This window comes from Apteryx rowi, unplaced genomic scaffold (genome assembly GCF_003343035.1).
Source record: "Apteryx rowi isolate R43461 unplaced genomic scaffold, aptRow1 scaffold_521, whole genome shotgun sequence".
Lineage (NCBI taxonomy): Eukaryota > Metazoa > Chordata > Aves > Apterygiformes > Apterygidae > Apteryx > Apteryx rowi.
Genome location: NW_020450785.1, coordinates 286,831 through 431,009, shown reverse-complemented (window position 1 = coordinate 431,009; position 144,179 = coordinate 286,831). Strand labels below are relative to the sequence as shown.

The 144,179-nt window shown below is 36.7% G+C and overlaps 1 protein-coding gene across 1 annotated transcript; it reads right to left on the bottom strand.

Annotated features, from left to right (window-relative positions):
• Nucleotides 1–39,369: 39,369 nt before the first annotated feature.
• On the bottom strand, nucleotides 39,370–130,143 carry TBC1D32 (TBC1 domain family member 32). The gene is made up of 33 exons (XM_026080457.1): nucleotides 129,989–130,143; nucleotides 126,233–126,394; nucleotides 123,591–123,768; nucleotides 122,866–122,937; nucleotides 121,583–121,708; nucleotides 120,564–120,642; nucleotides 120,323–120,423; nucleotides 120,168–120,229; nucleotides 119,518–119,662; nucleotides 118,718–118,777; nucleotides 117,122–117,221; nucleotides 116,737–116,874; nucleotides 115,230–115,322; nucleotides 114,790–114,932; nucleotides 110,526–110,653; nucleotides 109,210–109,411; nucleotides 107,641–107,723; nucleotides 106,820–106,958; nucleotides 105,986–106,073; nucleotides 104,443–104,561; nucleotides 103,582–103,698; nucleotides 98,293–98,381; nucleotides 85,978–86,100; nucleotides 84,668–84,776; nucleotides 83,724–83,817; nucleotides 73,785–73,910; nucleotides 64,781–64,864; nucleotides 52,329–52,398; nucleotides 51,371–51,486; nucleotides 50,216–50,370; nucleotides 48,414–48,554; nucleotides 46,274–46,462; nucleotides 39,370–40,626 (listed from the first exon to the last, which is right to left on the bottom strand). Exons 1-33 carry the CDS (start codon nucleotides 130,141–130,143, stop codon nucleotides 40,507–40,509), a joined length of 3,906 nt encoding a protein of 1,301 aa, XP_025936242.1. The 3' UTR covers nucleotides 39,370–40,506.
• Nucleotides 130,144–144,179: the final 14,036 nt, after the last annotated feature.

The window sequence follows — 144,179 nt, the reverse complement described above, 5'->3', positions numbered from 1 at the left end:
TGGAAACTTAGATGTTGGGAGAAATAAAAAGCTTGAGCAGAAGAGGTTCCAGACTCTAGAAGGAAGCAGAAATGGAAAGTAATTTCGACTTAGATATCTGTCTTGGACAAAAATACAAAATGTGATTTCAAAATTTAGGACCATATGTGATTAAAAAATAGGAACTCTGTTTCCTTTCAGTCCTTGCTAGAAAACAAAGGTTTTGAAATTAGCTGATGAATGTTTTCTTGTTCTGTTGTGGTGATGGTGTTTTGATGTGTTAATGAATTTTAATAACTTGTTCTTTCGCTTGTTAGAGTGCTTAAGAGAGAAGGAAGGAGCTGTGGCACAGTTGGCAATTACCATACTGCTCCAGTGGCTAAGACACCAATTTCAGATGCTTATTTTGAAATAAAAAGTCTCTTCCTGCTCATTAATATGCTGCTCGGGTCTTTTAAAGGACTTCATTCAGTGCTAAAAACTAATAGCAACATAATAAAGCCAAAATAAACTGCTGTATTTTTAAGTGTTGCATCTGTTTAGCATTGAGCAAATTGCTACCAATGCTTGAAGTTTCTTAGGCTGTCATTTAAGAAYGCATTGCAAACTCCTAGATACAGATTGCAAAAAGTATCTAATTCCTTTAAATATTGGGAAGGATCTAAGACTCATTTTCATCTAGTTTTCTTTTTTAATTGTAGAGTTTTTTGACATCTTTGTGGTTTAGATAGTATTTTCTACATTGTTATCTATGAAATGGGAGATTAAAAATATTGCAGTGGCTTGGAAAATATCACATTCTCATGAAAAGCTGAATTTCAACCCTCTTGGTTGTTTCTTAATTCCTGGGGTATTTTGCTTTGTCATAGCTGCTGCCAGCTTATCCTGGCTTGTAACTCAAGAATCTTTTTATCCTTCTCACCTTTCCATGCATATATCAAATGTTTCAATGGTAACTTTAAGCCAAGTTGCAAAAAGAGTTACTATTGCTTAGCTTTTCCTTGAAGTCCATGTGAATTTTGATATTTACCTTTGAGATGATTGTTACCAGGTCATGCATTATAAAAGCTGCAGTACTATCCAGACAATGCTAATGGGTGGCTGGACCTTTTTACCTTTTCATGTTATATAAGCCTAATCATGTTAAGTTATGCAGAAACATGTGGTTATAATTCTAACTTTTTAATCCTCATTTTCTCTTCTTATTTCTGAGGAAATGAGTACAAGGCTTCTCATGACAGATATTCATGACACCTAAATTTTTCTTTTAATGAAATGAATGAGTAAAAGTACTGGCTTTAAACCATGAAAGCATTGATATTCGGCATCTTTTTTAGTATGTCTTTGCAATTCTCTATCCATGTCTACTGAAGTCATGGAACAAGAATATATTTTCCTCGAGGTAATTTAATATCTGTGAGCTCCCATAGCTATTAACTGATAGAAAAAGATACCCTACTGACTAATGTAACATTATCATATATTTATAAAGCTGTTAGCCCAGTTTCTACTGGGATTGTCTTGATTTAAAATAATTAATTGATTATTTAGTCACATATTTTGCAACCAGTTGATATGTGTAAAATATTTTTCATGTAAAGTATGTTTGACTCGTAAGCATTCTAATAATTCATCATGCTATAGAATCAAGTCACCATATTTCATTTTTGATGGAAAAATTTACTTCTCAGCCACAATAAGTTTAAATAGTGTTTCTCCTTTTGAAAATGGCAGAAGCAGGGATTCTCTTGAGTGGTCTCTTTATTGGCTAGAATGGATCTGTGCTTTTGAGTTTCTTAGTTCATAGTGCCCTAAATCAAAGCTGTACTGTTGCTCTTCAGGTGTGAATTAATATTCATCTGTTTGCTTTAAAGGCATTTCAAGGGTGCTTGTGCTGTACATGAATTTAGTGCTATTTATGTGTAGTATAAAAACAAGACAGATAATCTAAACAATTTTAAACCTCTGCATGTTGTAGTTAAGAGAGCATATTTTCCTTGTTTAATATCCAAACTTTCTGTTGTGCTATCTAATATACTAGACAGGCAGAAATAAGTTGTCTATCCAAACCAAAAAAAAGTTCCATCTTGTAGTTGAAGCAGATATGTTATCCTTCTGTATTTTTATTCCTCTACAGAATCATAAAATATCTTCTCCAAATGTATAATTCTTTTGAGTTATGATTCACAAGCTTCTATATATTCTCGGCCTATGTTCAAATTGATTAAATGCTGCATCCTTTAAGAAATTTGATACCTGTAGCCAACTTTCCTTTGTTCCAGAAACTCTTCACAGAATAACAAATATGTTTAAAGCTTGTCATCTCAGTAATATATAACAGAAACCTTTTACATTTTTTGAAGAATGACCTTTTGAGATTCTCTCCCAGTCTTACATAGTATAATTTTCAAAAATAGATTGCAGTTGAGCCAAAATATTTAATGGCTGTTGTACCTAAACAGTGTACTTGAGGCAACAGTATAGAACAATTTCAGTGGGAAAGCCACTGTGATGTATCATAAGAAAGCCTCAGTTTGCATTACTTTCCTCCTCAGCCTTCTGCTACCTTGGATCACTGCAGACCAAAGAATGACTGCAGGACGAGCTGAAGCAAGACCAGGGAATGGCGGACAGGCTTAAATAACCAAGATGCTTGGTCCAAGTGACCGAGTTCCTCCCACCAGCCTTGGAATACATGTATTTTTTGTGTGTATATGGTTAGATAGATAGTGATAAATTACATGGATGTAGTTGTTTCCTTGTGCGCCAAGCCAGCCAAATTAAATGTGACAAGTATATGGAAACACCTAAAAAATGAAATGAGTATGGGAAGAGTGAGCAGTTTTAAAAGGCAGTGCTAAACACACAATTACTGCTAAGTTAATTGTCTTTTCTTACCTTGCTAGGGTTCAGAAACCCAAATGTGGGAATTGAGTGGCAGGGGAGCATTTCCCTGTACCTGAAAAACATTATAACAGGTTTGTATGGGACCAAACAAAATGCAGGTTTGTTAAAGGTTAGATTAAGATGTAGATGTTCTTGAGAAAACTGTGGAGCACCATCCTTAGCTGAGCTAATAAGACTGTTTACTTCATTTTTGAATGATTGTTGTTCTGCTGTAGTTTTTGGTGTTACTGAATTCAATGAAAATAGGTAAAAATTGCATATATGAATATGTTACTAGTTTTGTTTTGCTTATACCCAATCACACTTAATATTTGGAGAAATGCATTAGCTTGGGGATGCTTGAGGGTTTTTTTTTCTTTGGGGAACAGGGAATAGGGTTTATTTTATGCTCTTTCCAATCAACTGCAAAAAGCAAGATCAGTTTAATATTTTAATGGAATCTGTAGACAAAAGGCTCTATTTTATGTGTGAACTTAGTTTAGACTCGAGTTTTTTAATGTGTCTGGAATCTTCAGTAAATCTATACTTTGTCACTGTGAGATTCTTTAATTAATTCATCTGACATTTTCACCTTCTTACCTCTGCAGTAGGCAGAGCAAACTTGTTTGCATTAGCATTTACTTGAGGTAAAGCATTTACTTCATTTTTCAATCAAGTTAGGAGATAACAAACTTAATTTCTTCTCTTCAGACAAAGATAAGAAAAGCAAGTGCATTCAAACTAGAGAAACAATCACAAGTTATGGAGCAGTATATCCTTTTATGTAAGCATATAAGAGCTAGAATATGTGATTCTAGGTATTTATAGTACTGCAACATTTTTCCAAATATATTTAACTTGTTGCCCTGCTCAGTGAGTAACCAAGTAGTAGAGAATGTCAGTTAAATTTAAACATTACTGCATCTTACATCCATTACCAGTAGAAGATAGTATTCCAGACTCTGCTTTTATATGTCACAGCTGAAAAAAGCACTGCTTCTGAGTGCATTTAACAATAAACAACTGTCTCTGACGCATACAACAAACTTCTTGGCGTGCTCATTCTGCTCTTATTGCATGTTCATGAATTTTACTGCTTTTGCATTGCCAGTCCTGATTGCTAATTAAATTAAAGTAGAGAATGTGAGCTCAACAGAATGTATGATAAAGACAATACAGAAGGGTACCTAACAGATTAAAGGAGTAACATGGTGTATTTGTAGTTTTATAAAGCAAATAGATTTGTATATTGCATTCGGTAATGCTAAAAATAATTTTTATCATGTTGCAGAAGAATACATTATCAGCCTAYGGGAAGCCTACTCTTGGTAAAGCTAGTGTGCTATTAGACTTGTGACTACAATGCTGTTTTGGGGGACGTTTCAGGAGCATATACATAGTTTATCTTTAAAAATAACAATAAGATAAAATGATAAAGTGGACTTGGTATATATTCCTTTACTGGGAGTCTCTACAGAAGAGAAATGTGGCTTATCTAGTCTACTGGTTTAAACAAATACTCTGTTTTCTTTTGCTCTAGAACATGACCATTGATTTAGTAGACTTTGCCATGCAATTTAGAGGTACATGAATACTAAACACATGTATGTTAGAGTAATTGGATCTGAGCAATCAAGTTCTCAAAATCTAAATGGTTTTAAATATGACACATGCCATAAGGAGAACACAGCATCAATATGTTACTACAGAAAGCATCTCAATGGAGCTACTGCCTGCTAGCTAAGTAGATAAGTATTTTCCATGGCTGTTTTGCTTTTTTTTTTTTTCCATATTCAGTTCTCAGTACTGATGAGCTGTTCTAAAAATCCTGAAGCACATGGCATCCCAAGTTTGAGTGTCATTTGAATGAATGATCCCCAGACTCCTCTTGGGTAGGATACTCAGCTGCATCAGAGAGACAGATTTATATACAACTATATCTCTAAAACACTGAAGAGACCTCCTTGTCTCGAGAAGAAGCAGGTAGCACAGCTGATATTGCAGGGCAGAGAGTGTATCTCTCTCTTTTAAGAATTCCCTCTGCCTCTCACAACAGGTTTTTGATAAAGCTGCTGGAATCTTTACTCTGTTGTTAAGTGTTTCTCTTAATGTAAGCTTAATTTTGTTCAAACCGAAAGCGTATATTTGCTCTTCAAACATGTGGAAACTAAATCACTTTGGAAAGTAAGTACTGAGGTGCTAATATCTGTCAAAATGAGCCAAGTTCCATTGTCCTAAAAATGCTGTCACATATTTCTGAAGGTCAAGAGCTACCTTCATCAAATAGATTGTAATGTTCAACAGGTCCTAAAGTTAAGTAAAGTTCAGAAGTGTGAGTGACAGGCACATGGGACAGATGTAGAGCATAGAGGATTTGGAGAACAGCACAGGCAAAAGTAAATTGCATGACCTTTTGAATCTGTGAGTGGAAGCATACAACTTTATTAATAACTAGAGAAAGGTTGTACAGAACAAGAAAAAGCTAGCAGGTCTCAGATCAAGTCTGCAGCCAAATCCAAAGCACTTCAGCAATTTGGAACATATATTATTTTCTTTTCCTTCCTAAAGTGTTTTACCAGTCAAGAAATGAACAACCATATAAAAAGAAAAATGTCTACATGCCTGAGGAGACTTTCAGTAATTTTAATAAACTACCAATACTTTGAAGAAAACTGGGTTGTGCAATAATGATAGATAAAGCTTTCACTGAAGCTAAGCCTCTGTAAAATTTATTTTAAGAAATGTAAACTCTTTTGGCACTTTATCTTAATATTTGCAATGGATTAACTTATACATTATTTTTAAAATAACTTGCCAGGAAATAGTAATATCCATTTGAATTTTACAGACTAGTATAATCCAAATCTAAAACACTTAATACTTTGCAGATTAAAGGTTTTAATATTATGTGCTTGAAATTAAGCAAGCAGCATCTGGTGCTGTGTTATTGTGTTATTCTAAAAGATTTTCTTACTGGCATTTAAATCTATGATTTTTTTCTAAACTTCAGTGCTTCACTGTTAACAATGAAAGGTAAGTTAGACTTTCAGAAATGGAAACCGAATGCAGTCAATATTGTTATGCATGCAGGAAAAGATTCAAACATGGACCCTAAAAGTGAACCTTAAACCCATTTTTTTTCACTATCTAAAGTTAGGACTTAAAATATAAGTGGTGATGAGATTCATAGTATGAAACTTCAGAAGATATGATCTAGTCCATTCATTCCCGTATGACAGGTCACTGACTGACAGAAGTTCACTGTGCTCTGTAACCCGTATTTGGTAGGCATGTCTAATCAAAAAGGCATAAATTCTTGATGTGAAGATGTCAAGAAATCCAAATTTACCACCATTTTGGTTAGCTTGTTGCAAGAGCTTCATTTTCTGATTTAAAATATGCTTATTTTCTGATTGGAATAATTTAGTCTAGTCTTCCAGACTATGTTAACATTGAATGCTCAGAGCAAAGAAGTAGTAAAGGATGATCCCTCCCAAAGTCATCACGAAAGGACAGAGTAGGATATGTGGATGGAAATGGAAGCACTAGTAACAGCATTTTTTTGAGGGCTGGATCTGCATGGCTGTAGTGCAGCTTGAGAGCAGAACAGTGCATCAAAACTTAACCCTAGATTCTAGCACTGAAATGTGTGCAGGTACACAGTCATGTTATTTTTTGAAGGAGTTTATAAACATGCTTATGCAGTAAGTTTGGCAGATAACAGGTTAGAAAGCCTTTCTCTTTTAATGTAGCTTCACTTTTTTGGGTGGACTAAGCAATATGCTTGCTCGTGGTTCTGGCAGAATATTGCATGTCCTAATGTTTTTACTGGTGTTAGTGGGCCAAAATCTCAGTTAGATCAAAAGCGATCTTACTGAAATTCATTGGAACCATCTGATCTTCAAAAAAGCTAATTGTGCTATCTGAAACTCTGGCTGAGAGTTTAAGGTGGTGGGTGGGTTTGGGGGTTTGTTTGTTTGTTTGTTTGTTTTTTGAGACTGCCATTATTATGTTCATGCCATGATTATGTTCACTTGTTATTATGACTTCCATGATTATGTTGACTTATAATTGATGCAGTTCTGAAAAAAATACAGTTTAATATGAAAAGAATTTTTGTTCAAATTAATTTGCCAGATTGACTTACTGTCCTTTACTTCTCACTGTGATAACACTTATGTGGAGAAGGGGACAACTGATTTAATTTGGCTGAGCTTAGTTATATGACATAATGCCATTTGAATGGGAGGCACAAGTGCTGAACCACCAAAAAAAAATAAAATAAAAATAGGGCAGTGTACTTAATGTGTGTTGGAGCCAGGGTTCATTAGAAGTTCTGAGCAGAGAAAGTGTTTTGCTTTTATTGATGCTGTGTGAGTTAGACAGGAGAGGACTGTGCTGTAACGTGAATTGGCAGAGGAGATGAGCATTACTAGAGTGAAGCACCATTTGAAAGCGTGCAACTGGCATTAGCGTTTTTTCCAGCATGCTGTTAGCATGTGATCCACTACTGGCAGAAGATTCTTACTAATATTGAATATTTTAGACAGTGGACAAATGTTCCTTTCTTTATAATCCACTGGAGATGTGAGATCATTCTTCAAAGGAGATTAAAGCTTACTGTTTTGCTTGACAAATAGTCACATGTGAAGAATTATAAGATGTTTTTATTTATAGAACTAATACTTGTAGTATATACACATACAGTTTTCTTCAGGTGTGGGAATCATGACCAAGAAAAACAGACCAAGACAGACATGTTATTCCAGATTTTCTCTCCATTGCATACAAACATGGCCATATTTATGTATGCTAAATATATACCCTAGAGTAAGCTTCATTTGGGTCTGTGTGATTTTATGATCACGCATTTTGGTTCTAATGTTGTGCTGTACTAGTAGCAATTTGTATATTGCAATTGACAATGAGCTAATACTTCAAAGAGTTTTAATTAGATAATCTGCAATGTAACTGTAGGTGAATATAGAGAGTTGAAAATTTCAGCATATACTTTTTTTTTTTTTTCACAGTAGCATTGGAAAGGTACCTTACTGTATTGCCTGATTGTTTAGGCTAGCAAACAGCTAGCCTAAACTGAAAATTGTGAAATACAAACAAGATGAATAATTCAGAATTAATTTTTATAACTGTAGCTTTTTTCACTAATACAAAGCTGCATGTGTGTTACATGGTCCTAAAGAATTCTTTAAACCCAGTGGATCAGACAGCCTTTCAAAAAGAGCCTGCCCCCTTTTTAAGAGTCTGAGCACACTGCCATTTTGGAGAAGTTTCTGCCAATGATGATCTTGTAGGGCTTCTCTTGTTTACTGGATGACTATGATCCAGAAGAGTTCATGGAAGATAAGTCATCATTATATCTGATACAGCAAAGAATAAAAGTATAGTATGATAATGGTGTTTTATTCTTTGATAAAACTGAAAGTTTATTATTTGGTGTGTACATTTTGTCATCTGTGACTGTGAGCATGTATGTGTGTTCTCAGTTTGCTTTATATTCATTGTCTTAATCAAGGACTAGTTGCTAAAAGGATTTTTATAGGCCTGGTGCTGCTACCCTATACAGAACCTCTCCACTGCCTTCAGCTGATTTCAGTTGGGCTTCTCATGGAGGAAGGTATCACTAACTACAAGGCATGTATATTTATGCTCTGACACTGATTATTAAAACTTATTCTGCATTCTCAAGTTACTTCAGTAGGCTTGTGAAAAGGGTATTAAGTGGTGATGTTTCCTCTGAAGTTCATTATTGTTGCTAAATACCTACTGTTAGCTAGTAGAGAACTGGCTGATGATCATGAAGAGTACCATTTTCTCCCTTGATGTGAAGTGGACTTGGTATGGAAATCTTTGTCTTCAGTATCAAGTGCTCCTCTTGGTCATGCTCTCTAACCTGGCCAGATGCTGGGATGTTGCTTCTCAAGCTGCACAAATATCTCCCTGTGTTAGCTCAGACTCTGTCCTGGGCTAACCCGGCTGCCAGGCTTCCATGCTGGAAGTGGATCACATCTGGCTGCTTCGAGGTAGGCACCTGCTTTCATAGACAATGCCTTTTGTGGGTTTTATTATTTAGTGACTCTTGGCCAGCATACTGTACGGTGTAAACCAGTCCAACTCTATAATAAGCCCAATTCTATGGCTGTTATTAATGTGATGATTTTAGGTTTCTCTACTCTTCCACTGGGAAATCTAACCTACCAACTGCTTTTTCCTGCGCCAGACTCATCCTGGAGAGATTGATTTGTGCTTACTGAGAAATAACTTTGAAATATTCTAGTATTAGGAAGATCCACTGACTTCTACCACAGCTTAAATTATTGGAATATATAATACTCATAATAATAAGAAAACTTTGTTTTAAGTAGTCAGCTGTCAGATATCCTGGATCTTTAGGTCTGCTAGTTCATTTTGTTCATTTAGTTTCTCTGTGCATGTCTGGAAATTTGCAATAGAAGATTGTTGGGACTACACTGAATTTGCCTGCATCAGTTTGTCAGGATTCAAAACAATCTGTTCAGAGGTGCTTTAACAGAGGAGGAGTAAAGTATCTTTTGGATTGCTTACTTTCCAGTTTAAAACTTTAAAATGCCATTGTTACTTCTGCTGAGCATTTCAGCGTAGACTGAAAGATGTGGATAAGCAAAAACATATTAGCTTTTGACATTTGTCCCCTCTCCAATATGAAGCAATGAGTTTTTTCACAGCTTTGTAGGCAGCCTAATCTGCCAGTGACCCCGTGTACTCAGGGCAAGGACCATGAACAAAGTCCACACTTCTGCTGCTGCTGGTTTCCCAGATGAACTGTACATTCAGGAGATCCTTGTGGTGCTACACTTCTGTATTTCCACCATGCTAGTTAATATTTTTTTTAAAAAGGGACCAGGCAGGCATAGGGGTGTTAATTCATTGTGCTAACACTGGTAAGGCTGAAGTGAGACTGCACCGAGTCTTGTGCATGTATATCTGGATCAATATATGAAGTATATTGCCATCAAGACTTCATTTTTCACCAAAAATGAAAATTTAAATTCAAGAAGTATTGCTGAGCTCTTGATGGGTGGAGGAGCTGTTCTGTAACATGGCRCTCAGATGTAGTTGTTGCAAAGACCAGGATTTCCCTTCCTCCCCCCCCCCCCCAAAAAAAAAAAATCTGCTTGTGTTTGTAATGATCCCTCTTAAAAACAAACCCCAGATATTTGCCACCTACGAAGTGGATGAGCAAAGGGACTTACACCTGGACCTTTGTAATACAAGGCTCAAAAACTAAGCTAACTGGCACCTCCTAGGCTTGTATTATATACTACAATGTTCGGCAAATAAGCAGCTCAATTGACAAGCAAAGCCATTGAATTCTTAATGGGTGCAGCTGCAAAGGAAACTAGGTTTTGAGCTGGGCAGCTGGCATTGCTAAGTAGTAATAGTGTCTCTGCCCACCTTGTTATGTGTGGCCTTAGGCTAATCATTTTACCTCTCTGTCAATGCATCCCTGCTTGCTAGTGAGAGTAATATATCACATACTTGCTTTCTTTATAGTGTTGCTTGGAGAAGTAATTATCCAGAGCGTACACAAAGTTCTGAAAATGTGAAGTTCTGTATGAATCAGCAGATGGCATTTGATTCCTAATCTAGAGAGACAGCTGTGTTTCTTAGTATGCTACTTTTGTTAATTATTATCAACATTTCAACAACATGGGTAATATATTAGACAATGTTTAGGTAATAGCACAGGGTCTATGGTAAGCTTGCCTTAGAGGAAGAAAAAAGACAAAAATGCCTCCTAGTTCCTTAGCTGGAAAGGACTTGCTGAGCTATTGGAAAAAAATAGAAAAAAAATTATGTGTAAATTATTAAAAATAAGGTACCAAATATTGCTCAGACACACTACATTTTTGAATTTGTCCTAATTTAGTGACAGACTTTTTGAATCTGAGATGTTAGACAATTTATCTCCCRCTTTTACTAAACAGGATGATGTTCTCATGCATTCAAGCTGCAAAATTGGCCTTTAGATAGTGTGTGTTATGGGGTTTCATGGCTTTGAGAGTTCTATAAATCTTATAAGCCGAGGTGCTGATGAGTTAGTGTCCTTACACAATTGTTTTAAAGTGACTACTTATTGCTAGCTGCAGTTATTCCATTACATTTGGAATTAAAGATTAAGGAAACTTGTTTAAGAAATGCTTACTGCTGTCTTTTAGCACAAAGAGTACCAATTTGCCACTGTAAAAAGATTAAAAAGTACAGTGTACTGTACTTTTCACCATTTTGGGGATCTGTAGTGAAATTAACTCGTGTGAGAAGAGAGACGGAAGGAGTTGGGAACACTTCTGGAAGAGCTGTAAAAGCATTAAACAAGAGTCGTAAAGCAATCAATAATGACAACTATATACGAGATCTGCTGAGCGCTGGAAAGCAGGGGATGAATAATGTGTTATCTTCACATGCAGCATCAGGAGTTCTTAATGATGAAATGGTGCCTTACCTCCCCAAAGGTGCACCAGCAAAATATAGTAGCTGGAAGAAAGAGGCCTGAGCCATCTTGCTAGCAGAAGGCCTCAAAGCAATCCTTTCCTAGGGTAACCTGCTTCTTCACAAGCTGAGTAACTTCGGACGGAAGAGCAGTGTGAGCCCTCACACTAGTGTCCCGGGAAAGATGCAGCTTGTTTGCAGAAAGGGTCTTGTCAGCTTTTTGTTTAGCCTCCTTTCTCCTGCTTTGCTTCTTGTGAGAGGCTTAGAGCTGAGAAGATCTCAGATCCAGCAGTTCCCATGCATCATTTCAGGAAGTAATCTAATGTTTCACATTGCTCTCCTGAATAAGGCAAGTAAAAACTTCATCTATGTTTGTGATTATAGTTGTCAATGGTTGAATCAAAGGCAGCAAGTGAGATGCATTTAGAACCATTTGGGAAATTTTAGAATTTTGTTCTTGCATTTCCCATCCCTGAACCTTCACCAATGAGAGCAACATGAGTTGGTCTTTCTCTTGCATGAGAATTTCCTTAGTCTAGGGTAGCTGAACTGCAGGGATTTTTGTCTTTTTTTTTTTTTTTTGGTGGTGTTTTCTGGTTTTCCTCTGGAAAGACTTAATTTCTAAATAAGCAGATCTCTAATGCTCCTCCTTTGTCTCTGCTTTGTTTTTCTAAATGTTCATCATCCATTATGTAGTTTCATCAGAAGGTGTTCTAAGAGACTTCTGCTTCATTTTAAGGATTCCTGAGCTTATAACAAGTTAATTATGAAGTGTAATTTCCCCATATGTATCTCAACTCCTGATTCTTATTTTGACAAGTTTTTACTGCATCTATCTCATACGTTTCTTCCTTGGTCCTAGCAGAGTAAGCAAGAGATACCTCTGAAGAAAAACAGAGCGTAATTTTATAGTTAGATGACCCTGGAGAGGTTCTCTAAGACCAATGAAATTGGGCTTATGTACATCTTGCCTGTCTTTTTCTTCCAAAAGGCTTTTCTTCTTGATTTAACCCTAAGACATGATTTAAGTTGGCCAGTTGAAATGCTTTAAATCAGCTGCCTTGTTTAAATGCTTTACTCCGGAAATTCTGACAACATCCAAAAGAAGGAACCTTTTCAGCCTGAAAGCTAGTGCATAATAAATTTTGTGTTGGCCCAGTAAAAGGTATTGCATTATCTACCTTGTCAGGAAATCCTGACATTCAAAGTGCTTGGCCCTTACCCTGGGACCCATAAAAAACCCTTTTGATAAATTGCTTATGAAAAGGCTGGGTAGACAGCAGACACAATGACAGTAGCATATCTCTCTTCTCCATCTCCTTCAAACAGAAGAGACGAGGTATTTAGTTTTACAGTATGGGACCTTTCAGAAAGGAGGTAGTAATTGAATCTCATTGTAGATACACCTGTGGCCCTGGCAGAACTATAGCAGTGTTATAAAAGTATTCACTGTTTTATATCTTTAGTCTCCTATAAGACCTCCCTCTTCTTTCTACAAAGAAGAATAACAATTGAATTAACAGCTTTTATATCTGTTAAGGAATCAGCCCTTAAAGTATATATCAGATCTGCTTTTTTATGTAGATATTAGCTTCCCACTTAATGTCAAAACAAATTCAGGGATTCTGCATTCTCCAGACCATGTTTTCTAAGCCATGCCTTAACACCTGATCCTTCACAATGAAAATCCTGTCCTACAGGTTGGCTCCTCAAGCACAACAGAAGTTTCCACAGCAAAGTAGAGTTTGGTCATGTGTAGGACAGAGCTCACCGGCTGTGTCAATGCAAGGCAGAAACATTATGTACAGTTAATGTGCAGGGCTTAATGCACAACAGAGTTTAATACAGAAAACTCAAATCCAGGTCCTACTAAAATAAAACACTGTTCTGTATGTGCAGCCATTCCTCTGGAAAGTGAATGAAAGGGTGGACGGGGAATTTATTAGTCCATAAATTCAGAGATTGAGAAAAACACTTGGAAGCTACAATGAACTATATATCTACAGGTCAGTGGGTGAACTGTAGTTTCAGTATAGGCTTAAGAATCTATGCAGATTTGAACTGAAACATGGAACTACTCCATCCTTATCCCTGAAGATTTACACCCTAGCCAGCAAAGTCTTAGGGCATAGAATGGTATGAAAGAAAATTCCTTGGCTGCCAAGAAACCATGTGTTTTAATAGGTTACAGAGAATGGATCTCACTGGAAAAAAACCAAAACTGCTTTCTTAAATCTCTCAAGTTTTGAAGGATAGAAATAGATGGCAAAATTGTATTATTCAGAAGACACTAATATTCTAGATTAAATACTTATGGCCTGTTTTTCTGAGGAGTTTTTTGTTTGTTCCCTCCCCACACCCATATTTTAATTAAACAAGTAAAAATGTAAATAATGTAGGAGAACTTGAAAACTGTTCTTATGCCCAGAGAGACTGGCTGAATAGGAATGTTGTGGGACTGGATGTGGAAAAAACGGATTGTCCTTTTAGTCCTGAAATGTTCACCTAAAGGACATGATTCAGTCTATAGATTAAGGCAAGATCTGTGTAAGTGATTCATATGTAGTAAAGTTCTGGAACAGAACATTTCAGTAGGAATATTGAGCTTTAGGAAGAGTTTTTTTATAAGGGAAGCTGGGCCTGAGAGGAATAGGAATTAATGAGAAGTGGAACTTGGAAAACATGACAGTGTGAATACATTTAACAATGATGTGAAATAGCCTGATTGGGTTCTACAGAAACCTTGATGGCTTCTTAAAGAAGAATCTTTGAGCTAATTCAGCTTGTTGGGCTGGAAAGTGATAGTACTTGAAAAGGGTACCTGTGGTCTATGGGGAGAATCACTCTGTCAGAGTCCAGTACTCTCTGACCAGGTTCTTCCAGATATTCCACATGTGGCGGGTTTAATGTTCAATATCAAGTTTACATATTTGAGGATATTTGATGTTACACAGGATTTTGATTTGGCAGACTGATACAGCAATACACTGAAATCACAGTACCAGTGTAAGTTACACTTAGCAGAATATAGCAATTGTAATACATACTTGAGTCACAATGCAAATGTGATTCTCATTACCAGTCTCTAATACAATGACTAGATGTCCCAGTTGCCAGGTAGAATATGTGGATTGAAATGAGCTCAAGCCCATTGCTCTCTTTGAAGTTCTTTTTGTCAGTGGCTCTTTTTTTTTATACTCTGCATTGGGTTGAGCCAGCTATGCTGATCTGGCTAAGTCAGGGAGACATTTTTACTCTTTTTGATTAACTCAGGGAAAAACATTTACACAACCAGTTGATCCACTCAGCTGTGATATAGTCAGTTGATCCACTCAACTGACAGAGCTGTTTATCTAAATCAAAGGCCACCCTCAGGTCCCTTTTGTGCTGAGATAAATTCAGCTTTCTTTGCAACAGCCAGGCGCAGTCACTCCATACATTCTTCCCTGAGCTTCATGGCCCTTGACCATCTCCTCTGAGTCTTCTTCCATTGTGGGGGTTTATTGGTTGGTTGCACACTCAAATATAAAAGCAAGGCTGTATTTAGATTATGACTTTATTTTTAGCTTTTCTTTGTGGTCTTTCAGACCTTGCCTAATAACCGTGCAAGGATGCAGAATGAATTAGAACATATTTATTTATGTTTCATGTGAATGCTGAATAACCTTGGCTCAGTGGTAGTCTGTGTTGTGCTAGAGCCTTGCAGTTATCTTTTGCAGAGGAAGGGAATTTGGGGAGAGCTTGGCAGAAAGTCTAAGTCTGTAATAAGTAAAGATGACAAAATATTGTTCTGCTTACCTCTTATTTCTTCAGTCTGACTAGCTGTCTATCTACTCTCCAGTTCTTGCGAATGGAGGGGAGGGTCTCAGCTGATCTCTAAGAGAAAAGTGAAAGTATTAGCTATTACTCCTCCTTCCTTGGTGCAAGAAATGTTTTAGGGAGAATTCCTGTACGCTTTTTATTAGGCCAAAATGTCTAGGAGGAATGTTTCTTGCCAGAAACTTTTGTCAGAGGAAAAGTCATTAACTGTATTACATATAATGCCTCCTGCTTTGGTAACCTCCTGGGAAATCCTTTTATTTTTATTTTTTTTTAATGATGCTGTTGTCTGCAATGTCAGATAACTAGAATGGTTCATTTTTTTGTTCAAAGCTTTCTATTCCTTCATTCTTTCTGGAAATAATACCTTTGCACTTATCCAAAAGGGTTTTACATTAATTTAGTCTCACAATTCACTTACGAGGCAAAAAAATATTAGCCTCCTGTTATGGATAGGAGAAGTGGAATGCAATATAATTTAAGTAACTTTTATTAGGTCATACATGGAGTTTTTGCAGAGTCACCATCATGCAAGATTGCTGAATGTATTCTTTTCTTTGTGTTCTTGCCTGTTCTGACGTATAGACTACACTGCCTCTCAGGAACGTGGAGATAGGTATATCAGTGTGAAGTTTTGTCTTCTAATGGGCAGCAGATGAAATTTTGAATAATACATAATAAAGGGGGGATGTTGCTTCACTCTGGGGGGTGAAAGGAGGAAGAGGATATTTCTGCCCTTTAGAACAACCAAACAAAGCTTTATGTATAGCAATAATCCTATCATTAATTTAAACTAGTAATTATTCACAGAAGAAAGAAACCAAAATGACTTTGAATATTTTGCATGTGTTTTTTCTTTCTGAATATAAGTTCCAAATAATTTGGCTAATTCCTGAGAAAGGAGAAGGTATACAGTTGTCTTTTCAAAAAGACAAAAACAAAAAAGCTCTTAGGAACATATTTCAACCTTTCTGATGTATGACCACAAATAGCAGTAGGATATTCGTAAAAGGATCGCTCTTCCCAAAAGAGAATTTTTTTTTTTTTTTAGTGTTTGAGTAAAAAAAGGGTTGCAGTTTGGGCACTGATAGCCAACTTGTGCCAGCTTGCATGTTGAAACTCTCCTCTTGCAAGTTTATCTACAAAAACAAACAAACAAAACAAAACAAAAACAGGTCTCACTTGCAAGATGCATCCTGGGATGGAAATAAGTGATGGTAGGTTATCAAGTGATTATGACTACTGGCTCCATCCTGCACTAGAAACAGGCATGATCCTTGGATGCAGGAGCAGTGCTGTATCAGTGAAGACAGCGAGATGTCTACAATTTGAAGAGCAACTGAAAATTTGGAAAGGGTTTAGCAAAGAAATCAGGTGATTTGAGCTCTGGAAGGGGGAAAAAAAAGAATAGCAAAAACAAAATAAACACTAAAGCCTTTGCTTTAGTCAGAGATTTAAGAAACCCAATCTACTTAGTGTTTGCTTTATTTTGAAGAAATTCAGAAGGTGAATTAATTACAGTACAGAGGTACCTACTGGGATTTCTGATAGTTGGTAGCTCTTTAAAGCAACAGAAAAATGCAAAACACTACTAAAGAAAGGCTGACTTCAAGTAGATATGTTTCCCTAACAAGAAATAAGGTGCTACTTTTTACTTTTCTTAAAGATGGAAATTAAACATGGCCATGGAGACGCATGACAATCCTCTAATACTTGAGCTTTAAATCAAGACTTTGAGATATGGGTCAAACAGAAATTATTGGTTGGGTGAGGTGTGTGGCCTATGTTAAGCAGGAAGTCAGCTCATGACCATAATTTATTTTTTTGGGCCGAAAAATCTGTGAAATTTCTGTAAAGTAGTTTTCTTAGTAGTGCTTTAAACCATATTTCCAAGAAAATGAACTTTTCTCTTTAATCTCCTGTTTATCCACAGCTGGGTTTGTCCAGAGTGTGTTTTGTTGTCCTTCTTGGAGTACTTCTGACTGAACAGTCGCACTCTAATTCCCTCAAAATCGTTCAGGGAGCTGAGATGTTGTGCACATGCAGACTGTTTGGCTCTGTGATGAGAAGACTTGAGCATGGTACAAAATAGATGGTGGTAACTTGAGACGTGTCCATTGCTTCTCATTGGCCCTTTTAAAGGTAGGAGCGTGTTCTGTGCCTCACTTGATTGATCAGGGATCAAAGTGCCAGTTCTCAGACTAAGCTGTGGTTTGTCTTTTGGGGAAGCAGCAAAGAAAAGCCCCCCCTGCTTTACGGGGCAGTAAAGCTGTAAGCAAACAGTTGCCTGTATTTTCAGAACCAGGGTATTTCCCCTGACCAGATGTTCACATTCAGGGTGTTTGTCACATCTACTACTTGGATCTTGAGTAAAAGCAAGCACATCTCATTTTACCATGCATATTATCTTCTGTTGACCAGATGTGAAAGTAAGCATATTACAGTCTAGTTCATGGCTATCGGCATGGGATATAATGGGAAAGTGGTGGATGGTGAGACTGTGTAATCACTACACAGAGCGTGCAGACTGTCAAGTGATGCTAATGTGGTAGCTGTAGTCCTCTYATCCCACCTTTTGTCCATGCAGACAAATCTGCTCCTGAGCAGAACAAGACTATATCCTCTGATGTATGTAATATTCAACTGCAACAATAAGAATGGATAGCAGATGACCACAGACAGGAAGATTTCTGTGGAAGTGGGTTTGTATCATACCGAATATTTAGGTTTTCATCTCTCAAAGTGAGGACTTTACCACTTTTGTATACACAGTCAGTATGTGTCAGACAGCTGCTGGAGATAGTGGGGGGCTGACATTTCACAGATTAAGTGATGGCTGAAAGATGTGGCCTCCACCATCATTTATTTTAGCTCCAGATTGATGAGATTCAGCTAGTTTTCCTTTCATTCCAAGGTGAAAATCTTTTGATAGTACCTCAAATAGAAGAAAGCTACCGACTTTGCTTCTGACTGAAAACCCAGCAGGGAAGAATTATTTTTGAAGTGGTAAGAACAAAACTGTGCTGTCTTTACACACCTGAGCAAGATTAGTTGCTTGCACATCTATGCATTGCRCATCCAAAGGCCGAGTATCAATTCTGAGGGCTACAGCTAACCAAAGGCAACCAGAAGCAATGAGCAAGTCAGCTTCCCTTCTTTCTATTTCAATTTACACTATTTCAATGACAGTGTAAGTTGGGGTTTTAGTGCCCTCTTTTGCTAAACCAGAAACACCAATAAGCCTAAGTTACGACGTCTCTTTCCCTAAAAACAGGATGAAATAATTGGCTTTTAGAATGAAATACCACTTGCCACATGGGCTGTGCTTTCCAGATGTGGGCTGAAACAATTTTCATAGTGATTAAAATCTCGTATATTTATTGAATGTAAGGGAACTAGAGGCCAAATGCACTACGTCTTTTCAGCTGAGTTCAATCTGTGATTCTAGAATGGAGACTAGGCTTTTACTAATAAAGCATGTATTGAGGTCAAGGACTGAAAAGATAAGCCCTTTTGCTCTTCTTGCTACTCGTTTCTGGGACTGAAATGTGAAGCATGAACTTCTGCAGAGATGCAGAACGGCACTTTAGGATTTCTTGAATAGCCTATTCTTCTTAATGGGCTTTTAAAAATCCTGTTCTGAGTGTTTTTCAAATTGTACCTTATTTCAGCTTTTATCTTGCACTTCTACCTTTACTCCACAATAACTCTCATCATGATAGCCAGAGTCTGTCTGCATTAAATATCTGTGTTACAGCAGAAGGCAGGGAGAATTTTCATTTTGTTTTTTTTCCTAAGGCATCTCATCTTCTGTTTGAATACCAAGGCATTTACTTGCTTATGTATGCTCACATTGCTCATTGCTAAGATCTGTGTTCAAGTTTAATCCTCATTACAGCCCTAGGAGCAAATGCGTTAATTTTCATAGTTGCCTGAATTTTGATGAAGCAATGACCACTTTATGTCGACAGAGCATTGGCTCTGCTCAGATTTAACGTTCCATCCATCTTGCAAGGAGTTTTATCGTCTCCTCTGGCAGGAAAAATGGAATTATAGGAAAGAGACAATATCCTCAGTAACTGTGAATCATTGTGGGATTGATTTGGAAGGAGGAGAGGAGGAGACAGGGAGACAAAGGTATAGCTGCTTATAAGAGTTCAGCTATCTGGCCATAATAAGCAGATGACATAGGAATTCATTACTGTTTTATGTGCACTACCATATATTCCTTCTTTCAGGAAAGACCTTTCTCACACAGAGGTGCCATCTGTATGTGTTTGCAATGTGTCCAGTCTCCACGTACTGCAGTGGATGATGAAACTATGTGGGGATATTGCAGTTAGCCACCCCACCTGTATTCTGCCCACAGATTTGGCCCTGTGAGGATAGTAAGAGCTCAATCCACTAGAAAGCACCGATAAACTAATTTCAAGTCATGAAAGGGTGATTYCTTCATCAAATTGTGTTGGTCTGAACAGAAAGGCATCAGTATTCAGTATGAGCTGGTGACAGGTTTAAAAGATGCAGTATAACCACCCCTGCCAGAAGACAGCATAGGCAAATCATTCTTTGCCTGCTGCTTTAGAATAGAAATTACATTGTCCCAAAAGGCTATATTGAAATAGAACTTAGTTTCCCTGCTTTGTGCTGTATAAGAAGTAGTGATGCTTGGAGGTTGCTGAACCAAAAGGTTTTTTTTTTTTTCTTACTTATATGAAGAAGTGGGAAGCGTGAGAGAATTTAATATAAGGGTATTTGATAACAGGGGTTGCTGAAGGTGGCAGCCTGTTGTTGCTCCCTGCTTTAGGCATTACAACTTATATGTGCCATCAGCCTCAGGGATGGGTTTTAAATGGGCTGCGGCATCTCCAATAGACTCTGCTTTGAGGATTGCTCAGAATTTTTTTGAAATTAAAGAAAAGGAAATAGTTTGCCAAGCAAAGGGCTTTCCARGTTGACCCTATAGATGTTTTAGTCTCCAGTCTCTGCTGGATGATTAATGAGGGGAACAACATTGTCAGCTGTGATGCATGGAGAAATAAAAAACAAAATGCAAAAGAGAAATGATTTTCTGTAGCTCAGATGAGAATTATGAAAGTTACAGAATTGTGAAGCATGTAGAAATCTGCATGTTTTCTTGTAAGGAGAAGCATAGATTGCTCAGAGAAAGAACTGGGAGTCTATTTCATTAGGTCTGGTTTTCCATCTGACTAATTTTCAAGAGTGCAAAAGTTTAGCCTTTGAAACCTGGAGTCACTTCATAGTGCTGTGCTACTGTGGAATATCACTTTTGCATAGGCGATGTGGACTGAGGTGAGCATTAACAACAGACAAAAGCTGGAAAGGGCTTCATCCATACAATTTGGGCCCTAAAATAGTGATTCATAAAGGTTTTAAGGTGTCTGAAGTCTATTTAGTTCTGCATAGGAACAGCTCTTATAATGAGATAAAGATAATTTAACATTACTGCAGGAATAAATCAGAACTTACTTCACAATACTGGAAAAGGCATTATTTCTTATTGTTCCTAAGATGCTGAAAATGTTTAGAAGTTTTCACTTTTCACTTTTGTTAGGCTTTAAGTGGAGGGAAAAGACTTTTAAAATTTTGACACTTTTATCTTTGTGTTGTAAAAGGTTCTGCAAGCACAGTAACTTTAATTCACAGAAATGTAATCTTTCTATATATTTGATAAAGATTAATTTTATTCCGAGTGAGAAAAAGGAGCAGTGATCTAATGAAAGTCAAGTATATTCACAGGGAACAACTAATAATAGTTTGTAAATGGAGGCTAGAGAGTAGCATCAGTTCTTATGTGGACTGGGAAAGCAATATCAACAGTTACTTATTTTCCTCATCTGCCTTTTTAGCTGTCTGTGCTACTTTTGCAATACTAAGTCAATTCCTCCACAGTGACATTCGATAAGAAGAGCTTCATTGCCTATCAGTCATGCACTAAAAATCCTCTTGTTCAGGACCACAATGTCAGGCAAAAAGAACATATTCTGTTTCAGCCCCATCTAAAAGGCTGAGCTTCTGATGATGACTTTCCCTTCTTTTAAAAGGGATTATGTCTCAGATATTTCTGCGAACACATAGAATCAACCTCAGTACCTCAAAGAGGCTAAGGCACCAAATCACTCTCTATCAGTTGCAGAATGATCAATTCTTGTGATCAACAAGAAGCGAATGCCATTTTTCCCTGACACGCTGCACATCTAACATTTGCTTATTGCTCATGAAGTCCCTCTTTTCTTTCTCACTGCTGGCATAAGGTGTCCTCACAGGCAGAAGAGTAGACCATTCCTGAGTTTATTCCACACCATGGTGCATAATAAACTCAGGCAGGATGAAATTAAAAAGCCTGGGACGAACTAACCATCTGGGACCTTTGAAAATTCATCCCTTGGCAGAGCTGACCTTGGTCTGGGTACAGGTATGGCACGCTAGATGTCTGATTTAGAGCTTAGCACTGAATTGGAGCTAATCATTTCAGGCAGTATTGCAAGGCAGAGACAACATAAAATGTGATTGAAATAAAGCAAAATAATTTTCTGCTAAGTAAGGAAGGACTGAATGAGTGGCTTTTGTTTGTTTGTTTTGTTTTTTGTAATGAAAAATGTGTTTCTGTTACTGACCTGTTATTAAAGGCAGCAGCATTAAAGTGGAACCAGAATGTTAATAACCTAAGCATTTCTTTCTGATGATTCAGGCTTAGTGCACCTTTAATTAAATTTATTGGAACAAGTGCTTTGCTTTTCTTGGAAAGGTGAAAAAATGTTGATAATGATCCATTGCTAATTTGTGGATTGCATTTTTCTAACAATCAGTGTAATTAGTGAAGGTTGCCTGAATAGTTTGAAGCAAAATGTAATGTTACAGCTTTGAAATGTTTTCTGTAATCATTTTACACATGCAACTCTTAGCTAGCTGCTAAGATAGGGTAGTGATAACAATGAGTTGATTATTACTTTTTGTTAATTTTCTCAGTGCTGTCCCTACAGCAAATACTACTACTAGTATTAAAACAAAACAAAAAAACCCCACACAGAAAAACAAACCCATCAGTAACAACAGAAAATCTGCCCTTGGCTTTGTCAAGGGAAACAAAAAGCATCTTTATTATTTCCCCTTTATTTCTGAGAATGTTAATGATGTACCACTAAATCTTACTTTTTAAAATCTTATTTTTTACCTACAAATAAAGCTGGAAAAACAAAAGGTTGAATTATTGATGCTGTGGAAGTTGATAGGAAAGCTACCCTGACTTTCTCAGAGGCCAGTGTAAACTCGGAGTGAATTTTAAACGCCTGAAAGCGCAGTTCTGACAGTGGATGCGGCTGGCTGGCCGACACATGCTCCACATCTTACGAGTACTTGTTCATTCACCTAGGAGTTTGCAGTCACTATATTTGAATAAAGGTAATTGTCCGATTCTGAACTTGAACGGAACCTGACATGCTCCAGAGGCGATGCATCCCCATTGTTTGATACTTAGGGGGCAGGAGGGTGAAAGGGAGGAACCAGAAGCTTAGCTGTGAATTTGTTTTTTTTGAGGGGGAAGAAGGTATGTAGTACTTAATTGGTGATGATAGACTCCTTATGAAGTCTGAAAGAAGAGCCTATGTGTTTCCATTCAAGAAGATAACTGGTGAAGGGTTTCCACTGCTCTGATATCCCTAAGAAGGGAGAAAAATTGCTGGGAATATTGCTAATGCAAAGGAGCTTGTGTTCCCATTAAAGTCCTGGTCCCCCAGTGCTGGGTTGTAGTGCAGTCTGCTACCGCATGTTATTTCCATACTCGATGTGGTATGAACCACTGCTGTACAGAATGAATTTTAAGTGACCCTAGAACAAGCACGTATTCCTGTCTTTATTAAAGTCTGTTGAGAATGTCAGTAACCATATCTGAGGAAACATCATGTGGGTCCATCTTCTTAAGGATGTCAAAATGAGAATCCTGGGATGATAATAAAAACAGACGCCTTGAGACTATAAACACAGATTAATACTTATTGATCAGTCTGAATGCAACCCGGAGAGGAACTGGTTTCAGAACAATAACAAAAAAAATATGCTTGGGTTATCTGTGCTGATGAAGGCTAGTGATTAGTGATGCTGAGGTGTGTATCCTGAGGAGAGTGTTGAATCTCCTGCTGCAGGAAACTGTATATTGTGAAAAATGTTAAGGGAAAACAGCAATCTTCTGTTAAATCCTTTGGCAAGCACTGTATGGAGGGTTAACATAACATAATCATTAATAGAATTGTGTGTCAGCCTATAAAAACTGACTATAACTCATTATATAGGTGGAGGTGTCTTTAGGTTGTGTTTGTACACCTGCAAGACAAATCACTAGGTTCACTGCTACCATACTTCAGAAATGAGTACCCAGAATTGATCACTGACATCCTGAACTTGACTACTACATGCAAGTATCATTTTCTACATGCAAGTATCATTTTATCATTAAATAAAAGATATCTTGATATTTGGTTAAGATTTTGTTTGTTGAGTTTTCATTGGCGTTTGAGGACTGGCTATTAAATCTGAATGCAATAGGACTTTGGGAACCTCTTCAAGGTTCAACATTTCAGCATTTGTCAAGGAGTCTGTATACACTGTCATAGCATTAGCTTTCCTCCTAAAATATAGGAAAAAGGTGATGAGCAATATCAGAAAAAAAACACATAAAAGGTACATTGGAAGGATAAAACAAGTGAAAGTAACAACTTCTAGCAGGTGCTGCAGAAGAGAGGAGGAAAAAGCAAGCTGAAAGAAACTGTAATATTTGTTTATGCAGATAAATGGAAGGGCTCTCCAAAACATTGTCGCTGATTTGTTCTTGGTGTGGTTTGCCTAGGAGGTTGTTGGAGCAGCCCCCACGAAACTGGTCTTATTCTACCTGTTAAATACTCAGTTGTGGCTTTCCTCTGAGACATGAATCTTTCCTAGCTGCTTTTGAATTTTTAAAATCTTAGCTTTGAATGCAAAATGCCTACTTTAGTTTTGGCAAAAATTCAAAAAAGGCATTTTATGGAAAAGCTGAGGCTTTTTATATTTCAAATAACCTACTGTAAACTCAGCAGGGTTGAGCCCTTGTTGGAAGCTGCATATGCAATCATGGAGCCTCTGACAAATTAGGGCCTCACACAACCTACATCTCCACACACTGCTGCTTGGCTCCTGGAGATTAAGCAGAAAATGCTAATTGAATAAGTATTTACCTAAGTGCTAATATAGTTTTGAGTGGGTCATGAGATGTAAAGCTTATGCGGGAGATCTCTGGAGTGTAATGAATGAATTTCTACTGCTTAAACCACAGTTATTCCTGAGCCTGCTGCAGCCCTAGTGTTACTGAGCTTGAGGGAAACTGAAGCAATATAAAAGAGGCTCAATGTGGTGTGCACAGGCAGTATGAAAACAGAGATAGAGTTGTAAGATTAATCACAGTAAAACCCAGGGAGAGTGCTATCAGTGATCCTAGACAGGTTGCAAAGAACAGACCCTTAGAGTTTCTTTAGAAATATTATATGCGTAGCAATAGTAGCTGGTATAAATTTAATGACTGCTTTTGTCCACAGAGAGGCAGACTGATATTATACCCAGAATTTAGGGTATAATATGGTATAGGTTTAGGAGTTATGGGAGAACCAAATGTAAATTTTAGAATTTTTAATAAGGTCTTGGCTGTAACTTGCATCTCTTGGCTTGAACTAGGGTTTAAAATGGGGTGGGATTCAGTTTGGGGATCCCCCTACCAGAAATTTAGGAGACTGAGGTGTCTATGGCATTAGATCAGAGCTCAGCAGTGATTTTGAAGATATCAGAAGCAGATTGACCAAAAGGTTCATAGGTAGCTGTGTCCTAATTCCTGTGGTATTGTAGGAAACGGCGTCTATTCTAATATCACAGTCGTAAGGTATAAATACCTTTTTCCTGTTGTCATTAGAATGAGGTGTGGAACAGACACTCAAACATCCTTATTAGAAGATAATGAGAAAAACATTACTGTCCATCCCCCAAATATTTATGGCACCTATCTGTGTTGTCAGTGGAGTGTACAAATAACAGTTTTAAAGTCTTAGGTCCTTCTAAAGGTGTGAAAAATCTTGAGTGCATATGGCAGTTTGAGTGCCTATTCTATAGAACTGGATGACAAGTTATTAAGTGACCAAACTTTGGTATGTTTCTTTAAGCCAGTTTCCAGGATTCATTTTCTGTTGTAGAGCTGCTGGAATACTTTTACCTAAAGAGATTTATAGACCTGGGACTTCTGGTTGATATATTTTTAATTGTTGTTCTGATTCCAACACCAGGAATTTTGTAAGCACTTTCAGAATATAAGAAGGCGTTCAGAGCCTGCTGTTTCTCAGTCAGACTGATACCAACTAGGCTGACATGGTGATGTGCAATTACCCGCTAGCTCAAAGCTGGCCACTCTTGTCTGGAAGCTGCACGGGCATGGCATGGGCGCACGTGTACTCATGTGTCTAAAAGGCTTCCTGAGCTGGGCTGAGTCGTGCCTTGCTGACTTACAGCCTGGGCAACGCTGATGTTATTAGATGCATCTTTCTTTGCCTGCTCTTGATGAGATTGCCAGCCCTCCCAGAGCAGCCGGGGAGTGAAAAGCTTGATCTCAGGCAGACCACAGAGGGTTTTTAATGACTGCCTTGGGTTTGAGGAAGACTCTTCAACTTCAAGAGGTCTCAAGAGAGATGCCTGAGGCTCAACACACTGGCAGTTTTAACTAAATGATGTTCAGTCAGGAAATTGTCAGCTGCATAAACGCAGGACCACATTGCACAGAAGATACTATTCTACAGTAGGGTGAGAGCTCTGCTGATTTCATATACACCTTGGGTTTTTTTTTCTGTTGCAAGTGGACAATACTTTTGCATCTATTGGAACTGCAAATTTAAATTCTGATGGTCTCTCTTGTGCTCTGATTACTTTATGAAAGGCCTTGATTTCCAACTCCATGCTGGCATACTAATTTGATAATTATTTCTTTTCTAATTTCCTAGTCTCAGACCTAATGTTTAAACTCCCTCTAATTGTTTTTTATTATTACATTGACTGTTTTAAATTCTAGCTTCTCTCTGTAGCTTGCTGCCAGTGCAGCATCTTTGCTACACCACTGTGCACACGGTGTTCACTGTCTGCATTTGCATAATGAGCTAATCTTTGTTGGCTGATTACTTTGTGGAAAGAACTGAACATTTAACTGATAATAATTGCAATCTATCAAACTGTATATTCACCTCACAAGTGATCACAGTATGTTTGCTAAAAAGTCTGCTGAATTTTGAGCTCTCCCTCTCCATATTGACACCTGACTAGAAACTTTACCTAACATTCAACACTCTCAGAAGAAGGCCTGGGATCTTAATGGATCAGTTACTCTGTATTTAATAAAAAAAGAGATTTCTCTAAAACCTGTGAAAATGTTTGCTTTTCCACAGAAATCTGTGTAGTTATTTCTATTTCAGCATCTTTGTTAAAAGTACTGATGTATCTTAATATAATGTCAGTTTGAGGCCAACAGAGAAAAGTGTTTACTTTTCCAAGCTACTGTTTTAAATTGTCTTGTTGTTCACCAAGCTCACATTCTGAAGATTTTCTTTGCAAGAAGAACAGCTAAAGCTTAAATTTCTTTGGCTAGATTAACTCTAAAGTGAAATATTGACTTAACCATCGCATCTAGTCTAAAGTCCTCAATTTACCTTTTTGTAGAGAGGACTCAGCAGATTTTGTCATGATGTCTTGTATTCACTGTTGACACTTTTGAAGTTGAATTTACAAAAAACATAATCTATAACTAGTGAAATTATCACAAAGATTAAACAAAAAGGTGTCCCTACTTTTGTCTGTAGTTAGATGGCAAAGTGGCATGTTTTTCTGAAGTGTTAAAGTGCAGCTAGGTCCCTTGGCCTTCATGAGCCTCACGTTATTTTTGTGACTTTGACTTTTTCATAAACATAAGCCATGAGACATCTGATGTAATTCAAGGAATTCTTCATACCTTCCTGTCCCTGTGCTTAAACATTTTGTCATTGCAGTAGGCACTGCTAGAATCAGTGTGATGCAAGTGATGAGAGCATTTAACATGGGAATAGGGGGAGTATGGGAGGTAGCAAGTTATTAGGTTGTCTTAGTATGTAAGAATATGTCTTTGTGGGCCTTTGTTACTCTCTTGCTCCAAGGAATGCGTTTTGAATCTCCTTTGAATCAGACCAGAAGATAGTATCAGACTGGAGAAATGAGCAATATGAAAGAGGCCCAATGATATGAAGGATATCCCATTGTCTTTTMAATAATACTTTGTTATTTCACTGAGGTGTGGTGATGGGGAGTGGGGTTGTTTTTTATGGGAGACGTTTAAGGAGTTTTCCCTGACTGAAAGCAATCACTGAGCTTTTGGAAAATAATTGGTGAAAATCTGATGTCCAAAACTTGTTGCAGCAAAAAGTGCTATTATTATTCACTACAGAGAATGGGATAGCAGCTTGCAAGGGGAAGATGATATTTATTGTTTTCTTCAGCATGGCATGTTAATATTACATTGTATTGTCAACAGCTATTTGAAACTCTGACCTCACAGATAAAGAGCGGCTGGCCCTAAGAATAACCACAGTGGTAATCTGTGGCAGGATTGCATATTTAAGCTCTGCATTTGTTCAGGCATTTACAGGAAACTCCCTTTAAACATAAGAAAAACCTCTTTTCACTGTGAGGGTGGTCAAGCATATGTTCAAAGTAGTATTCATGCAAGACAAAAAATAATCCAATCAACATGTATAATTTTGCAACACTTGTAATATGCGATTTTCTGTTTTACAGAACACTTTGACCTTCATCATGTTTTCAGTAGAGCTGAGCCTCTGATGCTATTTTTCCCATGACAATTTTTTGTCATTACTTCCTTGTAGGGCAGTCTATAAATTTTGCTTTTTAAAAGAACTTGACAAAAGATACTTCAGTAAAGTTGGGATTGGTTTTAAGGGATAAGCTAGCATTGGAGACTGAAAACTTGGAGGTGTACCTCGAATGAACTGTGGGTAAATGAATTACAAGCTTTTTTTTTTTTTCTGGATACCCCATTCTGAGCTAAATATTTAACTGTTGCTGCCTATTGCATAAGACCTGTGGCAAATCCCCTAAGATGCAGAAAGTTAGCCAGACGCTTCCTAGGAGGAATAGACAGCTACTAGCTTGTGGGGTATTGGGGTTGTTGTTTTGTTTGCTTGTTCGTTTGTTTTAGAGAAGTTTTTCCAGTGGAGTATGTAAGGGTATAAAGCTCATTTGTTACGAGTAGTTTGGAGAACTAGGTTCTCTGGCTCCAAGATGAGATTGTTCTTTGACTTGTCTTCTGTGCCATAGGATGCCAAATGTAGTAGGGCCATTCTGAAGTGAATGCATTTTTGAGTATTTATCCTATATTTTCAGCATAAAAACTGGAAGGAGATTGCCTTATGCAGAGGAGGGGAAAAATCAACAACTAGGAACTACTACTGATAAAATTATGTAGGGTAGTAAACCAGTAAGGGACCAATAGAGAAGAGAAGTTGTCATTACTATCCTGGAAAGTATTTGATGAGACTTTTGGTAATGCATCCTCTTCAACATCCCCATAACAACTAGAGAGAACATTTTAGCATCTGGTCATGCTAAGAAAGGAAGAGTAGGTAAGTAAAAGCTCTATTGATTTTGGACAAAGTAATAATTTGTCCTGTTCTTACAGGACAGTACCAGAATCCAGTTAGGACTTAAGCTACTGCTTCATCCTAATGAAGTCAATCAGACATGTCACTTCAAGTCAACTAATTCAAGGAAACTGATTCATTACAGACCAGATTCCTAGCCAGCTAAAAGAAAAGAATAGGAAATTTCTTGTGGTTAAGTTCTCTGTAATGAAATGAAATGAAAGTCTCTTTATCACTTGATTCATTTGCATTTTGGCTTAGCGATTCCCAGTGAACTTTTTAAAAGACTAAATAACTGTAGCCTGCTGTTCTCCGTTGGAGAATAAATCCAAAATAGAGGTTGCTGAGTGCTGCGCTGAGATTCCACCACTCCTGCAGTGCAGGATGTTTTGGAAGCTTCAAGTCTACTGCATGTTGAAGGTGAAGATAACTACTCGGTATATAAAGTTAATTTCTCTAAGGGAGCAAGTTGTTTGGCTCTTAGAGATCCGGCTGAAGCATCATTAAATTTAATTTTCATGGGAGCCTAAAAAGGTTTGTGTATCTAGAGGCCATGGTTTCCCCTCACCTCCGTAGTCTGTACAGAATGAGTTTCCTAACAGTAATTGAATGACTCCAAAGTGATTTAGACAGATGGTCTTTCTAACTTGCTCCATGGGTGCATAATTTCCCTCGGAAGGAATTCCTTGCAAAATTGTTGTACTGGCTCCAAACTTTGGTTTCCTATTTTCTAGCAGGATGCTTTTYTTCATTGATTTAGAGTGGGAGAAAAATAATATTTAGCTAAACACCAACCTGAATCAAAATGGGGAATAGTTATTTTGGACCTGAAGGAGTTGTATCTAGAAGTTCCGTGGTGACAGTATTCTGGATTGTTCACAACACTGGGTTTTAGGAACTTGGAGAAGGCTGGTATGAAAAATCCTTGTAATATGCCCTCTGAAAACTGTGCTGCAGGAGGTAGTCTTGGCAACTCCAGGAAAGGTACCTTATCTAAACCATCCAGAATTTTGAGGAGAAGGAAGTTCAAAAAGATGAATGCCAATATGACAAAAATGAGCACAATTAGTTAAATGATTATATTCTCAATGTTTTGTTTTTTTTTCCCTTCCCATCACTTTTACTGCTTTGCTAGAAGCTCTTATGTTCTACTCTAGAAAACAGTTGACAAATGGGTTTTGTTATAAGGCTGCTTTGCCTTTCAATTAATGTTCATTTTATCAGTGTGGTAAGACCCTCCATCTCCTGATTTTAGTACCAATATTGCTTTTCTTCAGCACTGACCTCACCTGCACCTGTGGTGCAGAGGAATGCTATAGTGTAAATACATTGTTGTGTTGGCTTATTAATATCTGTGTTAATTTAAAGTGTACATTTCTAAAGTAGAGTCCATTTTAAAAGCAGCTAATTCCAACATCATGGACGAATCTGACATCTTAATAGGCTTTGAGTTAGAGCACAGGAAATGCCAAGAGCAGATGAAATCTTTTGAGAAAGTAAACACTGGTTTCTTTTAAATGGTTAATTTACCTTGGAGTTTTGGGGTTTGTTGTGTTTTTCTTTAAAAATCCACCAGAATAAATGCCTGCTTTTACCATTCATCATTCTAAGTGAATTTCATGTATTCTCCCTGTCTCATTCTATTTCTGAGCAGGAAACTACCATGATGARATATTAGTCAAATGTCAACTCCAAATTTAACCCCATCTAAACTAATTTTTCAAACCATGGTGATACCTCCTAATGCAACAATGCATATATACGTTAAGCTTTAAGACGGCTTTTTTTTTTTTTTTATGCTGAAGCAGAATTAAACGGCATTATGCTCCGGAGTGTGGGGCTTTTTAAATTTATTGGTTGTTTGGGATCAGAGGAACAGGGAAGCAGGGTTTTTCCTGACAGTCTGCCGAACCAAAATATCTTGAGCATATGAAACTTTCTGAACCAGTTCTTGTTAGCTGAAGCAATAAAATTGGTACCTCACTCATGGTCTGAAACTAAAAAACACTTTCTGTGTTAGCTTAGAATTTGAACAAAAGTGCAATCTGAAAGGACATGGTCTGTATATCTGGAAACGGCATTTTAAATCTTTGCAACTAGGTTGAATAATCTAGCTTTGAAGTAAGAGCCACACCTCTATCTATTTATAAGTGGTCAGTTAATAAATAAAATGCTGGTAGGGGTGTCATGAATACGCTGCACACATATGCAGAAACAAGACAAATATTGCAGCTCTCCAAATGACTTCATTACAGGAAATAAATGTTAGTTATTTCTTATGACACTAATATAATGATGTTATGTTTCAAGCAAGTTTTGATTTTCTATCTGCTCAGACTGTTTAAAATTGTGTCTGCAGCATTATAATTCAAAACGGAAAATATGTGCTGTCATTACCATCTACTGTAAATTCTTTATATAATCTTTTTCTGTTCTACCTCAGATTAGTCCTGGTGTAGTTCCTATATTTTTTATGATTTGATTAAAATGCATCGAAGAGTACTGGAAATGATCGTATCCTGTTAATATGATCCGATTTTTATCTTTTTTTTAAAGCACTTTAGGGACAGAAAGATCAGATATCACAGAGTTAACCCTAACTTGGGCTGTGGAACCTTACACTAGAATAAATTATATATTTTAGAATGGCATGTATTCTAGAATGCATTTATTCTTGAAATATCAAAACTTGACTGAAAATATTGATTTGACAAAGTATCCACTATCTTAACAGTTAAATTTGTGCAACTAAATAGCTATCCTCATAGTAAAAATGAATCACTCTTTCAGTCTGTTTTCACAGCTTCTTATTGCTAGATCTCATGTAATGAGGCAATGTGCTTTTGCTGTGTTTGGAAATTTTTGGGGCTAAATTAGTGATGTTGTCAGAAATCTCTTCTCCACATAAACAATTATACATCATGATCAAATCACCTTTTAACTTTCTCTTGAATGGTCTGTGCTGCTTAGGTCCCTACCTATATGACAGGTTTACTCTTATTTAATCCATTTTGTAGCTCTTTTCTCAACACAATTTTTTACATATGCTTCCTGTAAGTGTGGGGACTGGAATAGGACACTGCAGGGCAAGGAGGAAAGGATAATACGCCAGAGGTGGTGAAATGCACAGGATTTGGAAATGAACCCTCGAGTCACTAATTTGCATTATATCACACCACACCATTGCCTGTAGTCTGGCATATTCCTTCTGAATGTCAACTCAGCTGTGCCTTTGCTTTTATTCTGAGTTGTGATCTCTTCTGATTAATGATAACATGGTATAATGGCATTCAGTGTATTTAGAAAGATACTGGCATCTTTGCTGGCCTAACTTAGCTCTTTTTGAAATCAAAGGAGTGTTTCTGTGGATTAGCTAGAAGTTACTTTAAGATAACACAAAATGCTTTAGAGAAGCCGAGATAGTTCATCTGCTGACCTAGTGGCTATCTTAAAACACTGAACACCAAGTTTAGAGTTTAACTATCTAACACTGATCTACTTTTTTCCTACCAAAACTGAGATTTTTTTTTTTTTTAATCTTCTAGTTGCTTCCACTTTCAGTATTTCTCTCATCATATGAACAGAATATACGTTAAGGAGGAAACAGGGTTAATTTAACTGCTTCTCTCTGCAGATCTGTCATTTTACCAAAGCAAGTAAGGGTTACTTGAATTTTTTAGATACATACTCAACGTTTTCAGAAGTAAAATTAATTGACAGAAGATGACATGGCAAACATGAACAGGTGAAAATAATTTTTGTATATTACTGATTTTATCTCAGATGGCTGAGTGACGCTGCAGTGGTGGAAAAGGAGGTGGCCTGGAAAATACGCGTCTCTTAAGGGTAACACAGATGTTCCTATTCAGCTTGGTATCCAAGCTGATGGTTAGTGGGATATGACAGAGGGACAGAGGCAGTGGTAGTTAGCACCCTCCAGTAGGACACTGGCTCTGGACCACCGACAGCTTATTTGGGGGATGCTGTCTCACTACAGCTGACTACTCAACTTTTCCAAGTCGGTGTCTTTTTAGTGTTTTCCTTTTCTTTTTTTTTTTTCTTCTCATAATGTTTACTTTAAATCATATTTAGTTACACCTGTTAGTCACAAGCAAGGAAATACTTCATATCCTTTAGTGCTTAGATTTGGGGACTGTGGACAATGAGTTCCAGATGAAAATAAAAGGGAGAGAAGTCCTGAGAGAGGAAGAAACAGTAAATATGAGAATCAAAATGAGAAGCAGGGAAAGAGAAGTAGGAAGAGGCAACCAAAAAAGTACATATAGATTCAGACAGAAAACTTCCAGAGCTCAGTAGGGGGACTTAGACTTAGTTTTCCTAAGTTTGATTATTTCCCTGAAAGAGGGAAGTTGAGTGAAGGGCGAAATTTATTTATAAGCCAGCAAGGCTGGATGAGGAAATCCTCAAACCAGAGGTAACATGGCATGTCAGCATGTCTTCAGGTATCTGTTGCTAAGATGGTTTGTTTTTAGGGTGTCCTTGACCCAAAGGAGTTACCATTGGTTTCTCTGGCTACCATCACTTCCAGCTCTTTTTCAGTCTACCTGTGATATGTGCGTTGATATTCTATTTCTGTCATAGCGGGAACAATGGGGTTTTATATTAGTATCAGATATTAATATTTAGCATTTACATAGAATTTTCATATACTAAATGCTTTACAAGTATTCTCTAATTAATCATCCCAGCACCTTCATGGACTCTATTTTACTGGAGCTTTTTTGCAGATGAGGAAACTGCAGCTGACAGAATTGCTGGAGGCAATGGAAAAATAGCCTTTGTCAGTGGCAGCATTTGGTACTCAGCCTCTATATTTGTATTCGGTTCATCTCTCCGATTACTGTGTACTGTACCTCTCTGCATTGACTGGATGCAATATTGATGAAAGTAGTTGGTATTAAGGGTCATCTCTGCAGTGCCTATCTTTTTTTTGTCAAAGGATGAGGAATAAAGTGGCAGCTATTCAGCTGATAAAAGTCCCTGGTCTACCCAAACGCCTAGCATAAGAGCTAATTTTCCTGAAAAAGATCTGTTGCTGATAAAGGAATTGATGGCTTTATAATCGGTAGCTTAAAAGCCATCCACCATAGTCTCTCTCAAAATGTATAGATTTTTGAAATACACGTATATAAACTTTCTAGTGCTTATTAACCATCTGGATGTTTGTCATTTGGGTATGTTTTGAGAAATATCCCCCCCCCAAAGTTATGATATTAAAAAAAAAGAGAGTGCTATTAAGGTTCAAAATACAGATTTTATGAGTCTTAACATTCTCTGACCCTGGTTTCAGGCAAATACTTGGTTCAATCAACTGTCATCATAATTCTTTCCTCGTACTTGCCAGCCTCTTTTATCGATGTAGGTAAGCCAACACAGTTCACAGAAGTCCAAAAATATTTAAACCATTTCTTTTCTCAATAGTAAATTAAACCCATGAACTTATGAAATTCACAGTCAGGATAATAGAAGTCAGTGGCAAAACCTTTGTCAGTACTGCTTGCTCCTAGGTCACATATAATTAGAAAAAAATTCAGTGCAAGTTCTAACGTATTTTATAATTTGAATGTGTGTATGTCTTCACACATTCATTTTATCTAGTGAAGTTATTTTTCAAGAACTTTGCAGTAATGTTTATTTTTTTTCACAGCAAAGTGTGGCAATGATACTGGATCAGTTTAAATTCAACTCTCTGTTGGTTTCTGTTAAATTTATTTAAATGCTTGTTTCGTTGTTTCAAAAATCTAATTAAAATATTTTGAGAATCCAAACATTTTGTAAAGATAATGTTATTACAGGTGTTGATAAAACCGTATATTTTTCCTAATTCTTTAACCAAATAAAGAACTGCTTAATGCTTAACTTTTCCTATGTCATATCACCTAGCGAAGTTGCCTATGTAAATGGGACCTATTTGGGGAATTTATACTGCTTAGTTATTAAGCTATCTACAGAAGGCATTTGATCAATTATGCCAGCTACTTACACTTCATAGAATAAAAACTTGCAGGAAAGAGAAGATAAGTAACTTTTTGCTAAAGCAACTGAATCTTATATCACTTGATTAAGAAGCAATGTCATCAGAAACATCAAGGTACTGAAGGTCTGATATTACAAGGTACAGGACAATTTACCAACTTTCTGTGTGAAGTAATTATCAAGATGAAAAATCTCTTCAAAGAGAGTTACAGAACAGGGCATTTGATTTTAAATTAAAATARTGCAACTATTACTTCGGTTGAAACTAAACTGAAGTCCATGAAATGACAGATCTCCTAATAAATCAATAGATTCAGTATTTGCCTTTTAGGTACTCTGTGGTTGTGGAGGAGGAAGTTCAAGAAACTTCAGAATGGTTGATGAAAATGTACTCAGGAAAAAAGAGTATCTCAGAGTGAGAACAAGCTTATTGCCAAAGCTTAAATCAAAAAGTCTTGTGTTTTGAAAAGCTATTTAGGAACTTGATACTGATGACAGAATCTTTTATACCTTCATAGGTAGCAATAACCTAGTATTTTCTGTTGTTTATGGAGTAGTACTTGTACTTCATCCAACTGCAATGTCTTTTTAGATGCCAACCACTGAACATGTCGCTAGACAGAGGGTGACCACAGGTTGCAATGTAGGAACTTAAGATCTTAAATGAAAGTTAAGGCATTTTCTTGGAAAAACTTTGTAAATGCAGGTACTGAATTAGCCTTGATTAAGGCAGGGGTAGATGAGAGTGTGGTTCTGTTACGTTTGAATTTCTGAATAACTGTTTCAAAGAAATGCATTAAAGAAGTCTGTGTATGAGCATGAAAAGGGGTCTAGAGATGAAGCCAGAGTACACATCTCTATGCAAAATCTCCACAAAAGCCAATACTGGCTTTCTTCCATTAACTCAGCTTTCAACTAAGAAATCCCTGCTCACTGTGATACTTCCGGAAGCAGACTCCTTCTCACTTCTAATACATGAAGAGAAAATGATAGTCCWTGACCAACTGACTGCAAGTAAGCCAGCTGATCACACGAGAGTAGGACTCCTTAGTGACTTTCTTCACAACTCCCAAGAGGAGTTATGCACCAGTTTTAGAACCTATCCAGATTCCTTTGGGCCTTTTTATGTCCTGCTCTCTCACCTGATATAAAATTGTTAATAATCTGGAAAATGTTATCCAGTTGTAGCCCAGGAAACCTAACTACTCTTTCCACTAGTTTTATTGGCTGTCTGTTTTAAGAGCTTTAGACATGATGGTAGCAAAGGAATTCTTTGCAAAATAATTTTTAAACATGCTGAAGTGAGAATAGCATTTAAAACCAGTTCTACATCTACAGCTCTTGAACTCTTGAACAACACTTGGTTTGCCAACAGCTAGCTTTATTATGACAGTTCTCACCTCTTTCTTCCTTCGTCTCCCTCGGTATTTCAGATGTGAGATTTGGATACTCTAGAACCATTATACCAGGAATTTCCTCATAGAGAAGCCTCTGTACCTGCTTCTTTTTATTTGCCACCAGCATGAAGAAGATGATACCCTGTATCAGATATTACCTTTGAACAACCCCAGAAAGAAGAAAATGACAGGTAAGAAGTGGCACTGCATAAAAACCTTAGAGAAATGTTGAGTAGTAAAATATAATGCTGGTATTTATAGAGCTTAATGCCTAAAGCAGAGGGAATTGTCAGAAGACCAAATCTGTGAAATAATTACATAAGAAAAACCCAGACTTCAGACCAAAGTCAGAGATAACCAAAGCTACCTGTATGGATGAATGAATATTTTCAGCAACATCATTACTGTTACTCTGAGGGAAAGGCTGTGAACACCAGCATGCAACACATGCCAGTTCTGCACCTAGTGTGGTCCAGGATGTCTAGTTCAAAATATGTATTTGTATTTCTGTCTTGGACAACTGTGCTAGATAAAACTTAAACAATAAAATCCTCAGTAAAAGGGTACAGCAATATGACAGATTGTTAAAAATGCTGCAGGGTAGATTAGAAACTTGTAATTTTAAAGTTACCTATAAGCGTACACACAACCCAGCTCCCTCTTGTTACTCCTGGATGCTGCAAATTGGGAATCAGAGAGGCAGAACAGATAATGTGTCTTAATCATGGATGGACAATACTGCTTTGCAATGCTCCTAAAAGTTTCTAAGCCAATGTCCTAGCTTTGTAGACTGAGCTAATCCCTCTAACACAGACGTGAAGAGGCTCCAAACTTTTTCCTGTAGCCTGATCCATGTGTAGGAACAAGCTCAGCCAGTGAATATGGGTAACTTTTAAGGCAGAGCTTGAAACCATAAAATTCTACTGGTAAGGTAGTGTGCAAAAAGCAGATGAAAGTCCATATCACCATAATGCTGTTTTAATATAGAAGAAAAAATATTGTGGAATGGAGGTTGTGAGAAATAGAAATTATCTTGTCTACTGAGAGAATACCTGGAAGAACAGACGAAAAGCCCTGAATAGAAAAGAGGCCAACAAAATATAGTAGAAATGAGCAGATTAAAAAAAGGCAAAGGAAAGTGAAGAAATTATGCAATCTACAAATACTAAGGGGAGGAGAGGGGGAGAGGAAGCTTCAGCTTGGTTTGTGATGGGTAGGAAGTGCTTTACCCACTTTTGCTCTGGTGGAGGCAGTAGGAAGAGAAGGGGGACATGAAAGAATGTCCACAGTGAATGCTAAGATAGAAGACCTCTGGGCTTAAGTACTTGCAAAGAAAACTTGCTCTGTCTTATACAAATTTTCTCTTTACTGGAGAAGAAATCCAATATCAGAGGTATATCCCAAATAGACCACACTGTCCCCTGTCCTGCCGCCCCAACCCCTTTCAAGACATTATTATAACAAATTTCGAGAATAAATTTAAACTGCTGTTCTACTTTTAATTATTTTAAATGTGATTATGAAGTTCTGCAGTTAGTAAACTATTATCTTAAATGTCTACCTTTCATCTAAACTCATCCAGTCACTGTAAAGCTTAGATTTCTACTTGGTATTTTATTTTTGAAATTTTGATGCAGATCTGATGGACTGTATGAAAAATGTTGAAAGGTCAAAGGATGATATCTTGTTGTTGTCCACCTACATCCTTTGATTACTTGCAGATGCTGAAGGAAGCCCTCCTGCTTGCTGATAGTAAGAAGAGAAGAGAAGGCTGAGAGGAGATCTTATTAATGTGCACAAATATCTAAAGGGAGGGTGTCAAGAGGATGGGACCAGACTCTTTTCAGTGGTGCCCAGCGACAGGACGCGAGGCAACGGGCACAAACTGAAACACAGACASTTCCATCTGAACATGAGGAAAAACTTTTTCACTGTGAGGGTGACAGAGCCCTGGAACAGGTTGCCCAGAGAGGCTGTGGAGTCTCCTTCTCTGGAGATATTCAAAACCTGCCTGGATGCAATCCTGTGCAATGTGCTCTAGGTGACCCTGCTTGAGCAGGAGGGTGTTGGACTAGATGATCTCCAGAGGTCCCTTCCAACCTCGACCATTCTGTGATTCTGTGTGATTTTATAGGCCATAATTTCAAACAAATGCAATCCTATTAATTCCTATCAGGCCAACTAGTATTTATTTTAGGAATATGTTGTCATCAAATTGAGTATTACTTATTGACTCAAAATCTTGCCTGGTGCTTTGAAACTGGATTCAGGAAAACAACTATAAATTGGTGCACACATTTATTATTAATTTCTTAAATAATATATATTTTAGTTAAATTTTTTTTTATTATTTTAGTGAAATTTTGGTGTGGAAATTTTACCTACATGGCAATGGTGTTAGAATACATCTATCAGCCTTAATTCTTGCATTTCATTAATGATGAAAGGCAAGCACAAATAAAACTTATCAGTTTTTTTGTCTGCTATGAATAAAAACAGAATCTTTAAAAAGGATCATTTTTTTCTGAGATATAAAACAAAAGAACAACCGTGAACATGAGAGGTGGAGATGAAAGTCTTAGCAACAGATTTTTTTTTTCCCCACTTCCCAAATGCTGTCAAGAACAAGGAAGTTTTATTTTGTTTTTATTAATTTAAAGATTTAATAATTTGGGGCAGGAGGATGTTCTAAAGAACTGCAGAATGCATTTTCTCATTCATAATTCTTTAGGTTAGAAAAAAGTGACTCAAGTACAAAATTATTACTGACTTCTAGTTGATCTTTTAATGAAAAAGAACAAAACTGCAAGTATTAAAAATTACAGTGTACAAAGAAATAGTTAAGGCCGAAATCCCAAACGTCTTCAGTCTTCTCTGTAAGGAAGGAAGCAATTTTCAGTGTTAACAGTAAGTTTAAAGAGGAAAAAATAACATAATCTCAAATTGGAAAACTAACAGCTGTCTGAGAAAGAAGAAAACACAAACAAGATACAAATAACTGAAAATGCAAAGTAAATTCAAATTACTTTCTAAATTTAAATGATACAAAAATTGTACTAATATTTGGAAGTAATAATTTTCTTCATCTGTTCATGTAACTTAAGTAAAAATTGATACTTATCTTCTCTATATGCAAATTAATGTGCACATACTCGCATAGCCTCTGACTAGGCAACTTGAGTGCTGCTAGATCAGTTTGAAAGTACGTAATTTTTTTTGCAGGTACCTTGATGAGAGAAAGCCAAAACCTGCTACCCAGAATGCATGCCATATAAGCACATAGAGGGAAAGTAAAATTTTGTTTAGAGCCCAGTCTTGTTTTGGGGTGTCAGGACAAACTACTTCCCTCCCCCCCCAAACTTAGTCTTTCAAATGTGCTAGCGCAGAACACAGAAGAAAAAACAGGAGATGAAGCTCAGGCAAACTATGAATATAACCTCCTCTGAGTAGGTTTGCACAGCAAACCAAAGGTGATGATAACTATCCTAACTTTAATCAAGCACAGGTAAGTAAAAACATGAACAGTAATAGCTTTTGCTATTTTACAACCATAGAACTATGTAGGATGGAAGTGACATCCAGAGGTCTTCTAGTCTAACCTCCTGCTCAAAGCAGGTCCGGTTAGACCAGGCTACTTAGGGCCTTGTCTTACACTTCCACATATTGAGAGTGTATGTTACAAATAGCTATTTATGACAAAATGATTTATTAGAAAAAAAGGGCATTTTCATTGCATGTATCTGGTCACCTCATTTTCTCAACTTTATCCACAAAGTCAGAACAGCTGCATACAGGGTATTTGTTCTGCATTTCTTCACTTCTCATGCACAAATTTAGAGTTGCTTCTAAGAAAAATCACTTTGTCAGGTCCTTGCAAAACATGAAGGAAGACTGTGGTCCAAAGAGATGAAAATAATGCAATGCTTTGGAAGCAGGTCCCAGACATTATAAACAACACACTTCAGCAATCTACAGGCAGGTTCTGAAGCTATCTTCTGCCAAACAAAAACAAAGCTATGCACACAGACTATCTGGGAAAATATGCTATTTCAGGTCATCCAATTTAGATTAAGTCCTCTGGCAGAAACTATATTCTGAAAACCCTCCTTATTTATTTTACAGTATGTACATGTACACAGCCTGACTTATTTTTATGGAGATCGTTACATCAAACAATCAGCATCCTTTTAAAGAATGTAACCAAAACTGGAAAATAACATGCTTGTTTTCTTTATCTATGCAGTCTGCACTCTGATATTGCTCATGTCTTTCAGCAGCACTGGTCTGTAGATTGGCTCCAAGCTTTCCATATATTCTAAATAATCACTCACTCGAAATCCATGGAGGGCTTCTTCCTGCACAAATACACATAGAAAACATTTATTAGCTAGGAAAAAAGATGCACAACCCAAATTTAATGAATTTCAGGTTGCTGAAGATGGTTCATTTTGTTCTGCTTCTCACTGCCTGAGTGTTTAAAATGCACGTTTTATTACATTTCATTTGGAAATAAAGAATTGGTATACCTACTTCCAGACAGTTCTTTCTAATTACACCCTTGATAACAAATAGCTTTTTCAGATGAAACTTGTACATCTCCTTTTGGAGAACATGCCATATGAATAATTTTTGAAGGAAAACAAAGTAAGCTTTAAAAAGGCAAAGTCAGATACTAAAATAGTCTTTTAAATGTTTTTATACTGGCACATGATATGTTAAAGTTTGTTAATGTGGCTTTTATATCCAATTAGGTTCTCAATAAAACTAGGACAGCAACAGGAGATATTTATTTTTAAAATCTGTAGTGAAGAAAGACCTTTACAAAATGCTTAAAGACAAACAGAATAAACACTTCTGAATCATCATGAAAGAGTAATTCTTACTAATTCCAAAACCTTGAGTAAAAGAATGCGGCCCAGAGAACAAAAGGAGTACGACACTTTCTTTCTCATGGTTGATATATTGGAGGGAGGGATGAAGGAATTCTGGTGGATGCACAAGCAGCAAGCAGGATCCTGAAAAGTGCCTAGTTAAAACTGTGGCGCAACTAGTTGCTGCTTTGAATAGGGACAATGTATGCATGTCTACCATCTCCTGAGCAGCATTACCACTGCTGGCAGCATGTGCTGCAAAAAGGCCCTAGGAGTGAGAAACTGTCAGCATGTTATGTGTGCTGCTGTATGAACTATGCATCTCTGCTAAGTAGATTCTCTTAAGAACATCTGCCTCTGCTTGGAAGCCTGTACCTCAGTTTCTGAACAGGAACTTGAGATCATCTTTATATTTTTCCTGCTTTACCCACAAGTGAAAGCAAGGGCACGATTTTACCTTCTAAGTTGCTCTGTGTGCACTGTGAGAGGGATGACTGCACTGGAGAAGAAAACTGACTCAGAGGACTGTAGAATATATATATATATATATATATATATATCTACATATATATCTATATTTCTCTCTATATTTTTTAAGCAGTCAATTCCTATATTTATTAAATGTGTGCATATATGATTATCACTGGTCAACAAACAATTTAGTTGGTAATAATATGGCCCATATCCACAGAAAGTAAAATGAAGAGTAGCTAAATTATTTCCAGAGGAGACTGATATACTGACCTAACGTGTGTGATTACAAATAGTCTCTCTATTTTATCCAAACCAGCAATAGTAAACCAAAGAAGTCAAGACAGTCAAGATGGGTTTATTGAGGCAGCAGGTTACAGTATTCTTGGTTCCTATGTGGAAACTCTAAAGCTTCATCCTTCCACAGAAGGATTAGTAAAAGACCCAGCAGTAAAGTAGCATTCAGTTAATGCTGAAATGTCAAGATATCTCAAAGGGATCAGAATTGATGCTATTGCATCCTGGCCAACAGAAAGAGCCTGACAAAAGGAGAAAAAAAAAAATTAATTGACAACTCATTACTTCCACTTCCTCTTGACATATAGGAAAGGCAAAGGATAGAGTAATACAAGATCTCTTTCACAGTTTGTCTTCTTTTTTTTTTTTTTTGTCTCTAGGAGGACAGGCTTAAAGGATGACTGTTTTACCCATCCTAAGTGTTAGGCATAATATCATCTGAATTGACAGCAAAGTTATCTCCAGCTTCTTTTTTCATGTGCAAATTAAAGGATACTTATATTTTAAGATGAAAATATTTGTTTTTAATTTTAATAGCTACCTAGAACCATTAGATAACAGACCCAAAGATGTATTGCTGTCAAATCATCACCTTTTCATGAAGGATATAATACATGTTAGGAGCTTAAAAGTAGAAACAACCATCAGTGATTGGAAAGAAAACAGGGGGCAGGACTTGCTCATACAGCAAAAGACCACTGCTAGTATTAAGTTCAAGATAAATTATAAAACTGAATATTTAAAGTTACTTTTTTGACGTTGATTTTGTTCTCAGCATAGTTTAGACTTCCACGTTGGAGAGAATTGCTTCATTACAGTAATTGGCTTTTGTGAACATTGTGCTGAGAAATTACAGCCTAAAACTCAACCCTGAATTTGCGTATTTCAACAAAATAGTAGCTGACCAATGGCACTGCAGGCATTAAACCAAGTAACCACACATGATACCCATAATACAGCTAAAACAATGAATAAAATGACAGAATAAATTTTTTTTCTTTAGATGAATTAAGAGCTATGAACAGCAAGGGTAATGTTTAAGTATGTCATTAACTCCTCCATCTACAGCTGTCACTTAATGAATTGTAAATACTCCAGTAGAGCACTAATGTATAGTATATTATTTATTTAACAGTATCATTCCAAATCTTTGGCCTGTTTATGCTATAGGTGACAACATACAAATTCTGTCTTCTATAAAGTCTGCCTTTGCGACTGACCAATAAACCCCTACAATGGAGGAAGGTTCAGAGGACCTGGGGCAAGGGCAAGGTGCCCATGAAGCTCAGCAATAATGTAGGATGTGACTCATTAACCACAGCCGTGGCACAGAGAACTGACTTTATCTCAACACAAAGGAAACCAAAGGGTGACCTTTGCTTTAGATAAGCAGCTGTATCTGTTGAGTGGATCAACTGGTGTAAATGTTTCTCCCTGAGACAGCCAGACCAACATGGGCGGAAGTGTATATATGTGGCTCAGCCCAACAGAGATTTAAAACTTGAACAGCTCCCAGAAGAATTTCAAAGAGAGCAACGAGCTTGAGCTGGCTTCAACCCATGTATTCCTTCCCTGCAATTGGGGACACCCAGCATCGTGATGGTGAGCATATTATAGACACTGGTAATGGGGATCACACTGGTATTGTGATTGAACTGTATATTGCAATTTATTTATTTTTCTAAGTGTCTACACTTGTGTTGTGATTTCAGTAGATTGCTGTATCACTCTGCTAAATCAAAACTCCCATGTAACATCAAATACCTTCAAAGTAAACTTTAATATTAAATATTACACTCTCCATGTGTGGAATATCTAAAAGAACCTGGTCAGAGAGTACTGGTCTCTGWCAGTCTTCTATAAAGTAATTCACATCAACTATCCTGATAATGCCATCAAGATTAAGTAGCTTTTAAGCTACACTGACCAAAACCAGGTCAAACAAAATGATGTCCTCATTAGACTGTGTATCAAACATTTTCAAGGAAAACGGCTGAGCCGATATATTATTCATATTTAAGAATACAAAAGTCTGACACAAACTAGTCAGAAGACTAATGATGTTAGGCCAGACTAAGATGCACGGATATGTCTTCAAAAGAATTTTGACTGGAGGGGTAAAAAAAAAAAAAAAAAGAAAAAAAAAATGGGGAGGAAGATTCAAATATTTTTATCTATTCACAACTGCATCTACAGCTAAAAAGTATCCTGCAAAAAGAAACTAATAATTGAACATAATCTATAAAACACCAAAGAATATGAAGTATCTTGTGAGAGAAAGAAAATGTCTTGAATGCTATAGAAACATAATCCCCCATTTAATTAGAAGCTATAAATAGATATCAACTGCACAATCCTTAGATGTAAAAAAATATTAAAATGTCTAAACTGCCTGAAATCCAGTCAAAATATTTTATAATTGTGGACATTCTAGTAATATTGATCAAAATGCCACCATAATTGAAGAAGTACATCTGGATCTTTCTTCATGTATGTATGTATGATATATGTTCAGTATATCTGAATCTTGGGTATTCAGTTATTACTCTACAAGCATGCTTAATACTGTAATATTGGCATACCAGTGCTGATAAGGAAGCAGAGTGTGTTATTCAGGGACTTTAATTTTTTTGCAACAGTAAATATAAAACATCCCCGCCACACACACACACTCATATCTGTCAGTCAAAATGTGCTTTTTGTAGTCAACAGAGTTTTTTGTGATGATTAACAATAACTTCCAACCAACTGATTTGCTGCTATATGAGCACCTGACTTTTGTCAGTTACTAGGATGATGGCCAATAAAAGCAAAAATCCAAACCGCAGCAATTATACTGGTGAAGACATTAACTTTATGAATTACTGGATGAACCAATAGCATAGGCCATAACTTTGTTCTTGCAGGTGGAGACCCCCTCTTTCTCTGAGGCATTAGCTATCTGTTCAGAACTAGTGTGGAGGTTTGCACCAGCCAGGAGATAAGCAATTTAATATATTATATTCTGCAGTTCCTCTAGCGAATCTATAGCTGGTGCTCAAAAAATAGAATGGAGTTCACACTGGTATATTCATCTTTTTTCTCTTTTTACAACTGCTTTCAGAAATGCAGCTTAGCTGATCTTGATTCAGTCAATATTATTATGAATTAGGAAGAAAAATACAGCAACATAATACTGTTATTAAGCCATGTTTACTTACGGCATTGAACGATTCTGCCCATTTGGGCATGGCAAATGCAATGACAAACAAAGAGGAAAAACTCACAAACAAACCACAACCACCACGTTTTTATGCTGTCCACAGCTAAACTGCAGGAAAATTTAAAAGTCAGTATTGAAATTTACTTACCACATCTTTTATATACAATTCACCTGTTGCACGACCATACCTACCCATAGTAATCCGCCAAAGTATCACAAAAGTAAAATAAGCAAAACCAGACACGCACACAATCTGGAGGTTGAAATAACCTGGGGCTGAGTATTACCGAGTCAGAAGAATTGTACCAACACCTTTCAAATGCAGAGCTGCCACAAATTTCACAAATTTATTCAATCTCAAGTCTACCATGATGCAGTGGATCCAAAGTGGATGCAGTGATATCCAAAATAACCAATACCTTAATACCCCATAATTAAATTAGAGATCAAAATCACTGCTTTTGCTGTGAACGGCTGTAATTTTTAACTTAATTTTGATATAAAGGTGTGTGGGATCAAGTACATTATGTCAAGAACCTGAACGTCAAAGAACTGCACATCAGTCTCACCCCAACTTGCTTTTATAAGCACAATAGAGAGAAAACCAACATATATAAATCTACATTTTATCAGTCTGAATCAGATTCCAAGTTGAGAGTTCACCTTCTTTTCAATTGGTGCATCACAGTTTTAATGTACTCGCAGAATGCAGTTGTCTATTAGCTAAGAAAGGCTAGCAGTATAGTATTTGGCACCTGGTCAAAGTAACAAAGCTCACTGAACTTTGTGCTTCATCTCTTCAAGCTTCTGTAGGAGACCACTGTGTAAACCCATCTCTCCAGAGAATACCTAATTTAATACGATAGGGACCACACAGAGAGAATTGAATCAATCTCCCTGGGGACTTAAAGTGACTATTTACATTGATTACAAAGGGTGCTGATCAGAACAATATGTAGGAATATTATTCTCTGCAAAATACTATACTACATTTTTCTGCCAGGAAGTAAATAAAATTGAAGTATTATCTATCTATCTATCTCACTTAAAATCAGTAAGTGAAATTCAATCTGCGTTTCAGATTACTTAAATATATTTATTTCCACTTTAGAGAGTTTTGCTTCCCTTCAGCAATTGAAAGATTAAAAAAGAAACCCTTACTTTGAGAAAAACCTGAAGATCTTGGGCTTCGGTGTGCTTCAGAATGTCTTGCTGTAGGTGTCTGAACACAGCTATACACATATATATCTGATAATCAGGACCAAGAAAAATACATGTAGCAATGTAATGACAGATTTCACTCCAGTCCATGTAGTTCCAGAAACACTGAGTTATCCATTGCAAACAGATCTAGATGAGAATTAAATTATATACATTTAAATTGCTGTAGATCTTCAGTCATAATTTAACCACATCATTATCTCTTAACTTTTTATACTACAGCCCCTTTTCCTATAACATGGCCACTACTTATGAAAATAAAAGGGATAAAAGTACAACAGAAGATATAAAAAAAAAAATCACCATTTTAATAATCACAGGCTCTGAACAGAGCGCCAGTGAGTTCTGCTAAATAGAACAGCCTGCATCTGACTTACCTGAGTGTATTCTGGCAACTCTTGAAGCTGAAACCTAAAACTCAAAGCCCAATGAAAGAGAAAGCAGTCATTCTTTATATGCTGAGTTTTCTCAAGATTTTTTTTTTTTATGTGGCCTAGAGGGTAATGAGGGTGATGAAGGTGTAATGTAGACTTTCCTTTAAATTAAAACAGTTATTTGCCTTATAAATGAACGCTAGGCCCTTCCCTAAGGCACTTCTGCATTTAATCAAATGGGGATGGAACACAATTAGCAACTCCTTTTTCCAGTTCTAACTCACAATGTATGAAGAAGTGTACAGCACATTTCATTTAGCTGTAGACCACAAATCTTCTGCCAATCAGTCCTTAAAGTGTTTAAAAATGTGCAGTAGCAGTAAGCACTGAGATTCTGATTAGATGACAGCAGTCATACTCTACAATGAAATCTGCATTCAGTTAATTATTCGTGTACGCAGGCCCCTAAAAACGTTAGAGATGTTTTCACAGTTCGGGGCTCGTTTGTTCCCCTTCCAATGAAACTGGAAAGTCACATAGACAGAAGTATGTGCTTATCACAGTGGCTACCACTAGTGGCATTTCAGTAACACGTTCAATAATAAAACCTTGATAGCCGCTTAGAATGCTAAGTAGTTTACTATGAAGCAAGTGCAAACTTAAGAGCACACAGGATAACTTACACAAGAATACTCAAGGGAGGGAATGGCTGTCCCCTTGCGTTTTCCCACCCCAAACCAGGAGCCTTATAAATACCTCATTATTCCTATGCTGAGATAAACCCCTCATTTATCATTCTTCTCTCTTGAAAGCCTAAATCTCAAACTGACTTTTTAAGCAATAAGTGGAACACACTGGTATCCATCCCCACTAAGAACACTTTTAAGCTGCAAACCTTGTAACAGAATGTTATTTTGAAGGTGTAAGATGAAAAATATTTTTCTTGCCTTGGAACAGTAATTTAATAGAGCCACAAGCTCTCTCACTGTGGTGATGAAGCTGTTTATGCTTCATCGTGACTAGTCTTTACAAGCAATGCTCCATATATAGCATTCTGTATTTTCCAAAACACTGTAATAAAAAGGGAAAATGAAAGCTAACATTATGGTGAAATACTCCTCTACTAAAATCTCTTTAATATACATGAGCAGGGTATTTTAACTTGATTGGAATAGTTGTGGTAGCCAATATAAAAAAAAATTTTGCTCTAATATCACCCAAACTGCTTCCAATTATACACCTATCCTAATTACTCATTTCCATTCCATGACAAATTCAGAAAATTATTCCAGAGAACAAGATATTTTAATTACTTTTATCTATAAATCTGAGTTTTTAATATCTAGCATTTTTTATCAAGTTTTTGTAAGAACGTGTCATGGAAGATCATCAGCTGCAGTACACTGCCATTACTCTAATGAAGTTAATTGATTTATATTTTCAAATGCTCTAAGTCACTCTGCATGCAATATTATCTCTTACTCCCAGTTTCATAACCACCACAAAACCACCACTGATAACAAATAATAATTTGTTTGGTGTGGAAGAAGGTTAAAACATTATTCTTAATCATTTCACTATGACTGAGTTTTATTGCTTGCTGTATAGGAAAAGCACAACAGTGTCAATTTTAACTCTGAATGTCCTTGATTTTGTAGATTTAAGTCTAACAGTTAATGTTACTTTGATATGCTTTCATCGGTTACCTGGGATGGAGTGAAACCAGACATGTGGAAGGCTGAAAAGACAAGTGGCAACTCAGCTTTCAGCAACATCTCAACGTAGTGAGCACTGCAAAAATAGACTGGATGGATACCAGATTCCACTGTGGTAATAGGCAGGTGCATCTGATTAACAAAAAACAACCAATGAAAAGGATTCCAGACTACAAAAATGTATTATTTTAAAACACCTTTCTGAGGCTACCATATAAAAAAATATATATATACACATATTTACTAGTAAGACAAGACATCCCCTGTAGTTACTATTGATACATGAATAAGTAAAACAAGCAAATACATAAAAAGCTGGTAGTACCATCAGGAAAAACATAGTTAAATTAAGAAAAATCTGAAGTTAGAAACTGTTAGAAAATATATGCCAGCTGTTCCTTTCCATTAGCCATTTAATTCTTTATTGCATGTATGCTTCAGTTGTCAAAGCGGGGATGCAGAAACTGTTGTTGTTATATTTTAAACAAAAAAATAGATTTTTTTGCCCCTTTACTGGTGGGTGAAGAGTGAAACTTCTGTAGTATCTAAAGCTGTATTCTGTGTGAAAGTTTCTCAGTGGTATGCATGGCTGGAATGAGTGAAATTCTATTTTGTGCAGCAAAAGGAATAGAGGTTTTCAGTGTGGAAAGCCCTGGATGTCAGCGTTTGGTTTCTAGGTAATGAATCTTTGGATTAGTGCTAGAAGGTCAATGTACATTCTTTGGAATTTTCCTTCCTCTTTCTCAGGTAGGCAGCATTACAATCTAATGTCTGAATAATTGCTCCTTCATGTTTTGACTTTTTTTTTTTTTTTAAAAAAAAACATTGTGGAAATAAAGCGAGTAGGTTGATTATTCAATTTTCTATGTTTTCAAGATATATTATGAAAGACAAACTGTTTAGGTATTGAGAATGAACTACAGTAACCTGCCTGCCATGCTGACTAGTTTTAGTAAGGAAGACGACACTGGAGTTCTCAGCACCGATGATGTTCGGCACAATTGTATTCACACAATGGAGCAAAATTTCATTGTGTTGGAACAATCTCAGGGCTGGACTCTGTGCTCTAAGTGGTTACAATACAGTCATTTCTGGTGAAAAGATAAACCAGTTGAAATTAATACAGAGGCTTTCATGAAGAAGAGGTATAGAATCTAACCTGGGTTTTTTATAATCCTAGAATTCTCTAGTAAAGACTACAGCTGGTAGTCTAAATCCAAAACAATTAGACAATATGACAAAGTTAAACTGAAAGGTTATTATTTTAAATAGATGGTATCAGGTCTAACAGAAGATGGAATGATGTTGTTTACACTACAAACTTGACTGAAAACACTAAGCACTTAAAATTACAAAGCATTCAAGTACTTGGGCAGTAATAATTTTCAAAATTATTAAATATATTTAAATATTTTTATCCACAAGACTGCTAGCTTTACTAATAAAAAGGATCAACTTCCATACTGCAATAAGAATAAAAAGGCCATTCAACAGTATCACAGCTTTCACACAAAATTTAATGCTACTAACAAAGTTTATTTTATTGCCAGCTTTAAAATTCAGTAACACTGCCATTACCATCAGTCCACCTGTTCTTTCACTACTTTTAAATAATCACTTGAGCAAATGTCAAATCTGTATTTTTCTGAGAGAGTTCTTCAGGGACCTGCATTCACTTAGAGGGCTTTAATGAAAAGTTAATGCATAACAAAAAAACCCTGAGGAAACTGATAAACTGTCCTTTAAAAAATTTCCAAGTTGTCTTTCAGAAAGAACAGCTTTTAAATGCTTACAGATATATGCAGTCTTGGTAGCCAGAGAAATGCTGAAATGAGAAGACGTGAAAACTGCTGAAGAAATGTTAATGTCTTCTCCCTGTCTCCTGACATTATCAGGAACACAGAAGATGCAAACCAGTCGTAGCCAGCATAAGCTCCCTGCAAGCAACCTGCATGAGAAAGTTAAGGAACGCCGGCAAAGAACTTCTTTTCACTGCCATGCAAGAAATGCAGCCCTCCTCCCTCCCCGTGTCAAAATGTACAGAACTAAGGTTTGTCAGAGATGGGACACTGGGAACATAGCTGCACAGAAGGCGGCTTTCTGAGTAAAAAGACTAGAGGTACACCTGTCTCTAAATCTCAATTAAGAGAAGTGATTTAAGCTGTCTTCCCTATATTCTTTACTTTTTTCCAGTCATCCCTAAATTATTAAACCAAATCAACAAAAGAAAACAAAACCCCCAAATTTGTAAATACAGAAATAAACCCAAAACACACACCAAAACAAGTATCCTTATAATAAAAGAAAGGAAAATGGTAGAAAAGGAGGAAAACAGAAGTTGTGATAACTAAGGAAAGAAAGAGCAAGAAAGGAAAAGAAAAGGTTTAAAGGGTGATGAAGTATATTCTGACTAATATACTACTATTAAAACACATTTCAAGTAAGTAATTCTAATGCATAAAAATGTTGTAAAACTTCCAAAGGGCTATTTTTATTTTTAAAAAAGTTTCATAGTAAATCTAAAAAGTCAGAAGTCAAAACATTCTTGCTGATCAAATTACAATCATAGATTATATTACACGTATTATTAAAGACCACTAACACTGTCAGCATTGTGGGAATACCACAATTACTCATTAATGCTGAAAGCTGCAATGTTCTAGACTCTTTATCACATACAGAAACATTTGATTCTACCCTAAACAGCATATGACAAAAATGAATGAGACTTGCAACATATTTTAACAAAGTATAGGAACCAAGGATGAAGATCTTCATGAGTGCATTTGGTGTGTATTTTAGCTTAACAAAATTTCACAGTAGAAGTGCATTTTTTTTTCATTCAGAATATATTATACATCTACATCACCACCAAAAACACAAAGTGAGAGTTCAGATTCCACTGGCATTTTTCAGGCAACATAATTCATGCTGTCAAGAAAGGATACAAAGTGAAGATACTACAGTTGTTTGCTGTTGTTTCAGAAATTTCTCACAATTCATTAACACTAAGGACAGCTCATTTTCAGCATGTTCTTTTAGCAAGTTTAAGTACTTTCCATATCTAACACAAAAAAATAAAAAAAGATTGTTTAAAGGTTTAATATATTTTTCAAAATTCCTAAAAAGCAGAAATTCATCTTTAATAGGCCTGTGACAGTCAAGCAGTCACAGCACTGTTCTTATAAATTTATGCATATATTACAGCATATTATTTGTTAATAGTTTACTGGTAACTCTTATTTTTTTTTATTTAGGAGGAACACTCACCGAACATTTGCTACTCCGTTTTACAATTTCCCCACCTTAAAAGTTTTTCCAGTTAAATTTCTCCAATTAAAAGTTTTAGAGATTGAGGGGGATGTAAGGCTGGGCTGAGTAGCCATACGTGATTCATTTTCTTCATGCACACTATTTAGAATCTAAAGGGTTTTTTTTTTTTAAGTGTAATTAATATTTGAATTCTGGTGCTAGTAATGTTAAAGATAACAATCTGTGGAACTACAGACACATTAACTTTTCCTTCATCATGGCTCTGCAAATTACCAGCCAGATAAAATGTGTAAATGGCATATAACTAAGCTTAGCTAAACAGAGTCATTAAGAGAAGTAATGTGAGGAGAAAAAGACATGTAACTCAGGATAATGTAATTTTAGCAGTAAATCTTACTAACAAGTTGCAATTAGCTCTTGCTACAATAATAACCTATATAATTTGTAAAGATATTTTAATTATGTACTAATACCTTTTTCATTTTGAGACTCAGAATTCATTTTCTCAAAGATGATCTTTAGGTTTAAATGGTATAAAGCACTGAGTTGATGGATTAAAAATCATTAGAGTAATTCCAAGAAAATCAAACAAATTCTAGAAATACACTAGGGAAGTATTTTAATACTGTCTACCTGACTGTCATTTCAACACCAAGCTGCTGCACAGATGAAAGGCTTTCATTCTTCACATTTGCATCAGTAGCTAAAACAAAGGAAAAAAAAATTAAAAAGCATTATTATAAATACTTTAACTGAAAACTAATATGAAGTTTTTTAAATTTATATATTAATACCAATTCTGAAGAACTGTTTTATATTTAAAATGAGTTTAGTGGTGTTTGCAAAGGATGCATCAATAACTTTTTTACATATAACTGCATCCCTCTTTTTTTCTTTTTTTTTTTAAATAAAAACACTTCCTTTTTAAGAAAATGTTCACTTTTTATATGGTTATCTGTAGCTTTACAACACGTCGAGAACAACCAACAACTCTTTCAGATCCATTTTTTTATATAAGTTAATCCCTGCCGGCACAGAATTCAGATAAAACAGTATTTTCTGATCTACTTTCTTCCATTCCAGTGGCCTTAAAATCTCCAAGTGGTAAAGTCAACCTTGTTAACAAAAGTTCTGTTCTGTTATGAATCTCACAGAATCCATTATAAACGCTGAATTAAAAAAAAAAAAAATCCTACATGTACTTCTGTGTATTGTTCTGTCAGACAGTAGTACATATCCCATTTTGTGCCCTTATTGAATATAAAAACTCTAAGCTAGACAAATTAAAAAATCCTGAATTAAAGCAACCTTTCTGTGTAATATTTTCTCAAAATTATACATTCTAAATGCAAAAGACAAGGCATTCTCTCTCCCTTGTGTACATGTCTCATCAATGATAACTGTATCTCAGAAAAAAATTACAACCCAGTAAAGTGTTATGAGTTACAAAGCTGAGTGCTTAAAAACTTGACTTTATTTATTTTTTTCAGACAAAGTGCTAATAAAAAAATCAAACCAAAGTGCTAATAAAAATCCAAAATCAAAGTTAATTTTTTAAAAAAATTCTAAAAACTGACATACTTCGTTAAAAATGAAAATAATATATATGGCAGCAGAAATCAAAATACATTCATGCAAGTGGTTAATGTAAAAATAATACTTAGAGGAAGCAAATCACACATTAACTTGATATGTATTTTTTTCTATATCCTTCTCAGATAAAGAAATCAAACTGAAGGATTCCCTAGCTATGCATTCAGGTAAACACTCTATGCTACTGGCAAGCAAACAACAGAGACTAATGCATTAAAATAAAATGTTTACTAGTTAAGGGAAGAAATGCCTCTGGTCAAGAGAAAAAGTTCAAGAAAAAAAAAAAAAGTGCCCTGCTCAGATCACATGAAGTACATTGAAATTTTCTTGAAGAAAACAATACAGCAAAATTACACTTAACATTGAAGCAATAAAATTCAGCAGCGGGAACAGAGAAGAAAGAAAAACTCTTCTGTATTGTGACCTTAATAAAATACAGTGATCTAAGTGTTAGGGATATGAGAAACTGACCTTGTCCTTTTGAGAAATAAYTATTATAGTAAGAGAAAGCAACTATTCTTTGAGTAAGACTAAGTTATTCAGTAACTTGATAGGATCAAAATAGCAATCCCGTATCAAGGACTTTTTTCTTCCTCAAGGACAGAAGGTCAAATACATTACGCATAGAATACCAGAGACAAAATCTATGAGGAAATTTTTTTAAAATCACAGGGCATTTCAGTTAAAACACCACCACCACAGAGTTGAATGGAACAGTTCATATTTTTTTCAGGTACTGTTCCACGCTGTCTGTTTACTCATGCAGCAATTATAATACTAACTTGCAATCAATTTGTTTCCAGGTTCTTATTTGCAATTGCGAAGGCCAGACACATACCATATCCTAGACCATATGACGGATGACAAACCAGGGGCAGTTCAAATGACTAGTGGTTAATTCAGTCCCCTCAACACCATATTTAATGGCAGGAGAAAGGGAAACAGCACAACAATCTCTAAACCAGAAGGAATCCCGGCCTCCGTTTCGAGGTGATCCTCCCGTGGCTGGTGAGGTTGGAGCTGGTAGCAGAGCCCGACAGCAGTGTCCTGAGGAACAGCCACAGCACAACCCCTGATCTGGGCCACTGCTTTCATTTTGCAACAGCTTATAGCAAGTACTGAATGCTTATTTTCTATTAACATTAAAAGAACACAACTGATTTCATCGATTTTCACTGCCTTTTCTTCTCTGTTGTAATAATGTCTTAGTTGATGTAAAGGGTCTTCCCCTTATCAGTTTTCCCTTTGATATTTTCTTCTGTATTGTGAAAGAAGATAAAATTAACATGAAGTTTGGGCTGAATAACAATGCGATATTATATAGCACCTCCTCAAGGCAAAACCTCTTGTGCAACAGCATATTTGATATAATCATAGCTCCGTACACCAGGCAGCTGAGTTACTGCCAATCCACAGTTCGCAATGGGAACGTACAAATTGTAGTCCTTTGTCCTGTGTCAAGTCTCAATTTACCATTTTGTTTTCCAATTAATAGACTGGGAATCGTAGGCTTTAGAAAACTATAAAGTCATTTAGAATACACAAAGGACTACTTCTCACCGATTAAAAAATTGGACTTAGAAACCTTAAGTGCTCCTTTAAGCTTAGAAAATTATTAAGTGGGACACTGAAATAGTGCAGATTACAATCCACGAATAAAAAGTGGACTAGTAAGCTTGCAGGAATACGTTGAATGCACTACTGTAAGGACGCCCACAATACCTCTGATTTAATACACTGAGTTCAGTTTTCTGCAAAACTCATCTGACATATTTATCAATAATCCTGATATAACTACTGCCTTGAAACACAATGGGTTCCAAAACAAAGGTACCGAAAGATCAATTTTCTAAATAAGAATGCCATTTATCCTCAAAGGACAAAGCACATCTCTGAACATTGAATTAGATGAGGACATGATACAGCATTGTTGTTTTTATTAAATGGAATGAACATCATGCTTTGGCAACTTCTTTTTTATCTAATACAAAGAAAGGATTAATAAAATAAGGACTAGCTTTCCATTTACAGTTCATAGGTAACAATCTCTATGTTGAACAAATGTTTTAAAGTTCTTATTTAAAAAAAGTGAAGCATTGTAAAATGGAAGTTAGTCCAAACCAAAACTAGTGACTAGAAGGATGTCAGAATTCCACATACTTCTTTAGGAGCTCTAAAGATTTATTAAAAAAAAAAAAAAAAAAAAGAAAGTAGACTTTGCCTCTCATTCTAAAATGCATAAAATAACACAGCAGTAGGGGTGGACCATTTTTAAATACAAATGAAACATTTAATTTAGCCATACAATCACACTTTTCACTAGCAACCTACCAAGCACCCTTCAGATAAGACAATCATAAGAAATATTGGTATGCCTCTCTCAATACTTTTAAAAACATCCACTATTTAATACAATCTTGGTCATTCAAAATAGAAAATGCTTGCTTTGAAACACCTTTAAGAGCCAAAGACTGCCAACTATTAATTGCTGGTGATAACCTTAAACAGAAAAAAAAATGAACACAGTAAGTTAAAACTGTAAAACATTATAATTTTCTTTAGTACTTTATTTATTACAACCTGGATAACAACTTCTTGTTTCCAACACTTGTCTTATTCTTTCACTGCAAATTCCTTTCCCCGGTTTTCAAACCTTCTCAAAACATGGGCAATTCTGATTTCTTTGTCTTATTTTCTAAGTGATTGCAATTTCTTTCTCATTTCTACAATGATTGGTATTCCCCCATCAGTCTTTTCCCTAAGATTTTCTTCAACTTATCACAGAATCACAGAATGGTTTGAGGTTGGCAGGGACCTCTGGAGATCGGCTAAGTCCAAACCCCCTGCTCGAGCAGGGTCACCTAGAGCACGTTGCGCAGGATCATGTCCAGATGGCTTTTGAATATCTCCAAGGAAGGAGACTCTGCAGCCTCTTMGGACAACCTCTTCCAATGCTCTGTCAACCCCACAGTAAAGATATTTTTCCTCATGTTCAGATGGAGCTTCCTGTGTTTCAGTTTGTGCCCGCTGCCTCTCGTCCTGTCGCTCGGCACCACTGAAAAGAGTCTGGCCCCATCCTCTTGACACCCTCCCTTCAGATACTTGTACACATTGATAAGATCTCCTCTCAGCCTTCTCTTCTCTAGGCTGAACAGGCCCAGCTCTCTCAGCCTTTCCTCATCAGAGAGATGTTCCAGTCCCCTAAACATCTTTGCAGCCCTTCGCTGGACTTGCTCCAGTAGTGCCACATCCCTCTTGTACTGGGGAGCCCAGAACTGGACACAGTACTCCAGATGKGGCCTCACCAGGGCTGAGTAGAGGGGGAGAATCACCTCCCTCGACCTGCTGGCAACACTCTTCCTGATGCACCCCAGGATACCATTGGCCTTCTTGGCCACAAGGGCACATTGCTGGCTCATGGTCAACTTGGTGTCCACCAGCACTCCCACCTCCTTCTCCGCAGAGCTGCTTTCCATCAGGTCAGGCCACAGCCTGTACTGCTGCATGGGCTTATTCCTCCCTCGCTGAAGGACCCCGCACTTCCCTTTCATGAACTTCATGAGGGTCCTCTCCGCCCAGCTCTCCAGCCTGTACAGGTCCCTCTGAATGGCAGCACAGCCCTCTGGTGGATCAGCCACTCCTCCCAGTTTTGGATCATCGGCAAACTTGCTGAGGGTGCATTCTGTCCCTTCATCCAGGCCGCTGATGAAGAAGTTGAACAAGACTGGACCCAGTACTGACCCCTGGGGAACACTGCTAGCTACAGGCCTCCAACTAGACTCTGCGCCGCTGATCACAGCCCTCTGAACTCTGCCATTCAGCCAGTTCTCAGTCCACCTCACTGTCTGCTCATGTAGCCTGTACTTCATCAGCTTGAGGATGTTATGCGAGACAGTGCCAAAAGCCTTGCTGAAGTCAAGGCAGACAACATCCACTGCTCTCCCCTCATCCACCCAGCTAGTCACCCCATCACAGAAGGCTATCAGATTGGTTAAGCATGACTTCCCCTTGGTGAATCCATGCTGACTTACTCCTGAGCACCTTCTTGTCCTTCACGTGCATGGAGATGGCATCCAGGAGGAGCTGCTCCATCACCTTTCCAGGGATGGAGGTGAGGCTGACTGGCCTGTAGTTCCCTGGAGTCGCCTTCTTGCCCTCTTTGAAGACTGGAGTGACATTAGCTTTCTTCCAGTCCTCAGGCACCTCTCCTGATCTCCATGTCCTTTCAAAGATGAGCGAGAGTGGCCTAGCAGTGATGTCCGCCAGCTCCCTCAGCACTCGTGGGTGCATTCCATCAGGGCCCATGGACTTGTGGATGTCAAGTTTGCCTAAATGATCTCTAATCTGATCCTCCTCCACCAAGGGAAAGTCTTCCTTTCTCCAGACTTTCTCCCTGCTCTCCAGGGACTGGGATTCCTGAGGGCTGGTCTTATCAGTAAAGACTGAAGCAAAGAAGGCATTCAGTATCTCTGCCATCTCTGTATCCTTTGTCACAAGAGCCCCTGTCCCATTCAGTAGTGGGCCCACATTCTCCCTAGTCTTCCTTTTGTTACTGAGGTATTTAAAGGAGCCCTTCTTGCCATCCTTGACATCCCTTGCCAGATTAAGCTCCAGGTGGGCCTTGGCCTTCCTAGTCACATCCCTGCAAACTCTGACAATGTTCCTATATTCCTCTCAAAATTTACCTCTAAATCAAACTCAATGTTCCAAATGGAGCCAAAAAGAGCTAGAATTAGGAGTCCTTTTGCTTGAGTGGGGGGAACAGTAGGGGTAGGCAGTAGACACCTAAAACAAGGGCAAAAAGGCAAAGAGGTCTTATTCAGCAACTTACTCTCTGTGGTTCAGTTAGTCTAAATCAGGGATTCCTAGGTAGGTAAGGAACGCTTTACTGCTATTGCCTATCCAGTCTTCATAAATAAGTAATTCTATGCATCCTGGACAGTTCTGTGAGTTCTTTAGTTTTCCAGCTGCAAATCAGGGGACCCCTGGGAGAAGCGGGAATTAAATTCCGCTTACAAATTCTTTTCCTTTGTTTTGTTTTTGGATGCAGAACAATATCCAGGGATGGAAAGGAATCTGAAGGTTTTCAGCTTTTATCAATAGGAAACAAAGGACCAATTGAGTACTGCGGTCCCTCTGTTCCAGGTCTTCCTGTGAAAACCCTCAGGGATGGTAAATGTCAAAAGGGATTAGGAGAAAGTGGAAGATGAAGAATGGAAGACAAGGGAACAATCTTTAAAGCAATCTCAGGATTTTCTTGCTTTCCCATCTTCAAGGTCATGGGATTAGACTGATCATTTGTACTAACCCTGATTATGCCTATTTCAAGTGTTTCAGTGGGCAGTACTTCTCAAAAAGTTTTGGAACATTCAGGAGCACCAAAAGGAACATCCCACAAGGCATGATATGCAAAAGAAATTAAATAGTATTATTAAATAGTATTATTAAACTCAATCAACAGCTACAGATGCCTCAGAGTAAGTTATTTAAGTAGCAAACACAAGCCAATAGTATTCTTCCTGTTTAGCCCAGGCTCTAATACATCAACTTATTTTACTTTACAATTCATCTGAAAGATTGTTTTCTTATCCATTTTCCCTCCTACCTTGAAGGAGCTTTTATATGGTTAAGTCAGCGGAAGGACAACATTGTATTCATATGGAAATAACTGGATGCAGAGCTCAAATAGTTCTGAAATTAAAGGCTGATTTCCAAATGTCATTGTATGTTTCCTAAAACATCCACAGTCTTTAGATAATAGCTTATTTCCCCGTTTAACTGCTCTTACCTCAAAGAAACTATTGGCTTCACTTTCATACTAAGTGGAAAAAATGACTAAAGCTGTTGCTCACATTATTATTTTCCTACTTCTTCTTGGTGTCCAGGCCAAATATTTCTATGGCTGTATAAATAATCTTTGCACAAATGTTAACATTTTAACTTTAATTATGGTAAAAAAGATTTCTTCGTATGGATGGAAATTACTTTCAATTCAAAGGAACCATGTAAATAATAATACAACAGTAGTTTGTGAAAATCCAATGATAGTCTGAGGTACCTACATTAATTGTTGCAGGTGCTTCAAAAATCTTTACAGTATGTGATTATTTTTCCTCTCACATCTTTAACCACAGGCTTTGCCCATATAAACTGAAATTATGAAACTGAAAATTTAATCATCTTTTCATGTAACTAAAAGACAGCTTTTTTTTACTTACAGCTTTTATTCTTCAAGAGGTGTCTAAACATTGATACTGTAGGTAGGCAGGTGCCCAAGCTGCTAGCATAAGCCTTTATGTTTCCTCAATACCTATCCTCTCTCCTTCTGATGTCCTTATAAAGGGTTTCTATTCTAAAATATTATTTGGAGYTGGGGCAGAGCAGAAGTCATACATTTCCTACTATCTTCTCTTCTGCCATTTTACTATTGTTCTTTGATGGTGGCATCTCCTCCACCAAGCCCCTCATCTAGACCACTTTCAACAGGCTGAATTTCATATTCATTGCTTGGATTATCTTTAAAAAAAATCCCCTTTCAAAAAAAACCATATTCTTATTGTTGGAATTAAACTGTGAATGAAGAGAGGCAATGAATACAAGATCCAAGAATATCTGCTGGAGAAGGCTGTTCACTACTCAGGTAATCTCAAGTGCAATTCCATCTTGACTATTAAAAGCATCTGTTATGGCATCGGAGAGATTTCTTGTGCTAACAGTAAAAGATCAGAATATTCACACCTAGAACTTCCTCTCTGAGCAGCAGTCATCACAAATATTCAAACTGTCTTTGGAAGCAACATCCCTAAGAAAGAATCACATTTTTGGTCCAATTACTTTTTTTTTTTTAATTAAAAATACAGACTGGCAACAGGAAAAATGCTTTTTGTTAGTAGTATCTTTAAAGTGGGTACCCGTCTTTAAAGAGATACACTCATCAAATGTTGCAGGAGGAAGGGAAGAATGCCCTTCCTTCTCCTTCAGAGCACTAGATTTGGGGTGTAGTCCTGCATTTCTCATCTATTACTCCCTCTGAGAAGCACTATACTGACAGCTTCCCATTTAAGAACTTCACACTACTAGTGCACAATGTCTATTTTAATATTACAGCAAATTTAAGTTCCTTGCCATTCTATTGTCTATTGCAGCTAGGCATCAATGATTTGGCTTTTAATGATTATGGTTTATTTTTAAGAAAAAAGAAAAATAAAAGCACACTGGAAAGTATTAATTGCGGGAAAGGGGATAGACAGAGTTCATTAACATTTAGTGTCCATATTATATGTGTTTTTACTCTCATCTGAATCCACAACAGAGTAATATCATTGCTGCTAGCAGAAAGTAAACTTCAAGTAGGATTTGTGTTACTGTTTATAATTAAACATTACAACTGCATAGTGGCTTATCAGTCATTTTTCCTTCTTTCTTATCTTGCAAATGATAACAACCCAAACTAATTTGATTTTTCCATATTTGCAAATCTTATAATAGACTGAAATCCTGAGGGATTCCACAGCAGACAGATGACTGTGTTATTTTAATTACAACTACCTACAGGTTTAGAAAGCTGTCATATTTTAAGATAATCAATTTCTCATTTCAAGAAACATGATAAACACTGAATATCTATGCTGAAGTATCTATACTGACTGAATCTACTTTCATGAAAATTGTGGCTTCTCTTCATTAAAATTAAACAGCTGTTAGAAACTGTTGTTCAGTCCCTCAGATCCCAAATTTATTCAAGAGAGAGAATGGTAAACACATGGACTTGTCAAGTGTATGTTTGGCTTACTAGGATCTGGGACTAGGAGACACATCTAGAATATGGCTTACCTTCTAACAACTCCTTAGCTACTACCTAAACCAGCAAGATATCTCTACTGTAACAGCAGTTTCAGGAGTTAGCTTAGGTAACACTTATAACGGAAAGATGCCGTGAAATAACATGGTATTCAAGAATTAATTGTGGTGCTTGGAGAAATTCCCATCTTTAGAAACCCTGGAAAAAATCCYGAGAAATATATATAAATCTAGCCAATCACTGAGAGAATGGGAAATCTAATTTTAGAGAAAAAAAGTCTCATAAATATTTGAGCATATTTTGTTCATCCCTTCTGTACAAACACAGGAATCATGAGTACAGACTTTGGGTCTCAAAATATATTTCCTATTTTTATATCAATGCCACACTGCATGTTTTATGATGTAAAAAAGAACCCACAATGAGTGTAATTCAGCTATACAACTGACTCTTACAGTCAAGCCCTTTAAATCTTTCAGAGTGGAGTACAATCACAGAATCAATTCTACAGCCAGATTTTTGTTTCATTTAATGTTAATCAGCATGACTTCATTGGTCTAAACTAGTCTTCATGGACAATACTCATTTTGATACCTGCCTGAAAAATGTGCCAAGAAATTTTAATTACTATTTTCCTATAAAACTTGAAATAGAACCAAGTTGAAACATATTCTGGTTGATTGAAAAACATTATTTCATGGACTGGAGAACTCTTCTCCAAAAGAATCTCTGACAATGGTGTTGCTGACAGGGAAAGAAAACATGAAAGGAACACCTGCCCCTTACCTGCATTTCACATCAGTGTTTTGACCATCAGACTATTGGTTATCTTAGATAAGGCCTCTCACAGAATCACAGAATTGGTCGAGGTTGGAAGGGACCTCTGGAGATCGTCTAGTCCAACCCCCCTACTCAAGCAGGGTCACCTACAGCACATTGCACAGGACCCTGTCCAGATGGCTTTTGAATATCTCCAAGGAAGGAGACTCCACAACCTCTCCAGGCAACCTTTTCCAGTGCTCTGGCATCCCCACAGTAAAGATGTTTTTCCTCATGTTCAGATGGAGCTTCCTTCAGTTTGTGCCTGCTGCCTCTCGTCCTGCCACTGGGCACCACTGAAAAGAGTTTGGCCCCATCCTCTTGACACTCTCCCTTTAGATATTTGTATCCATTGATAAGATCCCCTCTCAGTCTTCTCCAGGCTGAAGAGTCCCAGTTCTCTCAGCCTTTCCTCATATGACAGATGCTCCAGTCCCTTCATCATCTTCACAGCCCTCCACTGGACTTGCTCCAGTAGCTTCACATCTCTCTTGTATTGGGGAACCCAGAATTGGACACAGTACTCCAGATGTAGCCTCACGAGGCCTCACCTCTGAGTAGAGGGGGAGGATTACCTCCCTCAACCTGCTGGCAACACTCTTCCTAACACACCCCAGGATACCATTGGCCTTCTTGGCCACAAGGTCACATTGCTGGCTCAAGGTTAACTTGTTGTCCACCAGCACTCCCAGATCCTTCTCTGCAGAGCTCTCACTCTTGCATTTCCAAACTTGTCTTCATTAAAACACATGGAACCTCAAAAGCATTTGTAAATGAAAATCATTCATCAGCCATATCGATTCTTTGGGACTTTCAGTTCCAAAAAATGAATTTAATGTATGTGATTGTCATAGGACTTCCAAACCTTGTATTTCTTCAAGACTAACAATATATTTTAGATGAATCTTGACTTCTCACTCTTTCTGTCTCTTTATCTGGGAAGAATAATAATTCCCTTTGATTAGAAAAAATGAGAAAAACTTGAACTTCCCTCCTGAACAGATACAAACAAATTTTTTTCTAGTCAACAGTAAACACACCAAAAAAGGCAGTTTCAGTCATCCAGGAACTAAATGCAAATTCAAGTCAAAACTACAGTGTGCAGTGGTTGTCGCCACCCCCATCATATGGTTCATGGTGAAATCACAGATCAATGAAGTAGAAGACCTGGGTTCAACCTTCCTGCACTTGTTTTAAATCCTATCTTGGAAACAGGTTGAGGAGAATGGATTGGAACTAAGGTTCTCCACTTCTAAATGAACAGAGTATGGAGAACTCCCTCCCTTTATTAAAGCTCTTTCACAATGGAGGAAGCACTTAGCCATTAAGGTTAGGTAAGGGCAAGATGCTCTAGTCTGCTGGACAATATATCCACTTGGAGGTTGGACATTAGTTGTCAGCTCCTTCTCCAGTTAGTTTTTGCCTTATTCTACAAGGCAGAAGAACTCTAATGAGAAAGACTAAGATAACCTTGAAAAGCTAGGTCTGTTGGGTTCTCCAAGGAAATGGGAGATGTGCATCCCCCAAGACAGAAAAGGAAACTGAACCTGGGCCTTCCATATTACTGGAGAGTGGGTGATACCTTGAGCTATGACCTAAAGGAATGCATAGAGGGGAGAAAGAGGGGCACTTTAGGTGTCAGCCAATGTCATGAAGACATTATGAGGGCTTTCAAAGGAATCATCTGAGTCATTACTTGAATTGAGAAACGTCAGAAATATATAAATACCAAGTTTTATGAGGCGATGAAAAGATTTTTGTTGCTTGTTGTGGTTCTTGAGAAGTTGAAATCTAAATGACMAACTGATACAGGTCACAAAAGAACTCTTAATGTGTATGGTTTAGAAGAATGTTGGGATTCAATTTTACAAGAACCGATCTTTTGAGTAGAAAGTACATAGCGGCAGAAGAACTGGCACTTCAGCAACTCTATAAGCAAAGGCAGAGATTCTCAAGTAAAATTAAGAGCATTCCATTAGCAAGCTCTCAGCAGGTAGATGGCTGAAGGCAAGGCAACTACATAAAAGAAAAGAGTCCTCTAAATTACTGAAGGGATTTTATGCTTTGAAACTTCAAAGGCAAGTCTGAAGTCCCCAAGGGCACTGTATTTGCATTCTATGGATGTGCCAATAAAATAACAGTATAAATGCCAGGCTCTCCCCAAAGCGGGTTTGATTCTCCAGCAYTAGTGGGAGAACAAGTACTCTAAATGACTGAACCGCAACCTTGGAGAATAGTCCTGGGCAGATAGTAAGGAACAAAACTACATTTTTGGGTAGATATTAAAAATGCATCTAAATCTTCCCATTTGGTAAGATTTTTCAAATATTAAAGTTTATTACTTTACACTCAGAATAAATTAACTTTATCATTCATTTATTTCTTGACTGTAAGCAGGACCTCTGTGAGAAACTTGCACTCATTACTCTGGTCCTTCAACTAATGCATTATTTTTAATACATATCCAATATAACTGGCATACTTTTGGGGTGATCATAGATCACCCCATCCCCACTTTCAATAGATAAGCTGGATTGCTGACACCATCTTAAAAATTTATGCCATCAGCTATGCAGATCATTCTATAATAGGTATCAACAAATACCTTAAATCATACCCCCACCTATATTGCCATCTCCGTCTCTTCACTGCCCATACAGAAATATGAAAACACATCACTAAACTATCTGTACTATTTCCTCAAGTACATCATTCTTCCTCCAAAACAAAGTATTTCCCATCAGTTAAGTAATGAATCTCTGAGCTGGTAGAGAACATTTTCAACAACCCAAAAAATTTTACAGATACATTTAAAAGAAAAGTAATTGAAATATGAAGAGGCTGCAAAGTAATGAATTATTAGGAAACTGACCTTTATAGTCTTCTGTGCTGAAATAACAATCCAAGGGGCTTTCAGAAAGATGTGACACGAACTTTTCAATTAATTCTGCCAAAACTACAAAAAGCAAAAACCCATTAAAACATTAGAGGCAATGAACAAAACGTAAAACTACATTACCTTACAAGATGACAGTATGCAAGTAAATAAAGCTATCTGAATAGCTGCATGTTTATTCATGTTTTTATGGGGGAACAATTCAAAGCATGCATTGTGCTTTTGCATTCCTAACATCATTCCTAACTTAAATTAAATTTTAATAGCTTTACTGAGAATATGTTCAGTGTAAGCTGAAAGGGAATCACATATTATCTTTATATCCTCCAAGGATTATTTCAGAATTTGTTACACAGTATCAATATAAAATGAAAATTAACTATAATTAAGCTACAATATCTTATCCCATTTGTCCGTGTGTGTGTGTAGACAGGAAAGCAAAAAACCTCTATACCAATAAAAGTTAATGAACTTTTAAGAGCTGTTTCCAATAAACAATATAAAATTGCCTATGCCATCACAAGATAAAAATTACACACTTAATTTTAAGCGATAGGAGAATTTCCTTTGGGAATGTCTGTGTTTAATGATGACCATAAAGTTCTTGCTTGATTCTTGCCAAATAGAAGTTCTAAGTCTGCAGTTACTGCATAGATAAGCCAGATGCTGAAATCTGATCTCTAAATAAGAAATCATATTTATAAGAAATCATATCTCAGACCTTAACAGAATATTAACCAGGAAATTAGTGACAACTCTCAGTGAAAAATCCTTAGCAAAGACTGTTCCTAATCCTTGATTCTGTAAGCTTGATACTCTTGCAACTGAACACAGTATCTTACAGATTCAAACAAAAGGATACAAGGAAGTCTTTATAGATATTGCAAAGAGGAAGTCCATGCTGAGGTGACCCATATTAAGAATTTGGGATAGCAAAAATTAACTTTTTTTTTTATAAGTAAGTGCTATCCCAAGACAGCTGCATGATAAATTGAATTTAAAGATTAGTGGGTGCAACTTTCTTTTCACAACAGTCCAAAGCAAGGAAGTGGATATAGAGAGTAATGAGAGCAGTCACCTTTGGGATTTCCTGTCTTAAGTCTGCATGCTGTAATTTCCGTGGCAGCACCTCAGTATAACAGGACTCGAGCTGTACTGTGTCAGCCTCTGCTCGTCCATTCCTGCACATAATCTCCATGCACCCACAGGTAGTTTTGTTGTTTTTAAGCCAGATAATTTCATTAACCCATTTTAGATGGTAGCTGTACAAATGGTCATAGCAGCCACAAGCAAGACATAGCAATCTGTGGTGGAGGTGGCAATGGAAAAAAGACACCAAACTCTGAAACTAGCCTTCCTGACAGGAAAACAAACACAGGAGACTGCAGTACAAGCTATTTTGTCCATAAGGAGGAGAAAGACAGAACATCAGCTCTGCCCACAGTCTGATGCCTGTTACGCCAGAAAAATAATGAAGAAAAATCGCATAAAGACAATAATTTAGCCTTCCTCCAATCACTTTAAACTAACATATTGACATTAAATTATGACTTTTCCTGATTAGTTACCTAAAACATTTACAGGAATATGTGTTTGTCTAACTGTAGGAAGAAACTCACACAGTCATTTCAAGGTCATGAATTAGTCCAAAAAGTTTTTAAAAGCCTGAATTTTGGTGTTATTGTGTTGATGGGGGGAAGAAGTTTCACTACAACACTTGAACATAGTTTACAGTTAAAGCAGCCAACTCCAACAGTAACAAAATTAATTTTGCATTGAAAAAGACTACTTTATAAACACAAGCAGCCATCTCTTGGTAAATCAAAACAAAGAAATTATGCATATAAGTTTTGTTCTTTCACTTTCTTTATGGGCAGAAGAAACTGCTAATTAAACATAATATAACTTTTTTTAAACATTCCTCTAATAAACCAAATGGATTAGCAAAAAGTAATTTATTTTAAAGAACAAGTTTATTCATTTTGTGAGTACCAGAATAAATGATCTCTTTACAGCCTTCAAAAATTAAATCAGAACAAAACTTTTACACTTGAAAAGGTAAACTGCACTGAAGAGTTAGTTGTAGAAACCCCCTTCAAAAAATGATACCATTTTCTGTACGAGTAATGGGAAAGTTACTGTTGTTGCTGCAATATTTTAGGCACTCTATGTCTTTGAAAACATGCTGTGTCAAAAGCTTCCCCCACCACTCTCTCTTCTAAGGATGCCAAAGAAAGTTTTCCAGTGCAGATTAGCATTTTCATTAATTTTATGGAATAGCACAGATATGGACTTTTTTTTTTTTTTTCCTTGCTTACTTTCACATTCTGGAAACAACTTAACTAATATGCTTAGTGGAATTTGGTCATACAAACAACATAATAAGTATTTGTGCAAGTAAAACACAAAAAACCCCACTGAACTAGAGCTATTGATAGCAAAAAGTAGAAGTTAAGCTTAAACTTTGTAAGCAGATATATGTTTAGTGCATGACTGTTTATATTGAGATTACTGAAATATTTCATGCTGTAATAACAAACAGGAACAATATTAAAATAATAAAATACTGCATAATTCACAAAATTTAAAATCAAGTCAGAACACTGCACATTTGTTCCCTTCTTGTTGGAAGGCATCCACATGCTTGACCTAACAGTCAAATATTTCAGTTCAGTGCTTGAGTTAATGGGAGAAGTGACAGCTCAACTGCTAAGCAATTTTTTTGAAACTCAAGCACAAAATTGATTTCCACCATTTGAAAGTATTTACCTAAGTGCCTATCAGGATCTTTGAAACCTTTTAATCAAGTTTGAGAGAGGAAAAGACACATAAGAGGAGTGTATCAAAACAAATTTGGTTAATACACAAATAGAGGGTTTTCACAAGACATAGTCTCTTCCAAGAGAATGTTCATGTGAAATGACAAGTAGTTGTTCTAGATTATTTTAATTTTTGTGTTTTAATACTAAGCCAATTAGCTGCTATTTAAATACTTTCTGGAAATGTTTATGAAGATGGAAACTGGCTCAGTGATTTTCCATTCAACTGAAAAAGTATACAAACCAAATTTAGAAAAGTTCATTGTACAGTAAAATCAGGATTGCTGTAACAGCACTCATTTGAAGTCATTCACGAAGAATTAATGCACAAAAGGCAAGCAATCTAAATGGCTTTTAAACAGTATAAGAGTACTGATTAAAAAAAAAATCATGTGATTTGAACTGTTAATAAGTAGCCACCAGGAGAGGTTACCTAGTACCTACTCTGAAGGATTTAAAGCCAGAAAGGTCAAAAACTACAAGGTGCCACTAGAGAGCTGCTTTCTGTTTAGTAACAAAAGCATCAGAATTTTTTAGATTCTCTAATGTAACTAGCATTACTAGATCATATTCTATACCAACTCTCAGATGCTTCAAAGTTTAAACCAAGAAAACAAACAAACAGAAAAAAACATTTCTCAAGAGTTAACAGTAGTCTTTCATGACTTGTGTTAGAGGTTACAAATTTAAGAGTGAAAATTTTGAACAGTTGGTTTCTTTTTGTAAGAGTAGTGTCAGAAATTTTTAACTGCATCAACTTCAATTTAATAAATCTACAGAAAGCATCGTCAGCAATTCCATTCTTAATGGCAACAACATGGAGGGCCTTTTTGAATTCCCAGGATCAATGGGAGAGACTGCCATTACAGTGTATAATAATTGAAAAAGGAGCCACCTGCATTCTCTTTTAGAAGAAGAAAACAACATAATAAAAATTCTGACAGTACTTCCATTAGACATGAAAGTTGCATATCTTATATCCAACATACAAGCATCTTCTTTATCAATGGAAAACAATCCTTTCAAATTCAGCACTAATCAAATAGTGTAATCTTCACTCACACGCATGCACATTCACATGCACTTACATTGCATAAAAGATATTCCTTTGGGAGTTATTCCAAACTGGTTTGGACGACAGAAGAAAGAAATTTTGGTTTGCAATTTTTCTTCCTACATGACCTAAAAGACCTACTGTTTCATTTTAATTCTGAAACAAGCCTCCTTCAAAAATCAGGTAAAGACATAAAAAGGTAAGCATCTTTTTTGTATTATTTTAAAATCCTCTTTTGCAAATGCAATATTTTGAGTTTGGTCATACTAAAAAAGGGAGCAGATAACAGAGTCTAGATCTAATTGAGTGATCTTAGAGACAGAAGATTTGGGGAATATTTAAAAAGATGAAACTGAGCTTAGAAAACTTATGTGGTTCTTATAGAGAAAAATAGGCTCATCTGAGGACCAATTTAGAATGGAAATCTAACTCAGTTGCTCTGATTTGCCTTTTTGAAATCATAGCCCAGAGAAGTTTCTCTCACAAACTTAGAGAGCCTATGGAAGACTACTCTGCAGGCTGAAGTTAGTCAAGTCTTCCACCTAATGAGGGCTGAAGTTTAAACCATTTTCTCCTAAAAAGGGGAGAGTATGTTACGAATGTCCTAATGGCTCTAAAAATGTAATATCTCATTTTCTTTGAATCAGAAAGATCCTGTTCAGCAAAACTAAAATCCCTAATTATCAYCTTTACATTTATATACAGGCAGAGTGTTGACAACTGAGAGTCTCCTTGCTGAGACTCTGGTAGCCTAAAGGTATACCTTGATATAAGCTACATTTACAACTCCTGCTGATGAGGGAACAATTCAATTCTTCTCCTGGGTCTGCTCAACATTTATCCAATTATTACACTATCATTAAAAGTATTAGGCTACTTTGATACATGGCCAAAGTTTAATATTTTGTTACCCTGAAGAGGAACAAAACAAAACAAAGTCATACCTATTRAAAATATCCATCTTTTTGGTTCTTCATCCTGTGGGGTAAGTTCTACAGTTACTTTCAACTTTATGCAGTGACTGCTAAAGGCTGTAGAACAAAAACAATGACATTTCCTCAAAGAATCTTAGTCTTTTTCATCAGCATGTTTTGATATAGCTACTTCAGATAGTGCAGAGCTCACACAGCATTAATGGGATTCCAAAATGCTTTGTTGATCATAACCACTCTGCTTTCATTAACCATTCAACTTCCTGTTAAAAAAAAAAACAACCCAAAAAACAAAAACATCCCACTGTTTTCCAGCAACATCTCAAGTGCAATTTCAAGAGCTTCTCACTACGTTTTTCAAGGTTTTAAAAGTCATCAATACTAGCTGAGACTAAAAGAATAACTCCCTGAAAAYAAAAATTACCATAAGAAAGATATTGCCTTTTTCCTCTTTTGAGAGAGAGAATATTTTGGAGGTAAATAGATCCTAAAGAATACTGGCAATCTAAGTCCAGATTTCTCAGGAAGAACATGCCACAGAAACTCTAAATGCCTCCATGTAGCGGGTCATTGTAGCTGGGTTCACTGTCCCTATCCATACCCCCATATGGATATACAATTATAAGACTTGAGGAAAATAATTAGGATTTTGAGACTGGTTATCTCCCATGATGGATGGAAGAATGCTAGCACATACTTTCATGATCTCTGCAACACCCCCCGTTTTTCTTATTGAGGGTTTAAAGTCTCCCAGAAGAGGAAAGGATTAAAGTTGTTGTATCTACCCAGACTGGAGAGAGATCAGCTGCAGATATGACACTGTTAACTGGGAACGGATAATAAACGGTTTGCTGGGACTGCAAACAACAGACATGCCTTCTGTCTCACCTGAAGGATAAGGATAAGGAGACAAATGAAAAGGCATGGATGAGATAGTCAAGCTGAGATCACTAGTTCAAAAAAAAAAAAAAAAAAAAAAAAAAAAAAAAAAAAAAAAAAAAAAAAAAAAAAAAAAAAAAAAAAAAAAAAAAAAAAAAGTCCCTATCCTATGAATGAACTGAATTTGTAATATACTAAGCCTAGATTTATACAGCTTAAGAATTTCCCGTGTAAATTTAACCTATCCTTGCAGGAGTTGACTTGGCTGATTCTTTTTCTGCCAAAGCTTCGATTCCAGTATAGAAAAAGTTCTTATCTAGATGTACTAACAGTGCTTTAGGGAGATCACATATATTGCAACATGCAGACTTCCTCAACAAGTCCAAAAGAGGCCAAGACTTGACCAAGGGCTGTATCAGTGTCTGTCTAGCTGATTTGAGTGACTCAAAGACACAACGCAAAGTAGCTCAATGACAAGCAACAAGTTCCCTGGGATCCATAAATCTATTCCACCTTTACAGAAAGAATGACTAGAAGTCTTGTGTCTGTGCTTAGAACAACAGAATGTAGAAGCYTGTTGTCTAGAGTAAGATCTTTTACTAGAAGATGAAGAAGAATCCTGCACTTTAAGTCCTGCCACATTAAAGGATATACAAGTTTGTGAAAGGTTCGTATGTCCTTTTAACAGATCAAGAAAAGATTCAAAGATGGATCTTGATGCTTAACCACAGAAATAACTTAGAAGCTACAGTCAGTCAATATCAGGAGAGTGAATGATGGGTATCAATGCTATACAGTTTGCTTAAGGATCTTCTGATGGAATTTTAACAGAGCCTACAGATTCAACATCTGATAATCCTGGCACCAGATCCCAAAATGTTTTCACATAAATATGTGCTTCACTACACAGTCATTGCCTTCAATATTGTCTTTGCTGGTTATGTTCTGATACCATTTCTGTTAATGTTAGTCTCCCGTGTCCTAGAGAAAGAGTCCAGAACAGGAAGCATATTTTTGAGTATGTATCTCTCCTCTGTAATCCTTACAGTTTGTTCCTGCTGTGACTGACGAGGAAGATTTGCTTTCTTGGGATCTGGATTAAGGCCTTTCAGTCCTCTGAAATTTGGGAGAGGTTTCAGAAAACACCTAGCAGCACAGCTGTCTCTCACAAAATAGTTTCAGTGAATAGAATATTGTCTCAAACCACACAGCTAGCAGAAATATTGTTGTTCCTGAAATATCTGCATGCAGATCTSCCTCATTTAAACAACAGCTTTGAGTTCACCTTAGAGTAACACTACTTTCACTTAGTTATTACTATTCTTTAGTAGTATTTTTTAATTTAGTATTTCATTAAGCTATTCTTTTTCCATTTTCACACTTTACTTGTGTGGTTTGTGAATGCACTTGCAGAAGCAACTGTGAGGCATAAAAAATTTCATGGATACCTTTCTTGCTTACTTTTACTCCCAGTTGTTCCATCTCAGCTGGAAACAGTAATTCAGAAGAAACCCTAATCTCTTCCTTTTGGGTTAATAAATTCTAATGATTCCCTTTAAATTCCTAATTCTAGCTTATGGTATCTCCAGCAAAGTTACACGAAATAACCTACACAGGCTTTGAATAGCCTACTACAAAGCATAGTAAGAATTCTATTTTCTTTTCCTTTGTAAGCCAACTATTTTAAACATATGTTCTGTTTTTATATAAAAATATGTTTTGTTGACAAATAAGTCCTTTTATATGCAAGACAACAGACTAACAATTTTCAACATTAATTTCATACAATTCAAGAAGATATCTGTCTAGAAAATATGCTGCATTCAAATGATTTTGCAAAGACTAAATTATTTGTGCTTCACAATGTGTAACATTTAAAAAAAATGCTCAGTAGATTACTAGTTCTATAAGAAACATGCAAGAAAAGTAAACATCTTTTTTTGCTAGAAAAATCTAGATTTTTTAATTGCTTTCCTCAATTTATTTTTCTTACAGTAGCAGAAGTTCATATAAAGTATATTCAGTGTTTCAGCTTATGAGTCTCCATTTGTTTACCTGTTTTACAGAGAACTTTCTTTCTGCATGAATACATGCATTTGTGGATGTGTACAATACAATGAACACAAAGACATACATACATTATAAACAAATACATGTGTATTCTGTCTACACACATACATTCCTCCAAATGGAAAGTAAAAGCTCTGACCAAATTATAATCATCTGACTATAAACACAAACTCATTTCAAACAAGCAACGAGAACAGAAAGCTCAAAGAATTTTGAAAATTTCAATAATTATGGACTTTAACCACACTCACACAAGTGACAAGTTTCTTATTAATTATTTTTATACTGAATCGGTTCCTCTATAAATGACTTCCTTAGGCCCTAAATTTTCATATAGCTCTATAAGTTATGGCAAAATTCAGGTCTCTTATACAAAACACACATGCTGTGTTACTTTGATCCCACATAGAATATATTTCTTCTGTCTGATTGTCAGTTGTATTGATTGGTTTCCTAAAAATTTAAAGGGAAGTTTTTGGAATATGTAAGCAAAAGATCAGACTATGTATTGAGCATCTTCTATAATCAGAATTCTTAAAGAACTGCAAGTCGGCATTTTCTGAAAGCACATAGTTTCTTCATTGCTATACAAGTTTATATTATATTACAAGTTGATTATTAAGTCTGATTTCCAGTGATTAATGTCATATGGGTAATTGTTGGGTTTGTTTTGGTTGGTTTGTTGTTTTAACTGAATCATACCAATGCTGCAGCACAAGGTCACTATTCATTAGGAAACACACACAGAAAGGAAGAAAAACCTGAATGAGTGGATGCTTTGATGTTTAATAAGGCTTAATTCTGAAAACTTCTGCCACAATTGGCTATTCATATCATTTGTTTTCCCCTTTAAAGTAATTCACTGATGTCTGGAAAGTGCTTATCTTTTCTCTCAGGCTCTCCTTTCCACTTTCCGAATATCACAATCATGGACCTTTAAAAGACCTGAAGGAAAGACTTTGAGCCCTCTTCCTCTGTCATATTTTGCACAAAACAACCAGTGGGTTTAAAAGTTATACACAGGGATGATGAGCATAGAGACATACAAACAGAACATGAGGCATAAACCTTGTTTTCATAGGAAAATCACATTGAAATAATTCTCATAATCAATACAAAATTGACTAATTATAAAGATAGTATAATTCTCAATGAAATTTTAAAAACAGTTGCTTCTAATGGCATTTTGTTTGCTTGTTTTGTTTAAATCAATAAGCAATACTCACTCATTCCACTGATGATATCAGGTTTGGCTTTCATGACTTTGCAGAACTGTTTTCTACAGTTTTCTGCCCAACCACTTTGTTTATCTGGATTTTTTAAAAGTGATAAGAGCTTGTCCAGATCATTATCTAGAATAAAAGAAGAACGATCATCATTCTGTAACAACAATTTTGGCTTTTTTTTTTTTTTAAACTATGCTAAGTAATAAAAAGTTGTAATCTACAAACTACCACAGGAATGTAGCAGATGCATTCAGAAATCAGAAACCATTTCAGAGAAGAACAGGAGAGTCAGATGCAGCTGAAAGTCTTGTCATTGCCTAGTATTTCGGCAGCCCTCATACGTCAGGAAGAAAAGACTAATAAAGTATTCCTTATCCTATGACAATTACACTGGAGAAGCAATTAGTCCTAAAGCTGATGACATTCCGCTTTATACAGAAAATAAATGTTCATTCTATTTATGTGCAGGGTTTTGAACATTTAAGATGTTCCTGAGGTACCTTTTATCACCCCTACATTTTATAACCTCCCTGTCCCCAAACATTAAGAGGTGAAAACTTATTTTAAATAAAGTAGTTTGATATTTCCATGTAATTTCATGACTCTGATATTAAAAAAATGGGGGAGGAATGGGAGAAATCAAAGCTCCACAAAATATCATTGAATTCATAAGAAAACTGAAGTGGTAGCACTATTTTGTTGAACACGAAATGAAACATGATTGATGGCAAGGTAACAGTGCTCCATGGAAAATTCCTGCCTCTTTCTATGAGCAGGTTTCCTTCAGATGCTTCTAATCTGGACAGATGATAGGCTTTCAGGTTGCTACACATATACATAAAGTAAATTGGGGGAAAATATATTGGGCTGCCCATGCTATGAGAATTTTTACACTAGCTTCATTGATGATCTCTGGAATTTCCCATCTTTAACCCAGGGACTCAAAATGGAGACACGTCGTTACGCTAAAAGTTTACTTTTGCTGTCACTGAAGTACACCCTAATAGTCAACTTACAAGTTCTGTTTATTCACAGTATTCATAAAAACTTCTTAGAATTTCACATTGCATTCTCTGAAGATTCTAGGGACACCCAACACGCTCCAGCGGAGGGCCACAGGCCCTTCTTTAGTGTTGTCAGAAGATGAAATAATTTAATTCAGGCATTTTCTAACTTATGGACACTTGACTTTGTACCCAAGCACTATTAAAACAGAGCCTTTTGGTATAATGCTGTTACATATGAGGCACAAATATATCAGATAACATCTTTCATTATGAGTTCAGTTTGGTTATAAAACAAATTTGTGTAACTGTTCACCAAAAAGTCTTTATGAAAGAATCCTTTTTAACACAAAGAAACAGTTTCAAAGATAGCTCCTTGTTGTTACTTTCACCTTGTCATTAAAACCATATTCTCCTTTCCTATACACTAGGGAGACATGCCTTCAAAATCAAAACCAGCGCTGATGCAATAACAAAAGGAGAATAAGTACATTCTCTTCTCTCTTAGCTTTAAAATGCTTTTTCTCCCTCTATTTTCTACAAAGCTAGAGGAAATTGCATATATTTTACCACTTTTATAGAATACAATATCACAGGCTGAGGCAGTAAATTTCACAACTAGCTAAGTCTAATGGGGGCTTGAAAACAGGAAAGCTATAGTGACAAATATAAAACCAGCATGTAATCATCACAGATGAAAATGTTAGGTTGGCTTTCAATGTTTGCACTTAGAGCCACAAGAATTCTCTCTTTAGATCAAAGATCTTCTGCAAGCAAAAATTCTGTCTTGGAATTCAGAATGAACAATAAATAAAAGCAAGCTAGCTTGACACATGATGACACAGCATACTGGGTAATGCAAAGTAGTAATTAAACAAATGTTGCATACATATGCTTTGTCAAAAAAGAGAAAATAATTTCTTCCCATATGCACAATTTGTTAGAAAATGCTGATATAATGGAAAGGGGTGACTGTTCAGTTTTTTAACCAAAGGCAGAACAAATTTAAAGTTCACATGCCAAGTAATTTTATAAAGTAATTTTATGTAAGATAAAATTAAACAAAACCAGTTTTCTAACAGAAAGTCCTATCGATTGTTCCGTTTTGTAGAATTAGTAATGCCTCTTCTCAGGCTACTTGGTTCCCAGAATACTTAAGGCTGCTAGGATTCCTACATCATTGACAGCTGCCCTGGTGGGAAAGTTCCAGGACAACCCTGAAAGATAACAAAAACTTTTTGTTTCCCTAATAAAACTGAACCTGAGAATTTCTTACTAGCACTCTTCTTTCCTTTGGCACAACACAGAACACTTCTTCTGCCTGTCAACTTTTAATTTTTTCTAGTGCGGAAAATTTTTCTGATCAGCTCTATAAATAATGTTGCCGCAGTTGTTAAAAGTTAATCTTTGAGGGAAAAGTTAAAGGCTGTATCCAGTAATAAGATAACTGCACATGCATGCACTCCAACAGCTGTGTGTACTCCATATTTGCTGTGGGACGATCCAGTTCCTATGATTATTAAAGGATCACAGCCTGAACTGCTACTAACCATTCACTAAGATTAATGAAGAATTCTTCATACTTTGCAAACTTACTTTGGTTCCATTTCTATGTTTTGAAATAAACCATTACAGATACTCATATCTTGTTCATGAAGATGACTTCTAATTTAAGATTTGACAAACATTTTAGCCAGTCTATGGCTATTTGCAATATTTGCTGTCATTTTTACTTCTTCATAGTCTTTTAATTCATTTTTCCAGTAAATCACACAATCAAAATGTTATTTGCAAATGCTCTTATTCTTTTAAGATGATTAAAATATTTTAACAGAATTACTATATTGCATATAAATTATCTTAAACTAGTCTAAAGATTCTAACATTTTATATCAGTAGATTGTCTCTCTGTCATTGGAAATTATTAAAACAATAAACAGTATTTCAGAAAAGCTCATTATAGTAACTTAATTATTAACATTAACAATTCTGCCAAATTAACGTGAAATTCCTTGTCATCCTCGAATAACTAAATCTTCAGTCAGTAATTTCCAAACAACATGCACTGACACTAAGAATGGCTTCCGTGAGTAAGAAAATTTGATGTGAAGAAGGATTTATGCTTGTAATATCAATAGGATTTCTAGTTCTTTCTCTCCCCTTCACTACTATTTTTATAAAAGATGATGGTTGAAGAAAATCTTAGAACTGGAAAGCAATACTCCTCTGCAAGTTAAACAGTATTTTACTTCACAGAGGATTTAGCAATTCAATTTGGCAGCTGAGGACCAGAAAGTAGAAGCTAAGATTTGGGTCACCTCAACAAATAAAGAGATCACAGTGAAATTTTGACTCCTCCAAACAAAATACTACTTCTACAAAAATTCCCCAATAATTTCAACAGCAGGATTTTAAGACCATCGCCCTTCCATCTCTGCTGGTTCCTCCTGGTTTCTTCATCTGACCACTGGTTTTCTTTGCACAGTTAGCCTCAATAGCTGTTTCTACATTTGTCTTTCCAATACTCTTCCTCTACTGCAGCTTTTACAAAATAACATCTTTATTTTGCCTGCAGTACAACTTGTAGGGCTTTAGCTACACTATATAACCACTTGGTCCCTTCATTCGACACATTTTGAGGTCAGTCTTCCCCAAACTTCCCTTCCTATGAAACTTCATGTTTGTCCAAATGCTAGTTATCTGGCTCACTTATATCCCTGATCACTGAAAAGTGTACATGGTAGTAGCTAGCAGAGCCAATGGATCCAAAACTTCTTTAAAATTGTAGCCTTCTGCAATGCTAATATATGTTCCATCGCTAGGATGGATTCTGAAATTTTGCTGAAGACTAGAGACCACTGCATTTGTCTTAAGGCTTTTCTGGGAAGGTAATATTTAGCAAAGAAAATGAAGTTTGTGACACTTGAAATGTGTACCACATGTAACTGATGTAGGTATGTGCATATGAGTTTGCAAAACATCTGCAGAGGTGAAAAAATCCAAGGGTAAATACTCTCAGTAAAATACTACCTACCTACTCATCACAACTACCAACTTAACACTTAATTTTCATTTCTGTTATCAAAATAGCAATAGGCAAGCAATCGACTGAAAACAATACCTCATTTTTCTTGAGGGATGGCACTTATATTACCAAAAGATTTTTCTTCCCAGTCAAGGAGGATTCAAGATTTAGGCTCCTCACAGAGCTGAAAAATGTTCAAACTCAAATGAAAGTGAGACAAACTTTAGATCCATGCAACCAAGTTCCTGGAGCATAACCATGTATTTAATATATCCATTACCTACCATAACTGGTATCATATTGTGGCAACTCATGGCATGTTATCTTATTTTCTTCCAGCGAGACCATTACTTCTCCTAACAGTTTGTCATTAAACATAGACTATCACGTCCTCCAGCAGGTAGTCACAATAAAACATACATCCAAGAGCATGTTGATWTTGAGTGAAAATTGTTTCAAAAAAAAAAAAATTACACAAATTAAATGCTAAATAACTTTCACACATTAGTAGGTAAATGTAACTTTCCCCATGATGTTATCACATGGTTGGAACTTTAATTATCTGACAGTCCTGGGCTATGCCTATTCTTGTTACTACGGGTGTGCTTTCATGTTATGGCTGGAGATGTTTTGAAAAACTTGCTAATGCCAAAAGGGAGAAGTCCTGCTCCTCTTTCACCTCTTTTCTGGTATATCACTAAATGGGTTCACTAGTTTTGCTAGATTAATGACTTCAATTGGTTTATTTTGTAAGAAATGCCAGAACTGGTGATGGAGGTGGAGGAGTGAAGGATTGTGTGGTGAGGGGACAGAGGAAGAAAAAAAAGTAATAGGAAGAAAGAAAGGAAGGAACAGGTGAGGAGGGAAATGAGTAAGACCTTCCTCTTCTGATCTCAGTGAGCTATTTAATAAGCTCACCCATAACAAGAAATCATGCCCTAACTGTGCAGTTAAAGATAAGCTCATGCCAGTTTAAGTCATTGGCTGCAGCCCAGACTTTCTCCCTGTACGTGGCTATGTTTTCCCATCCCCTTCCTTTGTGCTAGCACTGGTTATTTTGTGTAGCCTTGTCAAAAAGTTAACGGCTTCTATCAGCTTAGCAAGCCACAAAACTGCACTATAACCATCCTAAAGTGTACCTGTGTGTATGAAATCTCAACCACCACACCAAAAGTTTCTGTAAGTTTAAACTGATCTCATTCCATAAAAGAAACTGCTTCAAATTATTCTTTAGTTAGTTTTTGTGTCTAAAGTGGGTAAGACCTAGGAAAATTCATAAATGCTATAGCATACATCAGAAATGACATGTCCTTTCTCATCTGATTGTTTCGTGAGAACAAGAGTGTTTTTCTGTAACAAACAGACTAAGATCTGTAAATCTAAATGTATCTTATTCAAGATCTTAAATAACAGACAATGATAACCTGACCAAATGATATTTGAATATTACTGAAAAATCCATATAAGGATATATATTTTATCAAAGCCGACATATATTTCAAATAGACTTGTTTATTTTATTTATCTTTTATCTTTCATTAATTGAGTGGAATTTCTTAAACAAGTAGAAGACAACAAGCCCATACATGAAGGCTAAGCCAAAAATAGAAAGGAGGACAAATCACAGAAGTGAAGGTGATGGAGATATTTGTGTTAAATTAAGAGAGATAACAGGAAAGCAGGAAAGCTGACATAGCCTATTCTTTGACAGATGAATATGACAGTAGAGATTGCTAATTTCAGGTGGATATCTAAAAACCATGGCTGAAAAAAACACTGAAACAAAAAATTCCGAAACATAGCAGCATGTTCTCATTCAAGTCAGAGTGTAAAGCACAGGCAGAACTCAGAGAACAATGGCTGAGACAAAATACCAAAAGGTTTTGAAAACATTATCATAAAAGATTTTTGGTAGCAATTCTGGACTGCATGAGTCAGGAAGAGAGTAGGCTTAAGGAATGGAGTGTGTATATGTAAGAAAAACGCTAAGCATCGTTGTAGGAAACTTATGGACTCTAGTGTTCAGGCACACTGAACAACAACTGTCACAACTGCACAGCTGGGAGAAGGAAAGCAAAGATCTTTGAGCAAATAGAAGAGTGAATATTACAGTTATTAACTTTAAATAACCTACAGTAATTATTACAAGTAAAAAAATCCACTATTTTTAATAGGTGTACTCTGAATAACAAAGGGCTGTATCACTCTTTGAAAAGCATTTAACAGTTCCTTCTCAAATTATGTTACTGAAATAATAATTGAACAATTAAGACAAAAGAAAAGCAACAGGGTATCTTGCTGCAGTGCAAACAGGTGGAAATAGCATAATTAATTTCCACATGTAAATAATGATCTCCATAAATCATTTGAAGCTTCACTCTGAATTATATTTGAAAGAAATGAAGCATTAATATATTGCCATCCAATAGTTTTCCAACTCTAAACACTGGTTGAAATAATTAATGCAAATTAAATCGCAACTCAGCAAATTTATTTTTCCACACACCCTTTCCTAAGGCAACATATACCATACAGACAAATGCCTAACACCTGCAAAAACAAGGCAGATATTTGTTAAGACTGAATCACTACAGATTTTCCTTAAATACAAATATACCGTTTGGGTGACTCTACCCATTCAAAGTACCATCAAAAAATGGAGGAATGTAGGTACTAATTTTGCCTGCGTAAATGATAACTTATTTTCAACCGAGCGAGGCAAAATATCCAGTTGCCAGTGTGCTTGAGAGCACAATATCAGGACACAGTACATAATAAGGGTGCTCTCTATGATGCAGGCTTCAGGCTTTGCTACTGGGAAACAGATGTTCCAGTCACTCTGCAGAGTTAGCACTGCTCTGCTTCTTCTTACAGCTAATTAGTCTTCCCCCCTACCCGAACTGTTCAAACCAGAAAGGTGCCACTGCTGCATGTTTACTACTGTCCTTCAAAAGAATTAAGAGATAGAAGAAAAAACTATTTCTTGGGTTTTCTTGGCAGAAAATTCAATGTGAATATGCCTTTTTCAGTGACCACCCAGCACGTTACTTTATCTTTGGCTTCTGTTACACTAGCTACTTCCTTAAGCTACATGAGGTGTGGTTCCATGAAAAGGAAGCTCCCTGCTCCCTGACCTCAGTAGTCCATAACCTCTTCAGAGAGCAACAACCAGTCTGGATCCAAAATATTCACCGAGTAATTTTGGCTTGCGCTCAAAAAGACAACCTGCATTTGTCCTAAGAGAGACACCTAGAAAATAAAGGTTCTGTTATTGCATCCGTCCTTCAATACCATTTGAAGGAAGGGTCAGAAGAAAACATGTTCAGAGACAGTAATATCATTTTTGCGTGTGCCTTTGTAAACTTTTTTCTTCCTTCCCCAGCAATCTCCAATATCCATTCCATAGATATCACATTAAAAAAAAAAACAACACACACACCAACAAAACAACTCAGGTTATATTTTCACAGCTAACAGCACAATAATAGGACAAAGAACCAATTTTCAAAGAAAAAAGAAAAGGTGAGCTTCTCTTCAGGTGTCTGTCTCTTGGGTAAGAAGAGAGGAGGTAAATAAGAGGTCAGGACAGACAGAATAAAACCTACGGTTATAACCTTTTCCTTTTCAGCCAAAGAAGTGCTACATTCTTACATAGCGCTAAGAATCCAACAGTTTTAATTATTCATGTAATATAAACTACCCAAATAGAGGACAGAAATGATACCACACAGGTTACATAAAAAAACTCCACAGCATGAAGTCCAAATACAGACATCTTCAGGATACTACAGAAATACTGTGCTGGCCATAGCTTATTAGTGATAAATATAACAGTGCAGTCATCCATTCCCACTCATACAAAGTAAAAGTGTTCGCATGGCTGCAGAACTCTTGCCATTCAGACAAGGTTTGTGTGAGCCCTGTCCATCTTGCACTGAAGCAGAGTTAAAATCAAAGAACTACTTGTCTAGGGTGTTCTTAAAACCTCAGAGCAAGTTGCCTAAGTAACAACACAACATAAATTCTGAATATTCACAACTTCAGAAAAGTTGTTTTTAAAACTTCCAACAAATATTTCATGATTTCCAGATGCATCCTGTTAGAATTTTTTACTATTTTGTGACAAATCTTTGTTGCCAATTCAACCAACTATTCCTTTTTCTGCAAAGGGACATGGAAACCAAATCAATCTGCCCTCTTTACAACCCCCAGTAATATAGTCAGACTTGCATCACCTCTATCTTTTCAGCATCAGCCAGTTCCAATTATTCCAATCTGTACTCACATATCATGCTTCAAAGTCACTTATGATTCTTGTCACTGTGCTCTAGAAATTCTCAAATGTATGTTTTCCTCAGACTACGGTGCCAGGGTAAGCTAGAGGTACTCCACCCAAGGACTTACCAGCTTCAACTGACTGGAAGAATTATCTCCAGTCTTTTCTAGATGTAAAATAAATAAATAAATAAATAAATAAATCTTTTTTTTTGCAGTTTGGTGGAGGAACCAGTGTTTTTTAAATGGTACTGAATTGAATGAATGTGTTTGAGTTTTGTTTTGTTTTGAAGTTCTATTTGATTCTGAAACTAAATGTTTTGTTCATTTGTTCAAGTTACACAAACTTTTATTTCAGGTACCTTTAATACCAAAAAATGCCGTTTCAAATAAAAATATTTCAATATTTCATCAAACTTATTTGCAAACCCTTGAAGCTTCTTTTTAGCAAATTTAGTGTTACTTGACAAGATTTCACCAAGCTCTACTCCCAGTTGGTTGTCATCCCCAAAACTGACAAATACAATTTCTATTCCATTATCCAACTTGCTACTGACGAGTGACAGAGTTGCTCCAAACAAGAGAGCTGAGAGAGATTCTCTGGGATTCATCAAAATATGCTTTTTCAATCTGATTGCAGCAGTAATTGCTCCTTAAAGACATTTTTTAAAACAAATGGTCATCCATTTTATGGCGATTCGATCTAGAACTTTTTTTTTTTTTAAACTCTTGGCTTATGAAAATTGCACTGAGAACCATGTAACAGTATTACTAAGGTAAAGATACAGAAAATTTTCTCTTCTTGTATAATTACATGGCTTTTTGTCTTGTCAGAGAAGGAAATTAGACTGATTTATTCTTGACAAATTTGCCAACTCATTTAATATTATTATTTTGCTAGATACCTATAAACAGAATATTATACATTTGTTCTACTCATAATGCATATTCTTAATTTCTATCACTTTTGAAAATCTGCATTTACTGAAGAAATTCAGGAGTAATTTTTAATAAATTCATCTCAAGGATATAGTGAGCATGAACAAACACCAAGAAACATTTATTTGTTATAAACAATCTACCAGATTCTTCTGCATCATCTATACAAATTAAAACCTGAAAATAGATTCTTTTACATGAATTAAACTGCTTTGCCTAGACAGTTCTTCAAAGAATTCTTCAGTCTGCCCACATTCCAAACTGATGTTCAATGTGGAAAGCAACTATCCTAAACACTGTCTATTTCACACACCAACAAGTTTTGTAAACACAGGGATCTAAATCAAGAAAATAGTGCACAGAAAAAATCTGTAGCTTAACCGTACTGTCTTGCTTCAGTTACTAGAGAGATGATATATTTATATCTCATGAGTCACCCACCTGAGACTAGCCAAAAGATTAATCTTGAAGTTTGCATAAGAATTAGATTACTAAACAGAGCTTTGCAGACTGAGAGCTACACAAGGCAAGACAAGCAAAAACAAAGCAAAAACAAACCAATTTATTTAGCTACAAATGCAGCCAACAATATGCAGCCAAAAATGATCCTGAAGTATTTATGAGATTATAATCTGAGAAAAGAACAACAATATCAGAGATGCTTGTTTGACATCTACACTATTTGCATGTTTGTACCTTGTCTGAAATCAGCCTTCCTAGGAATTTTTGAAAGATAGCACTTTGGCAAAGGAAACGATGAAAACATTGGCCAAGGATATGGATCACTGCCCTAGAAACATGACCAGAAAGAAATTAAGTTAGGAGATGAATTAATAGCAGTTGCTTGATTAATACTGAGGTAAAGTTCACTGAACTATTGTCTATGCACCAAAACTATACTTGATACTAGTATTTAAAATGAGACACTCCACAATTAAAAGAAAAGTTATAGGATACAAAAATCCAAAAAACATTTGAACCAGAACCTGTGCTGGTAAATACCATTGACAGTTTTGATTTTAGTAATTTTTTTCGACCAAAAGGGAAATTGCAGTTCTCAAAAAAAAAAAAAAAAAAAAAAACCTCTATTTCCATTTTTATACATTGATCTAGCTGTCTTTGCTATGCTGACAGTAATTTGCATCTCATCCTCGTAAGAGTGACAGCCAGCGAGAAGCAGAACACTTACAGGAACTGCTTAACAAACACTGCATTGTTAGAACACCGATGAAAGCTACAAGTATTAGATACCGCAGATGAAAATGCAGGCAGAGAAAAGCAATTGCATAAAAGGAAGACTTAACAGATGGAAAACTAATAAAGAAAACAGGAATATAAAAATAAAAAATATACAAACTGCATTCATTTTCATAGTGGGAGAAGCAGCGTTTAGATACAGCAGTACAAAAAATCTCATTTGAACATGGCATGTTCTAGGCACTGGCCAAACCCCAGATACCAGGAAAAATACATTTTTTTCAGCACATCTGTTCTTAAAAATGTTAGCCCTTTATAAAACTAAAGGTGAGTTGTATTTCTTAATGTTAAATAATATTCACATGCTGAATTATCAACAAAAATGTTCAATTAATAAAGGCAGGAGTTATGAAAAGAGAAATTGTTAAACTTTACACTCTAACCTTATCTAGTACTCTTAAAGGCAAAATCCTTTCCTGTGGTCCTCCAATAAGATTTATCCTAACAAGAACATGGTTTCTCTCAATTGACAGACCATCAATTATAAAATCTCTGGTGGAGAAAAAAAAAAAAAAAAAAAAAATCAGAAAATCAGAACCACTTTGATTTACCATCATTTAATTCAGAAAATATTGAAGAACAAAAATAACTTTAGAGATGTACAAGAGTTAAACCAAGATTTGGAAAACACATAGGCATGAAGAAATAAACAGAAACATGAACTACCCTGAGATGTCTCAAAGCATTGTCCTAACTTTTTACTCTCCCTACATACTACTGATTGGAAACATCTAAGCAAGTAGTGGTCATGAGTAGAGAACTTCAGAACTGTTGTTATGCCCACATGCTCAGTCAGGGCAGAAGACTGTTAATGGAGTGTCAAATTTAGCTCCTGATTTGGCCAACCAGCAAATTTCTCCTTCCTTGAAAAAGCAAAGTTATTCAGAACTAAAGGCACACCCAACTTGAAGTCACTGTGTAGCTCCAGGTACAAATGTTTTTAAAAGGAATAAAAATCAGTTTTTATACACCAAGTTTCTAAACCTCTGTTTAAGGAGTAAGTCTCATCCTCAACGGGCATGTAACAACAATCTACGCCTGCTGACATTTAGCCCATATTGTTTGATTTAAGCTCTCTGCCTGTCCCATATAGCAAACACAGGAAGTGGAAAGTTCTTAACATTCAACATGCTGAAAAACAGGAAATAAACCATCTGTGACTAAATGACTGTCCAGTGTCCCGCAAATAGACTTTTCCTGGTACTTTTCCCTTTGAAAGGATGCATTGTGCAATTTTATTTAAAAGTCAGCAATGAAAAGTCACATAAGTTGGAGAGTTGATTAAAGTTATAAATACAAAAATCAAGGTTTTGATGATGCCTTTAGCATGTTGTTATACATTATATATAAAAGAATATTTAATACAATTTGAAAATCATATTTACAGCCACAAATTTTGTATGCACTATTTTTATTTATTTTTTATTTTTTAGCAAATAACTCTTAATGGCCATAAAAATGAGAAAAACATTTTTTTTCTTACACTATTGAAGTGGAAGGGGGAGAAAGAACAACGTTGTTACATCTTTTCACAATTTAAGATTGATAACAAACATGCACGTAAGTAAACTTACATACATTAGAAGCTAATTTCAGTGAGAGCATTTGTATGAGTATAGCCAGTAAAGTATAAAAACGTTTTCAGGAAAAACGTTTTACAGTTGAAATAACATTTATATTAGTCACTTCTTACCCTGGTCCTTTAGAAGCTTCTATGACATTTTCCTCCTGAGCGGTCAGTAAAACTTGTGACACTTTATACTGAGTCTCTAAAAGTAACAGGGTATTGAGCTCACAGCATAGCACATTTAACAACCTGTAGAAGGACACATTGAAATGACAGCACATCAGTCAGGAATCCAGTAATGCAGAATAAGACAAAGGCGAACATGTTTATGAAATCTCAAAATGGAAAAAAAAAGTGCCTGAAAATATCCAGACAGAACCAGGTCAGGTGAACTCTTCTATACACTCTTTAGCTACTCAAGTGGCACAGCCCTAAGTAAACAGAGAGTGGTTCCCAACAGATTTTTCCTGTGCACTGAACAAGCAGAGAAAACATTCACTGGTCAGCTCAGTCTGCTTTGTGTTTATGTTACAAAAAACAAGCATGACACAGACTTAGTAAGACATTCGATGTGAAACGTGAAAAAATTATACAATAATAGGCTGGTAATGCAACTTAGAATCAAGTTATCCTCAGGGAAAATAAAATCCAGATAAAAATACATATTTCCATTAGAAAAGTCTTTTAAGCACTTCTGTATAATCAAATTTAACACAAATCAAAAGCAACAAAATATTTAACATGCAACAAAAACAATGCATCTGTTTGGGGGATTTTTTTTTTTTTTTTTAAGTGAGAGAAACAAAGAGCTGTGGTAAATGAAGTTAATAATCACAAGAACACATGACAGCACATTAAATACAATTTTATTTTATAACTTCAGGCCAAATTAACAGTGACAGTGCTCTACTTCAATATATTTCATGAAAATATGAGCGAGGGCAATCTAAATTATATTACTTTTTTTAATATTATATTACTTTAAAAAAATACTAATCTATTCACTGTAATATAGCAACAGAATAATTTCATTGGAGGCTTCCTATTCATAGAAAACGATATGACTAAATATTCTTGTTGCTATTCTTATTTTCTGTTTATCACAGCCATAAAACACATCATAAATTAAGCCTTAGTATTATATTTTGCATTCACATAAGACTTTGTAGAAACTAGAGAGTACGTATTGTATGAAACTTCTGGACTGTTAGTCAATGCTAATTTTCTTCCACGTAGTTCTCAATATGCTTCTACTGACAACAGCAAAAATTTGCAAACCATTCTGTGGGTAATTTAATACCTGCAAATTCACAAAATTGTAACCAAGAAATAAATAGCCAAGACTATTTTTTTTTTTTTAATAACTTTGATCTGTTCAGTTTCAATCCTCTTCAAGACCTATTTATTTTCTATTAACTATTTCCCGACATTGGATCATTCTCAGTATTTCCCTAAGCACAAAAGAAGAAATGACAGTTCAACTACACATTTATTATTGTATAGAAGAAAAAAAACAAACAGAGAGCATTGAAACCATTATGAGGATACACAATTCATTCTGTTAAGTATGATAATTTTTAATGGCAAAGAACCTGACTGAGATTTCCAGCAGTGAAAAACCACTTGTTTATAACATCTCCTCTGGTACAGAAGTCAGAGCAAAAAAAAAAAACCAAAACAAACCATAAGCAGAGTTAGGTAGGAAGGGACAGTGGTAGGATAAATGACAAAATGTACCAGTTCCTAATGTAAGCAGTCTCTGCTGGAGCATTCTACTAAAATTTTCATCTACACTGAAAAATGCAATTAAAAATGCAGTCCTTGAAGTACAGGTATTTGATAAAAGGTAATATTCCCTTACTCCACCTTTCAAAGTAATAAATGTATCTACTAAAAATTAAAATTAAAAAATCACATTTTATAGTCTGCATACTTCTAAGCATGCTTGAATATGGCTGCCATTTTTTTTTTCCATGTTTGAGACATAGAATTGGAGCAGACCACTTAGCCCAATATTCTACCTATAAGGAGTGCAGGATTATGAAAAGGCTATAAAACCTGGCCAAATATGTACAATAAAATTAAAGCATATCTTCCAAGTTTCAGCAATGTTTTGTTTGAGAATTCTACCTTCTACTTTAAAAACAAAACAAAGTCTAAAATATATTAAAAAAACCTCCCTCCTTTCCGCAAAATTCAAAACCAAATTAACTGATTTTCTTCAAACGTTCAAATATTATTTGCACTGAACTACGATCAGATACAAAAAGCTCATAGGTGAAAAGAGAAATTTGCTTCTGAAATATAAATGTATGGAGGGGATAAAAGTTCAGAGCAGAGAAGAACTGTTACAGCAGTATATTTCTGTATTTTCTTGCTATTTCACTGGAAGAGTTGCCATAGGAAGTGCCTATGCACAAATGCATGCAGCAAGGGGAACAAACAGGATTTAGAAATCTGCATGCACCACAGTCTGGTAAAAGAAATGTGGTGGGATAATTCACACAACTGAGTGCTGCCATGGATGGATACAGGCTCTTTAGGAAGGACAGGCTGGGACGGTGAGGAGGGAGAGTTGCCCTATATGTGAAAGGGCAGGAGTGCCTGGAGCGCTGCCTGGGGATGGGTGAGGGGACAGCTGAGAGATTATGGGTCAGGACTAGACCAACATCAACAACACTGGGGTGGGCATCTGCTACAAACTGCCCGATCAGGAAGAAGTAGTAGGTTAGGCCTTCTTCAGAAAACTGGAAGAAACCTCACATTCACAGGCCCTGATCCTCACAGGAGACTTGAGCAGCCTGTGATCTGCTCTGGTATCTGCCAGAGGGACAACACAGCAGGGCACAAATCTAGAAGGTTTCTCTCATGCACTGATGACAACCTCCTAATACAGGTGATCGAGTTGCTGACAAGGGGTGGTGCTCTGCTGGACCTCATACTTACAAACAAGGAAGGACTAGTCAGGGATATGAAAGTCAGGGGCAGCGTTAGCTGAAGCAACCACGAGACGGTGGAGAGGTCGAGGATCCTGTGAGGAGGGACCAAGACAAAAAGCAGGATCACAACCCTGGACTTCAGGAGAGCAGACTTTGGCCTCTGCAGAGGTCTGCTAGAAGAAACCAATGGGATAGACCTCTGGAGAGAAGAGGGGTCCAAAACCAGTTGATTTGCAAGGATCACCTCCTCCAAGCTCAAGAATGATCCATCTCAACAAGCAGGAAATCAAGCAAAGGTGGCAGGAGGCTGGCATGGATGAACAAGGAGCTTCTGACTAAACTTAAACATAAAAAAGCAAGTGTACAAGAAGCAGAAGCAGGGACAGGTGACTCAGGAGGAATGCAGAGACACTGTCCAAGCACGCAAGCATGGAGTTGGGAAAGCCAAAGGCCATCTGGAATGCATCTGGGCAGAGACATGAAGGGCTTCAGACACAGACAGAATTGTTGAGGTTGGAAGGAACCTCTGGAGATCATCTAGTCCAACCCCCCTGCTCAAGCAGGGTCACCTACAGCACATTTCATAGGATCACGTCCAGGCGGGTTTTGAGCATCTCCAAGGAAGGAGACTCTGCAACCTCTCTGGGCAACCTCTTCCAGTGCTCTGTCACCCTCACAGTAAAGACGTTTTTCCTCATGTTCAGATGGAGCTTCCTGTGTTTCAGTTTGTGCCCGCTGCCTCTCGTCCTGTCGCTCGGCACCACTGAAAAGAGTCTGGCCCCATCCTCTTGACACTCTCACATATTTAAAGGCACTAATAAGATCCTCCCCGCTCAGTCTTCTCTTCTCCAGGCTAAACAGGCCCAGCTCTCTTAGCCTTTCCTCATGACAGATGCTCCAGTCCCTTCATCATTTTCGCAGCCCTTCGCTGGACTTGCTCCAGTAGCTCTATGTCTCTCTTGTACTGGGGAGCCCAGAACTGGACACAGTACTCCAGATGGGGCCTCACCAGGGCTGAGTAGAGGGGGAGGATTACCTCCATCAACCTGCTGGCAATGCTCTTCATAATGCAACCCAGGAAACCACTGGCCTTCTTGGCCTCAAGGGCACATTGCTGGCTCATGGTCAACTTGGTGTCCACCAGCACTCCCACCTCCTTCTCCGCAGAGCTGCTTTCCATCAGGTCAGGCCACAGCCTGTACTGCTGCATGGGCTTATTCCTCCCTCGCTGAAGGACCCCGCACTTCCCTTTCATGAACTTCATGAGGGTCCTCTCCGCCCAGCTCTCCAGCCTGTACAGGTCCCTCTGAATGGCAGCACAGCCCTCTGGTGGATCAGCCACTCCTCCCAGTTTTGGATCATCGGCAAACTTGCTGAGGGTGCATTCTGTCCCTTCATCCAGGCCGCTGATGAAGAAGTTGAACAAGACTGGACCCAGTACTGACCCCTGGGGAACACTGCTAGCTACAGGCCTCCAACTAGACTCTGCGCCGCTGATCACAGCCCTCTGAACTCTGCCATTCAGCCAGTTCTCAGTCCACCTCACTGTCTGCTCATGTAGCCTGTACTTCATCAGCTTGAGGATGTTATGCGAGACAGTGCCAAAAGCCTTGCTGAAGTCAAGGCAGACAACATCCACTGCTCTCCCCTCATCCACCCAGCTAGTCACTCCATCACAGAAGACTATCAGATTGGTTAAGCATGACTTCCCCTTGGTGAATCCATGCTGACTACTCCTGAGCACCTTCTTGTCCTTCACGTGCATGGAGATGGCATCCAGGAGGAGCTGCTCCATCACCTTTCCAGGGATGGAGGTGAGGCATCAGCAGCCAAAGATAACTGGTGAAAATATGGGCCCACAGCTGAATGGGGAAGGGATACTAGTGACAACAGACACAGAAAGGTTAAAGTACTCAATGTCTTCACCTCAGTCTTTACTGGGTAAGACTTGCCTTCAGGAATCCCAAGTCCCTGAGACCAGCGGGAAAGTCTGGAGCAAGGAATGCTTACCCTTGCTGGAGAAGGATCAGGGTGGGAACATTTAAACAAACTGAACACACACAAGTCCATGGGACCAGAGGGGACAAGTCCATGGGACCAGAGGGGACAAGTCCATGGGACCAGAGGGGATACAGCCAGGAGTACTGGATGTTTCTGAATTCCATGTTTTCCTTTCCTATGTCACCTATATTTTTCTCTGAGGGTGCTTCCTGGATTCTCCCCCACTAACCATAATTTCACATCTACTACTTCACTGTAGAAATCTACACTTTGAAGAAAAGCATGCTAACTGGAACTCAGGCACCCATTTAAACTGACTACCCCTTGGTTTTGGTAGGTGGAATCAAATGATATGTGTAACTACAGAAGAATGGAAGATCTTTCAAGGGAAATAAAACTTTTAGTAATAATTCTAGCTGCTAAAAAATATCTTGTCCCCTCTATTTAAATTTTGTTCATCTGAAAATAATATAATGAAGCCACTTATGAATTTCTCTGATTTATTAAAAAGCACCCATTATGAAGATGGCTTATTACAGTATTTCTCAAATTTCTCATTTAAGCTCCTTTTATGAACACAAAATAATTGTGTTCCTTCTACTCTCCTTTCCTCAGTTACATGTTTTTCTTCCAAGCTCAAATCACACCTCTACCACCATCTTTTATTAGATTCAATTCTAGTTTTCCAGAGCTCCCACTACACCCCATAACCCATTCTTCCTTACTTTCATATCTTATGTCCTTTCCAAACTTAATTTCATAGTCTGTCCTCACTTCAGGGATGCCTGCAAATGCTCTGCTGGCTGTGAAAGATGCAAGATACCGTTCTTGAATACAGTAGTTGTAACTGCCCTAGCAAAAGAAGATAAGACAAAATTTCGTAAGTGGAACATGTCCATCCACCAATGGAAAAAAGAACCTGGCACCATTTCTTTGCAGTAGCAGGAGACCTTCTTGCTAAATGAACAGGGATACCAACAGAAAATTCCAAAACAAAATTTTCCTTAAATAATTCCAGTGTTATCATCATGGGGGACAACCTCAACATGTTTAACATCAGAATCTACATCACCAATTTGATTTCTTCTTTATGATACTCCGAAAAACTGCCTGAGCTCCAATGAGAATGCAGATGCAAAGAGTCAGTTGCAATTAGGATCAAGTGTGTCAGATCAGTAGACAAAGGACAATGGCTAGTAAAAAGAAGAAGCCCAAAGCTGCCCAGTCAGGTTTAGATCACAAGGGACACTTGGAAGCCTCACACGGTATCTTTGCTGATAAAACAAAGGTCATTAATAATAAGCAGAGAGAACAAGCCTCCCCAGTGATCTTCTCAAGCATCAAAGCTTTTAACTGACCCACAGAAGGAAAAGCTCATTCATACTGTTTTTTAAAAAAATATGAGATCCTATGGATACAGAGTATTTATCTATACCTTGAGTTACTCCTCTGATATTGGGGTACTGGAAGATACCACCTTAGGGCAACCACACTTCTCCTAGCAAGAAAACTGAGGGACTGATATATTCCTTACGATGTTTTCCACACGAAAAGATTTTCAAAAGAGTACCTACAGCACTTTAGCTACTGGATGTATTTACAGATCACATGTTACATGAYTGTTAATGGTAAGAGATTCTCCACAGATAAACAAAAATGCTTTTCATGAGCATCACTTGCCAGCACAGGGGACTCAGAAGTGAAGCAGATTTTAAATTGCAGGAAGTGAAGCATTTTAATTTCCCTCAGTCTGAAGTAATTAATTAAAAAAAACCAAACAAACATCAATAAATAAGTGATGTAATCCCATCACAGGATCTGATATTTTATTTATTTTAAACTGTTCTAAATTAATAAACCTGACAAACTTCTATTAACATATAAACTAACCATAAACTAAACTAACTATATTACAACATAATGTGGAAACAGATGAACAATATCCTGTTGCAAATCCTCATCCCTACTAATAATGGAAGGTTCTGTCCTCTTTTATCCTTGGATTATTAAACAGGAGACAAAGATTTACAGGACAAATGTGCACTCCCCAGTGATCACTACTGCACAAGTCTTTTCCCTCGCACACGTCCAGCACACGCACTTAGAGGAACCAGGTTGGTTTCCAAAGAACTGTGTATCTTTTGCAAAACAGAAAACTGGCTATGTGTTCACTGGCTATGTCAGTATATTTAAAATAAAGATAGTTCAAAGACAAGAGGTTTAGCTTTGTTTCTGGCTCCACAAGGAAGATGGAGGAAAAAAACATGAAATTCATAAAAGAATGCCACGTTTTCTTAAGGGACAATTTAACTTGATTAAATAAAAGTTATATAGAAAAAACACTTTTATATGAAAAGTCTCACTTCAATTTACAATGAAGGAACTTTCAAAGAATTATATGAGAACACCTTTAAAAAGCATCTGCTGATCATAATGCTGGAGACATTTTGTTAAAGAGAAAAGGGGTAAATCTGAATAGCATGTTGACCTGAGGAAACAAATGTTAAGGATTCATATCTTCTACCTTTATAGACCAAGATAATTAATGCTCCTTTCAKTGTGCTGCAATCATTAAAATCACACATTCTGTTAATTAACAACACAAATAAAGTAAGGACAATTAAGGGAACAAATTATTTCATATGCTGCAGTTACCTCATTATTAAAATGCAATTATATATAGGAGGGTGTGTTTACAATGAAGATGAAAATACAACGGAAAAGAATGCAAGTGTTTATTATCTGGATTTCTAAAACCCATGAAGTTCTCTTGCCTAACAATCACATGCCTGTAAGATCTAATACCTTCACCTGCATTCCACTGGAGCGCACTAGACGAAATTTTAACTAATACATACTGCTGAGGCAGATGTCAGTAGGCTGACTGATTTTTAGATGTCTGTACAGTGTAAGCCATTAAAATTTTCTTTCCTAAATCTTCACGTTACTAGTTTTGTAGCCCAACAGAATAGGCATAACACATTTTTATAATCTTCTGCACCCTTTCAGCAAGTAAGAAAATGAGTATTATTAGGAAAAAAAACATATTCATCATGATATAGTATAACAAAACACCCTGTAATAATGTCAAAATATTTATTATACAAACTTGAAAATAACTATCCAATATCCTTTTTTCTGCCTGTGGCAGGCTCTGTATCCCTACACTCCTGAGGCTGATATTGATGAACATGTGACTTACATTAATTTTTACAGTTTTCTGTAATTCTATTGAAACATCAATGCATTTGGAGAAGCATACAGACCACTAACATACTTTCTTCAAATTTACCTTTTACAGGCTTAAAATAGATCTATTTTTCATTGCAGTCTACAAAATAGGCTATCTTCAGAAAACTCTAATACTAAGCAAGCACACTGTGCCTTTAAAATTAAATAGCCTCAATTTGCATATCTGTAAAATAAGGATTTTATTCTCTAATCTGAGTTTTCCAGGTGTTTTCCTGTGGATAGCCAAACTCTTGACTAGAGCACTGTCATTGCCCCGTGGGGCCCACTAGCATGAGGCATTCAAGTGAACAAGTGTGGGGCTAATAAATATTCTTCCGAGTTTGAACGTACATACAAAAGATCTTTGGATCTGATAATATTTAGGAGGTTTATTCACTTATAGCTGTAATAAGCTACTGAAGACACTGGATCGTGCCATATGCACATAAGGCTTGCTTTGTTTCTTATGTTATCTTTTTTTTTTTTTTTTTTTTNTTTTTTTTTTTTTTTTTTTTGCCTTTTTGAAGTATTCAGATACCTATTAACTGTAATCTTATGTTCCAGTTATCTGCAACAGGAAAACAAACTATTTTTCAGTAAGGGTATGTATGTACTCTGTCAAACAAGAAGAAAATTTTTGCAAAGCTCCCCATAGACCAACTCTGATCCCCTCCCACTGCCCATAATCTATGCCTATTCCCAGTAACCATATTTCTCCTTCTGTTTTATGCAAGCCAACACCCACTGGATATCTTCAGACTTACTTTGGACTGTACTCTGGAGTACTGATACTTTTTAAGTGCAGTAGGTTGGTTATGCAAGGTAAAAAATTGGAACTTTGCCACCTTTTCATCAAGCAAACAACACGGTATCACTCTAAAATGCACAGAAAACTCAAGTTTCTAAATAGAGAGAACATCACTACATAAATGCTTGAATAATGCTTTAGGCAGAGGCTTTGAAAATATGTTATGCATATATTTTCTTGACAGGCTGTAAAAGCTCACAACTCATGGATGTATTCACCATGCTGAAATATTAGATAAGTTGCCTTGATGCCATATAATTCATCAGTCTGAAAGAAAAAGTGTTATCAGTGTTTACTTAATTCCTTTGTTAATATAACCCACACCAACTCAAAGAGGAGCTCAGCCTTAAAAGGAAGGTGGTTAAGATCTCATGTCCCACTTTTCAGATAATTGCTCTTTCTCACATCCAATAGTTTGCAAGACATGACCATTGAGTACACCCATGCCAAAGAAATAAAGCCCGTCATTAAACTAAGAAAATTCTCTTTGTGTGTAGTATGTTAAAATGTATTAGTTTGATTATTGCTGTAAACTTCCTTTTTCTAGGATTTGTGCTCTGTTAGCAGTGTACATTCATAATCTTCTAAAGTACAGCAACTACAGAGAATCTGGCATGAGTTCCTGTGTACCCGTACGTTCAGGCTGTACAAAAGAGTGGCTGAAACAGCCTTCGGCATTCTTTTATTGACCAACATTATCTGACTGAGAAACTTTCTAAAGAAGTCCAAATCTGCTTCGAACTGACAGTTTGAAAATCTTTCTATACACAAATTAGGAACTGTCTATATACTTTCACTTTTCTATTCTTATTCCCAACTTCTTGCATAGAGTTTCCATTTTGAATAAGAAACATCAACTGCAAAGTGGCTTCAAGTGAATAAACCTTGTTCTAGAAGAGTATCAGAATGGCTACAATTTAAGGARTACCAGATCAGAAAAATCTGCACTGTATGAACAAGAATTACGTAACTCACTTTTACGTGTCAAACTGTTCAACCCTCAACTAGAAAACAGACACCTAGAAGTACCCTCAGAAAATCACAGTCTTGAACTGTGAAGACTCAAAGGGTTTCAAATACACAGTCTCCTTCTGGATCCAAACACAATGACCTAGCAAATATTCAGGAATGATAAGCCATTCACGTCTGTGAAACTACTGAAGAAAAATCTTTCACGAGGATACTTACTTCCAACTTAAGAATTACAAAAAATAGGTTCACACTAGGAAACAACTTGCCATGGAACTGAGTATTTTACTTTGATCAAAGGACCTAGTCTGCATAAATGCACTCTAAAGAGCATTCTTTATAGGCTGAGAGACACTGGCTATGCAAAACCATATCTAGCTTCCCACAGAACACCTCTTCGATTTCTACTGCATGCACACCACTGGCAGAGCAGGAAATCTTGAACAGGAAAGTTGACAGCTGAGCCTTTGCAGGATTGTCCTGCAAAAAAATAAAGTTGGGAATTCGGAATTCATACTTATTCAAAATGAAAACAAACAACTACCAGAAAACAACATATCATCATTAAAAACATAGATATGTCTATGTTTTTTTGATTAAAAAGACTAGGGAAATGTCTATAAATTTTAAGTTTTAAACAGTGTTATACACTTAACTAAAAGAATTTTAAAGTCACTTAAGCACAGTATACACATGGAGAAAAATGTAGCTGTAAACTGCAGAATTTGCTTAAAATTCAAATAAGCAGATTTGGAACTCCTTTGAGCTATAAAAGAAGTTACAAGACCTCAGAGTATAACCTGTAAGCTAAGACAGATCTGAAGCTCAGTAGCAGTGTTCTAAGTGAGCCACGCCTGATACCTGACCAAATAACAGTATATGGCTGTGTAGACCCTGTGAAGAGCTTAATAACACTTAGCTGCATTTAGTTGTATTAATGGTGTCAAATCTAACAAAAACTTGGTCAGGGTTCAGTGGAAAATTTCATTTCTGTGATGAACTGTAAAGCTCATCTTATCTGCTTAAATATATGGCTTTTTTTAGGTGATTATGGATGGACTAGTTACGTTGCTCATATGAGCAGTTATAGGTAGTTCAGTTGCTTCACAAGATATAGGCCTGGCTAAAAATATTATAAGCATTCAACAACTTCAACACAGGATTCACGAACTTGTGTAACGCTCTGTCTTACGTTATGGGAATTAACTGCTTCTACACTCAGGCCGAGTAATTCATTTCTGCCTACAACCTACAAGGGTTCCCAATACCACAGCAGAAGTCTCTTCTTTTACCTCTTTAAGGCAGCACCTTATAAAGGTAGAAAACATTCTAAAAGCAAACTGGTATTTTAAAATTCAGAACACCTCACTTTCCTTTATCCCTAATTAAATGAGTGGGAGTTCTGTCAAGTCTTCTATGAAGTCAGGATAATTCTGAATACCCAATAACATCTTTATTTTCTAATTCCATTTTAGGACTTTTCACTCCTATTCAGCTAGTGACTTCTTCCAAAACAGTATTTGTAACTCTGATATACAGGAGAAAATCATACATCTCCCAACTCCAAATTCTGTCACTGTTCCTCTCCTCCATGCTCATCTTTATCAGCAAGTTGTACTATAATTTATGGTTATTGATTCCATAGTATACAATTATTTTATTCTGATACTATAGTACAAATATGGCTAAAGAGAGCTGACTTTGCAGTATATAACCCACTGACCCTTAACCTGCCCAAGCAAGGTGATCAGAATTTTCTATACTATGAAGTGCAATCCAACAGAGATTTTATTTTAACTGTACTGTATATATTATACAAGCTACTAATAAAAATGTGAACTAATAAATTATGTATTCTTCAGCTTTGGAAAAACAACAAAATAGAGAAACTATGATTTCTATGTTAAAATATTATAACACACTTAAATGAGCATGACAGAGTGAGCACACTTGAAGTGTTCCTTCAGGTTCTAGAAATATTTGGGACCCAATGATACTGTCCTTCTCAAAATGAGTATTGGTGAAAATAGTGATAATTCCACTGATACRTTAATAAATAAATAAATAAATAAAATTAACTGCAGGGAGACTAGACAAACCGAAGCCTGATAGAAGCATGATATAAAATACTTTGTTTATTTTAGTACTTTGGTATGATTTTTGTTTTATGCACTATGATGGATGTACCACATTTCCTTTTCAATCAACTAGACAAAAATAACAATAACCAATTTCTATTACTGCTTATCATATTACAATATATCCATTTACTGTAATAAGATTAGATTCATTGCTATTCTCATTTTGTAGGATGTATTTTTCATTCAATCTTCCTATGTTCAAGAAAAAGTGAATTTCAGCTTCATGCATAATAAAACCCAAACAACATTAGCTGATTGGAAGCAATGCATATAAGCATATTGTATCCTATTTAGTTATTGTGACCAAAGGACTAAAAAATAAATAAATAAATAATAATTAAAAAAATCTTACCTCAGACCAAATATATGCGATTGTTCGTAACTGAATAAGGAGTGAATTTTAGCTTCCGAATTCAAAATTATAAGCCTGTCAATGATATCCTGCCAAAAGAAGATAAGTAAAAAAAACACTCATGTATGTCTTCAGATTTTGTATACATAATAGTTTCATAGGGATGTTTAATACAGAATGATACCTATGTTTAAAAACAAACAAACAAACCCTTTAAATTATTTTTGTAACAAGAGGTGCTTTCCACCATAAAAGTCAAAGGCAAAAAGAAACAGTACAGAAGGCTGGAAAACAAAAGAACTTACTAAGTAGGAAAAAAAAAAAAAAATCACTAAACTTACAAAAAGATCCTAGCATGTCAAGTATTCTACTTCATGTTTAATATTAACCCATGATAAAACCGTTTATTATATAGCTGAAAKGTGTATTTGTCCAACAATTTTGATGAAATTAACACAGAAGTATGATTGATAAGCCATACCAGACCGAAAGAGCAATACCTTTAGTACAATACCCTCCCTAACTCTAGATCGTACTAAAGGCTTTGAAGCATGGCTATCAATGCTGGGTGTAGCAAGGTTTGGCTTGGATGTTGAGTCTTATCTCTTTCATCATACAGAGTCTAACATAATAGACAATGACCTAAGGCTGCTTCCTGTTTCTTCCATAAATCCCCTCTGGTTTACTGCATATCCAAACTGCTTCTAAAGCAATAACTTGATTAAAAAAGAGTAATAATTGCACAAAAACATCCACTGATGTTATCTTCTTAGAAACCGATTGCTACACAATCAGTGTAGTCAGAAGAAGCAAACTGCAAAGTCTTTATGGGCTTTTAAAAATCTGGATCAAATTCAAACTTTTATTTTATTTCTGTTTAGTAAGAATGGCCAGAGACAGCAGAGGGAATTAYTATTCAACTGTTTAGATCAATGAGTCATTTCAATATCATATTAGAAAAAACTYAGGATCCATACTATCATGAAATCAACTAAAATTTATATTTCAGTAAATACAATAAAATGCACAGTAGTAGAAAAAAAATTAAAGTTTGCCAAAGCAAACTGTCACCTTAAAATGTATTCTTACTTAAAATAAAGTGAAAACATATTTTACCTATTAGATTTTTTGGGGAGGTTGGGGGAAAGGGCTGCAAAGAATATGCTTTTTCCATATAGTGGAAAAAATTCACATTCAAATTCACAAGAAAACAATTCAACTTTGACCTCAAGGCTGTTGACACATTATCAAAAAATCAGTAGCTAGCAATAAAATCAGTAATGCATATGATTGATTCATTTAAGGTTTTAGGGCTTTTTATATATTTGCAAGTACAGAGAGCCAAATGCCAAGGTGTATTTCTTCGGCAACAACTTCCTTCTCTCATCTATGCATCCAAGCTTGGAGCCTGTAAAACAGCAGAAAGGGGAGGCACAGGCATAGGACTACTGGGAAAACAGTTCAAGCTTTGATTTGGGATATCAGGAAGGAAGATAGTCAAGAAGGTACAACAGAGGGTCTGATCAGAAAAATGTGCAGATAAATCTTAAAAAAAAAAAAGTAAATTTAAATATTATGGTAGAATGTTATTTAATTTAAATACCTAAAAGTATCTAAATATAAGTTATATTCTCCATAATCACTGGAGAAGAATTTCACCTAGCTTAAACGTGCCTTTCAAAGAGACAGATTTGGAGGGTACATTTCAAGCTAGATTCACTTGCAACTCTGTACCTGTGGAACCTCTCAAAAGTAGAGTGGAAGCAGGAAGAAGGACCTTGATTCACCTGCTCCATTCTATAAAATATTTTTATTCAACAAATTTAGGGTAAAAAACTGGCATGGATTAAGAAAAGGCCATATCAACTTTCCTAAGACAACAAAATCAAAACCTGATTAATCAACTGTTAAAAGTAGCAAAAGCCCAACTGATAATCTGTTCAGGCAATGATGCAAATAGTTAGCCACCAATACTAAGGGCAGAAATAATGTTTAAATCCTGCGTGTTTAAGAAACAAAGAGCATACCAAGATGACTGAAGTTCTGTACATTATCAAATATAGTTCAGCATAAATAGTACAAGTCAAATTATGTGGTGACGTGACATGATACAAAAATATAGAAGGACGAAGCATACAAATCAATTAGATTTTCACAGAATGGCTGAGGTTGCAGGGCATCTCTGGAGATCATCTAGTCCAACCCCCCTGCTCAAGCAGGGTCACCTACAGCACGTTTCACAGGATCACGTCCAGGCGGGTTTTGAGCATTTCCAAGGAAGGAGACTCTGCAACCTCTCTGGGCAACCTCTTCCAGTGCTCTGTCACCCTCACAGTAAAGACGTTTTTCCTCATGTTCAGATGGAGCTTCCTGTGTTTCAGTTTGTGCCCGCTGCCTCGCGTCCTGTCACTGGGCACCACTGAACTGGACACAGTACTCCAGATGGGGCCTCACCAGGGCTGAGTAGAGGGGGAGGATTACCTCCATCAACCTGCTGGCAATGCTCTTCATAATGCAACCCAGGAAACCACTGGCCTTCTTGGCCTCAAGGGCACATTGCTGGCTCATGGTCAACTTGGTGTCCACCAGCACTCCCACCTCCTTCTCCGCAGAGCTGCTTTCCATCAGGTCAGGCCACAGCCTGTACTGCTGCATGGGCTTATTCCTCCCTCGCTGAAGGACCCCGCACTTCCCTTTCATGAACTTCATGAGGGTCCTCTCCGCCCAGCTCTCCAGCCTGTACAGGTCCCTCTGAATGGCAGCACAGCCCTCTGGTGGATCAGCCACTCCTCCCAGTTTTGGATCATCGGCAAACTTGCTGAGGGTGCATTCTGTCCCTTCATCCAGGCCGCTGATGAAGAAGTTGAACAAGACTGGACCCAGTACTGACCCCTGGGGGACACTGCTAGCTACAGGCCTCCAACTAGACTCTGCGCCGCTGATCACAGCCCTCTGAGCTCTGCCATTCAGCCAGTTCTCAGTCCACCTCACTGTCTGCTCATGTAGCCTGTACTTCATCAGCTTGAGGATGTTATGCGAGACAGTGCCAAAAGCCTTGCTGAAGTCAAGGCAGACAACATCCACTGCTCTCCCCTCATCCACCCAGCTAGTCACCCCATCACAGAAGACTATCAGATTGGTTAAGCATGACTTCCCCTTGGTGAATCCATGCTGACTTACTCCTGAGCACCTTCTTGTCCTTCACGTGCATGGAGATGGCATCCAGGAGGAGCTGCTCCATCACCTTTCCAGGGATGGAGGTGAGGCTGACTGGCCTGTAGTTCCCTGGAGTCGCCTTCTTGCCCTCTTTGAAGACTGGAGTGACATTAGCTTTCTTCCAGTCCTCAGGCACCTCTCCTGATCTCCATGTCCTTTCAAAGATGAGCGAGAGTGGCCTAGCAGTGATGTCCGCCAGCTCCCTCAGCACTCGTGGGTGCATTCCATCAGGGCCCATGGACTTGTGGATGTCAAGTTTGCCTAAATGATCTCTAATCTGATCCTCCTCCACCAAGGGAAAGTCTTCCTTTCTCCAGACTTTCTCCCTGCTCTCCAGGGACTGGGATTCCTGAGGGCTGGTCTTATCAGTAAAGACTGAAGCAAAGAAGGCATTCAGTATCTCTGCCATCTCTGTATCCTTTGTCACAAGAGCCCCTGYCCCATTCAGTAGTGGGCCCACATTCTCCCTAGTCTTCCTTTTGTTACTGAGGTATTTAAAGGAGCCCTTCTTGCCATCCTTGACATCCCTTGCCAGATTAAGCTCCAGGTGGGCCTTGGCCTTCCTAGTCACATCTCTGCATATTTGGATGACGCCTGAGGGAAGATTTTATTCTTCCAAATCTTATAATGGCACTGAAATTGCTTTTACTTTATAACCATAGCTCTATCTGTTTAAATGCTTTAATTATTTGAAGTCAGTGACCAGAAACATGGTTGCAATAAACCTCTACGTCCGCCTAACCCCCAAAGTTTTCTGAGTACTTAGACTGTTAGATTTAAATTAAGGTTCAATGAACATCCSCATAAACAACCTGTTTCCTTCCTTTCACTTCATCCTGGGTGTCTATCTTAGACTTATGCAATTGCCTTTTGGACAGTAGTTAAGTGAAACAAACCCCATCCAAAACACCAATATCTACAACTGTTCAGGTAACTTTCAACAATAATACCAGTATTGCTATTTTGGGAAACCTAAAGAATTCCAAACTTTTGAAGTTCCTCAAACATCTAAGTGACATAGGCCTTCAAAAGCCACAAAATTATTACTTAAGATCTACCCCAACCTGATAGCTCTCAAATATATACCACCTTCAGCATACATCTCCCCTGCTTCCAGTGCCTCAGAAAACTTTATTACTGAACAAAACTATCCATTAGTGGACACACCAACACTAAGTAGATTGGATGAATTAAACCTATCACCGCAWTTCCTCCTGAAATCACCTAAACAGTGTTACAGAACAATAACAACAAAAACCCTTCCAAACATAACAAACACTACTGCAATACATGCTGTCTAAACAACTTAAAGTACTAGCAATCCAGAGTTTACACTGAACACTTTCATGCAACATCAATTCGAAGTGCTGACTCATTAGCAAAGATCTACTTTTAACTGCTACTCAATTGCTTGTGATTTGTAGATAAGAAAAGAAATGGATTGTGGTTGGACAAAAGATAATACTAGCTACTAAATAATACAGGATATTTCGACATACAAGATATGCAGACATACAGGATATGTAAATAATACAGGATAATACTAAACTACTAAAATAGTAATACTATTTTATTTAAGACTGAAATATGCCTTAATCAATAATTTTCCTATTAGTGATTTTATGTTTGTGTGAATGGTCTGAGGTATTAAGAAAGACTGACTTTCTAACATTTTGTTTGAATCCACAGATAGTGTGATAAAACAATATTAGTGATAAAACAATATTATATAAAATATATGTATAGGCATGCAATTGCATGCACATACACAGATATTCGTAAGTCACTTTTTCCTGGAAAAACACATTTCTAATACAAGCTAGGAAAGATCTTTAAATTGGACAACAAATTTTATACTATCTTTAGGACTTCAAAATGAAAATTTAGATTAACATGAAGTGATATGTGCATATACTGCCCTCATGCTGTATATAATACAAAATGCAGAAAACTTCAACATCTTTCAGTAATAATAAGAAATAATTTATTTTATTATCAGAGTAATTATCTTCTCAGGAAAAAATATCTTTACAGAATTATTTATTTTTCTTTCAAAAGAAAAAGTATACTTACAATTATATCTGTAGGAATTTCACGGAGTGAATACACTGGTTTATTTGGCATATCTTGTTTACTCAGGAGTTCAAAAACTGCAGGATAGGTGAGCAAGTTTATCAGAGACAGAAAAGACTAGTGAAGGAAAAAAGGAAAAAAAGAATGGATGGARGAAAGAGGTTATTAATCAAGTAAGTATAACCAAACATATTTAAAAAAATACTTGGCATTTAATTCAAGTTTGTTATCTTCTATGTAGGCTGAACTTGACATGCATAGAGCTGCCCAAAATAATGCTGCAAACCCAGCAGGTATATCTACAATCTAAAAGGGCAGCAATATCTGTGAAATATGTATAAACTGTCAAATTACACAAGCAGATGGCTTAGTAAAAGCTGAGGTTTTTTTCCACTGGTGTAAATGAAATATAATTCTGGAAATGACTTCAGAATTCTTTTGAAAGCCGTAATACTTTCTTTATTGCGTAGTTGTAAAATTCAGAGGCACAGAGCATATTCTAAAACACAGGGATAACTGATCTTTCTACAATATTCAGAGACTTAAACTAGTGGACAATATTTTAAGACTTTCACTTCTGTCGTGATTGCTATTTATTATTTTATACTGACTTTAATGGATCTTTGGCATTGTGACCCTCCGTGCAAAACAAGAACTCTTACACTAGCCAAATAATGACTTATTGAATTTCACCAATTTTGCCCCACATGCCTAGAAGCAAGTATAGCTGTGATTAAAAAAAAAAAATTAGAAAGATATGTAAACATCCTAGATAAAATATAATGCTGTTTTCTATGCCTGTTTTCTATTTCTAGAAAAATATCACTAAATTATTCTCTCCTCCCTCAAGTAACTTCTCACCTTTTGACAGCTTTGGTCAATAGGATCGACAGGAGTAGATCTGGGTTGAGTTATCCTAACATCGTCTTTTCCACATTCCAGAAGAGCCCATAGTTCAGTTACAAGTGCTTTTATAAAGCCTAAAACAAATTTTTGTTCTAATCACAAGAATGGCAAGAATACCAGAAAAAAAGTCATATTATTTCCCCTATGCACAATCCTTCAGTCAACCTACCTTTCTATAGTGTTCTTCTTATATTCAGCCTAAAATCTACAGCAGCAGTTTGCAAAGAATACTTTATAAGAGTAGGATGATATTTATATATATTGCATCTTTCAATGTAAATAAGCTGCTAGCCTTCCTTAACAAGTTAGCTCCTACAGATCAGTGCTTCTGTAGTGTTGGCCCCATGGCTTTAAAAACACAAAATTTACTTTATTTCACCAGTAAATAAAAACATCCCAAATGATAAGTTTCAAAAGCACTGAAAATCTTTTTTTTAAGAAAAATACTATTAACTGAATCTAAAATGTTAAATACTAAACAAAAAAAGAAGGAGAAAGAGAGCCATCTAACTCAGAAATCTCCAGATGTAAACGGCTATTAGTAACGACTTTACAGACACTATACAACCTCCTCTCAGGGTTGAAAAAAATCAATGTTGAACTTGACATTGATTATTTCTGGTCTACCATTTGTCTTTGATGCCAAAGGCCACAACAAGTGACTTGGCTGAGAATCTTAAACAGGACAGATGGAGTTACTCAAGTACATGTACTCCTTAATTTCAGAAAGATCCCAGAAGCATAAATAACAAACAATTAACGACCAGTTTCCTTGACTGGCAGAATTTGCCTGCCTTTATGACAGTCTTTCAGTCAAGCATTTTAATTACACACCAACCACTTCTAAATTTTGAGAGAGAACATTTGCACCTTCTGTACCTCATGGACTTCCTTAACAACTTAAGATGCTGCTTTACTTTATTGGTAAGATTCTTGTTAACATACTGACTATGTAGGCTCCTGTATGGTATGACAAAGGTTGAGTTGAGTTATCTGAGAATGAATTTGAAGGGACTTTTTGCCATGGGCTGGCATTTAAGAATTCAGAAAAATCTCAACTCCATCTCACTATTGTATATAAGAACCAATGACATTCAGGTCTGTGCATTCTCTCACTCTTTGAGCAGTCAGTAGCCATGGAAAACTGCATACCAGTTACAGAAATCAACACTTATTAATTCTCATCTGTGGATCAATGATCACTTGCAACTTGTTAGCAGCTTATTCTTAACAGTCATAAATGCATTTATGCACATACAGAAAATTTCTGGAAACCCAACCATGTATACTGTAAGAAACAAAATAACTGCATCAAGATAAGTGAATGACTTAAGAATTTGAAAGAATAAATTCCTAACAAGAAGAAATCAAGACATTTGCTAATACTACACAATTATTCCAGTCAGTTCATCTTTTTTAACATCGTTCTCACAATCTTTTTCTAATGTTGGAGACCACAGCAAGTAACTATTCATAATAAAATTGCTCTTCTAATTACCTGAACTCTGTAGAGCTACTGCACCTGTTGGTGTTGTTGCCATTTGTGTAACAATCACTCCATTACCAAACTCTTCACATTCACTTGTCTGTTAGCAACAAACATAAAGAGCAAATTGTTAGTGATATCAGAGTGCATGGAACTCTTAAATGATCTCTTAAATATTGATCTTTCCTATACTTGTTTACAGAATTTAATCCACTGTATCATTAGATTTGGAGAGTTCATAAAAATTATCCTCTACAGATTTGCCATGGTCAGATTACAACCCAAATATCTTTATCAAGTAAAGTATTTTATCAAAGTAGAAATGACAAATACTATGTTATCTGGGACATGCAGCATCAGCAAAGAATAAAAACTTTAATATTATAATGTTCATTGTACCATTCAGTAGAACTTCCATATCATTATCTGTTTTTCCACCTTAAAACATATATTTTTGGTGTTTTACATGTTAACACTTTAAATACTGCATATCATACCTAGATTTTATCACCACCTACCAGCCTGGCTTACAAAAACTTGAACTTAGAAGAAGAGGAAAAAAAAAACAAAAAAAACAAAGAAAACACTTTTGCTTTTCATTTCAAACTTAACAGTAAAAAGTCATCATAGCTGAATATATGTCTGGCATTCTGAAGATGAGCGACATGCAACAAAATTAAATCTATGTGGCAAGCATCAAGGTTGATAAGCTACCTATTAGATTTTTTTTGCAAAAATTAAATAAAAATGTTTTATGGTTTTATTTGCTTCTTATTTTCTTCTTTCTCTTATTTTATTAGAGTAATGAAAAAAACCCAACTACTGTACATACTCTGTAATGTTTACCTGTTTTCTTTTTGATATACTGCTGAACATAAAAGTCACACAGTCATTCATGGCTCCTGTACTATGAAGCAGAAATAGTCCTTTTGGTGTGGCAGAAAAATTTAGTAAGGCATCTAACAAAGTCTCTTCCGATAACGAACTGTAAGAGTAGCAAAACCGTCATTAAAAGATTTGAAAAAAGCATAGAAAGAAAATAAAAACACTACAATTTGTAGCTTTGAAAAACAAAAATGCCTTGTTCACTGGACTATGGCTGTGTTATGTTAGTAAAAGAAGTATTTGGGAAAATTACAATATATATTAGACTATTTTGTACATACATCCAAACCTGAGCTGGCAAAACTAAGGTTCAATGATGAGAGAGAAGCACATAAAATATAGATAATTCCTTCAGGAACCAAAAGACTTGTACCACCCTTAAATGTACTGATGACTTACTATCTGAGTCTGGACAAATCTTCTAAGGCATTAATGTGGAAGTTACAAATTGGCAAAGTAGGCACAGAATTTCTCACCAATGGAAAAACATTGTGAGCAACTAATAAAAACTCACAAATTATTAGAACTATTTTTACACGTGTTTGAGGAGAAAAAGGGTTCTGCTAGAAACTGGTCCAGAATTTCTGAAAACAAGGTGCTGAACGAACAATTTTGTAACTCTACAGAGACCTATGCTAGGATGACGTTGCTCTGTCTACCTACCAGTATGTTTCTGGCAAAAGGCTAAGAAAACACAGTGTTATAAGAGACCTCAAACGTCAGTAAAGTAGCAGTGCATGCTCATACTTGTGCATGTGCCTAAATTAAGCAYCAACACTTACACGTTTTTTGACTCTTGACTTATTGACGAGGGGGAGTTTGCACCAGTTACAGGAGTAGGAATTCTTTCTGAAAGCAAACTCGTCTGTGAAATTAAAAAACAAAAAAACAACCAAACTTACAGTTCATTTACATCATTTTTAAACACTAGATCTCCCTAGTTCTTGTTAAAGGGGGAAAAAAAAAAAAAAGCAAAAAGGGGAGTGACCACGTTCTAATCTAGCCTTTCGTAGAGAATATACCATTGCATTCCATTCTTTATCCACAAAAGCTTATTTTGCACTTTTTCCTCAGGTATAAACCATTTCTCAGTAGCAAATTTACTACATACTTCTGTCAAAAAAACATATATCCACACACACACACATCTCCACACACATTTATATTTATATTTGATGGGGACAGTAATTTAAATGATATCAGAAAATAATTGTGGGGAAGAATTTACGGGAAGAATAATTGTTCCATTCTGCTCCCCTTGTATTCAAATCTCTCTCTCTCTCTTTCTTTACTCGTTTAGTCAWTTTTTTTTCTAGCTTGGTCTGATCCTTTGCCTCTAAGCAAATATTTTACAGTCACTGGAGGAAATAAAAAAGATGATTCCACTTTTTAGTCAAACCATTATTTTGTTTTTCCATTAAAACTTTTAATACCTATACTTTAAATACACATTAAGTTAAGCTGGAACTCAAAGCTGAAGTTTTGTATACTATCCTTATCTAATGCTAATGATTCAAACGTTTGTTTGAATTTTATTTCACTGTGAACTTATTGAAAACTGCTATTGCTGCATCCAGAGACATTTTTCCATGTCAACTATATGGTTATAATTACAGGTAAGAACTTTCATGCTGTATATGGCTATCGGAACAACAAAACCAGAAAAGTTTAGCAAATGAAGCATGTTCAATACATGCACAATATGCAGCAGAACTGCTGGGCTCAAGTTATTTCAGGCAGAAAGAGTATTAGACTAGCAATCAGACTGAAGTTACGCTTTCAACATTTTGGTAAGATATTCAAGGATGCAAATGAGAGAAGAACTCCTGCCTGTACAACTCATAAGGTCTCTTGAGAGTATTTCAATGGCATCTAACCAAATAAATCAAACATTTAGAATTTATTTTTCCTCCTATTTCCCCTCAAAACTAATTAGTTTATCCTAAAAATTACTAAGACCACATCTAGGAAGTTTTTCTTTCCATATATCCAAAACAAAGAGTGAAGACCAGGTCTGTGGTGGACACTGGCTATTATGATATCAGATGACCTCTATCAAGGACAACGGTTAGAAAGAAGTTAATCTACGAATGACAGATCTACCTACACATCTTCAGAGTTCCTGGTTTCACATTAAAACACAGAAGTCTTAAACTAAGTGCCTGCCAAGTTCACATACAGAAGGAAAATTCTGAAAAACAGAACTTAATTTTTAGAGCAAGAATGAATTTCCAAGAATTCTTATCTCACTACTTAAATATAAACAACCTAAACCAAAGAACAACTATTACATAAACCGAAACTCTTACAGTAAATTTTGGCTAATCTTCCCAATCCCAAATGAGATTTACCTTCTTCCAAGCCTCTGCAATAGATTCATGCAAGCCATAAGGAAAAAGCACCTGCAGGCCTTCACAAGTTCTGTACATCTGACGACATACAAAAATGAAAGCTCCTTTAACAACTGGCAAACGCTCAGATCCAGACAAAAGAGAAACGTCGTCATGAAGAAGCTTCTTTGTAAACTCAACAATTACATGAACAGCTGTAGGACTAGAAGTAAAATAACACTTTTAAAATGTTGTTTTGTAGTCACCAATAAAGTTTGAAACAAATCCTTTGCATAAGCTTATAAAAACTTTTATAGGAGTAAAGGAAAGAAACTCTGGCCCACTATGTTAATCCCTGGAACACCATTCAGAAGAGAAGAAAATGTAGGGCAAGTGATTTTACTCTGGCTACAGGTCCACATAAAACAAAAATGGATCCACTGCCTTCCATCTAGCCCACACGGCCACAGGATACATAGGGTGTATCTTTCTATAAAGAGTCCAGCCAGGAAGAACAAGACAGTCATTTTAGCTTTTGCTTAATCAGTACTACCATTCTTGACATAAGGGGACAAAATTTGTTCTTGTTCTTCTTTTCCCCTATCTGAGATCTGCTTCTGAAGTCTTCTAGGTTAGTAACACAAAGGACACCTTTTTCTGCAAATCACTATCTTTTACTTCCAACACCTCCAGCTTCCCCCACACGTTCCACATAACTGACAGCTGTGGCTTTTCAGCTTATTTCATGACCTGCAGCTTAGTTACTTTTAAAGGTTACTCTCAATTTTACTGCCCTGTTTAGCATCATCTAACAATATGCTATCCATTGGATCATGCAGGCTCCTAAGTTAAATATGCTGTTATGTATGCCAACTTCTGATGAGAGATCTGTCTCTCTTGCTGTATTAAACAGTATGTCTCTTAACTGCTGATCCAAATGGTACCTTCAGTCTATTCTTCCAATGAAAAAGGTTGATTTTTAATATTTATTTCAAAGAAAACACACAGAATAGAGGCCTTGGCCTGAACAGTAACACAATGAGTAGACTGGAACTACATTCAGAGACAAGAAAGCTCCCTCTCTCATATGGATAATAAAAGCACATAAGCCATGGAAGTCTCCTTTAACAAAAAGTATTTCTTAAAAGTGCCATTTCCCCAGCTAGTCACACAACTGTCTCCACAATACATTCTCTAAAACACTTCCTATCTTACCTGATAATCAGATACTGTTACTCAAAGCATAAACAAAACATATAGCGTGTTATAAATAAATGAAAAAAGGGAAAGCAAGTCTCATTTTATATGACTAATGCAATTCATTAATGTACTCTTACTTATCTTCTTTGGCAGAGTTTTCATTTCCTCCATAAAGAAGAAGAGAAAGACCATCTTCTACAGCAGCAATCCTTGCCAAAATATCTGCTACGTGAATTAAAGTGGTTTCAAGACAATTTATACACATCTGTTTAGAAGCCAAAAAAAAAAAAAAGTTTAAAATTCAATGCTTTTGTGACATCTGTTTATTCAAGTCTGGCTTGTGTATGCAGAACCTGAAGGTAATTTTTCTAATGACTTCTTAATGGTTCAACAAAGTAAGCAAGCAGGCTACATTCAAATCTTCATCACAAATGGCAATAATTACCACTTTTAATGATTATGGCACAAGTCCACAGACTGCACAGATATCGAAAACAGACATTTCTTAACTCCTTTTTCCCCCACAATCAATGTGGAAAGACTCCTGATAAGCCTGCTAAGGGTATAAAAACAATATCTTAATCAAGATGAGAAACATGGCAACTCCCTTTTTGCTTCGTATGAATGACCAACCCTTTGGCTAGAACTGGAAAATTAATTTCACAAGATCTTGTTTGTCCACCTCACTTAAATTCTCTCTTCAAAATCTTGCTCTTGCTTATTTCTCCCTCCTTTCCCAAAGTCACAGCACAAGCATGTTTCTTTCTAGGATGAGGTAGGCCTAAACAGTCATTTGCTTTGAAATTAGGAGGGAAATCTTCCCCATTGGAGCAAACCAGCAATCTGTCAACTCTTTACACACATCAGACACCATGTAGGCACAACTGGGCTGTAATCAACAGGGCCTGAACATTTAACATTGGGATTCAGACTGCTCTGTCCAGTACACTCACTGGTGAATGTCCTACCTGAATAAATGCTGAGTTGGCCATTGCTCATTAGTAAGTGAACCGAGTATGCCAACGGTGGACAAGCAGAACACAGTGCTCCACGAAGACCCTCTCAGGTAGCAGCAAGAGCAGGCTGCTCTGCACGGGGAGGGGAGCCAGGCGTGTTACAAGGCAGACGGATAGAGGCAGAGGCCTCCCCATCAAATGGGCAGGCATTTCCACACTACTCATGCAAGGGAAGCAGACCTGGTCCAGTCATGGTAGCAAGGTTCAGCCAACAGTCCAAAACCCCAGAAAACCCCATGGAGGTGAGGCAAGTTCAAGATCAAGCCACAAAGCTGAGTTAGGGTCAGGATCAGGTGCAGAGGCAGTAATCAGGGTCAGACACAGCCCAGAGATCACTTTGGCTGCACACCAGCACCATTACCTAAGTTGGCCCTGAGCCTAGGYAGCCAAACCCTGAGGGAGCAGAAGAAGGGGGAAGATGTGCCCAGGGCCTGTATCCAGCAGTTGCAGTTCTGCAGGTCTTGTTCCAAGCGTCCTAAAGATGCTCACCAAAACTCTGTTTCTGTTCACATGCCTCAGAAAATAGTGCACATCCAGCTCCCTTCTCAGTGTACAGTCGTGAGATAACTAGAGTRTACCTTAAAACCCAGGAACTGGGAAACACTCCCAATTCCCAGGACTTCTACATAAATGATGTACTCACAAAGAAGAATTACACAGTTTTCAAAGAGAGAAATTCCCTTTGGTAACTTCCACCTATCCACACCAGGGAAAACAGAAAGGAATCAACAGTGAGAGGAATTTTAGGGAAGTTTCTAGAGAGAGCTGAAGGTAAGGAGGATTATTGTTTCCCAGTAATGGTTGTTAAATACCTAGTATGTCAAAGTGGGGAATAAGCACCTCCATCCTAAAGTTAAAGTCCGCTGCTCAAATCTTTCTCATTTGTCCATTAAGGACAGCAGGATTCATGGGAGACAGGATTTTAAACTGCTGTACAATTCATCTCCTGTTTCTTCTCTTAGAGGTAGCTCTATATTCTATATGGTGCACTGAGGAAAAATAAACGGTCTTATTACTTTAAAACTTAAGGCATTTACTATTAATACCTGTGGACTAAGGAACTTAAGAGAAAATATGATTAGGACTTTGTTTTTCAGTTAAAATTTTCAGTAATACAGAGGGTTAAAAAGCTGTCTCTCTCTGAACTTTTATTTTTAGGTTGCTGGGAGACATCATTCAGGATTCCAAGAAAGGAGTGTACTGTGCTGTCACTGTTTCTTTGTGAAGTACTTTTATTTTACTTTCCCTGTGCAAGACAAAGAAAAGATAGTACTTTGTTTATTTAAAAAGTGAATAAAATGTTCTACACCAGCTATGCTTGAGCAGCAATTCAGAGCCTGCAGAGCCTAAAAGGTCACTACTGCTGCCCACAAAATCTGATGACTCCTGCTCACAGCCACCAAGCTTCTCCACCCCTCTATAGGACAGATTAGCAATATTACTCTGCTTAAAAGGCAAGTAAGCCCTGCACTAGTGGATTTACAGACCAAGCAACAGTACCGTGTTTGCTCATTAGGCCCACTGTGCAACTGAGGAGAGACCACTGCAGGCAGCTCCAATGCGTTCCCTTCCTCCTCCCAAAATTAATAAACATGTGCGGCCAGGTGACCAAAATTTTCAGCACCACTATTTCTTACCATATTTCAGTCCAGCTTTCCATTTGAGATAAATCACAAAAGCACAGTCCAGCAATATAGAGACAAACACCACATCCTGCATGGGGTTGCAGGATTTCAGGGTGTTTAAGAAGTGGCAATGGTCTGGTTGGGAAGCAGATAAACAGTCCCAATTCTTGTAAAGGAAAAAGAGGGTCACCCTGACTTTTCCAAGTATCCACTTGCCAGATGCAATACAAATCAATCTGCACTTGTGCAGCAGCTTCATTAGAACAACTAAAGTCACATTCGACATTTACAAACCATATACAGATCTGGGCCTACAACAGCCACTGTGCAAACATATCAGATTTTCATGCATACATTAAATATTCCTGACTATGACCTGTTTTTTTTCCAAACAAGCCTATACTAAAGTGTAGGAGGGCTTACAGTTCATAAGAGATCGGCTACCTATGAGTGACAGCTGGGCACAGCAGAAAGAAAAACGAAAGGGAGGAACTGTTAAAGGTTGAGATAATTATTTTTTAAAATAGTAATAATTTACTAATGTACAATAAAGAACAGAGACAGTTATATATGCTTTATAATACAATGTGACTACAGAGACTGCTTGAGGGATTACAGAGGCCTCAGTCACAGCAAATCAATGAAGTACTGATTTAGTACTATTTTTAAATTCACCTATCAGTGTCCAAAATATTTACAGGTTCAGTCTTTTTTGTCATTTAAAATATCTGCATTAAATCTTTGCAGTGTAAAATAATAACATGACAACTTGAAGTGTTGATCCTGCAAAAGTGTGTGCATATATCCTTCTAATATGTATAATGTATATATAAATAATGCTACTATACTCAGTGCAGGTACTCACAAAAGATCTAAACTATTGATGTGATCAAGTCTGGCATGACCATGGTTTTAAGCACTATAGAAATATCTATTTAAAAATTTTTTTTGAAACCAATTATTTACATTTACAAAAATATTTCAATGTTTAAAAAAACTAGATAAGAATATTTACAAGAATCAATATGAAGAATATGATCTTTTCTGAAAAATAAACCATAGTAAAAGAAATAATTAGGAGGGTATTGACACAATTTAACTTTAAGAATCTAAATAAGGTACATAAGTTAGGATCCTGGGCTGCCTTTATAATCTCAGGAGATCAATTCAAAGTATCTTGGCTATTAATTTCTCTCAAAGACTCTCTATATAGGACAGTTCAGTCTCCCAATACACTCCATGTGCATTTAGGGCCCTCATACTCATGTCTCTGTCCAGAGACTTACTGTCACCTAGATCAGTGAAATTTTAACAGTTAAAACAAAAAGTAATGGGATGGGCTGAAACTTAAAGCACTTTGCCATACAAGTATAATTAGGCTTTCAAGTACCTAAGCGTAGATAATACTTCAAAGTTTTTACATCTCATGGGGATGCTAAAAAAAAYCCTCTCTCCCTTCTTCTAATTTAAAAAACAATAATTTTCTCTGAAGCATTATATGTCTTACCTAGTCTATGCTTTGAGAACACTTCAAGTTGCAAGCTGAATTTAAAAAATAAAAGTGCGTTTCCTTTTAAGTAACAGGCAGAGTAGAGAAGCACCCATGAAAGAAAATATCCTGTTTTCATGTGTCTTGTGGATTAAAACAAAAAAAAAAGGCAGATGTGAAACYACATAACTACATACATCTTCTATATAGCAAATATATAGCATGATGATCCTATATAGGTTTAAATATTATTTGAAAGACTACTACAAACCTCTGTGCCACTCAGTAAATTTTGAATAGGATGAAGTAGGGCATCTATCACTGCATCAGTGTATAAACATTCAGCAGCACATCCCGTTTGGTCACAAAAAACTTGCAGAATCTCTATAACAAGACTCGCAGGAGAATAATTGTCTGGCAAACACAAGAAATATTTATTTGTATTTTTAACTTACATATACATCAATATATCTGTACAGCTTATGTAAATACTTCTGAACCATAACTTCATTAAGCACTGATTTAATACAATTAGAGGCAGGAAGGAAAAAGGAGGCAGGAAGGAAAAATTTGCACAAATACTGCTATTATTTGCTTACCCTTACTTATATGCTATTATATGCTTACCCAAATTAAAAATTATAAAATATAAAAGTTATCAAATGACTCATTATTATAGAATATATTAGTATATATTAAATAAACATATACCTGTATGCACTGTCAAAGCTGTCTTTGGGTAACTCGGAGAGTAATAAATAAGCTGAGTAAATAACACCAACAGATCTGTTAGCGATATGCGATCTAAAAAAAAAAAAAAAAGAAAAAAAAAGAAAAAAAAGAAAGAAAAACGTAATCTGGAAATTAACATGCGGCTTTAATCTTACAAATGAAGTGGATTTTGTAAATATACATAAGCAATGCTTTCTTTTACTGAGAACATCAACATTATATACAACTGATAAAGTAAAGGACATGCATCTCCCAGGGACTCTACCACAGTACTTCAGGTTCAATTTATAAAGCTTGATCTTGCTCCCAACTTAGCCAACTGCAATCTTACCATGTCTTCCACTGAAATAGATGGCAGCCAAAGTTTGAGAATGCTGGATACATGGTTGTAGGAAAAAGCATTACCCTTCTATTAGATTAAGTGATACAGCTGGAAGAGAGAGAAACTGTCAGACACACAAACTCTTTTTCAGGTCTGAAACAAAAACAACAAATGTTCAGCTAAATGCAGGTTAGGAACTACTTCTCTGAGTTTAATGTAATTATGTTAATAAATCAGGCAATTTGTGAGGAAAGGGTCGTCATCTGTGAAACTGAGAAGGACTCTATTAAGAGGATAGATGGTAAGATCATTAGCTTTTGTAGGGGAGAGGAAAAAGGTAAACATCATCAATGGATCACTGCTTGAGTGGAATATACAGCCAATCCGCAAATGACAAAAAGACTCAATTGGTGGCGGATGTTTCTTCCTGAAAAGACAACCACTTCATACTGGACCTCTCAAGTTCTGATCCTCAAACTAGAGGTACAAAATACCTTCAAAAGACAAGTCTCAGAACTAGTATCCAGAAATACTACGCAATTTATATTGAACTAGCAGAGATATTCATGTAATGGCACACTACTTTTTTCCTCACACACCTGTATTTGCCAGCCCTGAACAATGCACCACTGTACGCAGATTTCTCTGGGCTTTAGAGGGCTTTACCATCTCATCTCTTCTCTCCTTATTAATACCTCTGCTCCACAGGTACCAATCTTCTCCTCTACAATGGCTTAACAATTACATTAATAAGTTAAACTCAGAGCAATTGTTTTCCATCTGTATTTAGCCTGAAATACTGGTTTTGTTTCACATCTGAAAAACAGTTTTGACCCTGAACATCTGTCTCTTTTTCAACTGATTATAACAACTGATTTAACAAAAGATATTATCCATACCTAGAAACACTGAATCACACATATATTGATGCAATTCTCCTTCAACATGAAATTCATATATGAACTGTAAGGACAAAAGTGAACTATTCAATCATTTCTGTCAAAGATTTAAAAAATGGTGCTGATGCTCAAGATTACCTATGTCATCTTTTAACAAAGGTTTCCAGGTAAAGAATTGCTGAACAGAGTATTGTCCTATAAATCCACAATATTGACAGATATACTGTTACTCAACAGGTTACATTTTTCTCAGCCCTCCCCTTACCTTTCCTGTTTTTCAGCTGTACTGGAAAGAGATTTCGGCCTTGCTTATAGATCAACAATCTTCCTAAAAGGCATAGTGAATGCACAAAATAGATGTACTGCAATTCTGGTCCAGTATAAGCAAACTTCTGCTTATCGCCTTTAACAATAAAACCAAAAAATTAGAATGCCCATTTGAACAACTACTACAATATACATGGATCATTTTGAGTATAAAGACATACAGCATAAGTGACCGCTGCTATTACAGCTCTCAAAAGACTTAGATAAAATGTTTTTTGGTGAAAACCAACAGATAGCTTGTCTTCCTTTTGATATAGTGCACTCAAAGACCTAGAGAATGCAGATGCACATGCATATAATGCAATACATGCAAAGTTACTTACTACAGCGCTGCTGGGAAAAAACGCCRACTCTAGAAGTTCTGTCAACTGCTGACTTGCAAAACTCAAAGTAGTCAAGACATTGCTGGACAGCTGCATTAATCTGTCAAAAAACCCCACAAAATAATAAAATGTCTGTCATTTTACAATAAATTTGTTTTTTTCGTATCCAAGTACTACCTCTTAATGCAAGAATCTAAATATTCACATCACTGCAACAACAGCTCACGTTTCAGTGGTTTGCATGAAGAGGCAAATCAAAAGGAGATAAAATTTTATGGCGCTACTAAAATGCATCATCAGAAATTTCAGTTCTATAAGCGCTAAGACTAATCTATGAAAAAGAGTAAAAAGAACATGCAAGTATTTTGAGAAATTAATGATAATCTATATTTGGTTGCTATATTATCATTAATATGGAAACTTGTCAGTATCCACATGAGAAAAAATTTGTCTAGAATATATTTACATTAGGAAACTCTGGAAGTTGGTTTTTGGGTTCTGCCAGTGCTACTACTGTTTTTGCAAAACTGATGTATCGTTATCGTATCACTATTGCCTAATCATTGTACATAAAAAGTTTTAATTTTATCAGCACAGATTTAAAAATTAATCACAAATATAGCATATGACCAAAGATGTAAGCTTACAACTATTATATTTTGGAGCTGCTAAGATATTTTTCCACATATGGGCAGAGTAATATGTGCACATTGAAAAAGCTGAAATAAAATAAATAGACATACGTACTAAATAAAAAAAATTAATTGTAAGCTTACCTATGCTTATAAATTATATTAGATCGCCTTGTTATAATGCACTTCCCATCTATAGTTTTTGCTGCACAACCATGCCTTATTCTATGCTCTGTGCTATGCATACAAATAAACAAATCAAACACACCCATCTTTTATAGTTTCTCATCCTTATTTCCCATTTTAAGGTTTTATCAGTCATATGCATTTCACATTTATTAATTTGTATAAGATTTTACAAAAAGTCCTGTTCTATAATAAATGGACCTCATATCTATATTAGTTTCACTGAAATCGATGAAATTTCCATCCTAGTGGAGAGATCTTCCCATACAGAACATATGATAGCATTAGCATCTACATTACCATACATTTTCCAATTTGATACATTTTGCTGTCACTTCAAATCCTTAATGCTTCATATCACAACTTAAAGACTATGATGGTTTGAGTTTCTTCCCAACAAAAATCTAAATTCAGTGTATAGCTTTTATGACAATTTTTACGCACCTTATGCTATTTTTTCCTACATTTATAGAAATAATTCTAAATATGAATGCAATATGAATGCAACATAAAGACTTAACAAATAATAAACACCTGCTATAAGGCATACAAATTTCCCCTTACTCAGATCAGGTCACATACCCTTCTTTGCATTTAACAATGATTTATTTAATGAAAACAAAAATTATATAATAATTAAATCAATCTGGACTCATCTAGATAAAGAAGAGGGAACAGCTCTAACAAAAGGAAAAAAAGAGGAAAAAAGTTCAAAGCCCAACATACAAAGCAAAAACAAGTTCCAGGTAGAATGTGACAACCATAATTATAGACTTACCAAAGATTTATACTTCTTTTCCAAAAGTCTAAGCACCACTGTTCTGCTGTAATATGCATGCTAAAATTACAAAGAAGAACTAATGTAAACTTCAAAAATAGCTTTAACTTTGAATACAAAAATTAAAATTATCTCCAGTTCTGTTCCATTAGAGATCCTGTGCACAGCAACATACTTGATGAATTAAACTCCAGCAAGTGTAAACCAGTATTTCACTCAACTGGGCCTTTCGTTTGCACTACAGTAAGGTGACAATTAAAAAAAAATATATCCTATTAGGAAAATGTGTGCAATGTGTAGTGGAACATGCTGTAAAACAGAAAAACAATAACCATGCTGAAATTTTAGACTACATGTATATACGACATTGTGTAAATCATGAATTATAAGGTTATACATGGTAGGCTGCAGAATGCCCTATGTCCACCAGGAATTAGCAAGTTGCATATATTGTAGCATATGTAACCATACTTTCATGCCTCTCTTGCTCATCATTTATTCCACAGAAACATTTGCATCTTTTGGTGGACTTCAGTCAATTATGACAAAGGGATTTAAGTCTTAAAGAGCATAAACTTCCCAGAAATTTTATAAAAACTGGTACCTGAAGAGTAAGGGAAGGAGAGAGTAGAGTTAAAGGGCAAAGGACATACATCCCTAAGAAACCAGACTTAACTACAGTGCTCATTACAGGCCATTATCAGGCCACTATAGGTCTATGATACTAATATTCATAAATCAACTTTTCAAGATGCATGTCTGACATCAACAAGCATTTTTTTTGTTTGTTTTTTGCTTACCGTCCATTTTTTGAACCAAACAGCTTTGATATCTAGCAGAGCCAAGAAATACACTGGACTCAAAAACTCTGGAGAGGCAAGAGGACCAGGCTCACATTTTACTGACAACAGTGACAAGGTACACTCCACTATTTCTTCCATGTATCTTTTGACACAAACAGGAAAAAAAAGAACAAAAAAAAAATTAGTTAAAGCTTTCCGACAGTAATATTCAGAAATAAATTTACTGTAAACCTCTTATTGTTCAGATAAATAGTAAATATCAACCATGTTATCTTTAATTTGATCTTATAAGGTTATTAATGCTTGTTGTGTTACCAGGAATAAACTTAATAGCACCATGCTAGTATTCTCCAAAATGATTGCATATTTTTAAGTGCTAAATATTATACTTATTACTTTGTAAAACATCTAAATTATTTTTTGTAATAAAGCATTCAAAACACTTTAAAAGCAAGCTTAATATGATTCATGACTACTCCTATGCAACTTCCCTATTCCACTTTCCCCCCTATTTCTGTTTTCCTCCTTAACACCAACCAGTCATCTGCATACCCTGTCACCCTTCTTTTGAACATATAATGGATACATATAATTTTAACAAAAACATTAAATTTAGAAACAGTAATACATTATTGAAGGCGACATACTTTTCAGGATGACGGATCCAGAAGGATGGAGCTTCCTTTTGGTACTCATTTAAAAGGCGCACCTGTTAACGTAAGGGTTTTAATTAAAAAATAAATAATGCATGGTGTTTCAGTTATGACAAAAATGATAGAAGGTATGGAAAGCTCATTCATACCTTTTTAAGTAAGCGATTTATGTCTGTATTAGATACATCCAGACCAGCGGAAATAGGAAGATAATATTCTCCAGAAAGAAAATACAACTCCAAGTGTTTTGCTAAAAAAGAAGAAAAAATAACCAAACTCCATGACAATAGTGGCAAAACAGACTGTATTAGACTGTTTCATAGTAAAATGTAACTGATTTTCAGGAAGTATATGAATCATGAAGTCTTCAATGTAATTTAGTGCACATACCTAAACTTGTATATACTTCTCTTGTCATATTAAATGGAGAAGAAGAAAAGGTTTTTGCATAGAACCTCAAAATTTTCTCCTAAGGGAGAAAAAGAGTCAGCAAGCAATGTATTATATTAACACATACATAATGCACATACATGTGCAGCGTATGGCACAATCACTAATATATAGCAATGTTATTCTTAGTATTACATATTGCTCAGAGAGCTCTACTGATGTGAAGCGTATTTTATAAAAATGCATCATTTGGGGCCATGGAAATGTATAGTCCCAAGGAAATTTTACTCGAATACTACAACTGATGGCACCAATGCAAAGCCTCACTGATCTACAAAGCAGGAGGTCAGAAATATTACTGCACTTTTTCATTAATGCTACTTTTGATGTTATTAAACACACCAGTGACTTCTAAACCAGTACTGTTTTGAAACCAGTGGTAGACCTACTAAACTACAAAACAGAAATACATGACAGCAGCTGGGGTAGCTTTTATATTTATTTGAGAAGTACTTTAAAATTGGAAGTGGGGAAAAAAATAAAAAGGCTTAACTTGCAGAATAAACAGTCTAAAAGTAGTTTAAAAAGCTACCACATTTTTTCCCTCATCAGAATCTGTGCATCATTATTAGCATCATTTTCTTACTGTCATGAAGTACATACCTGACTTAAATAGGAAATATTAACGTGAAATGTTTTACAGAACAGTTTGTCAATATTTTTTTTTTCAATTTTACTTTGTTAAAAGACATTCGAACCTCTTCATTCCCCATTAAAAACACGTAAAGGAGTACTCGTGTCTCTAGAGTCCTGTTGCGGCCACCTTTAAATCAAGACCTATTGGAACCAGACAGTTCTTTTCCTTCAAAACCAGTTTATCTGATATGTGCACAAATAACAACAAAAGCCTTAGGATACTGCTGGACTACTCGTAATATACATGTAACTTTTTTCCCCCATCTTCAGTACCCTTTATTACAGCTAAACATCTGATAACTGAATACAGAACATGAACTTACACTGAAAGTTGCATCAGGATCTGACAGAGACATCGTTAGATGTTTACGCAGATTGGGCCAACTCTCAGAGTTCAGTATATCAGAGGGAGGAGCAGAGCACAGTGTCTGCAATGCTTCTTGGCGCACCTGAAGCAGTCAAACAGATAAACAACACAAATCTGTCAAAAGCAACCTCTCAAATAAGTAACTTACAATATCCTTTGGAGGAAGGAAGGAACAAGCCTTGGCTGTAGAACAGATAAGGAGGTCCAAAATATTTAATCTCCATGTTCTTATGGTGATTTGGGCAAAACACTAAATCCGTGAGAAGAACAAAAAGAGTACATTTTAAGAAGCAACAAAACCATTTTATACAATTAGGTTTTCAATACTAGATGGAAGGATTATGTTTATTCCTGTTTTACATTCTGCTTGTAATCAAATATTCTGTTATAAGGGAATACATCAAGAACCATTTTCTTTTATCATTCAAATGCTACAACTGAGTCTAGCAGTTTTGTAAAAAGTCAGAAAGGAAAAGTGGAAAAATGAGTTACCAGACACTCTTCATGTTCTACTGTTGAATTTTCATCAGCTTTATAACTTAAATAACTTCAAATATCTGGGTTTGTTCTACTTAAAGACAAATGTAGTCTCTGCTCATTTAGTTCATATTACTGAAATCAACTGTAGGGAAGTTAAACAATATTTAATAGCATCAGATTTTTAACTGCCATGACTTCTTCGATTGCTGGGCAATTACAAGCAAATCTTACTAAGAGAGAAAGCTCTCAAAATAATGATGTTTCTGCAAGCTTCAAAAGTATCAGCAGCTGAGTAGTGGTCAGAGAGCCATATTAGTACTGCCAGAAAGACAAACCTAACTTGGATGCTATATATTCCATTTGGCAGCGGTTTGCTGGCAAATCAGTAAGCATATCTCTTTTCTGATAATGGTATCACAAAGAACAACATGAAGTTATCAAGAGGGGCAAAGGGCGTGCATACAGGAAGCCAAGCTTCAGGGATTTTATTTTTCATACAACCTTTTCCAAACTAAAGAATGCTTATCTATAATACATGAACTCGCCATAAAAAATAAAATACTTGTTGCAACAACAGCTTTTGAGCCAGACAGATATGAATAATGAAATACTCACTGCACTGAAGTCAAGACACATGAACCAACAGAGACAAGCTTTCACTTATGTACATAAGAGGGTTATTTACATGCACTCTGTTTTCCAATATACCATAAACATTTGTTTGTATTAACGAGTTTTTATTTCTTCCTTTAAACTTACTTCCTTAGGCTGAATAGGATCAAGCCTTTCTGCAAGCAGCTGCAATTGTTCTTGATTCATGAACGTGTAACTCTGTAATACGCATTTAAAATTATGATTAGTATATCTTATTAAAATGAACAGCAGAAGATTAAAATCATCAGTCTTCTGGATATCTAATTTACTTTTAATAATTAGTATTTTAACATTTATCCTAATTTAACATTAAAATCAACATTCTAAGTGTTTTCTGTGGTTTGGCCAAAGTTAAATTTACAGCAACAGAATTCTTTTATACATTTTGCTTATGTTTTATTTAGAAGTTTACTCTATCTTTATAAAATATCTTAGAATAATTCATTCAGTAAGTAACATAGTATAGTGCAGCAGTCTGGAAACGAACTGCACATTTCTTAGCTCCTACAGGAAAATCACGAAAAGTTAAATAACGTATTGCTCTTCTCATTATTCTGTCTTTTTATTTTATAATAGTTGAACAGGTACTTTAGAGTATAGGGGCAGAATTCTTCCATCTAGCACACATTGCCAAAAGGTTAGGCATCTAGTACAAGCTCAGTACTCAAGAGCAGAAGAATGGCAATCCATTCATTTTAGGAAAGGTATCAAAGACAGGGAGGATGAATCACTTTTTAGGGTTGCCTCTCAATCTCCACTGACTACACAGGAACTTAAGCATGAAACTGAAAATTTGTTATTTCATAACATAGATAGAAAACACATTGTACTTGGTTGAACGAGGAGTCACTGTCAGAGCAGTTGTCTGTATAATAACCACTCTGACATTCTTTCTTAGTTTTACTATCCAGCTCCTTATTACACATCCGATCTTCTTCAAACTTGTTAATCAAAGATTCTACCACAACCATCATGACATTCTTCAAGGCAAGCATCATTTCTCTGTACCTTCAAGGTAAAGATGATATTTAATATTAGATAGTATAGAAAAAAAAAATCACAAATGAAATTCTGAATAACTGAATATAGGTATAATGCCACTTAGAACTGAACTCACTGAATGAGCAGGAAGGAACGAAAAACAAATACAAATACAAAATCAGCAACAAAACATGCATATCTTAGATATTTTAGATAACTGTATTTTAAAATTATAATAAAACTCCTTTGTGCCTTTCTAAAACCACTCAATGAAACCACTGCTAACATAATCCTATACTAAGAGGTTCTTAAAAAGGAACAATATGAACCCATCTAAAGGGAGAATCTGTCCCTGAGAAAACAAAAGATCAGCTCTGATCCATGCTACTGTTTATGCTTCAAGTTCAACATGTAATTTTTCTTCTGATATAAGCCTTGAGCAGAACCAATACAAGAGAATACAACCTCCTGATTCAAGATTCTAGAGTACACATCATGCACACGAAACAAATTTTTTTCAGTTACACAGGTTGAATAATAATTTCCACATGGAAACAATTCAAAATAAAATTTGCCTCAGAAAAAGATGCCACTGTAAGATTTTGGTATTTTCTTTCAAATTAGTTTTTCTTTAAGACTATTATTATTTATTTTACAGTCATTAAAGATAATATGAATTATTGTATTGTGCTTTAACATCCTCCAACTCTAATTAAAGATGTAAGACAGAAACATATTTAGTTCATTGGAGCTTCTACTATCAACTTTAATGAGCACAGGAACTRTAAGATCCTGACCATCAAAACACAAGACATAAAGAGCATAATTTGAAAAACAGTCATCTTAATAGCTATTTTGAAGGTGAAAATAAAAGCCAGGTGTGGTTGATTACAAACTACTTTCTAAACATAAGTGACTGTATTATAAAAAATACAGAATGTTTCACTAAGGAGTCAAATTCCATAATGCATTTTTCTACATAAATACCTTTATACATCGTAACCACCAGAAAAAAAAAATACAAAGCATAAAAACTGAACCTTGAATGATCTTGAAATAATATCAAGATTATCACAGCAAAACCTACTGAGACTCAATCAGGGAGGTGATCCTCCCCCTCTATTCAGCCCTGGTGAGGCTGCATCTGGAGTACTGTGTCCAGTTCTGGGCTCCCCAGTACAAGAGGGATGTGGCACTGCTGGAACAAGTCCAGAGAATGGCTGCAAAGATGATTAGGGGACTGGAGCATGTCTGCTATGAGGAAAGGCTGAGAGAGCTGGGAGACTTCAGCCAGGAGAAGAGAAGGCTGAAAGGAGATCTTATTAATGTGTACAAATATCTTAAGGGAAAATGTCAAGAGGATGGGGCCAGGCTATTTTCAGTGGTGCCAAGTGACAGGACGCGAGGCAACGGGCACAAACTGAAACACAAACAGTTCCATCTGAATATGAGGAAAAACTTCTTTACTGTGAGGGTGACAGAGCACTGGAACAGGTTGCCCAGAGAGGTTGTAGAGTCTCCTTCTCCGGAGATATTCAAAACATGCCTGGATGCAATCCTGTGAAATGTGCTGTAGGTGACCCTGCTTGAGCAGGGGGGTTGGACTTAGACGATCTCCAGGATTTAAGGATTTAGTGTTCACAAAGGTTTTCTATATAAGGCGTCTTTACTAAATAAGGTGTTCCAAGCCTATGAATCTGGACTGTAGGCACTTGGCAATATGCTCACATACTGTTCTCCACACCAACCTATTGATTTCTGGACATCTGCCTGTGAGTCAGGCATTCAGAAAATCTTGAACAATTACACACAGTTGGTTCACCTATCAATTCTACACACAGCCCTGCAGGAGTCTCACTGTATGTACACTAAAATCCAAAGCAAGATAGTTCAAATTACAATATACTTACTGTAGTATTGACAATACTTGTCAACAACAGCAGATCTGACTAAACACACTACTCTCACAGGATACCTGACTAAATCTCAAAGAAGTGATCTTAGAAAAATACATGTATCTTAATACTTTTTTTTTTTTTYAAACCAACACTGTCATGCATAATATCCATTCATATCTAAGGAAATTACCATACTGTAATAATTGAGAAAAAAATTCTCCTTTAGGCCAGCTTACACATCATAATTGAATTTAACACGCAGCTAGCAAAGTACCATCAAGTAGTGACTCCTCTCTCTCAAATCGTACCCCTCCAACTCCAATCCTAGATGTCGCAGTATCTTGACAGATTTGCTACCAGTCTTTTTATGCAACAGTACATACTCTTATTTCCAGTGTAAGAACAAGCATGACGAATTGCAATATAAGGACTAGGAAAATCTGAAATGCTTAGCATTGATATTTAAAAGAAAAGAATCACTTTTGTAACCCTTATAGCTGAGAATTTGTATTTTCAAAATAAGTTCTGGAAAAGAAAAATGAATACAAAGACCAAAAAAAAAACAAACATGCGAATTATGTGTATATACTCACTCTTTGGATTCACGGGTCTTCTTAGTAACATGCTGGACAAGAGTGTCATAGCCAGATACTTCACCCTGATTTTGAGCAGAAGTACATTTTTCTGTTTCTTCTTCAATCACAGATCCCAGAGTATTATTTATATATTGTCTAAGGTATTTCACAAATTCATAGCTGCAACAAATACCCAAAATTAAAATGTAACATATTTCCTTGAGCTCAGCTTCAAACATTTTCAATATTATATTAATATAGCTTTTTTTTTCCTCCCAGATCTCTTACTGTAAYGTAAGTGTTTACAACTTAAAGGGAAACAAGCTTCAGTTGTGCAAAAAACACAATCAACTTTGATTTTCTTTAATACATTCATTATCAGCATATTCTATGAAGGAGTACTACCAAATAGTTTCTAATTTCCCTTTGTGCTTCTTCTAAACATAAAAATCTACCCAAACACAATTTAAAGTTTTGTGGACAAAAATCATAAAATATCACTAAGTCTCAAATTTAAAATTCCTAAGAAAAATCTATTTGAGTATGTTGAACATAGTGCTGGCTGAAGGCATACTTGTTTGGAAGTACCATTTGTGCGGTTTACATATAAAATGAAAAGAAACATAGAAAACTCCCTTTACAAATTATTCTAGCAGATAAGTATGTCTAAGGCCTAAGCAAGTCTGTGTGTCACGATAGTATGCCGAAGGTCTTACCAAACCAAACTGATAAACTAGCTATGATTACATCTACATGTTTAAAGGGTTTTTTTTTAAAAAAAGGCATTTTACTTTCTTACTATTAAATATTTATATAAATGTAACAGTTTTTAAAAAGAATAATTGGGAAGAATTTCAATAATGAATGCTGTTCACTGGGGATTACTCTTTAGACACTATCTTAGCAGCAAAAATTGCTTAAAAATAGTGTCCAGAACATATAAACAGTTTTTTTGTTAATATTCCAAATTGTATAAGGGATGAAGCATGCAGTAATCCACATAAAAATCTAATCATATTAAAACAGTAGATGCATCATTATATTTTCACTATACCAAGTGCATATGTGCAAGTACTTTATGTGAATTAGCATCAATGCACAGAGGGAGCACACTCAAATTAAAAAAAAAAAGTTCATTATGTATGTACAAAGTCCAATGCTATAAAACGCAGATGTAAATAAAAGCAACTGTTACAACAGTTAGCAGCTTTTACCTTTCACAGATATTTACAAAAAACAAACTACATTCAAGGTAAAAGACGAATTTATGTTCACTTTTTTGTGTCACGATACATATTTTTTCACTGGATTTCTTATCCAAAGTTCTGTCAGATATAACAGCCCTACTTTTTTTTTTTTTCCATTTCCTATGCATTTCCCTCCTGACACCATTTCTGTTCTTAACGAAGGTAACAAATATATCTCAAAAAAGATGCAACTCTTCTGCTTATGTTTATTTTTGTGTTTTCATTTGTCTTCAAGGCTAGCTTTTTACTATTGCAATAATGAAATTGCACATCACTCTTTGCTGAATGAAAGCTTTCATAAAACTTTCTCCCATTTGTTTTATGACAGTAACATCAGGGTATATATTTTCTCAGTGACTGCCTTCATTCTGAAATACACAGCAATCACATCATCAATCCTGCATGGAAAGACTATCACTCAGCTTGCCACTAAGTTTGTCTGCTTGCTGTGGTGGTGTTGATCTTTAATTATTCTACCACCATTAAAATGGTTTGTAACAAAATAAGGGTCTCAACATTCACAGAACTACTACTTTACATGAAGAAGCAAGTCGAACTGAGCTGGCAGGGCTTACAAAGGAAGCACCAGGAAAAAAAAGTGCTAAGAAAACCTTAAGTATTTAAGAAAACAAACAAACAAAAAACCCCACAAACCATGCTATTTACACAGTAAAAAGTTCTGATTTTCTAGCACTGCTCATAAATTTTGAACTTGATTCAATTTGCCTTTTTATTAGCTGAGGACCCCATGTTCCTCTTTCTTTCACATCAAGGCAGGAAAAAAGATTAAAGACCTCAAAATCTGATAGAATTACTGAGGCAGAATAACCATGGGACAGAAACAGTGCTGATGAAAATGCAGAACTGCACTGGTATATTGCGCAAAGCAAAAGCACATACTGCTGATAAAGGAGCTTGCAGTCCGGAGAGGTAGGGTGAGGGTCAAGGAGAAAGTTTCCTACTAGCATCACTAAAAAATCTCCATCTGACCCCTCTGAGCTTCCATGAAAAAATCTATATTGCCACAGATCTGAATATGCTAAGACTAGAATGCTTCCAAAAATATTCCAACACCAGACAGTAATACTCCCATTCGGTATCTGAAGCATCACTGGACTTTTATTTAAATTTATACATAAGTTAAAACTTCTCTCATGAAAACTAAATATCCTTGTAATTCCTGATGTCATAATATACTAGATAGAATAATGGACACCATGGTTTCACTGTTCTAAATGGAGAAGCTATGCACCTTTTCCACCAGCTGCGGAAACAGAGACCCCTCATATTCGGTATTTTCGTAGTAGCTGTTCAAAAGACATTGACAGATGTTTGTTTTTTTACTGTATATGCCTTCATCTAAATGAAGATGTGTTACTTTCAAAAAAAAATACATGTCATTTTTAATTTTGATATATTTTCAACCAGCCTTTTTTACTCTCATGGTTTTTATCCAATAACCCAGTGCTCAAAATCTGAATGATTGTCAACATATTAAAAGTGTTATCTGCTGCAATATGTAATACAAATTAAAAATGAACTAAAATCTAAAGCATTTATCATCTCAAGAAGATGCAATATATGAGAGTTAAAATGACAGAACTAGGGTTTGTCCAAAATTTCACCATTTCACTTGTTTACTTTTACTTAACTTTCGCCACTGACAGAGCTATGCTAAAAACTAGACAAATTTAAAAGAATGTAGTTAATGCCACTCTTCTGAAACAACTGACCAGCTTTTTCCAGAGAAGTCAGATCACAGAACTCAGGTCCATATTAAAATGTCTTTAAGTTCATTTACCTTGATATTCTCTTGACATATCTTAGATTTGTCCTAAAAATCCCCCACGTACTAAAAAAAATTCTACATCTTAGAGTTTAGGAATATATTTGACTACTATGGAAAGGAAAGAGGGGTGTAGGCTCAGAAAATTCCAGAGAGCATGTCAGTGAGATCACAGTGCCAAGCTTGATTTAACAGAAAAGCGAAGGGCATATATTTTTAACGTACATTCTGAATAAAGCAAAAATAACAACTATGTGGTARGATACAGAAGGATTGGATAATATAGGCCACAGAGAACAATTATAGATTGCAGCCAAATAGTCTTTTGAAAATTTACCTTATTCTAACAAGCAAAACTATATTGCCTAGCAGGTCTTAAAAATACTGACTGACATTGTTCAGTTAGGATTTCTTCTAGCTTCTTTTTGCCTGTGCATTTAGTACAGTAGAGTTGGCCAAGTTAGCTAGTTTTGTGAGTTTCCCTCTCACAAACAGTTCCTCAGTTATCATTACAGTTAAAATAACATATTACCAAGAGGAAAAAAAAATTTGAAAAATAGCAAAATTCACTTTATCCTCTAAATTAACATCTTTCTAGAGTTGATTAGCCACAGGAAACTATATATGAAAATACATATGCATTCACACACATCAATATAAATTGTAACAATTTCCCATAAATAACATAGTTAAACACATTTAACCTCTTTCAAAGCACTAAAAATAGCAAAATTAGTTTACTTGTGAAAATTTTCATCAGTCTCCTCCAAATGCAAGAGAATCTCTTCTGCACATTCCACTGATGGGGCTCCTGTGATTTTTTCCTTCACACTCTGCAGCAATTGTCTAAGCATAGACTGTAACAGAGCTTCATCTTCACTTGTAAAGTGAGACATCTGTATGAAGTAAATTACAAGAATAACAACATGCTTTCATATTTCTCAGAGGGTTTTTTTCCCCTTAAGATTCTAAGAAAGACGTCAAAGCCTTAAATTATCACTTTTTTTCCTGTTATGAACAGTATGAGGCTATATTCTCTATCAAATACTTTGTCTGTGGTCATCTCTTTTGATAGGGCCTATCTCCAGACAAACTAGATTCAAACTAATCAAATCAGTTTTAATGGACCTCCTGTTATCATAGTACAATATTCTTAACCCACATACTGCAATAAGAAAATCTTGAATATTTTGGACACGTTCACTTAATAGGCACAAGACTCCACTCTAATTACTGAAAAAGAAAACAAGTTAAAAGGGAGGTTATACAGATGGAATGGCTATATCTTGATAAGAAACCTCTAAAAGTCTCTAAACTTCTTCTCATATACTCTTACTACCCAGTTCTGATTTTTGGATCCCTCCACTCAGAGCTGCTGCAGTGTCCATGATGGAAGGGGCCAGGCGAAATTGTCAGAGTAGTTTAATTTCCCTGTAGTAATCAACAGTGGAGTGACCTGACAGAAACCTGCCAGTTCAACACTACAACTGCTGGGAAAAAATGGGAGCAGCAGCAGTGAGAAATATCAGTCAAGTCTAAAAGAGGGTGTCTTCTCAGTTCAATTCTCTACAGTTTTCCAAAAAAAAAAAAAAAATCAAAATTCCACTTCTATCTTAATTAAATAATTAACCTAAGTTAATGGCTTAAATTTTTCTTATGCCAAGGAATACTTCCAATCCCCAATGGCAGTTACATCTTACATACTTCTAATCTACTTGAGGAGAAATGATTTAGAGATTTTTTTTTTTAAAAGGTCAATCAAAAACTCTCTAAGCACCTGTGAATAAATGATATGCACACTTGGAAGAGACAATATAATAAATCACTTCTTCAGACTTAAATACTATTAACTAACAAAAAAAAAATCAAAGCCATATAGCACCAACTGGAGGAGTTCCCCTTTATTGAACGTAATGGGTAGCTAATTTAGCAGTTCTCCATGGTAAGTAGCACAGTTGCTGAACATTTTATTTTGACCAAACATAATTCAAAATTAACTCAATCATCTTACCAGAAATAGCATTAAAATAAAAAATGAAATCCCTTGTGATATTCTCTCAACGTTCTGGTTTGCAGTCCCTCCTTCTTATAAATTCTAGTCTCTAGACATTTAATCAAAGTCAGTGTACTTTTAGGTCTAAATAAATCACTCTCATAAATCTTACATTTTGACCTTGATACCATATTACCCTGCAAAAAACTTCACTTAGCATTTTGGTATAAGCAGACTTTTTTTAAAGTGCAAATACCTGGCTATCGGCTAGAAAGCAATGCAAAGCACTATTCCAAATCATTTATAAACACAAATCATGAATATTGTAGTTTCACCTCTAGGCTGCTGTGAGAAATGTTATTCGAGTTACATAATCACCAACAGAGATACTTATCTTAAAATTCGTTTGTAAAGGTTTTGTGGTGTGTTTTTTCAGCAGGCACACTCCCCATTCAGTGTACCCACAAAATTTAAACTGCCTCCAAGAAGCATTATACTAAGTCTCGTTTTGGGCAGTCTAAGCCTTTTTCTTTTTTAATTCAAATTTATTTTACAGAAACTGTCCCAGAAGTCAAAAGGGAAAGATTGTCCCTAAAACTATAGGCTGATGCTTCAAGTTTCGTGTTGGAGGAGAGCGTTTATTCTTTGGATAAGGATTTTCACTCAAGCTTTTGACTGAGGTTTTGATGGAGGCGAGGTTTAGAACGAAGTGTTAACTTCAGCCACACACTAATGACTCCAGTTAACAGAAGGATGAACAGTTCAAAGGTCCCTACTTCTCTCAATCTTTATCGCCAATAATTTCACCTCCTTACCCACACACGCACGAAAATAGCTCTTCTTTTCTGACGGGCCGGGAAGAGGGCACGAGCCTCCCCCCGCGGGCCCCGGCCCCGCCGGCCTCCCGCCCTCGGCACCGACCGGGCCGCCCCGCGGCCCCCCTCTACGGCCTCCGTGGACGAGCCCGCTTCCCGGCGCCCTCACAGCCCGCCCGGCCCGGCCTGGCCCGGCCCGCGCTGCCTCCTCCTCCCGCCCGCCAGACCCCGCGGGGAGGGCAGGGCAGGGCAGGGCAGGGCAGGACGGGGGGCGCCGCCCGAGCGCGGCCCGCCCTGAGGCAGCGCCGGGACTCGGTCCGCGCGGAGCCCGCCGGTGGGGGGAAGGGGGGGGGGAATCACCTTGCGGCGGCCGCCGCCCTCCTCGCCCGCGCTCCCGGCGCCTCTCCCCCGCGCCGCGGCCCGTAGCAACCGCCGCCGCCGAGTCTCGCGGGGCCCCTAGCAACATCGCGAGAGGCCGCCAGGGCGGGAGGGGGAGCGCCGCGCTGCGCCGCGCCGGCTGCGGGCGGCTGGCTGCCGTGTCCCTGCCCGCCCGGCCCGCTGCCGCCCCAGGGAGCCGGCGCCCTCCGCCTTTGCCTTACGGGGGMTGTTCGAGCCGCGCTCGAGGTCCCCGGCCCTTCCCTCGGTGGCGGCGTGTTTGGGTGTTTTCTGCGTTGCCGGCCGAATTACGTAAAGCAGGGGAATAGCGCGGCCCACGGAAAGGGTGGGTCTGCCCTTTCCCCTCTTTTCCGGCAAAACGAAGTGCCCTGGTCCCCGCGGCCACGGGAGAATCCGGGGCTTGGGTAGCTGGAACACGTTTATCGAGAAACGTGGTGTTTATTTCAGACACAGCTAACTTTACATACCTTCAGTTCGGCGGGTAAGGACTCACGCCTGTTCAGCCTCATTCAGATGGGAAACCGCTGGCCTGGATGGTTTTGTGTTGCGTAGGTTTTCCATTAAAATCAAAGGAATACACTAATGTCGTTAATCTCAATTTACATCAGCAGGGGAGCAGAATATCTTAATAAATAAAAATATGTGTGGCAACATCTTGTTCTGTGCTCTTTAGCTCTTATCCATGGGGAAAACTCTTATCCAAGGAGGAAATACTATAAAACACCAAATGAGATTTTTTCCATTCTACATACAAATTAATGCGCAACAGATAATGGTGAAAACATTTGGTTTTGAAATCATTTTCTAGTAGCTTAGCTATAGCAAGCCAGAGATGTGTTATAGTTAACATACATAACAAACAGATTATGGTTTACAGTGCCTGCATGTAAGGTGAAACTTAATGTACATTTTTAACTTTTATTTTTCTAATGATTTTGATAATGTCAGTAATGCTGATCTTCTGTAATGAAATATTTTTATAAGTGAATGTGTAATCCCTTCAGATAATAGAGCTCTGCTTAAGTATAGGTATCCATTCTCCCACAGTAGAACTACTGGCAAGTTGTGGCCAAACTTGTAAAATGCAATACTTCTGTAAAACAGTGATGATTCAGGAATTGAAACATGCACTGTCTTACTGTTAGCTCCTTAGAAACAAGATTTTGATCCCTTGCCATGGAGCCTCTCTGGTACCTTTAGCACTGTTTTCTAAAGCTCTTGGAAGTACCCTCAGACACCCACAAAACAATTATCTGTTTCATTGCTGCACTGATTGCAGCTTGCAAAGGAATAGGATCTTCGGTAAACTAACCAGAGTCTTATTAGCTCTGTCTTGCAGTCTCCAGGTCTTCCAAGTGCACTGCTTGGAACTAGCTACAAGCTGCAGCAGCTTATTCTTGGCCTATGCCAGCCCCTTCTTTCAAGGGCAACAGAGAAGTTTGCTTTCTTTCTGTCCAGGTACCAACTGAGAAGTGCTATACTGTGGTACAACATTTCTGTTTCCTCCCTTTGCACCTATTGTTTTACTACAAGTGCTGAGTGAAGTGACAGCATCTCAGGTTTTTGGTCAGTGTGGAATAAATAGGCCCAATAACATAATAGTCAGGGTTCCTAGGCCTTAATGTAAGATCCTTCATGTTAGCATGCCTTTCCTATCTTATGAAGCGCCATAAAGAATTGTAATTGTAGTGGTATCATAGCAAGATGTTTTCATGGTACGTGTGGTGCTTCTGAAAGCCTTCCATTCCTTTCTACCCTCTTCCACCATCTGTGTTTCATTCAGCTGCTTTTGCCGCATGTTTAGCGACTACTGAGGAACTGGAGCCCTTCTTCCTCAGTAGAGTTGGCAGATCAGAGGTGCCATTTGGCATGATCATTAGTTGGTGCCCAGCGACAGGATGCGAGGCAATGGGCACAAACTGGAACACAGACAGTTCCATCTGAACATCTGTGTGATTAGAGAGCATAAAGGCAGGTGTCTTATGAGGGAGCTACTCCAGACCGAGCAACACTGCTCTAAGTGCATTATTTTTACATGCACATCAGTGACATGAGAGAAGTTGCAATCACTGTGAAATTGTTCATGTGTATTTCATACTAGTGCAATTTCATTGTCTTTTATAGCCAGGCATGCTTCTCAATGACAAAAATATTCCAGATGTTCTCCCCAGTTGTCCAGACAGGAATTCCCCTGGCTCCTAACCCTAGCTCAGAAAGACATGATATATGAACACGTTCACTTAGGATTTCAAGGTTCTTAGAACATCACAGTGCTGACTTCTGCCACTGTAATTTAGATAGAGCAGTTAGAGGATAGCTAAGGGAAGAACAAATGTACTTGGAATGTACTTGTTCTTGGAATGTCTACTGTCTGTACCTTGTAGCGTATACRGTAGGCATAAGTTTCAAAGTGTGAAATATTACAGGGATGTTAGTCTTTTAAATATTACAGAGAATTTCCATACTTGATAATTAATAAGAAGATTCTCTCTTCCTACCTTGAACATGCTCCAGAATTTGAAATACCAACCTTGGGGCCAGTTTCTTCCAAATTTCTGTCAGTATAAAGTATTCCTCCAATGTAAGAGTTCATGAAGGAGAAATCCATGGACAACAGAGGAATCTTCTTTACAGCTAATGGTAGGAGTGGATCCTCCTTCTTGCCCTTCTTGAAGAGAGGGGTGACATTTGCTGTCTTCCAGTCCTCAGGAACCTCTCCCAATCACCATGACCTTTTGAAGATAACTGAGAGTGGCCTCACAGTGACATTGGCCAGCTCCCTCAGCACTCRTGGGTGCATCCATCGGGTCACAGTTTGTTTAAGTGCTCCCTAACCTGATCCTCCTCCACCAAAGGTAAGACTTCATTGCTCCAGACTTTCCCTCTGGTCTCAGAGACCTGGGATTGCTGGTGGCTGGTCTCACCAGTAAAGACTGAGGCAAAGGTGACATTCTGTATCTCTGCCTTTTCTATGTTCTTTATCACCAGGTCCCCTGCTCCATTTAGCAGCACACTCACATTTTCCCTAGCCTTCCTTGTGTTGATTAGGCTGCTTAGGTAGAAGCCTTTGTTGTTGCCCTTCATGTCCATCACCATATTCAACTCCGGGTGGCTTTGGCTTTCCTAACCCCGTCCCTGCATGCTTGGACAGAGTCTCTATAACCCTCCTCACTCACTTGTCCCTCCTTCCACCTCTTGTACACTTTGTCTTTATGTCTGAGTTTTGTCAGGAGCTCCTTGTTCATCCATGCAGGCATCCTGCCACCTTTGCTTGATTTCCTGCTTGTTGAGATGGACCATTCTTGAGCTTGGAGGAGGTGATCCTTGAATATCAACCAGCTCTGCTGGACCCCTCTTCTCTTCAGGACCGTCTCCCATGGGATTCTTCCAAGCAGATCCCTGAACAAGTCTGCTCTCCTGAAGTCCAGGGTTGTGATCCTGCTTTTTGTCTTGTTTCTTCCTCACAGGATTCTGAACTCTACTGTCTCATGGTTGCTTCAGCTAACATTGCCCCTGACTTTCATACCCCTGACTAGTMCTTCCTTGAGAGATCCAGCAGAGCAGCACCCCTTGTCAGCAACTCGATCACCTGTATTAGGAAGTTGTCATCAGTGCCTGGGAGAAACTTCCTCGGTTGCTTGTGCCCTGCTATATTGTCCCTCCGGCAGATACCAGAGCAGATCACAGGCTTCTCAAGTTAACTGTGAGGATCAGGGCCTGTGAATGTGAGGCTTCTTCCAATTGTCTGAGGAAGGCTTCAGGTAACTTCTTTTCCTGATTAGGTAGTCCAAAACAGATACCGAACACAATGTTGCCGACATTGGTCTGCTGCTAGTCCTGACCCATAATCTCTCAGCTGTCCCCTCACCCATCCCCAGGCAGCACTCCAGGCACTCCCCCTGCTCTCTCACATACAGAACAACTCCCCCTCCTCRCCATCCCAGCCTGTCCTTCCTAAAGAGCCTGTGTCCATCCATGGCAGCACTCCCACCATGTGAGCTATCCCACCACGTCTCCGTGATCCCAATGTGACCRTAGCCCTATAACTGTACACAGATTTCTAATTCCTCCTGTTTGTTCCCCTTGCTGTGCGCATTACTGTACAGGCACTTCAGAGAGGCACCCTGGCACGCTGATTTCCCAGAAGGGCATGAGAGCTTTTTCCATAACACTGTCCAATAGGCACTTCTTTGTTTTCATGCATATGCTTGCAGTGATTCCACTTCTGCCCTGTTTTGTTGATTAAGATGTCCCTTCTAAGTTTCCCAAATTTAGAGGAACAATGAGCACGTTTTGATTGCTCATTACATCATAATCTATTCATAAGAATTATAAAGGAAACTGCTTAAAATCTTACTGCTGACGGGAAAGTCCTTTTAAATAATCTCCAAAGGAAATTTTCCATTTCACACATTTGTCCCTATGCACTCTAGGGAAATATTAACCCATTGCTATGTGTTTCCTTTAAAAAAATGATAAGGAAACAGTGGGTGAGTGGACATGAGAGTATCAGGTTGGATCACTTAGTACTTTCACCTCTACTTGGAAGGCCTGTGTTAAAGCATGTGCACTTACAAGGCCTGTGTTAAAACATGTACAGAGAATTTACATGTGTTCAGTTAAAAAAACAATCATGACCTTAGTTACATCAGATGAGTTTGTACCTTACTAGTGAGAGCTAAGCCAAGATAAGTCACAGGTAAGCTCTTTTAAGAAACAAAAAATAGAAGTTGGGTCAATTTCTGTGTTTAGTGTAGTTATGCTAATACTTCACAAAGACTGAAGATCTTACGTTGCTATTCCTGATTTCTTACTTCTGAGGAAAACAATTGACTGGAAAGTGGCAGGAAATCAAGAGGGCTCTCGCATAACATTGTAAAGCACTGACTCAGAACCATCCTGTCCAATAACAATTTGGAATTTTATTGATGAAAAAATTTGACATAGTGAATTTATAGACTCTGATTTTTCCACATATATTTTATGAAGTTTGCAGTAGATACTCTGTGCATGATTGGAAAAGGAAAAAAAACAAGGCTTGAGCAACCTACATTTTCCTTGTAGAAGTAACTAGTGGAACTGAGTTTCAGTGCAGTGGATAAAATCTACATTGAAATGCTAAGTAACTGCTTCAATGAATCACAGACAAAATAAGCTTAAATGAAAATATAAATTTCCAAATGACAATCAAGTGGTTTTCCAATCCCCAAATTTTTCTAGGTGAAACTTCAAGAAACTAGAGACATATGTGTCACTGACCCATAATGGCCTTAGGCGAATCTCTTAACATTGGAATCCTACTTTCTTACTGGCAAATGAGGATAATAAAATTAGCTTTATATGCCATTATGAAAATTAATGTCTCTATTTGAATTGAAACACTATAACCAAGTGTCATCACAAATCTCTGATTTATTTGCCATTTCTCTTCTAGTTAATGTGTTGGGGGCTTTTTTTATCATGGGTTTCCTGAAGGTGGCAGCAATACTCAACAGTTGTTTGCAGGTCTGACTTTTAAACCTATTGGCATGGAATATTGCATTTGTTTAAATGCAAATATATAGAAGAGCAGCCTAACAGGACTTTTTGATACTTATTTATAATCATCTAAATTAATATATAAGAAAAACAGCATATAAGTAGATGACTATTTATTGTTATTTATAGTATACTAAAATCAAAATTTGATTGCACAGATATTATAGTTGTGCACATACAATGTGCAATATCAACATAGAATACGAAGAAAGTAYGTTGACTTGGGTGGAGGTGTTATTTGTTCTTCTGTCTGGTAAAAAAAATCAGCGGCTAGAGGAATATTCCTAAAGTATTAAATGTTTTTAATTAACATTTTACTCTTGCTTGCAATTAAAATTGCCCATTCCATTGACTTCAGTGAACTTTGGATCATGTACATTTTTTCTGAAGTAAATTGTTCAGTTAATGTGTGGACACTACATTAGCACTTCAAAACACTGTAAAATTATCTAGGATCACTGAGGGAAGATTACAGCCAGTCTATAGGATTCCTTTCAGTTCCATTCCTCCATTTGATCTTAGTCATTACTAACCACTATTAGAGTCACTCAGGCCACCTGTATCTCACAGCAGCATCACAGTATTTTAATTCAAAAATCATTGTTRACACTGTTTCCCTGCTTCTGCTTTTGCTTTAGACTCAATATGCTTTGTGTTATTGTGAAATATTTTTTTTACTGAGGCAAGTCAATTATATCCGCATTAGAAATACCAAACAATTGTATTTCCCATCTAGAGAACTCCGTTCTCCTTTGTTTCTGCTAACAGTGGCCTGATTTGGGAGTTACAGATCCCAGCCAGAGTCGGAGTGGAGAATCACAGAGGCCGGTGGTGGCACCTCTGCAGCCTGGCTCTCCTCTGTCTTCATCTTTCACCTCAGAACTGCATAATGTTAGATAGATCTCAGACTTTTATGCCTGCAAGTCTGCTTTCAGTTCCAGATCTGCTTTCACAATCCATCCAGCACAGGTGCTGCTAGTTTTGGTACTATTGTCCCAGAAAGGCCACCTCTGAGGAAGGGAATTGCGTGGCCTCTAATGGCCATGTTGCCAAAAGAGGTGCAGAACAGGTGCAGAGGCTTTTCTGTGTGTCTTCATGGGTTCAAATGCACTTCCAGAATCCTCTTTTACTTTGGGAGCTGAATGTCTCATCCTGAGGGAAAGTAAGGAAGGAACTCTACTGTTTTTAAATGTAAGTTCCTATGTGAGTGATTCCCCACATAAAAGCGCATGGAACAGGAAAGCTACAATGTTAAGTGTGTTCTTATTACACTGTGCTTCCTAAAGCATCTGCTCAGCAAACCTGGTTGATACAAGCTTTTGTTGTATCTGTACATAAGGACTCCCATGTGTTAGAATCGTCTGTCTTTTGTCTTGTCCTCTCCAATTACTGTCCATACTGCCTTGCGATATGGTACTTCCAATATCATCTTGAAGCTGAATATTTTTATAATTGCCTAATTTTATGTTCATCTTTTTAACAATATCCCTGATCAATAGTAACTTGCTTCAGTTTTTCTCCAAAGCTTAGCATTAATTCCTGCACCTGCCACTGATGTTTCAGAACTCATTCATCAGCTCTTCTGAGCTGCTGATGTGGTGTTCTGCTGCAGACGCCTACCAGATTTCTATCTATCTTCAGTTTACCTAAAAAGTGTTGTTGCTATCACTTCCTTTATTAGCCCATTAACCCATCTGTACTCTAAAGCCTGTATAAATGATTTTCTGTAGAGCAACCACACCTTCTCTATCCTCTGCTCRCCATCTTTCATATCAAAATTGTATCCATCAAGAAATACTAGAACTTTACTTGCCCCTGGTATAGTTCTGAATACCAGTATCAAACAAAATATAATTTCCTCTCTGGAGCACCCCACAGAGTGCCTTCTGTAATCCAAATGTTTGCAGAGTCAAACTTCAGATATTTGCTGCTTAATGTTTATTTTATATTAGATTGTTAATATAAATTAATTTATAGTCTTGTTTTTAAGTTTTTTTTTTTTTCCTAGGAACACAGATTAATCTAACCAAATATGATGCTTACAAATCTTTGTTCTCTTCATTTCTGGAATGATTTAAAATGATTGCAAAGTAACAAAACTCTGCTCTCAGAGCAGCATTTTAATAATGCTCTCAGAGCATTTTATTAATGTTTGCCTAGGAGGACAGAATTTGGCCCTTAGTTTGCCATGCTGTGTTCCTCTGTGTACATACAGTAATGAGTGCTTTATATTTCAAATATTTTACATCATGGCAAATTGTGACCGTTTCACCCATCAAAGTGATGCTTTAAATAAAAATTAAAAGCAATGGTTGGTAACAACACTGTTTATTTAAATTCAGGGAAGATCTGCTTTTACTTTTTTTTACTCTTTGTTTTCTTTCAATTAGATTATATCTGGGGTTCTACCTAATATTACATCTGAGAAAAGTTTATGGAGCTTCTCTAAACAAATGCAGTGCCTGAAGTAAAGAAAGATCGATGAAGAAAAACACCAGTCCTGAATGCCTTTGCACAAAAAAATTCTGGTCTTTTAATGAAAACTGATTTTAAGATTGTTGTTAACAGAATCTATTGGATGACAGAATCTAACTGGTAACACACAAACAACTCTATTTCCTTAGAGAAGTAAAAAGTTATGTGTTACAGTTTTATATTTGTTCGTGTTAACAGGCCAGACTCATCTGTGGTATAATTCCAGTGAATTTTAGTGGAATTATGTTAAGGATGAATTTAATTCAGTAAGTCTGAARATATATTTCTCTGTCATGAATAATAACATAATCTCCAAGTAACAAACAGAATACTTAATATTTTCATTGACATTTATTCTAGTGCTCTCATAGCAAGAGTAGAAGTCCAAAGAGACATGGATTTATCAGTCAAACTCATTTCAGCAAGGAATAAAACAAACTTTCATTTCTTGATACACCTTCTCAGCAACTATTACAGATTTTGTATGCATATATTATCCCAGACTAAATCATTGTCCCAGAGAGGTATTGGCAAGAAAATAAAATATTAGCCATRTTTTACTTTATTTTAGTACTCTGAGGAAAAAAATGTAATTTTCATGGAAGCTACATGGCTTTCAGCAAAATTAAGTAATCTATCTACAGAGCAGGCATAAGATTAGTAGTGCTTTCTGCCAGTAATTTAGGATGCAAAAGAGTGCAAATGCACATTCAGGTAGACAGATCTTGCATCCTGCCAACCAGGACATTGAGCATTACAGCCAGTCTAACATAGCATCTCTTGATTTTTTTTTTAATCTCTATCTATCTCTAAACTAATAAAATTGGGCAGCTTTCAAATAATATCTATATGTCCCCCTCTGCTTCCTCTTAAGGTCAGAAAACAGAAAACTCATCTCTTCAATTYGGTTAACCTTCATCTAGGAAATTTATTTGTGCATGCCAATTTGGGACAACTACCTGAAAAAACATACACCTACTCCCTGTTCTCCTGTGTCAGAAGTTTATTTAAACCCACCAGGTGGGAATCAGCTTTGTTGATTCAGGAGGTATCTTTTTTCCAAGCTTGTGAGTCCTCTTGTTTACTGCACCAGACTTGCAGTGTACAGATCAGTACCACTGAGGAGAAAGAGAGCTGTGATTCTGGGATGGGAATGTCAGCTAATGGTGACAGGAGCTTCATAACCTGTCTTTACAGTCAAAGGACATACAAGCACATTTTGATTTGATAAGGATGAATCTAATCTTCAGTTCTTTCATATAAGGAGCATCTCATCTGTAAAATGGGTTTTGTGAACTTATGACATGATTGAAGACTGATTAATCTCTTTGAAATTCTTGGATGAGAGCTATGGTAGCAATGCAGTGTGCTCATAATGTGTCAATATTTTAAAGTCTTTTCCCCTTTCAGTGTGCTCTTTTTGCTCAGCACTGTTGCCTGGCTTGTACTGGAAAATAATGAGATCCCAGAAAAGAAGAATCTGTGTGGGTATAGACTATAAGCTGGTGTATGTTGATTACTTTGATTCATGCTGATAGAGCTATGGCAATTTTCACCAGTGGAAAATCCACCCTCAGTTTTAAGGAGGATGTACTTACTGTTGAGTAGTCCTTGGCAAAGTTCTCAAAAAGCTTTTTAAAAAGTTTTTTWAAAAAAAATCCTGCTTAGTTTTCAGCATAATTTCACTAGCTTCTTTGATGCTTTATAGTGTTTATAGCACTAAATAATTGTAATGCTATTGTGTTTCATACTCTTTTATTTTACTGTCTRTGCACCATATGGTATTGATGTATATTATATTGTATATAACTCAATACAATAAACATATTGCAAAATCAGAGTTGCTGCATTGTTTTTATTACAGGTAGGTTGCCTACTGTGATGAAAATAATATAAAAATATAGGCAAATTATTATTCCCTTTCTTCCTACTTTTTATTCAAGAAATAACCCATGGTAAATTAGGTGCAATTTTCATGAAATTTTATACAAACATAGATCTTGGTATAAAGTAGGAAATAAGCTCTGCTAGAATTTTATGGCTTTTACACCTGATTTTTAAAATTAGCTTATCCTTGTAATGCTCTGCCTCAGAGGTTGCTTGGAGATCATTCCTTAGGGTTATTGCACATTCTCGGTTGTTTTTGAAGGTAATGAATGCCAAGAATCTCATTTTGCAAAACTGAACCATTTATTCTTTCTCTTATTTACCCAYGTATAACATTTATACAATTTAACCAGAACATTCCAATTCCCATTTCACAGAGATTCAAATACCTGGCTGAGTTTACTGAGGTGTGTTGTCCTCTGCAGATGATTGTAATTATTTAGTGTTGGATCAAGAAAAAAATATGCTCCAAGGCTCTCTTTTTATGCACCTGATTCCAAAATGGGACCTGGTATCAAAAAAGGGACCATGAAATACATTTCTTAGGCAATGTATAGGAAGGTTCAGTGACCCAAGGCCCTCAGCTTATTGCTGTTTGCTCTTTTGTCTTCCCCCAACATGCCAAGCAAACCAGCTGCAGGTAGGAAATCAAAAGTGAGGTAGTGTGCCTGAAATCCTGCTCCACTCTGGAGCTTTAGTGCCATATTTAGGACTGCAGGCATGTGCCTCTATCTGCTCGGTATTCAGAGTCCACTTTCTCTGCTGAGGGTAAGTGCCCATGAAGATTTCTTGAATAAACTTGGCAAAGCTCCTCATGTCCTTTCAGAGTGCACCCTAGCTCTGTATGAGGAGAGATTGACAGTGGAAGATCCATGTATTATAAATCCTCTGACTTGAGGGACCCCAAACCTTCTTCTCCCAGCAGAATGTCCCTGTCAGCAGTCTTTAATCTGAACATGACAGGGAGAGGAAGGAAGTTGCCCAACACAGTACTATTATGTGCAATAGAGTATAAATAACCTGAAGCTGAAGAGGGCATTTGTTTGCATCTCTCAGATTTACAGGACAACATACTGCATGAATGAAACTTTATTTCATGAGCTCATTAGGTAGAAAGCAAACAAGGCTCAATCCCTTTTCAATAGACTAGCCTAAATTCTTAATTCTGTAATTCTTTACTTCATTAATTCACTAATTCACGCGCTTATGAGCAAAATAGTTTAGCTAGCCGATGGCAAGAGTGCTCATCCTTCCTCCTGTATCACAACGTGGGCATCCCCTGATCTACACCAGGAAGTATAAAAGCCTCCACAGTCCAGCTGCTGATGGATCCACTTCAAAGGCTGTTTGGGTGAGCTGATGTATTTGCACCTTCCAGCTYGGCCTTTTGGTCTATACCATCCCTATGGTTGTTTCAGTTACTGGGCAAAATCTTGCTTAATTCTGAAGAGTTTCAGTCTCATGAGGAGTTAAAAAGTGTTTACTTGTAAAACTACAAGGATAGCAGACCTTGTTCTTTCTGTCCTTGAGTGTCTGGYGTACGTGTGGCTCTTGCTTTAGCTTAATGGTGCTGCTCCCAGCATACACCAGGCCTTAGCATGAGCCACATGTTATGCTCAAAGCCTGAGCAGGAATCAAGTGAACAGCCACAGGCATACCAGGATGGAGCTTGATTTTGCAGCATAGAGGTTAAGCACTGATGTCAGAGTGTCAGTATTTTTACTGTTGCTACTCCTAAATCCAGTGAGTATTTAATATAAGATGCATAACACTAACGCTAGAGACTCGATCCCATCACTTCACTCCTAACGAAGTGTCTTAGTGATTC